The sequence below is a fragment of the Symphalangus syndactylus genome, chromosome 11 (genome assembly GCF_028878055.3).
Source record: "Symphalangus syndactylus isolate Jambi chromosome 11, NHGRI_mSymSyn1-v2.1_pri, whole genome shotgun sequence".
Taxonomy (NCBI): Eukaryota; Metazoa; Chordata; class Mammalia; order Primates; family Hylobatidae; genus Symphalangus; species Symphalangus syndactylus.
Genome location: NC_072433.2, coordinates 42,131,984 through 42,276,162, shown reverse-complemented (window position 1 = coordinate 42,276,162; position 144,179 = coordinate 42,131,984). Strand labels below are relative to the sequence as shown.

The window sequence follows — 144,179 nt, the reverse complement described above, 5'->3', positions numbered from 1 at the left end:
TTTTAGCTGGTATCCAGCATGTTGACCAAGAACAAGAGGGATTTCTTTGAAAGAACAATCAGGATGCCCTAGCTCCCAGGGCCTTTTCCCAGCTCCCAAGCCTGGGATGCATTGCCACGATGGCCCGGCTCTTTGGTTGAAGGCCTAACTCCAGGAATGGTGCCATCATTTCAGTGGTTGATAACAAACAAAACAGAAAGATAGACTGCATGACTCATGTACACTGCCACCTGCCGAGGCCTGGGAGCAAAGATTTGGCAAGGACTAAGGAAGAGGACACAGAATCTACTTTCTTTCCTCTTCTTTTTCTTTTACAGAAAGACTCTTTGTTTTTGCCATTCTATGCACAAGCTAAACAGATTACAGTCAAGAAAAATGAGGGCAGGCCCAGGTGTCTAGGAGATGGGAGAGAATTTGCATTCCAATTGTGGAACATATCAAAAGGCGATTCTTTCTGCCTCAATTGGAAGGTGCAGCTCAGTTTCGGGGAGATTTCAACAAGACCATACCTTTTCTCTCCAATTCAAACTGGGGGAACTCCAAGGATGCCCTGGGGAATCCTGGAAGGAAAGGGCAGCACCTTTATGAAGGCAGATGCTTTCATTTCCTCCCCTCTAGATCCTTGAAGATTGAAAGAGGCTCATGTTTTTTCTGTTTTTGACTTCTAGTGTATTCAAAAATGGAGACATACCATAAGTCAATTGCAAAATAAATAAATTTGAGTATGTTAAATGTTAACTTTTGTCAAAATAACACATTTCGTGTACCCACACTACAGTGATTGTGTGTGTGCCTTCATTTATGGATAACGTCAAAAGTTTGCATTTAAGGAGGAGGATGGAAATGAGGCTCCCAGCAGATGGTTCTTGTGCACCGCCCCCAGCCAGATGGTTCTGACAAGATGCTTCTCAGAGAGAATGCTTCCTCTCTCCACCACTACATAAATTGCCCCCCGGCTAGGCATGGTGGCTCACGCCTGTAATCCCAGCACTTTGGGAGGTGGAGATGAAAGGATCAGTTGAGGCCAGGACTTCGAGACCAGCCTGGCCAACACGGGAAAACCCCATCTCTACTAAACATACAAAAATTAGCTGGGCGTAGTGGCTTGCACCTGTAGTCCCAGCTACTTGGGAGGCTGAGGCACAAGAATCGCTTGCTGCAGGAGGTTGCAATGAGCAGCGATCATGCCACTGCACCCCAGCCTGGGTGACAGAGCAAGACCCTGTCTTAAAAATATAAAATGAATAAATAAAATAAATTGCCCCCCCCCAACGAAAGACCCCATCCCTAATTTGTCCGGCTCCTTAAGAAACATTATCTCAACTCCAACTCTTCCTTTTTTATCTCATTAAAACAAAACAAACAAACAAACAAAAAAAACAACTATAGACCTCCATGAGAGACTTCACTTAAAAGCAAAGTATTCTCTGATAGTTTGGAATAAACCAGAGAATCAAAGCCTCCCTATCCTCTCCGATCTCCACCTGCGTTCAGACACCCCTGCCACACACCCACTGAAACTCAGCTCCCGCTCTCTGTCTGCATCGCCCCCTTTCTGCCCCCTCCACACAGACTTATTTCATAAAAATGTCAGCTATTAAGTTAACATTATTTAAGGGGCTTTGGGTTTTAGTTCCTGAATGCAACTTAAGCTGGATCTGTAAAGGCCTGACACGAAGTCCCGGCTGTATAAAACATGATCCACGGAGGTACTAAATAAATAACCTGGCTGTGGGCTTCCAGGCCGCTCTATTTATCACTGCAGTGAGGATAAGGATCTGATTTAGAGTGAACCCTACTGAGGGTCGAACCCGGCACAAGCTGTAATATAATCTGCAGGGGAGGGCTGATAACCCGAAACAATGTGAAGAAACCCTGTCAGATAAATAAAACAAACTGTTTGTCCATTAAATAGCGCTGTCAGGAAGAGAACAGGGAAGCCAAACAGAGCTAAATCCAATTCTTTTATAGCCACACAAAGCCAGGAACACCTGAACTAAGCTGGGGGAAATAAGCTCCCTTAGAAATAGGTTGTGGGGGGGCGGTGGTGTTTGGAGGGAAAGGGATTGTGGTCTGATTTATTGAAGTCACTATGGTAGGAAAAAGCTGCTCTTTGATTTAGGGCAAATCCTGCTGCCTTCCTGGATCTTGGTCTCCCCATTTGTGAAATGTGACCTGTCTTGCAGGTCCTGCCCTCCTCGTTGGATTACGGAGGTGGACCCATGGAAGAATTACAGAAAAAGGATTCTGAAGAAGAAGGGAATGACTACATGAGGCTCAGAAATGCAAGCGCCTACAGAGGCCAAGTTTGAAGCAGAAGCCCAGGGCAGCGGGGACCAGAGAACGAGGGACTTATCTCAAGGGGCCGAAGTCACCCGGCACCACCAATGCTGCTGCACAGACATACAGGCCCCTGCTGCCAACTCTGAATTTTTTCAAAAGAAAATATATGGTTGTTAATGTGAAATCCCAAGAATTCTAGATGTTGGAGGTAGTTATTGTATGAATGTTTTTAGAATACTGTGTGTGTTTTGTTGGAAAACCACGTGGGTAAGATGTGACCTATAGTCTGCAATCTGTGGATGGAAGCAAAACCAGGTGGAATATTTTTGTGATGACCACACTGCTACTGCTGTTGATGCTGGACACAAACCTGGGACACAAAGACAGCAGAAACAACAGTGCCCTTTCTCAAACCCACTGGTAGATCTCCCGTATGTTTGCCTCAGCTCTTTCAAATTTTTAATGTACTTTTACTGGATCTATGCAGCATCTCACTGAATACCACACAGAATCTTCAGAGAACAAAGATTCTCATCAACTGTGCGTGTTCTAACTGTCCTCTGAGCTTTCCATTCCTAGATAGAGAACACTAGTCCCTCCCCTGGCCAATGCTTCTTGGTGGGAGCGCCACTGGCAATTTGGACAGGCACTGAATGTCTACAGCTCCCCGAGGCCCAGGACAACTGAACAATTGCCCTCACACTTTAAAAACAACAACAACAAAACCAAAACCAAAAACACTCTGATACTTTACCTTTGTGGAAACCAGAGTCTCCTACTCTATCCTTGAAGACTGATACAGTTTGGCTGTGTCCCCACCCAAATCTCATCTTGAATTGTAACTCCCATAAGTCTCACATGTTGTGGGAGGGACCCAGTGGGAAATAATTGAATCATGGGAGTGGTTTCCCTCATACTGTTCTTGTGGTAGTGAATAAGTCTCATGAGATCTAATGGTTTTATAAGGGGTTTTCCTTTTCACTTGGCTCTCATTCTCTCTTGTCTGCCTCCATGTAAGATGTGCCTTTTGCCTTCTGTCATGATTGTGTGGCCTCCCCAGCCAAATGGAACTGTGAGTCCATTAAGGTCCTTTTTCTTTATAAATTACCCAGTCTTGGGTATGTCTTTATCAGCAGCATGAAAATGGACTAATACAAAGACCAAGCAGGCTAATTTGGCCCTGTCATGGTCAACATGACCAGCCCAGGTCTCTGGATGGACTTCCTGAGGCAGCCTGCAGTGAGGCCTGGGCTTCTTAGGACAATGAAGACCAAGCCAGCAAACAGGAGCAGAAGGTATTCTGGAATACCAGAATGGCTTCAGTTTCCAATAGAGGTTCTGAGTCACCACTGTTACTTGTTGAACAGACACATTCCCTGGCCTTATCCTGGCAGGCCTGAGAGTATGGCCCAGGGTATTTCCTTTTATATAAAGCTTCGCTGGTGAATCTAGACCATGTTTTGAGCCATTGTTTTAATAAAAGCACTAGTGCTTCCTTCATCTAAAGCAGTGGTTCTCAAACTTGCCTGTTCTTCAGAATCACCTGGAAAGCTTTACAAAATATGCTTCCTTAGGAACCATTGTAGAAGACTGATTTGATTTGGATAGTGGATTAAATTTTTATGAAACTGTTGTAGGCAGGGAAGTAGATAAGGATCTCTCATATCTTTGCCGTGTATTTGAATAAGTAAGTCTGCTTATCTGGACATTACAGATAGCAAAAGAGAGACCCAGAAATAGAAAATGACCATTATGATCTTAGACCCAAGACTAGAATAAGATTCAAATGTCTAGTCTTATTCTTGAGGGTATTACCATCTCCTTTTTCTGCAGAATCTGAAGCTGACTTGCTGCATCCAAGCTGTCTATTGTTGGGCTAAAATTAATTTTCTGAAGTAGTTACATTAAGATTTTTCTTTTCATTGAATTATATTTTTTCCTTGCAGTTTGTATTATTGAATAATTCACCTCCCCCATCAGGCAGGAAGCAGTTTCTGTGTTTCCTTGGCTTTGGGATGGTTTGTGGCAGAGCCTCCTGGCTTTAGTTTCCAAATATCTCATGTTCGTTGAGGCGCCCACAGCATGAGGATAAAGGGATTGCTTCTCAACTAAAAAGCAGTTCCCAGAGACTTAGGAAGGAGTAGATAGAGGCTTGGAATAAAAATTAAGAAGATTAAAAATACAGAAATGTGAAATATTTTTCTTAGTAAGACTTTAGATCAAAATTCAGATGGATAGCCTTTAGTTCAGGTATAAATAAACTATTGGCCTTTTCAATTTGAGTAATCTCAGAGGAGGTCAGTGTTGTACAAGAAGATAAAATTATATGCAAGGAAATAAAATATTTCTTTTTAAGAGATTTCTTAAGAAAAAATAAAATTCACTTTAAATTCTTTTTTTTGAGATGGGATCTGGCTCTGCCACCCAGGCTGGAGTGCAGCGGTGTGATGTTGGCTCAATGCAACCTCTGCCTCTTGGATTCAAAGGATCCTCCCACTTCAGCCTCCTGAGTAGCTGGGATTACAGGAGTGCACCACCATGCTAGGCTAATTTTTTGTGATTTTAGTGGAGATGAGGTTTTGCCATGTTGGCCAGGCTGATCTCAATCTTCTGACCTCGAGCAATCTGCCAGCCACAGCCTCCCAAAGTGCTGAGGTTACTTATAGGCATAAGCCACCACGTCCAGCCTAAATTCTATTCAAGTGAATAAAAACACAACCTAAACAAACTTTAAAAAAGGAAAATAAATAAAAGTAATATCTTAGTTGGTATGAATCGAAAACTCAAGGGTACAAATGATGACAGGTACAACCTAATCCAGAGCTTCAAATAACATTGGCAGGAATGGCTTTACTTGTCTCTGTCTCCACCTCTGTACCAACTTCATTCCTCTGGCAAGTCCTTCCATGTGGTGGCCATCAGGCACCTGACCTATTTCCTACAGCTCAGCAATTCAGGTGCTACCAGCACGTCTTCTCATTGGCCTGCCTTGGGATTCGTGCCCGTTCCCATAGCCATCATTGTGAACAAGATAGGTATAAAACATTTCTAAGTGGCCATCCTGGATCCAGGAAGGTGGGGTCAATCTATCTAACCTGCATAGACAGACAGTGGAGATGTGGTGACTCCCAAAAGGGGGAAAAAATCAGGACTGCGAGAGAAAAAAGGGAAATTGATCCTGGTCAAGAATGAACAACAGATTTTTTTTTTTTTTTTTTTTTTTTTTTTTTTTTGTTACAAAGGCAGACAGGATGGATGTAGGGAAAGAAACCAAGTCCATTTTCTCTTTTCTGTCTCACATTAGCATTCATTAAATAAAAGCAGGAAGTCAAAACAGTGAAACAAACACTGATTGAGAATAAAATCAAGGAAAGGGCCCTTTTATAATAGTGAGAATTCTGACTTGACATTGTTTTCAAGAAAGCTTTATTTTTTCTTTTAAGAACCTACAGTAACTCAGCTTGGCTAATAAAGTATTTGTCTAGTACATTATGGAAGTCTTTTGGGAGACTATTGAATCAATTAGAATGATTTGTAATTAGCACACCAACCTAATGACAGGGTGTCTCTAAATTGCTGGAAAAGAGTTTGCTCTCTTAAGAGACTTGTATGATCCTCTTTTAAACTTATTTACATTAGTGATATGATACTAGCTTTTTAAAATTTTTCCAGAATATAAATTTTGACCAGATCCTGTATCAAATATTACAAATTCTCAATAAATGGTTTTGAATCATTGGGAAGTTACCATATTAATTAGAAAGATTTCCCCCTCTATATAATTATTCACAAAGGCCTTGGAACAAACTATCACAAGCCAGCATTTTTGAAAATTCTGATTAATATGAAGTTATGTCAGACCCCGAAGTCATATCAAACAGAATAGAGCTAGATACAATAGAACTGTTATTACAAGGTGTCATTGCTTGTAATTCCAGGGATATTGACAATATAGAGGAGTGTAAAATAATGCCTTATGTTTTCCCCCCCACAAAAGTTTGAAAGGAAGCTGGGAATTAGCTAAACTTTAAAAAAATTTTCCAGATTCAAGAGGGCAGATGTCTATTCATGTGGCACAACGTTAGTCTTTCAAATTTCTAGCACCTAATTTTAGAGCAGTGTCAACTCACAGATGTGTCATTTTGGTCAACAACATGGGTTCTGAAGTCAGGCAAAACCTGGATTCAGACCAGTTGCGGTGGTTCACACCTGCAAACTCAACACTTTGGGAGGCTGAGGTAGGAGGACCGCTTGAGCCTGGAAGGTTGAGAACACCCTGGGCAATATTGCAAGAATTCATCTCTACAGAAAAATAAAAAAAAAAAATTAACTGGGTAGAGTGATGGATGCCTGTAGTCCTAGCTACTTGGGAGACCAAGGCAGGAGGATACTTTGAACCCAGGCATTCCAAGTTACAGTGAGCTGTGATTCCACCACTGCCTGAGTGACAGAGTGAGACTCTGTATCAACAAAAAAAATTAAAAAAACACCAAACTCCCAAAACAACAGAAAAGCCCCTCCAAAAACCCAACCTGGATTCATATCCTAGCTCCTTCTTTATTATGGATGTGCAATTTCAGCAAGTTATTTAAATTTGATCCTTCTCAGTTTCTGACATATTTGTCAGAAAAGTGGACAGGATGGTAATAATCATACGTTTTGTGGAAAAATGGAAATGACAATAATATATTTAGTAGGATTAAATAAAATGCATGTATCTTGTACATGGTAAACCCATATTGGTTGCAGCAAGACCCCTGGGTTAATAGGGATTTGCTTCTGAGGAGTTACTCATTTTTATCTTATTCCAGTGAATAATCTGGAAACTACAAAGAGGTCTCCATAGCAGGCTAGAGCAAAGGTTGAGGAGTGTAGAATATGCAACAGTAGAAGTGTGACCCTGTCAAATTATGTTTGCAGCACCTCTGAAGAGTAATCAATTTCCATTCATTCTCTCATTCATTCACTTGTCCCATAGATATTGATGCCTACAGATATTAATTGATATTAATCAAGCCCCTATTAGACATTGCAAATACATTGGAGATTAAAACAATAAGTGTACTTAGAGCAACTTAAATTTATTTTCAACTTGTCATCACTTCTCTTGAGTCACTTGTGATACATTGTCATAACCATCCAAGAAAAACAGAAAACAAAATAGCTTCCCACCTCATGATTGTTATTAAAAGAGTTAATACGTGTGACACGCTTAAGATAGAGATTTGCTTATAATACAAGAAATAGCTTAGTACAAATAATTATTTCAACCACTACTACAATGATCATTTTGTGATGTTTTTAAGCATTGTGATGCTGTTGGAAACATTAGACCAAACTCAGTTCAGACCTGAGCCTGCCTTATAATAGCTACTGATTTTAGATGGATTATATAACCTCTCTGAGTTTCAGTTTCCTCATGTATGAAATGGGCATAATCTCAGTACCTGACTCATAAGGTAATGATGAGTCTTAAGTGAGATATTATCTGTAAAGTGGCTGGTATAGCACCTGGAATGTAGTAAATAATCACTAGTTACCATAATCAAAACAGTAACTAAAGCTTGTGTTACCATTTTGAGTTGACACAGTACTTTCACTTCGACATTCTCATTTAACGCTCAGGGAATGAGAGAAGGGTCATTAATATTATTGCCATCACTATCATCATTATACCTATTTATAAAGTAAGGAGGGGTTCAGTGACTTGGCTAAGATCACAGGGCAGGTAAATGGTCAAGTAGGGTCTCTGTCCTAGCAGGCATTACAAGTGATTTTCAAAGTGATCCTTTGGCCTGGAGACAATTCCTCTTTTTATCTGTACAATGAATCAGCAGTGATAAGGATAGTTCTGAGCTGGAGTTTCTAGATGCATATTTTTATGGGGTACATAAGCTCAAGAACTGGGGGCTATGGCAAACTGATCAGTCCATGCCTCTTTGTGGGCAAAGCCACTGCTGTCATGAAAAAGTCGTCATCCCTTTATATACAACAAACATACACTGCCACGCAACCAAATACTCAAGAATCTTCGGTCTTGCTTCCAGAATAATTGAAATCATAGCCGTGCTAACATTTTCTTTTTAAAAAAGTTGAAAAGGCAGGGCACGGTGGCTCACGCCTGTAATCCCAGCACTTTGGGAGGCTGAGGCGGGTGGATCACCTGAGGTCGCGAGTTTGAGACCAGCCTGACCAAGATGGAGAAATCCCATCTCTACTAAAAATGCAAAATTAGCCAGGCGTGGTGGTACATGTGGGGCACATGCCTGTAATCCCAGCTACTCAGGAGGCTGAGGTAGGAAAATCAGTTGAACCTGGGAGGTGGAGGTTGCGGTGAGCCGAGATCGTGCCATTGCACTCCAGCCTGGGTAACAAGAGTGAAACTCTGTCTCAAAAAAAAGTTGAAAAGATGCTACTTTGGGAGAATATCCTCTGGAATGGCTGGTGAGAATACCACCCTCCCTGATTCCTCTAGCCAAACTGCTGTGAGATGTGGGTTTAGCATTAATGTATCTTCTGATTTCCAAAAGGAGCTGGTAATCTGGATTTTTATATAAAATATACAATTTTAAAAAATTTGGACTCAAAACAAAAACAAAACAAGATGATTGCCTGGATGAAGCCTGGGGTCAGGGAAGAATTCCACGAACAAGTAGGTTTTAATCCAAATGCAGAAAATGGGTAGGTATCTGCTGGAAGAAGGACAGAGAGTTGCTTCTCAGAGCTGGAGTGTAGACTCTGTACTATAGGTGGGTGGGTGGTGGGGAGTGAGGAGCAATTATCCTGGAAAGGCAGGCAGCAGCTACATCCTGTAGGGCATTATCGGCTCTGCAAGAAGCAATGGGAATGGTTGTATGGTTGATTCAATTGGCTTATTAGAAACATGGCACCCTGATAAGAATTGACTGGCAAGAGGCAAGAAGGGAGCTGAGAGAGCTTGTAAGGTGTTGGAAGAATTTAAGGAGATACTTCACATTCTTAACTCTATCTCATCCCGTTAGACCCAGTTCCAATATTCTACCAAACTAGTTCTCTCTTGGGTTTTACTAGAGTAAAGGTGACTATCTTTCAACTTCACCCTCTCTAAGTACTGTTTCCAAATCCTCTGACATCTCTCACCTACTCTGGTCCTTTTTTAGTTCTCTCTAATTATTTTCTCCTTGTATTTTCTTTTTACACCTAGATGCCCAATTTTCAACTGTCATTGAATAAGAATTAGGAACATGCTACATTAAAAAATCACTTATCGGTATATCAAACCTTCTGGCAAACATTAGGGCTTGGCTATTGCCATTTCTTTTCTTTCTACCTAAGGAAACATTTCCCCCACCTCCTTACTGCTGACATATTTTTTGTTTTTGGAAACGCAGCCCTCAGGTTGTTCTTCTGCACTCTTTGAAGTCACTGTGAATTGCATGAAACTAGTTTGATGGCAAAGTGCCAGGATAATTTAAACAACTTGCGAGAGAGGATATTACCATTTTTTTCTGTCATTTTAAATTTCCCAAGGCCATCCCACAGAGTGGTGGGAAAAGGTATCGATTAGTGGTGACTGTCCTTCAATGTGGGTGCTCACACTCTCAAATCATGACTTAAAATTCATGAGAACTAAGACAATTCTCTCTACCCTAGAATTAAAACTTTAAGGTCATCATATTGACTCAATGACTTTGAAAGTAAAGGGATAGGGATAAGTGAAAAAATAAAATGTTGAAGAAACTGTCTTCCACTGATTTCAGCAAAACAATGCTCTTATTATAATACACAATATATATGTAATACCTAATGGGCAATTATTTAGAGGGTGTTGGGTTCTTTGTTGACTGTGTTGTGAAGCTATTTTTTGTTTCGTTTTCTTATTCAATGTCTTCAACTTTTTTCCTCTCTTTGCCTTTCTTTCCCATTTTGAAAAACAGAGCAGGCATCTACCTTAAAGAGGCTAAATGCCCAAACTTCTGTGCCCTTGGTACATAGTTGTGGGATTCATGTTACATCGCACTGGGCGATGTATATGTCTGCTTGGGGCAGCACACATTTTTCTGTTGAATCACAGCTTGCATCTGGTCCCTTTGCCATGCAACAACTTTTGCATTTTTTAAAGATGGCAAATAAATCATTTCTTTCAGATTGGATAAAAAATGGGCTATGGTCTTTGGAAGCAGAAGACTTCCAGATAATTCCATGTTTGCACTATAAACTATACCAGTCAATTGCACATTCAGGTTTAGATTTGGGCCAGATTTATGCCCCTGAGAAAGTTCTATTTTTGCATGATTTAGACAAAAAAATGTGTCTGAACAGCATTACCCCGCCTAATTTATATGAAACTGTGATTCTGCCACCTGGAGTTTCGGGTCTGCTCTGTGAGACGTGTCTGGTATGTGACTAAAGGACCAAGCAAGGAGGAGGCGGTGAGGGGGAAGAGAGAGTCCGCTTAAAAGGGAGACGGCCATCCCAGCCAACTGAATGGGGCGTGCACAACCAGCTGGGAGGGAGGCCTCTTCATTGTGTTTTATTATTGGCTCTTGTGTACAACCAGAAAGGCACCCCCCTCCTCGGGGCATGCTTGGTTGCTACGATCTGTTCCTGGAGGATGGTGTGCATCCCGAATGGCATCCCCCTCCTCGCCAGACAGGCTTGGGTAGCTCAATTACCCAAGCAGCATTTTGATACCAGACACTTCCAAGTTCCACCTGCATCTCAGCCTGTGTAAAAAAAGACAAGCTGAGCAGCTCTCCCTGACATCACCACGCTTGGGGAATATCTGCAGGAGAACTCGCTCCCCACTAGACAAATATTGCTTATCTCTTCCTAAGCAAGAGATTCCAAGGTGATTTGGTTTTGCCTTGTCTTTAACTGTCAACATCCTCTTCTAAGGCTCCAGGCGTTCTTAGTTTGCTTCTCTAAGGAATTAGGGTTATGCATCTCCTCATGGCAAGGAAACTGACCCTCCCTGGTCTGTGCATTTCACAGTCATTGGAGGCCTCTGCAAAGGTTTGGCAAATATTTTTTGAGCATTGGCTTCATGGCAGGCCCTTGTCTGGGGATAAATTTCCAGGGATGGAGTACAGTGATGAATAAGACAGACATGAGCGCCTGGGAGGCTTGCAGTGTAGTGGAAAAGAGGACCATGAATTTAATACTCACATAAATATGTAGACAGATAAGTGAAAAGGACAACCCACAATAAGGGTTTGCCTTACTGGGAAGTGGATGGGGCATGGCAGAATTGAAGAGTTTCCTAAGGAGGGCCCATTTGAGCTGAGAACTGAGTGGTGAACAAAGAAGTCTGAAATGTCAGTCTGGGAAGGAAGCAGGGATATTCACTAGCTCAAGAGAGGCACTTTTTTTTTTTTTTTTTTTTTTTGAGATGGAGTCTTGCTGTGTCACCCAGGCTGGAGTGCAACGGCATGATCTCAGCTCACTGCAACCTCTGCCTCCTGGGCTCAAGCAATTCTCCTGCCTCAGCCTCCAGTGCAGCTGGATTACAAGTGCCTGCCAACACGCTCAGCTAATTTTTGTATTTTTAGTAGAGATGGGGTTTCACCATGTAGGCCAGGCTGGTCTTGAACTCCTGACCTCGTGATCTGCCCACCTCGGCTTCCCAAAGTGCTGGACTATAGGCGTAAGCCACCACGCCCATCCAAGGAGGCACTTTTTAACTGGATAGGGACACTGACTTACCCAAGGGCACTCAGCAAGCCAGTGGTAGGGTCACAGCAAGACTCCCTGCAGTCAAGGAAGATGCTTAAACACAAGGACTCTTCGTCAAAAGGAGCTAGGGCTGACACACTGTGGAATGCCTCATTCCTTAGTCTTTCTGAGTCTTCATTTCCTCACCTGTGGCATGAGAATGATAGCAACCACTCCACATAGGAATGTTTTGAGATATAATTAGAATAAGTATGCACTGTGCTTGAGCACAAAAAATATTAGCTGTTACAGTCATTTATTCTTATTTTGTCTTTGGAAGCAACTCTATAAGACTGAAAGAAAGAGAAGTACCACCTCCTCAAATACTGGCCCATAAATCTTTTATTTTAAAAGACAAAGAAAGAGCCACAGATCACACATGCATGGATCCATTCAAAATATTTATTTATTAAGTTCTTACTAATGGTAAAGGCATTATTCAAGGTGGTAGGAGAGAGAAAGGGGACTGTGAAATAGATTTCCTGCCCTCGGGGTCAGATTACCTGTTTGAGGAGTTCCCAAGTTTCAGAAAATCAGATGTGAGGGCTGAGACATCATCTTGATTATCCCGTCATTTCATAGGTGGGGAAACTGAGGCCTGGATCAGGAGGTTGGTGGCTGATCTTAGCACTCTGGCCATTTGCCCTGCACCTTCTCTCTGTTTTTACCAGCTGCAGCCCTTTGATCTCAGAATCTGCGTTATGCCCCTCACTAAGGAACCGCCTTTGCGGAATTGTCAAAAGATGCTTGTGGAGAGTTGGAAAAAGCCCCCACCCTTATCTTTCTGAGGAGGAGCAGAGGAGGCTGAGCTCTTTCAGCATCCTCTGAAATTTTATCAGTGCGTATCAGAGAGCCACTGCATAGGGAGCTGGCTGGTGGGTGCTTTTTTATGTAGGCTTCTTCTTCCTTTCAATGGACAGTTCTCAGTGCTTCCCAGCCTCCTCCTTCTAATTCAGGTATCCTGTCCCCATTGCAAACCTGCCCAGAATGGGGTGGGTTTCTGGGCTCAATTATCACAAGTTGTCCTTGCCCATATGGATATAATGCATTATTTCATCTCTTAAAGGGGGCATGATGTGGCCAGGCATGGTGGCTCATGCATGTAATCCCAGCCCTTTGGGAGGCCAAGGCGGGTAGATCACAAGGTCAAGAGATGCAGACCAGCCTGGCCAACATGGTGAAACCCTGTTTCTACTAAAAATACAAAAAAATTAGCTGGGCGTGGTGGCATGCACCTGCAGTCCCAGCTACTCAGGAGACTGAGGCAGGAGAATCACTTGAACCCAGGAGACAGAGGTTGCAGTGAGCCTAGATTGCACCACTGCACTCCAGCCTGGCAACAGAGCGAGATTCCATCTAAAAAAAAAAAAAGTAGGGGCGGGGGAGCATGATGCAAGGCAAAGCTTCTTGAGGTACATCCTGATACAAAAATGGTTTCTCTGAGACAAAAATCTCCATTTTCCACAGGCACACTTGACTTAGCTGATGGTTTGGAGGTGCTGCTTGCTAATCCTTGGACTGAAGTTGTTAATTTCCAACAGCATGGCAAACAAAATTTTATTTCTGGTTTGTTTACAGATACATTTTCAGGGGCTGGACTGAGTGGCAGCGTTCTTGGACTAAGGTGGTAGGGATGCCGGGTCAGCCCACAAAGCAACACAGCCCGGGCATGAGGCTTCTCTGAAGAACCCATTTGGGGAGCCACCCAGCCCCCTGCCTCTGGGACAGTGTTTGGGGACCCTATTCAAATGGCAGAGAGCGGCCTTCCTAGCCTGTGATGCAAGATTCTGCTGCCAGTGCTATGTATCAACAGTTACCCTAGAAGTCTTTCCTGTAATTAACCCCAGCTTCAGGGACACTGCTATTTGCACATCATTCCCTCCTAAACACCGCCTCTTTGCCATTATTCCCTAGGAAGATGAGTCACTGAAGGAGATGGCTTATCTCAACTCAGTTTTTAACTAGCTTTTGTCTCCTGGAGATATTTGTCGATGATACTTAACATTTCAAACCAGGCACTTCTTTTCCCCTTCAACTTTTTTTTTAATAACATTTTCTTCCTTTCTGCTTTTATATTTCTTCCTCTCCCTCCCATAGCCTTTCATGCATTCAGGATGTAAGAGAACCGGCATCAAAGCCCAGAGCCCTGCTGAATCCTCCTCCCCTATAGTAAGCGTGCCCTTTTCCTGTCTGATCATTGACTCATAACCACAGAGCGTCCCAGACACAGGATGGGGGAGAGGGAGGGCTGAATAAGAGGTACCACGGTCTGCAGCCCCGGAGGAGACAAAAGTTGAGGATTTGTTGAACAGGACTCTTTTTCCCCTTTGGGGATAATTGTTCAGGACACACTGAGCTGACCCAGTCCAGAGTGGGAGTGAAGGGAAGCCAGCACCCCACCCCCAACCCATCGACTGGCAACTCCAACCAACTGAGACTCCTGTGGTCAGGCTCCAGGTCCCAAGGACAGGCCAGTCACCAGCCCATGCCCTGGGCACCACCAAGACTTTTGATTGCATTATTTAATTTTAAAGCGATTGAACTTATGCGTATTGATTGCATATTATGCGCTGGACTTTGAGCTGACAGGTGACAGATACAGGCAGGCTTAAACGCTGTGGAAGTTACTGTCCCCCTCCTACAAGACAGAATTTCCAGGCCAGAGACAGCCCCGAGCTCCCCACACTGCCCAGGTCCTCCCTCCCCTTCTGTCTCCATTAGGGATGAATGGGGATCACATCTGTTTCTTTTCTTGCTGAAAAGCAAGAGGCAAAGACCCTAAAATGGGGACAGACCAGCACACACCTGGGTGGTCTTTAAATTAGAAAAAGTTTTTTTGCCAGAGTTCCTCATTTAAGCCTGCATTCTCAATATTTTTCATTGCTCTCTGCCCCTGTAGGTTGGGAGAAACGAGGTGGGTCGGGGGCAGGACTCTGGTGGGAGCATAACAGGGTACACCCCCCGCCCCCCGCATTGTCCCATTCCTCTCTGGGGTTCGCGCATGCTTCTCCCCACCGTTTCCAGCACTGGATTCTTCACTGGACTGGCCAAGCATGGTCCAGGCACTAACAGCTCAGGGGCAGAGGCAGCGGCGCGTGCAGGCAATGAGGCTGCAGCCATTTCCATTTTAGCATACATGTGCAGTTTAGGTCCTTTGGAAAATTAAATTGTTTATGTTCTGGCTTGGTATTATTTTTATTTTAAGTGTAGAGTCTCAAGCCAGACTCTCTGGGGCAAAATCTCTGTGTTATAGCTGCCTGGCTTTGGAAACTGTGCCTCAGTTTTCTTATCTGTAAAATGGAGATAATAAAATCCGACCTCATTGGGCTGTGAGCAGTGTTTGAGACTAGGTGTGAGCTCTGGTTTGTTGCTGGGGGCGGCCTCTAATGGTCTGCTTCTGCCTTCCTGCCCCACACTAAGACACCTTCCTCAGAGAGTTGTTGTGTCTCATTGAGAAACCTGGACATCTGTGGTTTCACTCAGCACTTTCTTTGTTAATTAAAAGCACAAAGTAAGAAATAAGATGCCCAGGGTGAGTCACTCTCCTGGAGTCACCAGGCTCGGGCTTTCTCAGGGTAGTGGTGGTAGAGAAGTATACACCAAATATTATATGGGGATGTAAGTATACTAACAAGTTATTTGGTTACCTGAAATGCAAGTTTAACTGGGGCATCCCATATTTTTATTTACAAAATCTGGCAATCCTGTCTGAGGATTTTTTTTTTTAAACTGGTGATTTGGTCAGATGCCCAGCATCCCTAAATTAGACAGAAGCCAGATGGGCTTCTAGAGATGGCTCTTCTCGCCCGGCATGGAGGCTCACATCTGTAACTCTAACACTTTGGGAGGCAGCAATGGGAGAATTGCTTGAGCCCAGAAGTTCAAGACCGGGCTGGGGTACATGGTGAAACCCTGTAGCTACATAAATAAATAAATAAGCTGCGTGTGGGGGCATAGTGGTTCGTGCATGTAGTTCCGGCTACTTAGGAGGCTGAGGCTGGAGGTTGCTTGAGCACTGGAGGTCATGATCCTGCCACTGTACTCAAGCCTGGATGACAGAGTGAGACCCTGTCTCAAACCAAACAAACAAGCAAACAGAAAGGCTCTTCTCAGGAATATTTGAAAGCTTCAGAGCAGATGGAAAGAGAAAGGGGTGTCAATGGGAACTCAAGTCTTCCCTGTTTCTTATGAAAATAGTGACAGCCATTCTCAAAGTAGCTGCCTATGGCTAAGAGGACAGAAAAATATGCCTTCTGGAGGTGTTGTGGTTTTTTTAGGCTTCAATATAGTTGTGTGTGTGTGTGTGTGTGTGTGTGTGTGTGTGTGTGTGTGTTATTAGGAGAGCAGAGGCCATGGGAGCAATTCAATTAGTGGCTTCTGTACATCTCAGGGTCCCATGAACTATGTGATGCACAACATATATGCCGTTCATTTTTGTATAAACATATACAATGTTTAGCCAAACTGCTTGGTATAACGGTTTAACTTTCCAAGTTCTTCTTGCTTAATTAACATATTCTGAGTTACAGAAAATTCTAACTCATTCATGAATGGGAGCGATTAAGTGGAGGAGGAATCAGCTATAAGGCATAATCCTGTGGTTGCTTTTTAGAGTTTGCCAAGGGAACCATTAAGTGAGCCTAGTTAGGCTTTTGTGTTTGTTATGTGAGGGGGGGCTGATAAGAATTATTATTATTACTTATAATTGTGAACAAAAAGTAAAATTATTGTCTTATGGGAGATTTATTGAGTGTTCATTTCATAGATCATGCTTCTTAATGAGCCAAATCGTGATCCACTGGGCTTATAATGTCAATGAGTGTAGCTTAAGTAAGAATGTTGTTTAGAAAACGTGTGTGTGTGTGTGTGTGTGTGTGTGTGTGTGTGTTTCTTTTTCTTTCTTTTCCTCCAAAGAGAGTGATGAGAGAAATTTAGTCTCTGGCCACAACAGTGGTGTGATTCAGATCCCAGCATTTATAGAGGCAAATTAGTTGGTGCACCAGCATACTAATGTGGCAGACACCAGCCTGAAGGCAGAGGGGCTACAGGAGGGGCTTTCTCTAGGAGATACTTAAAGGTGACCAGAGACCCAAAGAGGGACTTTTAGGATGGAACAGCCCCCGAGTCAAAAGAGGAAGTTTGCTTAGATCTTTGTGTTTTTCAAATGTTCTTTTCTCCTTTCTTTGCAAAATGGCAGATAAATATAATTTTCTGTTTGTTACATCAGTAAGTTTTGCTCCAAGTCCCACAGTGAATAAATAACTATATAAATAAATACATACATAAATGAGGTCATCGTTTCTTATTTAGATTTCTAGAGGAGATGGCTAGGAAATACTTTACCAAAATTAAAATTCCAATCTACATTTAGAGTGGCTAGATGATATTTCAGCCACTCCGTGCCTGATCTTTTCAAAAGCATGAGCTCCTTTGCCTATTAATTCCACAGCTTCTCTTTGAGAGAGAGTGAGGGATGAATTTGTAGGCTGGAGTTTGTGGCATGGCAGGAAATCAGAGACAAACTCTCAGAGATTAAAGGAGCTGGGACTTAAGGGTAAAAATATAATGGAAGCCAGTTTTTGACAGAAACTTCGTCCAACACATGTGCAGCCATCACGGCCAAAAATAACGTAATTTACATTCACCTCTTTACCTGCAAGACAAGTTACTTCGGTTCCTTTCATTAATTGGATTGACAATGCATCCTTTATGAATTATAAAGTAGTTTGATTGAAAAATACCTCCTTTTCCCTTCCATCTAACTTTATCTAGGATTTTCAAATCTCACTTTTGTGAATAAGTCACTCCAGTTTAGCTCCTAGGCATTGCACAGGATCAGCTGCCACATGGGTTGCCACTTGCCTCACTCTATTTTAAGATTTTTAAAAACTTAATTACAGCAAGATGGAATATCCCTCTGTCAACAAGTCTTGGTACCTGCTGGCTCACTCTTTTTCTTCTTACCCAGGGCCCATCCTTTTTCTTCTCAAATCCTATTTAATTTTTGCATTTCCTGATTTTTATCTTGGGAAAACAAAAGCCAGCTGCAGTCAGTTAAGGAAACAGCTGAGGGATGCTGGCAGGTAGAGGCCTTGCAGGTTTTCAGCCTCAAATTGTGAGAACTGAAATGCAGCGTGTCAGGTTGCAGTGACTTCTGCACCTCCCCAGTTCTCTCCCTTCTGCCTGCAAACACACACGCGCGCTCTCACACACACACACACATGCATATGCATACGCTCATGCACACACAAGTCCCTTTTTCTCGCCTCTTGCCCGGCGTCCCCCTCACTTTCTACAGCTGTATTTCTAATCAGCAGAAGATACATCTTGCTTGGAGTCAACACTCCTTTTCTCTGCGCATTCTTAACCTTCTATCTTATGCATGGATCACTGGTTAGCTTAGAAATGCGCAGACACAAAGGGGGAGCTGACATGTGAGGTTTGACGGCCATAATGGCTGTTTATAAGCCTAATCCATCACGTTTAGTGGACACCTCCATTTTTGTCCCTCTGAAAAGGTATAAATAATAAAATGGGATAGCTCCAGCTCAGAGGTGCCTTGGTAAATATTTTAACTATTTACAAGATCTCACCAATAACAAAAGAAGCATCTGTACCCATGCACAGAGGGGCCCCCGGTCATTAAGAGAGACCCAGATGGTTCATACCATTCAAACAACAATAACATTTCTTGATGAGAGAGCTTTTGTAACATGGTTTACATTTTTTTTCCATATCACATTGTGCTATTCTGAATTTGCGCTCCTTTTTCTTCATTGCCCCCAGCAACCCTTCTAAAGAAAATCTCGCCAAATAGCCTTTGCCCCTAAGAAAAGAACAAGGCCTTGGAGGAACATGGCAAATGTGTGATTCAAAGCCCAATTCAGAGACAATTCTGAACAGTTATAAACCAGGCCTTCTTAAAGTCCAAATATTGACATGGGCCCACTCATTCTGTGGCCCAGTTCAAGGTTAGCTTTGGGTAAACACCCCCCTTAAGTCCCGAATGAGCTGTGCCATCTCAGACTGAGTGCATGAATCTGCCACACTGGGTTTGATTTTACTCTTTCATGCCAGTCATCAAGAGAGTAAAACGGAGGTCTGGGAACCCCAAAGGAGACTTTTGGAGTTAAACATCTTTTTTCTTTGAGGACCCTGTGCGTGACTATATGGTTGGGGGCAGAGTGGCAGTGAAGACGCTGCGTGGCTTTTGAAACCTTTCAGCAAGTCAGACTTTTTTTGTTCTGTGCGCAACGAAGCAGGGGGTATCTGCAGCCCGGGGCTGCTTAGTAACTGTTGGAAACTTTATTCTCTCTGAAGCACTGGGAAAGTCAAATTTTTCGTTACACAAAATACAGCAGAGAGAGAGGCAGGAGAGTGAGGCGGTTAAGGAACCCAGGTTCTCGTGTCAGGGTAGACCTAGTTTTCAGTCTTCTCTCTGTCCACACTAGCTGTGGGGCTCCTAGCAAAAGTTTCTCAGCATTGAGCTTCATTTTCCAACCTATAATATGAGGTCAATAATGATGTGAGCTTTGGATAATAACTGTGTGAATTACTAAAGATGACATACATTTAAAGCCGAGTGCTAAATGCGCTACAAAGATTGCTATAATTAATACGAACAAACCTCTCATAGAGAAATAAAATCTTTTAAAACTAGAAGATGAGGCGGACAGCAATTTCACTTCATGCTTTCTAAACAGCACTGGTGTCTGAAATTTCCTATAGGGAAAAGAAACCAAAAAGCGAGGCCATGTAACCACTCTCTAGGTCTTTCAGAAAGCTAAATGTTCATTTTTTTTTTCCAAAGGCTCTATTTAATTTTGGAGCGCCCACTTTCCAAATTTGGTCAATAAAATTAACAGCCTCCTTTTGAGTGGAACATCACACCTCCAAATGAGCTCAAGCTGGCCCTGGGATTGTCCTTCGGAATGTGAGGTTTACATTTCACAGCTCCTCGCCGAGTAATGAATGAATCGGAGCTCGTAAACAAACGAGATCCTCGCTTCCCTTGTTCTGTGGCCCCCAACGTGGGGTGTGTGCTGCAAAGAAAAATATTTATCCTGTTTGTGTGGCGCTGGGTCCCTGAATGGTCCACCAATAAAACAACACCATAAAGGGCATTTCACAGCTGAGCTCGCAATTTAATAAACAGATGCAAACAGAAGGCCTTGGAGGTCAACAATTAAAAATAAACCAGCAGAGGTTCTCCTTGGAATTCCCTTTCTCTATAAAGCAGAGAGGACCAGGCCCCCGCAGCTGTGGTGGGGGAGGGTGAGGGGTGGGAAAGAAGGCTTTCCAACCCGTATGAGCTTGGGGGTGGGGTGGGGTTGTACCTGCTCTAAATGATTATTCCAATAACTCTCTTTCTAGCAAGAAAGGGAGACTTTGAAAGCAGATGACATATAACTCACGGACCCAAAGTGGGCTGGAGAATGATACCGTAACCTTGGTTGACAGCAAATGCTATATCTCAATTTCTCTGTTTTATGCACCAAAGACAGTAAATATTGGAGCCAATGATCTGAAACAGTGGGAGAATCAAAGAATCACTTCTGTAGAGTTGGTTTTGGAATGGGTTTTCTACTTAAATTTGGAAATGTGTTTGGGTCTTGTGTCTGTCTGTGTGTATGTGTGTGATGCCTATACAATAGCAAAGCCACTAAATAAAGTCCTGGAAAGTTGGCGAGAGTCACCATTCTGTACCCATTTCCAACTTCTCCTTGTACACCCTCTTATTGCTGCTCAAACCAAGGCTGTCCACAGCATGGATACACCTGTCAGATCCATAATCTGCCATCTACCTGTGTGACCTCAGGCTTCTGTGTCAATTCCTCCTGGCTAATTTTTCTGTTAAAAAAGGGTAACGACAGTACCTGGTTACTACTGGCTAAAAAGTGTTGGGTGAAGATTCAGTGAGGTTGTTCACGTGAGTCTCTTAAGACAGTGTTTGCACAAAGCAAGGACTCGAAAATGTTAGTTCTTGTTCACAGTATCTGTGCAGTCCGAGAAGGTTACACTTTCTTTCAAGGACCTCTGCTGGGGCAGATTACACTCACTTGATTTGCAAATGTGTTGAAGGCCTATAAGCCTCCCATTCCCACACACTTACCCACACAAAATCCCAAATGCCTACACAGCTAATGCCTGCAATCTTCCCACATTCCTCCACTGATAAGAGGGTGAAGGACGGGTTTAAAGATAACCATTTGCCATGGGGATAGACCTCCCACTGGGACCCAGGTCCATCTGATAGGCAGAATGGAAAGGAGCCCAGTGTCATGTGGCTGGTTGCACCAAGCTCCTCTCCCGCATCAGCTTAAGGACCCCAGAGCCATGCTGTGAGTCCCCAGTGTAAATAACCACTATGATGTGTCTGACTTATGCAGTTAGGAGCTTCCCAGCCCCATCTTCCTCACACAGGGGTGGTAGAGGCTGTGACCTCAGGAAATCACTCAAGTACTGGGTATTCAAGTGAATCCCAGTTATACCAGGGAGCTCCCACATAGGCTTGAGGCAGAGAGAGTGATGTGGCTCACATTTGGAGACTTGGGTGTTTTATGCACATCCAGACCCTTGTTCCTCTTGAATTAGCTACTTGGGAATCACATAGGCTTGGGTTTGAGTTCTTCCACTGCCTTCTTTCTCTCCTTGAAACAAACAAGAGAAAATGCCAAGAGCATTGCTAGGAAACAGGATTCAGAACTAAAGTCTTCTTTTCATCTACATGTCAAATACCAATATTTTCCACCTCTGTATCTAGTTTACTAGTATTTAAAAAATTCTTTTCTAGGCATATTTTTATCTACCCCTCAGGAAAGCTCGAGTGAGACTATTATCATCCTACTGTCATCAAAGACAAAACAGATGTTCAGAGGTGATGTATCCCCTTCCCAGCACATCAGGGTTAAATAGCAAAATTGGATGTTTTTACCCATAACTTTTATTTTTGCATTTTGATTTAGATCTGAACTTTAAAAATCCAACTGTGGTAAAGTATAACACTCATACAGAAAAATGCCTAAAATATAAAAGCACGGTTTAACAAATAGTTGTGAAGTCACTGCCTGAATAACCATCATTCAGGTCAAGATATAGATATCTCTATTCCCCTGGGTTCTCCTTTCTAATCAGGACACCCAGAATAGATAGAGGCACTGTTTCGACTTTTCTAGTAACCATTTTTCTTCCTTTATTTTATGATTTTACTGCCTGTGTCAGTTTTCATAAACAATATAGTTTAGTTTTGCTTCTTTTTGAATGTTACAGGAATAGATGCATATTGTATTTATTTATTTGAATTTGCCTGTCTTTTTGGCAATCATAGGTTTGTAAGGTTCATCCATGTTGTTGAATTATACTGTGGTGCATTCATTTTCTTTATTGCTATAATATATTTCACTTTGAGACTGCAACTTGATTTATTTCCCCATTCTAAGTTGGTTGACTCTAAGCTATCTTCAGTTTTGTTTTGTGATGTAGATTGCAAAAATTGTTCACACCTCTATACGTCCAGGCCCTCTGCCAAGCAACTTACTTTGGGTAATTTTTAAAAAAGGCAATGGTTTCCCAGGTGTGAGCTATGGCTTCAAGAGGGCTTATATGTCTCTACCTCCTCTCTTGCAGCTCTCCCACCACCATGAGAAAAATAAGGGCAGGCTAGGCTGCCAGCGCAAGGAGGAGGGTGAGAGCTGTGGAAAGAAGTAAACCTGAAAATAAATGAGCAAGGCTAACCAAGATCTGCTGAACCCTGTAAATACATAAGCAGTAAATGCTTATTATTATATAATGCTAATGTCTTGTAATTGTTTGTTATGCATTATTTAGCAATAGATAAGTGATACAAGCTGCTCTAAGAAATATGCTTACACATCTTCTTGTCAAAATTAGAAATTTGCAGATTTTCCAACCGCAAAGCCTAAGTTATTTCCATTGCACTGGACCCTAGTCTTTATCAAGTAGTTTTGGTGAAAAATGTCAGCTAGAATTTAAAATCATACCCCTAGCATATGAGTCTAACTGTGAATAATCCACCCGTGGCTCTCATAGAACTACCTCTGTACCTTTTTTGTTTATTTGTTTTAGTTTTTATTTTTATTTATTTATTTTACATTAGAAAATTTCAGCTTTTAAAATCTCTTCTTTGATTAACTGGGAATACTTCTTGCCCATGGCATTCTCTTTCTTTGTTTTTATTTCTGAGTTCTTCAACAGAAATTGTGGAATGATCATAGAGTAAAGGTGTCTAGGTCAGATTAATACATGTTCTGAATCAACTGGAATCCGAGGTGTCAAATTGATGGCCCTGATGACAAATTAAGTCCACAGACACACCTTATTTAGTCTATGGAGTTTAAAAGTTGTTACTGAGACAACAAGAAAAAACAAAAACAGACATTTTACATAAAAACAGATTTTACACTTTTCTAGAGTCATCATAATATTTATTAACACTAGGCCTGTAGTCCTACTTGGTAAATATTGAATGAAGCTGAGGAGTGATTTTCCCTTTTGAGGGGTACGTGGCCTCTAATTTGCCACAATTCCCTTATCTGCTATTCTGCCCAATACTGGGACTGGGTACTGGTTGTCATTTATAATAGTCCATATGATTCTGTTTTCTAATGAAAGAGAACTATTTCTCTAACAAAAAATGGGGCAAAAAAGGGGGATTAAAAGGGAATTCTAATTTATTTTTCTGGCCACTATGGCTCTAGTAAGTCTTTACTCAATGATTAATGTGCATTAGATCTCGTCACTTATTTCTCAGCTCCAGAACCTTCAATGGCTCCCCACTGTCTATGGGATAAAGTCCAACCCCCTTATGTGGCATTCAGTCCCTTCACAGTCAACTTCCTTGACAGCCACATCTCCTACCCTATACATCTGTGAATTGTAGGCTCTAGAAACCCTGCACAAATCAGAACTTCTGGATCTTCTGCTCACTTCACATCCTCTTATTTTGGTCTGTTTGCCCAGGCTGGAGTGCAGTGGCACGATCTCAGCTCACTGCAACCTCCACCTCCTGGGTTCACACCATTCTCCTGCCTCAGTCTACCAAGTAGTTGGGACTACAGGTGCCTGCCACAATGCCTGGCTAATTTTTTTTTCTTTTTTTGTATTTTTAGTAGAGATGGGGTTTCACCATGTTAGCCAGGATGGTCTCGATCTTCTGACCTCATGATCCACCCACCTCGGCCTCCCAGAGTGCTGGGATTACAGGTGTGAGCCACTGCATCCGTCCTGTCCATTATTCTTTTTTGTTGTTGTTGTTTTGTTTTGTTTTGTTTTCTTTGAGATGGAGTCTCGCTCTGTCACCCAGGCTGGAGTGCAGTGGCCCAATCTCGGCTCACTGCAAGCTCCGCCTCCCGGGTTCACGCCATTCTCCTGCCTCAGCCTCTCCGAGTAGCTAGGACTACAGGTGCCCGCCACCACACCCAGCTAATTTTTTTGTATTTTTAGTAGAGACGAGGTTTCACCATGGTCTCGATCTCCTGACCTCGTGATCCGCCCGCCTCGGCCTCCCAAAATGCTGGGATTACAAGTGTGAGCCACCGCTCCCGGCCCCATTATTCTTAAATGCCATTTATCTGCTGTTGTATTAAAATGCTGCTCATCTGCTAAGGTTAAACTAAATTCTTCTTCCTCTCTGGGCCCCATTGTCAGTGTTAATTGTCAGAGTTCTTTTGAAACTTGAGCTCTATGTATCATCATTTTGAAACATAATTCCTTCTGTCCTGATGTACAAGCATGCACAAATGAATAGTGAACATCTTACTGAGTATTCACTCCATGCCAGGCACTACGTTACATGCTTCATGTGTGGTTCACTAAGCCTCACAACTGGTGTCTGAGATGATGTGAGCCTTATCCCCATTTTACAGGTGAGGACACTGCGATCAGAGAGGCACAAGGTCACAGCCATGTAAATCATATAGCTGGGATTTTCATCCTGGTGTTCTGGCTTTAGACCCCAAGTTTCAAACCACTATGCCACAATCCCTGTCTAGTGTCTCTTACCAGATGACCAGATAAGTAATTGCCTGTTATTTATTTCTTTTTCTCAGTCAATCTTAGCATGATGCATTAAATGTAATATGTATGCAAAGAATGTTAAATGAATGATGGAATCAGTGACAGAAAACTGTGATGATCTGTTTACCATCTTCCTTTGCTTTTGAGAAACTGATGGTGTTACATTGCCCCCAAAGCCTTTGTTTGTTGGTGGTTTGGGGTTGCACATCTGAGACAACCCATCCAATCATCATTCTCTAATCTCCTGGTAACACTGGGTAGCTCCAGGATTGGCAAATAGTTGGCGCTGAACCAATTGGAATTCTTCCCTTGAACTTTGCAGACTGTAAGCAGGAGAAATCAGTAGTCTGTCATCAGAGGTTGGAGCTGTAAGACCTAAAACCTGGATGTTCTTGAAGACCATGTTTCCTGCCATGCCAAGAAAACCAGGCTGCAGACAGTGAAAATTAACAGAATAGGCAAAGAGAAACAGAAAGGTAAAACACAGAGAGATTCTGAATAGCATCCGCTATTTGTTACTGTTATTGTTCCTAAAATTAGTCACCTTCCTTGACCTTCCCCCAGCTTGAATGGTCAATCTTTCCTGGAATCCATGAGCCAGTATTTTCCCTTTTGTAGCTAAAGTGGTGTGAACAGCATTTCTGTTACTTCCAACTGAAACAGCCCTGATGGATATAGGCAGAAGTAGAATGTGGACTAAAAAGGGATTCTGTGTCACAAAGCTATTTTCTTGAACCTCTGGGCCACCCTTTAAAGAGATACAAAGAGAAAACATTCTGTATTTATTATTTATTTAGGACTGCAAACGCATTATCCTTGGAAGTTAAAAATGGATAAGACACTTGCTGTCCATGAACTCATAGTTACAAATAATTAGAATTTTTATTCACTTCTGTACACTCAGCACCTGGCCCCAGGACTGGCACCTAGCAAGATTTCATAAGTATTTGTTGAATAAATAGATGGGATACCCAGAATTATGGAATGATAGCAAGGTAATGAGGGCATAGAAGAGAAAAATAAAATTCTACTAGGGTAGGGGAGTTGTAAGTGGTTCAGGCAAAGTTTCCCAAAGAGGAGGATGTATTTGAACTGAGCCTTGAAGGATGTGTAGGTGTTTAGTAGGTAGAAAAGGAAATATGCAAGACGGAAGTTCAGATAGAGGGAAATATACATGTTACAGCCAGAGGCATAAAGTGCATGGCAAATTACAGAAACCAAAGTTCCAGGAGGCTGGATGATGGTGTTAGAGAAGGCTGGGAGAAGGGGCTGGTGAGGTAGGCTGGGCTGAGTAATGCAAATAGAGAAGATTAAATATTTACATAAGCTCATTAGTGACACTGTGTGCATGTGACAAGTATGATTTAGTTTAAACCTCCAAGGTTTAAATACCCTAAGTGCAACTGTATCTTTTTTGAAATTCATTACATGACATTAATAGGCTCTTTCTCAGCTTCAGTAGTGATCATATTCATGATTTACTCCATCTCTCATCCCTGGGGTCAGGGATAGTCCATTCTGACCTCCATCCGTCCTCTCACACCTTCCTCAGGAACTAAACATTGGCTGCTAGAAAGCTCCCATTTTTTGTCCCACATAAAGGGAAGCAATTTTGCTTCTAAAGATTTAACAGGAGAATTCCCATTATTATGAGAACCAATAAAAAAGGGGATTCTGTGTCACAAAGCTATTTTCTTGATTTTCTGTGTCACCCATTAAATGCAATTCTATAAGAATCTTTTTTTTTAACAAAAAGAGGTTTAATTGGACTTACAGTTCCACATGGCTGGGAAGAATTCTTTAAGAACTTGTCAGGAGTCCTATAATATGGTAGGTATATCCTAGAAATATCTAAGCTCTCAAATTCCTCAAGGACAGAATCTCTTCCTCTAAAGACTTTACAGCCTTATTGAGGGGGCAAGATCAATATCATTAAGTCTGATAGAATCACTTGCTTTTCCAAAATGTTTGTAAAATGTTTATAGATTACAAAGCACTTCTGTGTGTGTTCTTATATTTGACCTTATCTGTGCAGTGGATGGTAATTAATGATTATTATGATATATTAGGCAGTGGCTAAGGCAATACTGAGTCTGAACCCTAAATTTCAATTAGGCCAAGGAGGGCAGATCATGAGTTCAATTAGGGTAAGTTTTGCTGCAGTAACAAAGAACTCGGAGATCTCAGTGATTTAACACAACAAAAGTTTATTTCTCATCTATGCCTATGTCCACTGAGAGGTGGTTAGGTGCTCTTCTTCTCACAGCCTTGTACCAGAACTCAGGATGATGGAGCAACCACCTTCTCAAGTGTTGCTTTCAGAGGGGAAGAGAGCTCTGGAGGGTCTCAAATCAGCAATTAAATGCTTTCTTTCAGAGGTAGCATACTACCCACTCACAACTCCTTGGTCAGAACCAGGTTCATGACCCCAGCAAAATACTACCAGGTGGGCCACTTGCTAAAGATAAGCAAGTCATACTTTTTGCTATGAGATTTCTAGTAGTTAATGCAAAGAGGTTTATCTTTATTATGTCTGTATTTTTTTGGTGTCTATCAAACTTAAAAACAAAACATTGTTCAAGATAAGTAGATAAGTAGTTACTCCTGGGGCTGAACAAAATTTGAAACTTGCTTAAAATACATTCCTGAACCTCACCCCCAGAAAGTTTGACTAATAAGGCTAATCAGAGATAGTTCAAGTGGAACATATCAGGACAGATGAATTGATTATTGAAATATTAAAATACTTCTTTATTTGTTGGTAAATACCAAATGTCACAGTCCCTCTGACATTTGTTTACCCCCCAATCCCACTACCTGTCCTGACCCCAACCCAGGACACCTTGCAATTCTCCAGTGAATAAAGAGTAATGTTTTGCTGAGTTGAGTGTTTTGAAGTCTCTTATTGCTGCAGGTGATGTTCTGCCTGATTGGTATGATTCCCCCTAGTTGTTGAATGTTTCATATACGACTTTGATGGTGAGGCCTGGGAACCGGAATTATATCAAGTACCCCAGAAAATTCAGATTCAGAAGAATACTGGCCATCCTTTTAGAAACACTGATCACATGACCTGATGAGCCAACCATGATAGTGACTGTATCAGAAATTCCCTAATGGAAGTGTGCAGAGGATGCAACAAGACCACAGGAACGGGACCCAGGCTTCTGGCAATGGGGGACTGCCATTGTTGGGGAATCTTCCAAGGAGAGATAAAGTTAGCAACACCTTGAAAGCCACTCTAGACCTCTCTAAGACCCAAAATTAGTAGAAGCCTTGGTTCACTTTCTCAGCTTAGCAAGAGATGCAAACTATCTATATATGCAACGGCCAGAGATTATGAAGCAGCTGCCTGCAGAGTGAATACAAAATGGCAGCATGGAGGAGGTATAGAGAGGGACTTCCTTCCGGTTGGTCCAGGAACAGAAAAGGACCATTTCCCCATTTCTGCACCTGCCCAACATGCATCACATATGAGAATGTCAGAAGTGCATATTAGAGTACTGTGGGAATTAATGGAATTTGGAGTGGTGTGGTGGATTAAAGAACTCCTTTTCAGAAATAGTTGCTCTCTCTCTCTTACACTTCCATGAGAGAAATATACTTCATTTTTGATCTTGGGTGTGATCACCTGACTTGTATCTGCCAATGGAATCCTAGCAGATGGGATGTGTCAGGGACTTGAAATGTGTCTGTGTGCTTGGTTGTGTAAGTGTACTCTGGTGTGTCCTCCATGACTATGAGAAAGACATGCCCAGACTAGCTCACTGACACCACAAGGAGGATGAGATCAGCTGCCTCACGGGCATGTGAACTAAGTAAGTGCCTATTGTTCTATGCCACTGAGATTTTGTGTTTGTGCATTGTGCAGCTACTGCTAACTACTGGAGAGGTTTATAACAAAATTGTGTCAAGGGCCAGAGAAGTCTACCCAAATGAGACTGAACTGTCTTCCTATATTGCTCCAAGGTAGCTGAGCTATTGGCCATGGTTCCAGGATATTCTCTTAAGAATAGAAGAAGGCCAAGCAAATAAAAAAGCCAAGGGATTTAAAGTCTACAGATAATTGTAATATTGTATTTTCACAATTTATGGAGCACTATGGTGTACCAGGTTCATGGTGTGTGCTTTAGATGGATTAATTCATTAAATTAAAGTTCCTCTGTCAATCAGCCCCATGTCCGTATACTCTTTTCGGAAAAATTGTGGGGCCCACAGGGGGACCTGTATGCAGACTGTGCATTTTTTGGTTCCTGTCTAGACCATTCAACCCAAAACTGAAATAGCTGAACTGAACAAGGGGCTGAGCTTTAGGGAGTTGAAGTAGGGGAAAGGCAAGGCTGGGGAGCTTAAAAATAGTGGGAAAAACATTGCATAAGGCCTTGGAGATAAACAATGCAGTAGTTTCAGTGTCTCTTCCCATGACTCAAATCACGGGTCTTGGGAGTGTGTGATGGTTGTTTCTGGGTCATGAAAAGGTATTCACTTTCCAGTAAAAGGAAGGGTCCCACACCAAATAGCCTCTGGCGGTCTTATTAAAAGGCCACGGTGGGGTCAGCGTGGGACTCTATCAGTATCAGAAGAAGAGTGTAATAGTGGCTGACATGCCCTGAGCTTTAATGTTGTGCAAGTCAGAGGAATAAATGCTTTGTATGAATTATCTGCCTTAACGCTCGGAAGCATGTGTCCAAACTCTCCCAATTGTACCCACAAGGAAACTAGGGTTTGGGGACGCGGAATCACTTCCCAAGTAAATAACTCGAAGGGCCGGAGTTAGGATTTAGAATCAGGATCCGTGATTTTCTAAATTTCATGCCATCATTAACAATTAATTATATATTGAGAAATGATACATTTGAAGTCTAAAAATCAAAATTCAATTTCAATCATGTGTTTCTGAGGAATAAGGCAGGGGAAAGGTTAGACTGTCAGCAGAAAGTAAAGCTGCTGTTAGCCTCTTAGACTGTACATTTTACCTCATTTCAACTCACATTGAGAATCTCCAAGTCACTGGTGACTGGACAAAGTCTCATGTAAGCCAATTGTTTTAGGACAAGGCAAAAAAGTAGAGAAGCCTTTATAAATTACATGAGCCCCCAGTCCCTACAGACTCCAGAGCTCCTGAGACATGAGGTATGGGGAGAGCTCTGAGGTGGCTCTGAGGCACAGGCTGGTGTGAAAACCCAACCTCCCCATTTTAGCGAGAGAGAAACTGAAGTCCGAGAGGGGAAGTGATTTTCCCAAGGGTCCGCAGTGAGAGAGCGGGAACCCCCACCCCGAACCCGGGTGGTCCCACACCCAGAGCAGTGCTCTTTCTCCTGTGTCATGCCCCCTTACCTTGTCAGTTCTGGGGTGTGACTCATGGGAGGAGCTGATTTGGGACTCTGCCATCCCAGGGCTTCTTTCTCACAAATATCACTTTCTGGTTTTGAGGAACGAAGGAAGACTTCCAAAAAATTAAGGGTTTGTAAACTAGTGCACTTTGTATTGTTTCTGAAGTTGACCCCTCTTGGATTTCCTCTCTCGATCTTTTTAAATTTTTTTTTGGTCAGAAGAAGGGGTCTGCTCGCCACCTCCATCATGACAATATGAGACCTAGAGCTAATGAGAACATTCAGAGGTGCATCAGCCTGAGAAAGTGAGAAAAAAGAATCCCTGATACCCATATGATTCTTGGTTGAGAAAATTCTCAATATGTTCTTGCACATGTAAACTTGGCTTTATTATCTTTGCGAGTGTGCACGTGCGTGATGGTGCTAGAATCTACCATTCATTGAACATGTGGTTTCTGAGTAGCTATAAGACATTGCAGGGATTTAAGAGATGGCAAAGTAGTCCCATCCAACACGTCCATCAAGACTGGCTTCATCAAGGCTCTTTGCTTACAAGGAACAGAAATCTGCTCAGAACAGCTCAAGCATATCAGAGATATTTTTGGAAGGATCCAAGGATATCTCCCAGAAGGAGATATGAATGGGAATCAGGACTGGGCAAGTCAGGAACAGAAGTACTTCAGTGTTTCTCCTAGGGTGTCATGGTGTCTCAATTTTGTTTCTCTCTATGAAATCTCTGTGAATCTCCTTTTGTGGATTCAATCAGTCAGTTTTCTCAGTTGCAAATAAGAAATGCTAGCTGTATCAGGAGGGGACAATGGTGTTCCCATTGTTTTTAATCCAGTCCAAACTGACTATATGTGGGTCACCTTCCATGTAAAGCAGTGAATGGTGTTTCTTGTAGCTTCTTTCACATTTTGACATTTCACAGGATTTTATTCTATGCTTCCTTCTACCAAGCCCTTTGCATGTGCTCAGGCAAGCTGCCTTTGCCATAGGAGAGAAAACTGGAGTGATTAGAATGATGGGTTGAGTGTGTTTCATTTCAGGAGAAAAGTTAATTTGATGATGAGCAGGTTATTTGGAAAGCAACAGCTTTGCAGATGGGAAGTCTTTTGACTATCCTCCTGTAATCTTAACACTTTTTTTTTATTGTGTGCTATATGCCAGAAAGGACTGTAAGCATTTTCCACATATCAGCTCATTTAATCTGCACAAAAATCCAATGTAGCAGCATAATTATGGCCTCCCATTTACAATCCAGGAATCTGAGGTACAGGGAGTTTAACCTAATTTGTCCAAAATAGAGCTGGGATTTGAACCCGGGCAGTCTAGCTTCAGAGCCTGCGTTCTTAACCACTATTCTAGTCAGTATCCTACAGTAGCATTAGTGCATTAACTATTTGCCTGGAATACAGTAGCACCTTGTGCATACAATACTATTTCATTACATGTACGCAAAAACCATGACTTGTAGTCAGAACCAACCTTCATGTGAAGAAACTGAGGCTCAGTGAGGTTAAACGGCTGGAATCAAGTCACGAAGTGAATAGTGACAGGCCAGGTGTGTGGGCTCAAGTCTAGCTGGACACAGTCTGGGCTTCAGCCCCCAGCTTAATACCAAAAAACAGAGGCTAGAGTGTTAGCCTAGAATATGCTAGGGAATAAATAGTCAAAAATGAAAAATGTTTTTAGGGCATTAAAAGAGCAAAGCAAAGATTAGTCTGAAGCAATTTTCTGTGTAGAGAAGGAGAACTTAACGAAGCAAAGCCCTTCCTCTCCTCTTCGACCTATCCGAAGTGGATGCATCAGGGAGAAAATCTGGCAGATATTGAGCAACTTACAAGTTCCCAACAGCTGAAAAGGGTTCAGCTTCAAACTGATCATTGTCAGAAAAGCAAATACAAATTTGCCCCAGAGCAAAATAACTTTCAGAAAATCAGGAAGAGTAAATGGACAGTAAGTTATGAACATAAAACTCTTTGTACTCGGCCCAATTAACCCTAACCCAAGGCAACCCTGTGCCCCTAAGCTATTCATTTAAGGGTTTTACAATTTATAGGCAGCCTTTCTCAGGGGAGGTCCTGCCTGGCTCTGATTTCAGGTTTCACAGCAGCACATGTGTAATCCTGCTGCGTCACAGCTCCACGACTCAGAAAATGCACGTTTCTCAGGATGGAAAGAGACCCAGGGAGTCCTCGGTGGGTGAGCTCTGCTTCCCTCCAAGTGGCAGGAGAGAGCCCTGTGGAAGAGTGTGCACTGAGACCTGCCAATTTCCACTCCTGGGATGAGTAAGGGAGCTGGGGCTGCTCCACCCTTGGCTCCCATTACACATTATACGCATATTTCAAAATATCATATGTACCTCATAAATATGTACAATGATTATGTATCTGTATTTGGCAGTATGTTGTGAGTGTCAGACACAGTGATAAATTAAACCCAAAGTAACAACTGCTACCTTCAAAGAGTGGCAGTCTATTATTTGATGTGATAAGAGCACCCAAGACTGCTACATAGACAAAGAGGCCAGGACAACGAGAGATGTGCATCTCCAGATCATTCTTCAGCCAAAGTGTCATTGTGGCTGCAGAAGATGCGGCTGAGTGGAGGAGCAGAAAGAAAGTGTTCCTGAAGGGTAAGTAGAGGCCTGGAGATAGGATGGAGGCTAGAGAAGAATAGCTTGAGGAGCTTAGACCACATCAGATGCCTCATGCCCTGCTCTGGTGGGGGCTCATGCTGAAAAGGCAGGTGGTAACCAGGACATAGGAAACTTTGAAATCAAAGCAGAAACATTCAGACCTGATGGGTTGGGCAAGAGGGAGTTGTGGTAGGCTCTTGAGAAAGAAAGAGAGTCAAGAGCTTTCAAGTTTCATTTTACTAACAATGTTGTACTATATAGGCTTATTTCTAGGTTTTGCCAATTGCATCAAAGGGAAGAGATCAGTTTGCTGAGAGTGTTCACCTCTGTTGGAGGAGTAGAGGAGTTGGGGAGCGGGGAGGATGATGGTAGGGTGCTGGAAGCCAGGGTGCTACTTATAAGCTGTCATTGGAATCAAGTAAGGAAGGGCGAGGACATCAGGCAGTGAGAAAGAGGCTTCAAAAGAAAATTGCCAGGGCATGGGAAAAGCAGAGTGCCAAAGAGGACCGTGTTTAGTTTTCTGGCTTAAGATTTAGAGAAATCTGACCCTCTGGTTTTAGTCTCCTGGAGCTTTGCCTGAATGCATTAAATAATCAAAATGGAAAAGAGAAAAGGAAAGAGGGGAGAAAAGAAAGAGCAGAGATGGAGAGAAGGGCAGAAAAGAGAGGGGTAAGAGTGGAGGAGAAGGGAGGGGAGGGGAGGGGAGAAGGCTGGCAGGAAAGAGACAGAAACATCACACCTGCAGACACCTCCCAGTCAGTAAATCAATCGTGCAGAAACAAGCCACGCATGGAAGTGTGTGGAGGAAGATGGTCAAAAAAGGACTCTATGTATCCCTCATTTCCCTGGGTCATCACCCAATACTCTAAAGTTCAACAGAGACTATCCAATGACTACAGGAAAGAAAAGAAACTAGCCTGTGTGTCTGAGTCAAGAGCTTTCAATTTTCATTTTACTCACAATGTTGTGCTGTATGGGTTTATTTCTGAATTTTTCCAATTGCATGCCCTCTGGCCTGAGGGCCAGCAACATTGACTTCATATGCACATCTTCTTTCTGCTATTGGCTCGTACAAACATGATTGAAAAGCTGAGCATGATGGTTAATTTTTATATTTCAACTTGACTGAGCCATGGGGTGCTCAGACATTTGGCAAAACATTATTGTGTGTGTCTGTGAGAGTCTTTCTGGATGAGACTGACATTTGAATTGGTAGACTGAGTAAAGCAGGTTGCCCTCCCCATTGCAGGCACATCTCATCCAAATAATTGAAAATCTGAATAGAACAAAAAGGCTGAGTAAGAGGGAACACCTTCTGCCTGACTGCTTGAGCTGGGACTTGCATCTTTTCCAGCTTTCAGACTCAGACTGAAGTTTTGGCCCTTCTTGGGTCTCAAGCTTGTAAGCTTTCAGACTTTAGCTACACCTCAGCTCTCTTGAGTCTCCAGTTTGCTAACTACAAATCTTGGAACTGATTTCTTCGCCTCCATAATAGAGTAAGCCGTGGATAGTCATGGGCTGCCTGATGATGTTTTGGTTAATGATGGATTGCACATACAATGGTGATCTCATAAGATTATACGATTCTGTCTTTACTGTACATTTCCCATGTTTAGATATGTTTAGACACACAAACGCTTACCATTGTGTTATAACTGCCTACAGTATTCAGTACAGTCCCATGCTGTGACAGGTTCATAGCCTGGGAGCAATAAGCCATACCATACAGTCCAGGTGTGTCATGAGCGACACCATCTAAGTGTGGGTAAGTGCACTCTAGGATGTTTGCACAGCCTCAAAATCACCTAACAATACATTTTTCAGAATGTATCACCATTACTAAGTGACACATGACTGTATATACACAGTCTTTCTTTTGGTTCTGTTTCTTCTGAGAATTCTAATACATTCAGGGAGATCTCTCTAGAAAAGGGTTGGGGTAATGGTAACAATGGTGCTGAGATCCAAGAAGTGTTTGAAATTAACAAATATAGGAAGCTTGGATGCAAGAGAGTCCCCAGCAGAGGCAATGGCCAAGGCAAAGGCTTCAAGAGTGGAGGAAGGCTGGTGGAGGGAGGGACTGACAGGTCAGCGTGGCCTGAGTGAGGAGTAGAAGGGGACACTGGCATGAGATTGGCTGGAGATTCTGCATGCACCAGGCTACTCCAGGCCTAGGGAGGCTGATGGTATAGTTTATCATCTTCCCGGGACAAGTCTGGGGGAAGAAGGTGCTATGAAAACCAAAATAACACTTTGAAACCAGAACTATTCTGCACAAATTGAGGCCCTCCCTTTCAGGCCATTAGGAGTTTGTAATTTATTCTACAATCAATAAGGGATTCACTGAAGTATTCTAAGAAGAAATGTCACATGATCCTATTTGCATTTTAAACTCACCGTGGCTGCCATGTGGGGAATGGATTGAAGAAGGCAAGAAAAGATAAGGGCAGACCAGTGGGGACTAAATCTATTTAAGACTGCAACTGTGAAAGCATGCCTGAGTTTCCAGCCTGCTGCTCTGAGAATTTTAGACTCAAAATTTTACCATCAACTCTTACCTGAGTTTCTAACCTGCTGGCCTGCCCTGTGGATTTCAGACTTGCCAGCCCCTACAGTCACATGAGCCAATTTCTTAAAGTCTCTCTCTCTGTCTCTCTCTCTCTAAGTTTGAGTAAATAGTGTATGTAGGTATGTATTTACTATGTATGTATGTATTGTGGAGGAGGGAAAATGGTTCCCTCTACCTTTCTAGGTTCCTTGGCTGAGCCACAACTTAAATGGACACAAGACAGATCAACAGGAGCAAAACTATATTTATTACATATATGAGCACAGGAGTCCCGCAAATATATGAGACTCCAACAGAGGCCAGATGATTGAAGCTTATTTAATATCCTGAGCTATAGAAAGGAATAGGGGCTTTGGCTTCTGAGGGTTGGTAGAGACAAGTTTATGGAAGGGTGAGGGGAGGAAAAGTATAGTGAATAAAATTTGTCTTGTTATGAAGGTATTTCAGGTAATAAAAGCTGTAATGCAGCTGCTCTTTCTGATACAGATACTAATGCATATTTTCTTTATAGATATACATTTATTTTACAAAAAAAAACCCAGGTTTTCAGAGCTACTCTTGTGTCTGAAGTTTTTCAGAATAACCAGCTCCAAATATGCAAAAGAAATATATTTCGGGGTGGCATATCTGGTCTCCTATAGTCATATTTGGGGTAGTATGTCCTGAGCCCAAACATTATACACACACACACACACACACACACCGCCATATATGTACATATCCATATTATATATAGTATGTGTGTTATGTATATATTGTGAAAGCTATCAGTATCAAAATGGAGTCACTGATGTCAAACCCTAATGGAGAGACAGGAAGATCTGAAGGAAGGGGCCCCTCACACAAGCCTATGATGGGGATGACACATGGAACTCCTTGAAACCTCAGTGTTTCAGGTAGGCCACTTGCATGAGGAGACTTAGGTAGCAATGGCTGCCTTCACTAATTTATATATAAATATCTATCTATATAAATATATATTTATATGTAAATATATATGAGGTGAATATATAATTATATGTATAATACACATATGTACATAATATGTATGTGTATAATACATATGTATATATAATTATATATATTCATTCCTCACATATTACATATATAGAGAAATAAATGCAGATATATAATTATAATTCGTATATAATTATAACTCATATATAAGTATATATGAGTTAATTATTTATATAATTATATATATAAATTATATATATGGTTACATATATATTTATAATTATATATCTATGGAGAGAGAGGAAGAGAGAGGGAGAGAAAAAAATACGTGTATGCTCCCATTGGTCCTTTTTTTCTTTTCTTTTCTTTTTTTTTTTTTTGAGATGGAGTCTCGCTCTGTCGCCCAGGCTGGAGTGCAGTGGCGCAATCTTGGCTCACTGTAACCTCCACCTCCCTGATTCAAGCAATTCCCCTGCCTCAGCCTCCTTAGTAGCTGGGGTTACAGGTGCACGCCACCATGCCTGGCTAATTTTTTTTGTATTTTTAGTACAGATGGATGTTGGCCAGACTGGTCACGGACTCCTTACCTCAGGCAATCTGCCCACTTCGGCCTCCCAAAGTGCTGGGATTATGTGCGTGAGCCACTGTGCCCGGCCTCATTGATTCTTTTTTCTGGAGAACTCTGACACAGAGTGGCACACAGAAACAATGCCATGTGATGACTGCAGTCATGCTTTTTTTTTTTTTTTTTTGCTTAGAAGTCAAAAAACTACCAGCAGGTAGGAGAGAAGCCTGAGACACATCCTCCCCTAGCTCTACTACCTTCAAAGAGAAGCTAGCCAGGCCTATACCTTGATCATGGACTTCTGGCCTGCAGAACTTTAGGCAGTACATTTCTATTATACTAAGACACCCAGTTTGTTGCACTTTGTTACAGCAGCTCTAAGAAACAAATACAGATTTTGGTGCATTAGTGAGATGGCAGAGGGTTTGCAGAGGTTATGGAAAGAAGGGAGTGGATTTAAGTCAAATCTGGAGGGCTCAGGGAGGGCTTGGATATGGGAAGAAGGAGGGGGATGGGTTTTGACTTCCCCTGATCTGCTGCCTCTGAAACCCTGCCCCTTCCTCTGACCCCCATGCTAAACTGCACACGTATCCTGGGAATTCTGTCTCAAGCAGTATTCTTGATCTCATTCTCTGCTCAAAGTGCTACAGTTACTATGTGGGGCTGCATGCAGATATTTGAGAACATAGGGTATTTGGTCCTAATGTAGACATGGCCACAGGGGACCTGGGTCTCTGTCCTGGGGTTTCCATGTGCTGGCAGTCAGGTCCCCTTGGAGCCTGTTGGAGAAAAATGGAATAAGTCTTCTCCAGTAATTGCAATAGTACTGCTGCTGAGACAGTCAGCAAATTATTTTCCACATTCACTGCTGAGAACTACAACAAAACCCACATGAACATTTTTTTTTGGATATAATCATATAATAGACAAGCTAACATTTGGTTAGCGGTTGTCATATTCAGAAGACTGTGTTTCACACTTTGCAAAAATTTAACCCTCATGGCTAACTATGTAGTGAGTCCACAAATTACTCTCATTTTGGAAGTAAATAAGTAGAGATTCCGTGAGTCCTGTTGAGGTGATCAGGTTTACCATGCTGAGACATGGTGGATCTAGGGCTGGTACCCAGGTCTGAGGCAGAGCAAGGAGTCTTAATCATCTTTCTGTCTTCTGTCTTTAGCCCTCTCTCTCTTCTACACACACACACGCACACGTGCACACACACACACTCACACACATGCATGAACCGTCACAGATAAACCCAAGGGAAGTGGCTCTGCTATTGTGGTTTCCAGCATTTCCAAGCTGGTGTGATTCTGAATGCCTCTTCTTAGATTAAGCTGATTCTAGAATAGTTTTATTATCTTAATGTTCTGCTATTCGGTACAAAAGATGCTGTTAAAGACAGAACTTATTCTTTTCCCATCTGCCACCCCTAGGTTTGAACCACTGCATGATTTTCTTGGGTCCTTTCTCCTCTGGGAAATCACCTAGTTGGACTTCCTGGGTTGGTTTTTTCACCTCTCATTCTCCACCACTGAGAGCTGACTTTTTTCCCACTGGGTTAGTGTTTCATCATACTCTTTAACATTTTCATGAGGTTTGTTGGTAGTCCCAATCACCACCACACTGGGATACAGATGACAAAAGTTCAATTTTTTGAAACTTATGTACCCATCCCCACACTCTTTTTACAACTCTGGCTCAAGGTGGGCAACTGTCCAAGGTAGATCAACTAGTTGTTTGCTATTCTTCTGTCTTCCTTGCTGTCACCTTCTGTGGTTTGAAAGTCAATGTCCCCAGCCCCAGGGAAGACTTGTGAGGGACATAATCAATCTGAGTGGGGGTTTCCCAACCCTAGCACTAATTTGGCCTAGGTAATTCTTTGTTGCAGCAGACTATCCTATGCACTGTAAGATGTTTAGAAGCATCCCTGGCTTCTACCCACTATACATGCATAGCAGCAGCCTAAGTATGGACAATCAAAAATGTCTCTGGGAGGCAAACTCACCCCTAGCTGAGAAGCACTGATTTAAGCTGGTACAACCTCGTGCTGTTTACCTTTTGCACTTACAGTTGGTCATGAAAGCTTTAATAAGATATTTTACCTAATGTAAAAAAAGGAGAACTTCTAAACACATGGCTGCTTTTTTCCTACCTTGAATGTAAACAGGAGATGCTTAGAACTGTGACAAAATATAATAATCAACTATATTTTGACCTCCAAACTTAGGGAAGCAGGGACAACATACAGGAGGAAGGTCAAGTAGAACCTAGACCATTGATGACATTATAGAACCACTATATCAAACCTGGAACCAGAAACCTCACCGACTGTAGACCTTGCTATACAAGAAAATTTAGTGGTGCAAATGATCTGGAATACTCAAAGTAATTATAAGAAAGGAGAACAAACTTGGGGGACTCACGTTACCCAATTTTAAGATTTTTCATAAAACTATAGTAACCAAGAAAGTGAGAAAGGATTGTTCAGTAGATTATTGATACAGAATAGAAAGTCTGGAAACAGATCCACACAAATAGACTTGACTGATTTTTGACAAAAAGGCAAAGGCAATTCAATAGAGAAAGAATGTTTTTCTTCAACAGATGGGTCTGCAACAATTGAATATTCAAATATGACATAATATTAGTTATAATAATGACAATAATAATCGACATTGACCTATACCTCAAGACATATACAAAAATTAACTCAAAATTGATCATCATAGACCTAAATATAAAACATAAAACGATACAACTGCTAGAAGACAACATATGAGAAAAGTTGGGTAATCTTGGCTTATACAAAAAGTGTTGAGATATGACATCTAATGCATGACACATAAGGGAAACAACCCAACATCCTTCAACGAGAAAATGATTAGACAACATGTGATTAATCCATTCAGTAGAATATTACTCAGCAATGAAAAGGAACAAACTTGATTAACATAATGTAGATACATCTTAAATGCATTTTGCTAAGAGAAAGAAGCTAGATCATCCCAAGGGCTACTTATTGTATGATTCAATTTAATGACATTCTGGAAAAGGCAAAACTATGGAAGCTGAAAAGAGATGAGTGATAGCCAGGGGTGGTGGGATGGGGAGATGGGTTTAAATACATAGGCAACAGCACGAGGGTGATGGAAATGATCTGTAAGTGATGAATGCACAATTCTATGCATTTGTCAACACTCATAGAACTGTAGACTACAAAAAAATGAATCTTACTTTATATAAATTTTTGAAAAAGTCAACCAGGATGGAGGAGAACCCAAGATGGATTGCAACCTGTGACAATGAATCAAACTGTTACAAATGAATAATAACCACACTGAAGGCAGTGGAGATGAAGGAACTGATCTAAGTCACTTTGGAATACAGTGTTCTCACTGGATACTATCAGGCTAAAGGCAAAAGGAACCGCACACAAACACTGTACTCAGTTGGCAAATGTGTTTTTCACAGGGGAAGGGTTAGCAATTCCGAAACTATATGTATAGTAGCACTGGACAAATAGTAAATATATTGTAGATAATGAGAAACAGGTTTCCCATGGTTGGAGGAAGAAATTATAATACAAATGAGGAAGTGAAGAAAGCTAGACTAAACCCTGTGGTGGAGATTTAGAGTCAGAGCTGTTAGTATAAACTCATGATTTTAAATATATATGTGTGTATACATATGTATATATATGCAGATAGTTCAATAACAAAGTAAACATGAATATGTGTGTACACATGGGCTAGTGTTTATATATAGATTTACATTTCCTAGCTCTGTCTCCTTAAAAGACATAAGAACCATAATGTTCCAGTATCAAGCAGCACTCCTAGCACTTAAATATCATTCTCCAATGAAAGAAACCAAGGCTCCTTGCAAAAGTGGTTGATTCCTGGGCTAGGGCAAAAAAAAAAAAAAAAAAAAAATCAAGATGAGCCTGGGGCATATTGTGGTGCCATAAAGCAATGAGTTAGACAGGAAGACTAAGTTCTAGTGATCTATTGCATGGCATGGTGACCCATAGTTATTAATACTGCATTGTATATTTCAAAATTGCTAGAAGAGTAGATTTAAATGTTCTCATCACAACAAAAGACAAGCTAGTGGATATGTTAATTAGCTTGATTCAGTCATTCCACAATGTATACTTACATCAAAATGTCACATTGTACCCCATAAATATATATAATTATTATTTGTCAGTTAAAATTTTTACAAAAGGAAGTACTTTAAAAGAAAAAAAAGTAATATGCATGTTAAAAGGGCAGAGGAGACCAGGCATGGTAGCTTGTGCCTGTAAGCTCAGCACTTTGAGAGGCCTAGACTGGAGGATGACTTGAACTCAGGAGTTTGAAACCAGCCTGGGTAACACAGTGAGACCCCTAACTATACAAAATTTTTTTAAAAAATTAGCCAGGTGTAGTGGTATGCACCTGTGGTCTCAGCTACTTGGGAGTCTGAGGTGGGAGGATTGCTTGAGCCTGGGAGGTTGAGGCTGCAGTGAGCGACTGACTGTGCCACTGCATTCCAGCCTGGGTGACAGAGTGAGACTGTCTCAAAACAAAAACAAAAACAGCAGGAGGGCACAGGAGCCAACCTGAAAAAGTTCCCAACGATCTACACAATTGGGAAAATTTCAGCAACAAAATAAACAATGATATGATTGCTATAACCTAAAGAATAAAATATCCTTGTGTCTCTACTGATAAATAATCAAATAAAAACAGCAGAAAAGACACCTTTTCATCACAGAAAAATTCCAATTAATAGACAGAAAGAAGCAAGAAAAAGAAAATCACCACTGGAATACCTCAGTGATAATTACTGCAAGTAAGATCCACTGATGGATGTTAAAATTAGTGAGCAAAAGTTTAATGAGAAGTAGGATATTTCTCATTAAATATCTCTCCCCACATATATTTATTAATTGCAAAGAGAAAACAGCAACTTTACAGTGGAGCAAGCTGGCAGTCACTACCTAATCCAAGTGATCCAGGTTAACATCACCAATGATGAGACATCGTCACGTGCCTGCAGGTACAGAGCACTTTGTCTTGATGGCGTTCTTCCCATAAGGACAACCCTAGTCTAGTCATGGAAGAAGACTATATAGAAATTGGGGACCATTATACAAAGTAATTGGCCAGTACTCTTCAAAAGTTTCCAGGTCATAAAAGACAAGGAAATACTAAGTTGCCATAACAGATTGGAGAAGAAAATGAGGAAAATTAAGTGCAATGTAGGCTCTTGAACAGAATCCTGGAACAGAAAATGACATAAGAGGAAAATCTTCAAAAAAAAAATCCAAATCAACCCTGTAAATTAGTTAATAGTATTGTGCTGATGTTAACTTCCCATATTTGACAAATGTATCTTGGTTATGTAGGATGTTAATGTTAGAAGATGCCAGATAAATGGTGTATGGGACTCTCCGTACAATGTTTGTAGTGCTCTGTTAACTTAAGTAATTTCAAAGTAAAAAGTTTTGTTTTCAATTTATTTTTAAAAATTATTTACTTATCTGTTTTAGGCACAAGGTCTTGCTCTGTTACCCAGGCTGAAGTGCACTGGCTTAATCATGTCACTTCATCTTTGAACTCCTGGGTTCAAGCAATCCTCTCGCCTCAGCCTTCTGAGTAGCTAGGACTAGAGGCACGTGCCACCATGACTGGCTACTTAATTTTTTTTTTTTTCTGTAGAGACGAGGTCTTGCTATGTTGCCCAAGCTTGTCTCAAACTCCTGGCCTTAAGTGATCCTCCCACCTCTACCTCCCAAAGTACAGGGATTACAGGTGTGAGCCACTGCCCCTGGCCAAAAGTTTTGCTTTCTTAAGCTACTACTAGTCAATGTTTGCTGCTGGCAAAAACATCCTGAAGTAATACAAAAGTCTATTTTGGAATCTGGTTGTGGTGACAAATATAACCTGACTGCATTGTTGTAAATTATGGGTACAACTAGGAAAACAGAATTTCGGGGGGCTCCTATAGGGACAGTCAACAAAAACTTCCTAAAGTGGATATATAAACATTTTATTCAGTGGTAGAGAGTGAATTAGGTCTTCTTTATAATTTTCCCCATCTCTAAGTTTATATGAGTCATTTGTTGTATTTGCAAGAGGGGCCCACTTGTTTTGTAGCCAACACTTACCACTAATTTTTTTTTTTTTTTAAATGGATCGGAATCTATTGTAGGAGGGGGAATGGTAAGCAGTGGAATGTAAAACGCAAACCAATCTATAGTTTCCAAAGGGCCTAGGGAGGCTGCCAAAATTAAAGTTGGCAGCAAACAGTTTACTAAATCTCTAAAGAAGAAAAAAAAAGTTATATTACAAGTCCCATAAATATTTCAAGAGTGGTAGGTAAAGTGTGTTTAATACTGATGAACAAAGTTTTAGCATGTATTGGAAAAACAGTTTCTAATATAAAATTACCGACAACTGGAAGTTATCTGCAAAATTTTATACCTAAGTACTTGCAGATGTAATTTATTTTTCTGACAGCACCGCCTGTGTAATGAAAGTTGCTTTTAATAAAACATGAATGCAGTTAGGTTTTGCCAATTAGGTTCAGAGGAGTTGTAATCAGTCTGATTCAAGTTGATATGTAGCTCCTTAAATTCAGCACTGACCCATAGAATGGCTTCAGTATTTCTAAAGTGTTTGCGAAAGACGAACTCCCAAAGCTCCAACTGCCCAGGCAGAAGGGAGGTGATCCTGGCCAACTCAGGACAGATGCCCCCCAAAGGGACCACAGTGGTGGTGGCTATAGAAAGCCATGTGTTCTGGGTTGGGTGTTAACACAAGATTACAACTGACATGAAAATAAGCCCATTCTCCATTTCATTTTATTCATGAAAACATGAGCAAACGTCTAATGCATGCAAACATCTAATAGCCATAGATCAATTATCATTTTTACACAATCAGCCAGAAGACAAACCCTGGTTTCTACTATGTTAGCACACTTCTTGATGCTGGGTGAGATTTCAAGATCTGTAAAGACATGTCCTGTCACCTTGAGCACCTTAATAACCTGTCATCAGAAGAAAAAATGCAACAAAATGCAGTTTTGGGGTCTAGAATGAGGTCATCAGTATTTTGAACTTTTCATTTGGGTCCCTGAAGTCTTATATTCAACAAATATTTGTTGTTTAAATATTTGCAAAACACAGGGGGCAAAAGATTTGAAACATTAGTTGGACTCAGCCAGAGACCTCTTTCTAATAGTTGCTATGTTTTCATATTTAAAAACACTAATAATAATTATTGCCCTGCCTAACTTATTGGAATGTTGGAATGACACAGTACAATGATTTTAAAGGAAAGTTCTTTGAAACTTTAAATGCACTATGCAAAAGTAAGTTACTGGTAAGTACCGGGAATAAAATAGAGGGCTCCTGTCAGTTGGAAATCTTATAGGTTGGTTGAGAAGGATGGTTTTTGCCTCTTGGGTTTCAAGTTTCCTGCTAGGTCACAGATTAAAGCATTTCATAGGCATGATCTCATACCAGTCCCGCAAGGATGAAGAAATTGATGCCTGGGATAGTGCAGACACTCAGGTGAATGGTTGAGATAGACTCTGATAGCGCATCTATTTTGCTCCAAAGCTCGTCTATTTCATCCGACGACTTCATTTGCTCCCTTACGAAGCCAATTAACAACGGAAGAGCCTAGAAATATTCTGCATAAATGATGCAGACATAAGTACCGTGGGGATATCAAGGCATTGCCTCCCCAGAGCTGCGGTTCAGGGCGCACTTTGTCAGCTCTTCCTTCTCCGTTCCAGCCTGCACAGAGTTGGCAAGAAAAGTTAGTATTTTCTTGGTATCTGCAGCTGGTACTCCCCAGACAGGAACTGAAACACGCCTAACGGTGATTCATTCATTCTCAACTGTGTTTCTTCTTTCCTGTACCCCAGGGCACTTCCAGGTTCTGGCCCTGAAACGGAAGTCTATGTGTGAAAGAGACACACAGAGGCAGCTTCCCAGCTATTTTCATCTCAGCTGGCTTGCCAAAGCCCCGTTTCAAACCTCTCTCCTCCCCCAAAGTCACTGGAATATCAATCACAGTAAAGGCGTGTTTCATTCCTTAATGGTAACTCCGACTCTTGGTTTGGCATTTAGATAATGTCCCTACTATCTGTCCCTTAAGCAGATAATAGGGACAAAAGATGGAGATGGGCTGGTTCCCTGCAAAATCAGAGACTATAGCAGTAAATACATTTTATTGTCTTGTAGCCTGTTTGGCTGAAGCATCTTGAACCCTCCTAGAGTTGGCATGAAGCATTTTTTCCAACTTGAACAGCCTTTTTTGTTAAATTTATTTTTATAGGTTTGAAATCATACTTCTTGTTCAGCAGCTTTTGAGGGACAAGTATAAATAGCAGGAGACAATGGATTACAGAAATATTTAAATTGGCATAAACAGAAGGTGAGCTGGAACTAGAATGAGGCGAGTTGGAAAATTATGATATTTTGTATATTGGGTTTCTTTGCATTAATTTTAATTTAAAAAATTATTGCATGAAAGTATTATTGATCTTGATTACTAGGTATTTTGGTACCTCTGTAAAATTTGCACCTTGGGCAAGTATCTTACTGGCCTCAACCTAGTTCCGTCCCTACATAAGACACGTTTATTATGCTACCCATGGACCTGTGGACTTCAGAAGACATTTTGTGGCTCCTTTGAGTCAACTCAAACGGGGCCCTGTTGGAGCAGGATGCTATCTCCCTCTTCTCCAAAAAACAACCCATGCTCTGCTTTCGTAACAGAAAATTATTCCGCATGTCTGCTCTGGGGTAGAGAGGAAGAAAGTATGCTATCTAGGCTCTGTGCATGAGCATGTTCAAGCCGGCACTGCTCAAACTTTAGCACGGATATCAGTCACCAGGGACCTTGTTAAAAATGTAGGTTCTGATTAAGCAAGTCTAGGATGAGGCTTCAGATTCTGCATTTCTAGCCAGTTCCCAGGTGATGCTGATGCTGCTGGTCCCTACATTATATAGTCCCTGGTAAGCCAGCAACTATAGCAGTAAATACATTTTATTGTCATTTAGCTTGTTTGCCTGAAGCATTTTTAACCCTCCTGGAGTTGGAATGAAGCATTTTTTCTTACTTGAAAAGCATTTTCTGCTGAATTTATTTTTATAGACCCTTTGAATAGCAAGGGTCTACAAACTGGTGGTTCATGGGCTATGTCCACAAGCATCGTTTGTTTGGACCAGATTTTTTTTTGTTTTTTAATTAGCCAGATAGTCACCTATTCTTTAAAAAACCTCTGGAATATCTAGTAGCCTTGGACCAGCCTTTCTGCATAGTAATGAAAGGCTAGAGAATGGTAGGAACTTTTTTTTTAGACAGGGCATAGGTCCTGTATTTTCCTGTAATCCTCACCGCATGTATGCACAATGTGAACTTATTTAAACTTTTCCACTTTATTTGTTATTGGTCTGGACTACATAGGCCTTTGAATTTTGCAACCTCAGTCTACTATTTAGTTTGTCAAAAACATTGACTGGTATTCACTCAAATCAGAAACAAGCATATTGTTATTTGTTGACTCTTATTCTTAAGCAATTGGTCTATGTATTTTTGTGGCAATATTACTAACTTACAGCATATCCAAAGGCTATGTTTAAAATTAGCCTCATGAACAAGAGGAAACAGCAGTAAAATTAACTCTCTAAAAGGCTTAGACCTTACTGACTCTTGGATTTTGAAACCATTGGAAAATTTTATGTGCGATTAAGTTGAAGACTGAAGAATTAATGGAAGCACCATCTACTAATTTGTGTTTAAATTTGGCCAAGGTGTATTGTAGCATTTGAAGCAGAAAGCATGGAACTATTACTTGGATTTGGAGTCTAAATGTTGAAATGGTACTCAAGCTAGTATAATTTGAATGATAATTACCAACTAAGTGACTTTTTAGGACACAGATATTTTAAGTACCCTAGTTGTTGTTAATCGCTGGCCATGCCCAGTTGCTCCTCAAATCCTGCCAATTCTATTCCCTAAACAGGTCCCCATCTATTCCCTCATCTTCCTTCTCCAGCCACTACTCTGACATCCTCTCTCACATGGATCATCGTAAGGGTCTCATAAATGTCTTCTTGAATTCTAGTATTTCCCTCTGCAAGTGGTCTTCCAACTTCCTGTGGAAGTAAAAAGCAAAAATTTACCAAGTTCCCCCCTCCCTAGACTTCCTCAGTGACTGTCCATCACCGACAGGACAAAAATTTAAAATTCCTTCCTGCCATGAAAGGCAGCACCAGCTCCCATCTGTCCACCTCCCACACCACACAAACCCCCTGCCCCATGATGCATCCATGCTAAAGACCCTAGAGCTCTAGGAATTTTCTGCAATGTATTAAACCTCTTTGCTTCGTACTTACTGGTCCCCAGGCACACTGGTTACCCCTTCAAGGTGTGCCCCATAGCACATATTATATATAGTGGAGTTCCACATTATGTGGGCATTAAGCTCTAATATCAGAAAGCTTAGGGCAAAAATGAAGTATGGTTAAAACTATCTTGAGAAATTCTTTCTATCACCCATACCACAGAGTATATATGGTTTGTGATATAAGCAAAGCCAATAGTTCTCCATGTGGAACAAGGAGCTTTTAAAAAAGTTGATTGCTGATTGACGTAGTTGAACTTTAAGAACTAGAGAGAGAGGAATTGAATTTTTGTTGGCCCTCAGTTTCCCTGGCTATGAAATAAGCAAGTTCAACTAAGTAATCATTAATAATTTCATTCAGCTTTACTATTCGAGACTAAGAATCAAATACAAGTGTCAGGCAGAAAAGATATGTAGGTGCTATGTTTGGGGTGCCAGGTACTTTGGAAGACCTACAACAATATTTAAGTGCAGCAGGATGGACACATTTTTGTGCAGTAGAACTCAAGGCACTTGGGAATTCCAGGCAGATCAACTTGGATCGTCCATTCTCCAAAGAGAAGCAATTAAAGCAATGCGTCCAAGCTACTCTTCTCGGATGCGTGCCAGAGAAGGACATGGGTGAGAACATGGGCTTTTGGAATGTGCCGACACCCAAAAGATATACGAGGGCAGCAAGATGGCAAAAGACTGTGTGGTGCAATATGGCACCTCTCCACACTTCTTCAAGGCTTCAGGGAAATTACTGACTGAGGCTGTCAGGTGATTGGAGTTTCTGAGGAACATATCACAAAGGGTGCAGTGTGGCATAAATCTAAACCGAGAAGGCAATTGAAGAAATAATTCAGGAACAATCTTTTAAAACAATGATGCCAGGAAATTTACAAAGAATTGAAGAGGGACTGGAAGCTTATCCAACTCTGGGTGATTCATATCAATCTCAGACATCCTCCAACCCTTTCTGGAAAAAGTTTCTGAAACAGAGTAGGGAGCAGAAGGTGTGAGGGAGAGCTTAAGTCGAAAGCTGTGACTATCTCTCCCCCTGATGAATCGATTTTCCAGAGTAGTGAGTTTCAATTCCCTCCAGACGATGTCCGAGGGGCTCTTCTGTTCATGAGAAACTAGAGCTGGAGGAAACTCATTTTGACGTTTTTTCCCCAGAATTGTTACGACAGTTTCCATTTGTGACCTGTGGTTACTTTTCTTTCAGGCTGTATGCAGCTCCCACTATTTCTAGCATAGCTCTGTTTTTTTTTTTGTTTTTTTTTTTTTTCTTGCCTCCTTGTTATATAGACATCTGTGGTGTGTATTAGTTTTCCTTTTTGTGAACAACATTGTAACTTTGAGCTGTGGAAAACAATCATTTAATCAATAAATCTGATATTGACTATGCCCACATATGCTTATGACTCTGGTAATCTTAATCATATGAAGCAACAAGCAAATGAATAATAGATCATAGCATTTTGTACCTGGACTGAACCTTTGAGATTATCCAATGTAGCACTCGTTTAACAGAAGCATCTGAACTTTAGCAGGTTTCAAGGCTTGTCCTTAGGATCATTTCATGGCAGAAATGGACAAAACCCCTCTCTCCCTCCCTTGTGTTCTTTGCCCTTCACTCTGGGAATCTGGGGTTGTTTCTGCTAGACTGCAAACAACATCTGATGAAGAATATCGTTCCTTAATTTTGCCCATAGATCAAGAATCCAAAACTTTAATTTCCATAGGTGTGAAAAAGACAACATAAAATAGGGAAGTGGCTAATGTATGATGTATTTTTGTAATTCATCCACTCTGTTATACATTAATAGGTAAAATCAAGCTTTATTCTCCCCCATCCCCAAGAACTTTTCCCCATTTTTTTCTTGAAATATTTATTATTTTAGGCATCTTAAATTTTTCCATTTTTTGGTAGATACATGAATATAGAGAACTGTTCATTAAAAGAAATAAATAAAGAAAAACAGACTAGCAACATGATCAATGGCAATTGTCCCTAGGCCACATGGCAGGGATTGCCCAGGGATGGCGCATGCAGCAGCAAATTGCCAAGTTTCTACAGTGCCCAGCGCTATCCCACTGCAGCCACTGTGCTCATGTGACAGAGGAGAACCAGTGAGACTGGCTATTCTGATTTTCAAAAAAAAGTAAGATATCTGTATTTTTTTGTGAAATCTGAACATTTATATTTATTTTTTTAGGAGTTTTATTATTTATTTTCTTTAGAGACAAAGTCTCACTCTGTTGCCCAGGTTGCTGGAATGTAATGGCTTCATCACAGCTCACTGCAGCCTTTGACCTCCTGGGCTGAAACGATCCTTCCACCTCAGCCTCCCGAGTAGCTGGGACTACAGTTGCATGCCACCATGCCCGGCTAATTTTTGTATTTTTTATAGAGACAGGCTCTTGCAATGTCGCCCAGGCTGGTCTCAAACTCCTGGCCTCAAGAAATCCACCCACCTCAGCCTCCCAAAGTCCTAGGATTACAGGCACGAGCCACCACACCCAGCTGAAATCTGCTGATTTCTAAAATGCTGACCATCTGTTTTTAGAGCAACATGAAACAAAAAAACACACTTGTCTGAGATGGAAAAGATGCGTGAGCTTTGGATGGAAGAAGAGCAGCAAAGAGAAAAGACCACAGTCTTTGAACTGGCTACAGATGTGCTCAAGTCCCAGCTCCACTACAGACTTGTTCCTTATTTTGGGCAAATACAGCGATCTTCCTTCTCAAGTTGGTTTCTCCAGGAAATAGACTCTGAGGTTCTGAGATCTGTGTGTGGGAGCTGTATCAGGGGAATTTACTAGAGGTGCTCTCAGGAGCAATGTTGATGAGGGGAGAGTGAAGCATCACTGGGCAGAAAGAGAAGCTGAACCTCAGTGAGGTAATGCTAGAGTCCTTAGCTGATCCACGGGGAGCTCTAGAGCTGTCATGGTCCTTCACCAATGTCTTGAACTAGGCAAGGGGGCTGAACCTTGATAGCCCTGCACCAGTAAGTCATAAAGTTTGGGCTATCTCTGAGGAGGGAAAAGCCGTTCCCTTCTAATTCCTGGGGAGGGATGAAAGTGTGAGCTGTTTGCAGCCAACACCCGCAGCAGCAAGGAGAATGAGAGAATGAGTGCCTTGGTCCTGAAAATGGGGTAGTGCTTGGGGTGGAACCTCAGCATCCACAGCACTTTCTGAGCCTCAGATTCTTGTTTGGTGTAAGAGGGATAAAAATACTTATCTTTCTTGGGCATTATAAAGGTAAGGCAATATACCATATGCAAAGGGTCTAATCGTACTCGGCACATATCCAGCATGCAATAAAATGTAATTATCAGTAGATATAAGCATGAAGTCACTTGACAGCAAATACTAGAAGCAGTGTAAGAGGAAAGTAATGGAGGTAGAAACAGTTATGACAAGTTTAGGATATTAAGAAAAGCAGAGGCCCAGCATAGTGGCTCACATCTGCGAGTTCAAGACGATCCTGGGCAACATAGGGAGATTCCCATTTGTACTAAAAAAAAAAAATTAGCTAGTGGTGCACAATTATAGTCTCAGGTTGTTGGGAGGCTGAGGTTGGAGGATTTCTTGAGCCCAGGAGTTCAAGGTTGCAGTGAGCTATGGTTACACCACTGCACTCTACTGCACTCTAGCTTGGGTGAAGAGTGAAACCTTGTCTCTCTAAAAAAAAAAAAAAAAAAAAAAGAAAAAAAGAAGAAGAAAAAGAAGAGTAGAAGAAGAAAAGAAAAGCAGGAAGGGCAGCCTTGGGTTTAATGTAAGCGATCACTTGGTATATAGCATGGATTAAATATCTTGAGACCAGATGACAGAGACTCTTCAAATTTAAGCAAGGAAATCAGGACTGATGCAGCAGATACTAAGGCTTGAAGATGGCTGTAACTTACTGAAGGCAATCTGTGCTCCGATTCTGCATGTGTTCCTATTGTGGCAGAAGATAGTCAGTGGGCAATCAGCTTCCCTGGCTCTATACTTAATGAGACATTAATTACAAGCAATGTAGGGTGAGCATAAAGAAAGGCTTACTTAAAATGGATAACAGAAAGATTGTCATGCTGCCTCTCGGAATGAGACATTGATTACCCTAGACCTATGGGTTGAACTGGAAACTATTCTTTTATCCAGCCAGGTGGAGAAGTAACTTGAAGCTTTGGAAATGTGGACAAGGGTCTCTTGGGATATACCTGGTTACTTGGAGTAGATCACTACACTAAACTCCACCATGTACCCAGAGGGGTATATAAGGCTAGAGTGCAGCATTGTTGTCTTCAGCAAAATACATGGAGGTCTGGCAGAAGCAGAGATGCTCAGTGCATCCAGTTCTATGAAAAGTTCTAAGAATATCACACATCAGAAGGTTGTCAGCCTAGTGTGACCAGGCGTCCAAAGTCAACTCAAAGCCAGCAAATAAAGGTGAATTTTCTGTTTTCACTCTGGGACAAAAACGCACTGTGTGCTGCTCAGAACCAGCAAAGCCATGGGCAAGATGGCCCATATCCTGTTTAATGGTGGCCACAGATATTTCCTGGCTGAGAGCTCAGGTCAGAGTTACATATGAGCATGTGATTATATACAGAACTCATTTATACACAAGCAGACGAGACTTTCTTCTCCTTTTTTCTCTTTTTGTGCCTCTTGTGAAATGTCACTTTTGATCTGGTGTTGAAAAATTGCCGGCTTCCAAAAGTTGGACTACTTAGTCCCCAGGGGACATTTTTAAATGTTGAGGATATGCCTGTTGAAAATATTCCCTTTGCAAAATTGGAGGAGAACTTCCTGCAGATTTCCACCGCCTTGCAGCAGCCCCGTCTTCTCCTAATGAAGAAATCACTTTTTACAATGTTCGTTATAAAATAGGGAATGGCTTGAATTATCTCTCTCTGCAGGGACTTTCATTTATCTGGAATATTCAACCTAATTAGCTAGCTCAACTGGTCAAGACTCAAGTTGATAGCCAGGGGCAGTCTTAATACGTTGAAAAAAAAAAAAAGTATACAGTAGCTCTTTAAGCAGATCCATAGTGAATATTTGAATACTTAATATATTTACTTGAACAAATAAAGAAGATTTTGATGACAGAGTTTCTAAACTCATCACCTGGAGACTGCGAGGGATGATATTTCAAATTAGCACAGATGCATCTAGAAAGTTAGCCAAGGCACGTCAGTGTTTCCTCTTAAATGCATTATTTCATGTGTGTGTGTTTTAAGTGGACACAATGATGTTTGTGCTGTCTTGTGGCCCAGCAAACACAAACCAGGGTATTATCTGGTTATCATGGGTGTGAAAATTCAAGTACGGGTCAGAGACTGAGCATCGGAAACAGTGAGCTGTTTCTTTGACAAGCGTTAACCAGCTTGTCAGGCAGGGACCCAGGAGCAAATGTTTCCACTCCCTTCACCGGATAGCCTGGAAAGATAACTATGCATCAGGTAGTTACTTAAGTGGAACCACTGGTGTAGGGTTACCAGAGTCTTTTCCTTTTAGTGCCCAAGGGCAAAGAGCATTGTTAATGACGTCTACACCGGAAAGTAGGTTAAGAGGCTTGACACCGAACTGTTGGCGGTATTACAGTTTAACACTTGGCGTCCTCTGACTCAATGCGTAGATGCCAGTTCATGCTTTGTAGCTTCACAGAAAACTGAAATTTAGACATCTGTAGGCGGAAGGAGTGGAATTGATGAATCATCTGTAGAAAAAAAAATGAAATACATCTTTGTTTCTTTGAACTCAATAATACCCGGAGCCTGAAATGTGAATGTGTTAATTACAGAGATTTCAAAGCAAAACCATAGCTTGCAAAGGGTAAGTGTGTTTTTACTCAGCATATTAACAATACCTTTAGAGTAGGTGCTGTCATCTCCTGAACAAAGGAATGTTTATGGAGTTGAATGACAACAATGCATGGGAAGCCAAATCATAACAGGCACAATCATGAAATGTCTTTCTATGATTACATTTAACAGATTATTCTCTTATCTGTCCCTTTATTAAGAAGATGCCATTTTCCCATGAGAGCCTAACACTGCATCCAAAAACATACAACAAACAACACTTTCCTGAAATGCATGCATAATTTTAGACAGAAATAAAGAGAACCTTGAATCTTGTTCTTTCTTACAATTAAACTCATACATTGTTTTAAATACTGCTTGAATGCTACTAAATTCACATGGATGCAAGATGGTGTGATGGTTAAGAGGCTGGGTTTAGTGATCAAAGTTTCTTCTTTTCACTCCTTTATTTGCAAAATGGGAATAAACATGCTGACTTTAAGGACTAAAGGATATAATACACAAAGGCTGTTTAGTGCCTAGCATATAGTATGTGTTCAGTAAACATCGCCATCCAAATATTATTATTTTTCAGGTAGATGGGTGAAAAGCTGAGCAAGTTGTAACAAAAGTAGGGCAAGTTTTTTTTTTCTGTTTGCAAACATTTTTAAGCAGGAGAATCTGAAAGAAGTCTTAGGGTTTTTTTTAACAGTAAGAAGTGGTTCTAAGATGATCTGATCCAATTCATCATTTTACACCACAAGAAGCTAAGGCCCAGAGAGGGGGAAAGGACTTGCTCAAAATCCAATTGAATTCTCAGAAGAAAGAGGACTAGGCCCTAAATCCTGATATTCAGGGCAATATTCTTTCATTACATTCCCTGTCAACCTTTGAGCATGAAACTATGTTGATCTGGGAATGTATCATTATGTGTTATCAGTTAATGTGAGCATTGAGTCTAACTTATTCTAGCTGGTAACTGGGGTGAGTAATAACATTGCATAGTTCACTAAAATTTTTAGATGGTTATTGTTTTAAAAGTTCCGTTGTACATGTACCTGAGTTCACATTATGTATGAGTTTTGGAATATGTAGTATCTATCTGTCTATAACTCTATAGGTGTATTTCAAGTGGAACTTACACATTGAGAGTAGGGGCAGTTTTTTACATGAATGTTAGAGACTTTTTAAATTTTAAGGCATTTGTCCTAAAACGTTGCTATTAGATTGACCCTGAGGGGTTAAGGTAGACTCTCACTAAGAAGTTCATGATAAGATACTGCTAGAATACATTTTAGGTAAGAATAAATTTTCCACGGATTTGTTTGTCAACTTCCGTGATCAGTATAAGCCAAGGAACTAAGGAAATAAAACAGGAATATTTGAAGCAACATGAGGGGATGTTTCTAAATAGGGTGCTTTTCCAGAAGAGTAGATCCAGGGAACAGTATTAGGACATTGGACATCAGAAAAGTTAACTGGAAATGGTAAATACCAAGACAAGAGGAATAATGGAGGTCCCAAGCATCACTGAATTTGGAAGACTTAGCTACAATAAACATTTTCTTGCTAGTAACCATTGATTGTCATGGTTCCCATAACTAACTTGCTCATTTGCAAAAACACAGAAAATGTTGGTTTGTGTGTTACAGGTTAATTTCTGGGGTGGTTATCACCATGACTGACCACCAGTGTGTTTTACAGCAGGGGGATCTTGAAACTCAACACACCTTCTGAAACACTATAGGTAAGGAAAAAACAGAAAAACTGGCTGGGTTTTGTTTGTTTTGCAGGAGAAAGTTTGTCATTTTGATCAGGTAGAAATTACTCCATCATGGGCAGTTAACCTGCAGGAATATCTTTTTCAACCTCTGTCTGTAACCATTTTACTTTAATGACCTCCAATGCCCTTCAGGCTTCCACTGGACTGAGGCTGCAAGAGAAGACTGAGAAGGCAAATACGACACACTCTAAATATTACTTACAAATAGCCCCATCTTCACATTCTTCTTGGAAACACACTTTGATTTTATTTGAGGTCCAGCTCAAGAGAATGAAACATGATTGTTCCAGGTCCTGTGGCCATGTGATTTTTTTCTTGGCAAAAGTTCTTTTTACACTGGAAATAAACCAATAGAAGGAGAAATCCAGCTTTTCAGGGAAAGTTTGTCTTCCAAAACGAAAAGACAGAAACTTACGTGGACAGTGCCTTGTACCTATGCTCCAGTCCCCTACTTGAAGGGACCATGATGTCTGGAGCCATTATAGCCATCTTGGGAGCATAAGAGAAAGTTTAAGAGATTTCCAGAGAATTCTACCCAGTGCTGTTACATTGTTCAGCTGCTGAATTAGCTCTGGAGGGCCTGTCTGTAAATTCTTGAGATATTTAAGCCTTTGATGTTTAGGTTTTTTGTTACATGCAGCTAAATGTCTTTAATTAGATATGATGAGACTTTAGAGATGGCCTTAATTTTCTTGTGGTCTTGTTCCTAACTTCCCAAATATTGGATGTGTGGTTATTTGAGTTTGGGAGATAAAACTCAGTCTCCTAATGATTTTGTGAGTTTGGCCAAAGTTGAAATTCTTCCAAAGGTCTGAGGACCATGGTTTCAGAGTAGGAGCTCGTCCTGCGACTACACTTAAAATATAAACTTAATTACTTTTGTATTCATATTAGTAATTTTTTTTTTTGAGACGGAGTTTCACTCTTGTTGCCCAGGCTGGAGTGCAATGGCACAATCTCCGCTTATTGCAACCTCCGCCTCTAGGATTCAAGCGATTCTCCTGGCTCAGTCTCTCAAGTAGCTGAGATTACAGGTGCACACCACTACGCCGGCTGATTTTTTTATTTTTAGTAGAGATAGGGTTTCACCACGTTGGCCAGGCTGGCCTTGAACTCCTGACCTCAGGTGATCCGTTTGCCTTGGCCTCTCAAAGTGCTGGGATTACAGCTGTGAGCCACTGTGCCCGGCCTTGTATTAGTAACATTCTAATTATTAAAAATTGGACAAGGCTGAGAAAAAAGGCAGATAAAAATTACTCAGAAAACTATTAACATTTTAACATGTTTATCTATAAGGATATATCTAAAATGGGGCCAAACTAAATCCTCTAAAGTTTTTCTATTCTTGATTATTATGAAATGTATTATAATTATTTTATTTTAGATTACTAAAAGTTCTTAGAAAACTTGATATTTAATGAATGCTATAATACCTTTTAAAAATTACCACATTTCAAAATTCACTTTTCCAGTTTATAGTATATTGGTGCTGTTTCTGAGTTTCACTCTTGTAAGTTACACTGTAGTGAACATCTTTATGCACCAATTTCAACTATGTATTTTATTAGTTCTTTAGAATAAGTCATAGCAGTGGAGGGATTAGGTTAAAAGGGATGAACTTTTTAATGATTTTAGTAGGAATGTAAATGTTACAAACTTTTTTTCCCTCTTTTAAATTGAGGCATAATTTACATACAGCAAAACGTACAGCATTTGGATCTTCCAGTTACAGAACATTGGTGCGGACATTTTAAAGTCTCAGTGTTGATTACATATTACGAATTGCTTTCCAGGAAGGTTGTACCAATTCACACTTCTTCCAGCAGGCTATATTATTATTGCTCTCATTAAAAACTCACCAGCATTGACCCCTAACACTTTAACATAGCTGATAATTTGGTGGACAAAAGTATCATTTTAATTGCATGCCATCTTCTTTCTTAGCTATTTGTATTTTTAGTGTCAATCATCTTTTGCCTTTGAAAATTGGCAAGTAAGTGGCATCCCAAGTTTGGAAGAGTTATTTAAATTAAGGTTATTAATTCCTTGGCAGTTATTTAATCATACTTTTGAGTTGGTTGTTTGCCTTTTAATTTCATTTTTATTGCTTACCAACTAACATTTTTAAGAAGTCTCACATATATTACTTCTCAGATATATTATTTGTCTTTCTTTTATGATTTATTCCATTGCTTTTATGCTAAGGAATTCCTTGCCCATTTTAAAATAATCACCTACATTTTCTTTTAAGAAAAGAAAGACTTATAGGTGATTATTTAAGTCAGGATCATTTTTCAACCAATAATTTTGTTTTCCATTTAATCCACCTGTAATTTATTTTAGTAATGATGTAAACAGTGGCACAGGTGCCCTGTAAGGCTGCTTCTCATCATACACTAAGAATTCATCCATACTAAAGGTCTATTTAATGGTTTTCTCATTTGTTTCTTTCAACCTGCCCATTTAAACTATTTTAGATTTTTAATACATTTTGATATTTGGTAGGGCAAGTCTTTTCTCATTGGCCTTATTTTTTGTATTTTTCTCCACTGCTCTGGACCATTTGTTCCCTAGATGAAAATCATCACTTTTTCAAAACTCTGGTTTGAATAAACCTATACGATATTGTCTTCCCAACCAAAAACATGATTCATCTGGTTTTATTTTATTTTATTTTATGATGGAGTTTCACTCTTTTTGCCCAGGCTGGAGTGTAATGGTGTGATCTCGGCTCACTGCAATCTCCACCTCCCAGGTTCAAGCCATTCTCCTGCCTCAGCCTCCCAAGTAGCTGGGATTACAAGCATGTGCCACCACACCCGGCTAATTTTGTATTTTTAGTGGAGAAAAGGTTTCACCATGTTGGCCAGGGTGGTCTTGAACTCCTGACCTCAGGTCATCTGCCCCCTTTAGCCTCCCAAATTGTTGGGATTACAGGCGTGAGCCACTGCACCCGGCCTCATCTGGTTTTATATACCAAAACCTAGTGTGGCTGACAGATAGTGTTCTCAGATGCTCACATGGTCCCCCACATCCCAGACTCTTATGTAGCTGGCTTTGGATTAGATGACTAGTTCTGACCAATACATTGTAAGCAAAAGTGACCTGGTCACCTCTGGACAAGAAAGTCTCAGCTGGAAGCACCTCTCTCTTCCCCTTTTGCAGTGACCTCCTAGAGTCAGCCCAAGCCCACAGGAGGCTTTGCCCAAATAAGCAATAAGCATTTATTTCATAAGCTACTGAGATTATAATTTTATTTTATTTTTTATTTTTTGAAATGGAGTCTCACACTCTCACTCAAGCTGGAGTGCAATGGCACGGTCTCATCTCACTGCAACTTCTGACTCCTGGGTTCAAGCAATTCTCCTGCTCAGCCTCCTGGTAGCTGGGATTACAGGCACCTGCCACCATGCCCGAATAATTTTTTTTTTTTTTTTTTTTTTTTTGTATTTTTAGTAGAGAGGGGTTTCCTAATGTTGGACAGGCTGGTCATGAACTCCTGACCTCTGGTGATCTGCCCGCCTTGGCCTCCCAAAGTGCTAAGATTACAGTGTGAGCCACCATGTCCAGCCTGAGATTAAAGTTTTATTTGTTATTGCATCACGAATTTCCTTATACAAATCTCTTATTGTAAGACACTTAGGTAACATCTTGGAATCCTTTTATCTCATTTATACCCCATATCCAGTACTCCACCCTCAAGTCCTGTGCTCCAAGTCCTCTCGCCACTGCCATTGATAAAACCCTACATCAGTGGACTTGAAACCAGAATTTTTTCATCTGTTGGGTTACATAAATGTTTTCCCAGGGGTATGAGGAACAATTGAACAATCAATTTAAGGCAATCCATTTCCAGATCTGCAGCTCCCCTCTTCCCTTTACCCAGACACTCTGCCTCAGAAGGCTGCTGAGCTCATGGCTAGCCTTGGTGCCCTCCCCCTCCTCTGACCTTTGCTTTCTGTGACCCTTCTTTTTTTTTTTTTTGACAGAGCCTTGCTCTGCTGCCCAGGCTGGAGTGCAGTGGTGCAATCTTGGCTCACTGCAACCTCCACCTCCTGGGTTCAAGCGATTCTCATGCCTCAGCCTCCTGGGTAGCTGGGACTACAGGTGCCCATCATCACGCCCAGCTAATTTTTGTATTTTTGGTAGAGACGGGGTTTCACCATGTTGGCCAGACTGGTCTCAAACTCCTGACCTTGTGATCTGCCCGCCTTGGCCTCCCAAAGTGCTGGGATTACAGGCGTGAGCCACCGCACCCAGCCTCTGTGAGCTTTCTTATCCATCACAACAGAAAAACCACCGCTATCCCTAGTGGACCAGGGCACGTTGCCCTGCAGTGGAAAACCCCTACGGTTCCTTGGTGAAGGGATGAAAAGGAAGGCATCTAAGGACAGAGAGACGTCCTTTAGCAAGTCAGGTCATTTCCAACTCCTTGTGCTCAACCAAATTGAAGGAAGAACTAAATGAATGGATACATCATTAGAGCATATTTTGAAGATAGATTCGCTTGTCACATTTTGGCATATAACACAGGAGTTCAAAATATTGGCAGATTTTGCCAAAAAATAGTCCTTTCATTCTATTTACATATTTTTGTAAATAAGTTTTCTCATATTTTTGTGAATACATGTCCTCAGCAACGCTTATTATCAATAAAAACAAAAATAGAAATAGAACTGGGCCAGGGCAGTGGCTCATGCCTGTAACTGCAACACTTTGGGAGGCTGAGGCATCAGGATCACTTGAGGCCAGGAGTTTGAGACCAGCCTGGGCAACAAAGCAAGACCCTATCTGTACAAAAAATTCAGAAACTAGCTGGGAGTGGTGGCATGCGCCTGTAGTCCCAGCTACTCAGGAGGCTGAGGTGGGAGGATCACTTGAGCCCAGGAGTGCCATGCTGCAGTGAAGCTTTGATTCCACCACTGCACTCCAGCCTGAGTGACAGAAGGAAGTTGTTTCAAAACAAAAAACAAAACAAAACAAAAACAAACGAACAAAAAAATTGATACTGAGCACTGTAGCAGTAACTAAAAATCATCCAAGGGGAATAAAGCCTCATAAACCTCTTGAAGAGATATATTTCTAATAAAACCCATTTTAATGTCTAATCGTTATTAAATAGCATTTGTAATGTGATTATGTTATTTTGATAAATTGTGTGTTAGTAAGTATAATTGTAATTCAATCAGAAACTATTAGTAGTTAGAACTTTATAGCCACAAAAATTAATAAAAAACAAATTTCCATTTTCACACATATTTTTGATGCCAAGAATTATGCCAAGATAATCAATAAAAGACATTCGAATATTAAAATATATTACATTTGGATAAAAATCAGTGAGGAAAATATAATGGAAAACAGAATGAAAATACAAATGAAAAGATAAAAGAGAATAAAAAAATTGACTGTCATGGAAGAGCATGTTAATGTACTTTTAAAATGAATGCAGGCATTAGATAGTATTTAATATGTTACAGTATGTAGATTCAATTGAGTATATTGAAAGGGATTTTATTTTAAAATGTCAACATTTGTAATAAGAAGAAATCACATTTTGTAACTACGTAGATTGGCAAAGATTAGATGCCAACTTAAAAATGTGAAAGGAGCTCATAATTTTTTCAAATCCTTTTAGGGTGAGTAAGAGAAAAATGCTTGGAAACTCCTGACTTGGGAGAACACCCTTGTCTGTTGCATGTAAAATTCTTCACGATCACTCCCTAGCTGCTTTCTAAATTTCCACATTTCCACTTTCCACCATTAATCTTCACATTCCTATTGTCAATTCTCCAGTCAGTAGCCAGAGTGGTCTCTTGGTTTTGGTTTTTGTTTTATTCATTTATTATTTATTTATTTAGAGACAGGGTCTTGCTGTGTCACCCAGGCTGGAGTGCGGTGGCAGGATCATAGCTCACTGCAGCCTCGACCTCCTGTGCTCAAGTGATCCTCCCACCTCGGCCCCCCAAGTAGCAAGGACTACAGGTGCATGCCACTGCACCCAGCTAAGTTTTTAATTTTTTGAAGAGACAAGGTCTTGCTTTGTTGCCTAGGCTGGTCTCAAACTCCTGGCTTTGAGCAATCCTCCCTTCTCAGCCTCCCAAAGTGCTGGGATTATAGGTGTAGGCCACCGTATCTGACCTTGTTTTTGTTTTTGAAGCTCAATCAGATGATGTTACTCGCAGATCTGCTTGCAAATTCTCCAATGTCTTTTCATCCAATGCAAACTCCTCATGGGCTATAACGTCCTATGTAGACTGGCATCAGCCATCTTTCACCTCCTTTCTCCTTATTATCTTGGTTCCAGTCATATTGGACATTCTGATCCCAGCACAGATAAGCTTGTCCCTGCCTCAACACCTAGGCACTTGCTGTTCCATTAGACTGTAAAGCTCTTCCCTCCCATCGTTCAGTGTCACTTACTCAGAGATACTGTCCCTAATAACTCTATCTGAAATTGCTACCTATCTACTGCCTCTCCCCTCACCTGCTTTACCTTCTTCCTAGCACATAGTACCATCTGAAATTATAATATGTGATACTTGCTTCTAAGTTATTTGTGTGTCTCCCTCGGGCGAATGTAAGTTCCGTGAAGGCAGAGGCTTCTGTCTGTCTTGTCTCTTTGTCCCCAGCCCCTCGAATAGAATGTGGTACATACTAGGCATTCAGTTAATATTTGTTCATAAATGAATGATATAATTAGAAACAATTAGATAATTGTTTCTATAATTAAACAATTTAGGTATTTAGACATTTGTATATTTAGATATATAAACAACTTACATGTGGACAATTTATATAAATAATTATATAAAGGTATAATTTGAAACAATTTATATGCCCACAAAAAAGATAAATATTTCTTCAGTATGATAATATTCAATTTTAAAAATCATGTTTAAACTAATTTATCATAAGAGAAAAAGTTAAGAACGTAATTTCAGTGGAAAAAGAACATGGTGCAAATATCTTTAGTTATATCTACATCTATATCTGTATCTATATCTATATCTGTATCTATATCTTTCTCTGTATCTCTTTATCTATATTTCTACCTATATCTTTATCTATAGCTATGTCTCTATCATCACACTGGAAAAGATTAGATACCATCCCATAAAGAGGATAATACTAGTTTTGTGGGTATGGATTATTTTGTGCTGTTGTTATGAAAGTCGTACTTGTATTGTGTAGGGGTTTAGGAAGTTGGGGAAGAATAAAGAAGGAAAAAGGGCACAATTTGGCAATAACTGGAAAGCATCCGATTCATTCACAGGTCCTGTTTTGGAAGTTCTTGCATCCATCAAACCCAATTCCTAGGAAAGGGTATGAAGTCCATGTGTGTAAGGAAGGATAGAATATAGTAACAAACAATCCCAAAATATCAGTGACTCAATATGAGCCAGCCAACTGTGGCTCATGGGCAAATCTGGGCTGCAACCTATTTTGATATGGCTTGCAAATTAAGAGTTATTTTTATTTTTAAGAGTTTTTTATTTAAAAGAATATGTAATAGAGATATGCTCACAAAACCTAAAACATTTACTATCTGCACCTTTACAGTAAAAATTTGCTGACTCCTGGGTTAAAATAACAACTTCCTCAGCCTCCCAAGTAGTTGGGACTACAGGTATGCACCACTGTGTCTGGCTCATTTTTTTGTTTTTCATAGAGATGAGGTCTTGCTTTGTTGCCGAGGCTGGTCTCAGACTCCTGTCCTCAAGCAATCTTTCTGCCTCAGCTTCCCTAAATGCTGAGATTACAGGCTTGGGCCACCTGTAATCCTGAGGTTCATGTCCCTGTGGGTTTGGAGGCTATTCTCATCCGTGTCCATCCTGAACCTGGGCTGATGGAGCAGCTGCCATCTTGAATGTTGCTGCCTGCTGTGATGGAGAGGGAGAGGGAGCTTTAGGCATCACATACCTACCATTAAACCTTTAGCCCAGAAGCAACATATGGCATTTCTATTCAAAATTTGTTGACCATAAGTTATCGTGTGGTCCTTCACAATCATAAAGGGACCAGGAAGTACGGTTATACCCTGCCATGGGGAATGAGTGCCATAGCTTAAGAGGAACCATGAGATTCCTTGAGTTCTGGAGAAGTTAAGTGGCTCTTCAAGGCCTAATATCCTGATACAGGCAGAGGGATTAAGACTAAATCTGCTTCTAGTGATTTCTGGAGAATATGACTGCCTCTTAGAGTGTGGAACCAGGCAATTAATTATTGGAAATCACTTTAATCTCTACTGCTTATTTAAACATTTGGGAAATATCATATTTACATAATTAAAGCAAATGATAAATTGGAATTATAACAGAAATTGTAAACTCTGCTACCTCCAGGATCAGTTAGGTGATTAGGACAACGGGAATAAATGACCACTAGAGAGAGGTGAAGACTGCAGTGAGCTAGAGTGTACAGGCCCTTTCTAAAGGAGGGTGGTACCAGGCATGATGGCGCGCATCTGTAATCTCAACTATTTAGGAGGCTGAGGCAGGAGGATCGCTTGAGCACAGCCTGAGCAACATAGGAAGAACCTGTCTTTAACAAAATTAAATAAAAGATAAAATAAAGAGTGTGGCTACTACTCACCTCCAGCTGATTCTAGCCAATGCTGTGCTGTTTTTTAATTTTATCTTATGTTGAAGGGGAAAACAGTAATCTGGGTTTTTACGTGAGATCATCCAAAATTTAAAATTGGAAACAGATGTTGAAAGTTTACAACAAAATGATTGGGTCCAATAAGCCATATCTGTGGACTTTTATCTGAAGAATTCTACTTTGCAAACTCCAGAGTAGGAAGACTCAGTTTTTCATTTAGAATAAGGCTCTGTCTGCTTGGGGCTGATGACTTTGGATGGCAGGAACCTAGTTTTCCTGCCTTTTGAGTTAGCTTCTGGCTCAAAGTAGTGAGTGTGTGTCTCTTAACATGTCATGGTCCTCTCTATCTCTCCCACGTCTATGGATGAGGTTTGTAACACTATTGCAGTTTCTGGATGAAACTTGCAAGGGATTTGTCAAAGCTGGGCTCAGAGTGACTCAGCCCTAAAATCTCGGGCTCTCTGAAGAGGAATTAGCCTGGCACTAGGCTGGAGCACCCGGTCAAGCCTAGCAATGTGCCGTCATTGCTGACGGGCCAGATGGTGACAGTGACAGCACCTTCTGTCTGTAATGAGTCGACTGTCAGTTGGTGGCTCTGCCTTTACAAGATCTTCTTGCTAATGCATTGTGGTGCTTGTGCCTAGCCTTGGGTTGGTATAGAGATGGTATATTGGACACCGCTTGTGGCAACCCGTCACATTCTCTTGGGCTGCATTTTGGTCCAAAATGCAGCAACTTGCTTCTTAGGAGTGTAATCTGACTTTGCTCTGCCCCAGCATGCTGGGTATAGGCTTCACTGTGTATCTCTAAACTTTCTGCTTCAGGTCTGCCTGCACGAACCCATTTAGCTTGGCACTCACACATATGCAAGAGATTTCACACTCCTTGGGGCAATTTTTGATCCCCAAAATATGAAGAATCGGGGAGCATAGGTAAATACTCCCCTGCTCAGTCCTCAGTCCTTTAAGCAGACAAGGCTGGGGAACATTCTAAAAGCTCCTCAGAGGCTCCTAAGGAAATCAAGCTCACAGTAGTAATACCCTGATGAGACACTCTCATTTCAACTTTCCTTCTTTCCAGGTGTCGCTCTTTGCAGTCCCTCACAGAGGTTCCCTGAGCTCATGTCCTATAACAAATAAGCCCTGTCTCGAGCTCCTCTATCCTGGGGAAGCTACATTAGGACAAAAGTCACGCAATACATGTTGATTGAATACTTGGGACCCATACTTTAAAATGAGGGCTTGCAATTTACCATAACGTGGTCATTTCTAGGACCCCCCTAACACTAGGGGAGAAGTTATGATTAAATATATCAGGAAAATCTATGGATTACAATTCTAAATTGCATAGAAAAAAACCCCCACAGATCTCCTTGGGATTGTGCCACCAGGATAGATTTCCAGCCTTCTTAGCAGACCACTCTTCTCCCTCTTATCTTGATCCATCTTGGCATCAGTTTTTCACTTTCCTTCTCCTCCCTTCAACACATCCCTTGTTTGTAGATAACGAAGCCACTAGGCCAGGGACAAAAACTGAGTACCACCTCATGAGCCATTGCCAATAGGTTGTTCCTGGCTGGCTGGAGCCCTGGATGGAGGAGAATTCTGAGGCTATATGTGGCCTTTGGAAGGGCTCTGATCCCGTAACCATGTCTGTCCTGCATAGACCTGGGGGAGGGGGATATTGGCCCTCCATCCATGAGGCTGTCTTCTGAGATTCTTAACTGTTGTCCACGCCTATTGTAAACACCCTTGTCGAAAGCAGAGTTTAAGATTATTTTTATCAAATCATATATTTTTGGTTCACTAAGGACAACTTTGGACCCGATCCGTCCTAGCATTTTTCCTTCCACCACTATCATTTTGACATCATCCCCAGTTCTATATTACCATTTGAACCAGTTTATTTTTTTTTTAATCATCCCCAAAACAGTCTGCTGATCTTAAGGAATTACAGTACTTGGTCCAAATAACCCAGGAAGATGCCACATGCATTTATGTGTTACAAAAACAGAGGCTCCTAGAATAGCAGGCGTAGAAATGAGAGATGGCAGATATCTAACGGGTCATTGGCAGTCCTGTACAATTTAGTTAAATGCCTGGTATTTTTTACAGAATTTCTTTTAACACTCTCTACTTCACTACCTAGTTCAGTCACACCTGTTACATAACACCATTCATGTCTTCTACTCAGACATAGTTAGAATTTACTCTTTCATGCCAGTTCCCTATCTTCATCTTAGTTCTCAGAAAAATTTCTAAAGCATCCCTAAGTTAGTCTGTTTAAACAATAGCAACAATAATAACACTTCAATGCAAATATTCACCCAGAAGGTGGTTTGCTGAAGCAATTTTCAGCACACACACAAGCTGGAAGTAGTCTGAATGTCTAAGAATGAAGGATTGATTAATTAAGCCTTCATACAACCATGAGATAGAATACTAGGCTGTCATTAAAAATGATGTCAGGCCAGGCGTGGTGGCTCACGCCTGTAATCCCTGCACTTTGGGAGGCCCAGGGCGGACAGATCACCTGAGGTCAGGAGTTCAAGACCAGCCTGGCCAACATGGTGAAACCTCATCTCTACTAAAAATTCAAAAATTAGCCAGGCATGGTGGTGGGCGCCTGTAATCCCAGCTACTTGAGAAGCTGACACAGGAGAATCGCTTGAACCTGGGAGGCAGAGGTTGCAGTGAGCCGAGATTGCACCAATGCACTCCAGCCCGGGTAACAGAGTGAGACTCTGTCTCAAAAAAAATAAAAAACAAAAAGCAAAAAGATGTCAATGCAAAGTTATCAATTTCAAATACCGGCCACAATAAAGACTCCAAAGCGACAAGGGTATATTACAAAATAGTATGCATACCATGGCCCTGACTTTTGTTAAAAATTGAATAGTTATTTTTCAAGTTTGAAATGTTATATGCCACAGTTAACAATAGCTAATGTGGAATGCTGACATAATGGATACTTTTAATTTTTATTTTGTTATTAGTTATATTTCCTAATTTGTCTGTAATGAACATGTACTGCTTTTATAAACAGAAAAATAAATGTCCATTTTAATAAGCAAAAAGCCTTACACCTTTTTTCTTTAATTTTAATTTCTGGTTAAGAGGGGTCATTCTCCATGAGTTCATTCAAAGACAACCACTGAGCTAGAGACTTTACAAATCAATATTTACCTTCCTGGCTCACCCCAGCTTGTGCTAATTGATAACCCCTCTGAAGAATTTTCTGAAGTTGAATTACAAAGGTCTCGGTAGGGGTCTTGCCTCCTTCAGTAAAGGCGTCTTCTAGTTTTGTTATTTCTGCCAGGTACATCTTCTGACTCTTTCAAGTTCTGGCAGGTTCATGCTCATTTGAGCTACAGATATCCAGGTGCAAACCAGGTAAATAACTGTCCCCAAATGCAAGGTTGCAGTCCTCTAGCCTCCTGCAAACCGGATCCTTCACTCCAGGGACAAAGAAGACAGCTTCCCCTATAAAGTTACCCCCACGGGATTGCAGAGTCTTTCTGTGGGTTCACCTAAGCTCTGTTTATATCCCTGCAAACAAAGGCGCCGAAAGTCACCAGAGCAGCAAGGTGTGTCCGCTGCTGAACGTTTCTCCAGGAGTGCTGCCTGGGCTACGTGTAATGTAACTCTTTCCCATCCCCTTCTCCCCCACTTTTAAAACCCAACTGATTACAAGTGTTGTTAAAGGTTACTGAGCTAGAAAAACAAACCGTGCCATGGTTGGTGCATTCCTAATTACAGACGGGAGTGCATTGGGAACAATTGTTTTTGTACCTCGACATTTCTCAGAGCCCCAGTCAGGAAGTTTCTCTCTGGCCACTCATAAGAAAGGATTACTGACAATCTAGAAACTGCTATCAGCTTTCTTTTTTATCCCAAACTAATGCAAAACAATTTCTCAAGTATCAGCTTTTTCAACAAAAGTCTTCAGCGACTGACATCGCATTATAAATACAAACTCAACAGATTTGACCCTGAGGTGTGCATTACTCTCTTCCGATCATTTTTTAGCTGAGAATACTGCCTGTTGCCGATAGCAAGGGGAGGAAGAAGAGGTAAGCCAGGGCTGTTGAGGATGTTCTCACCCTGAGCAGTGGCCCGTAAGTGAACACCGGAGTTTCCTCTCCTTGTCGTTTGCTGTTGTGTTTGCACGGTTAAAGGAATCAGGGAGCCTGCCTGTTAGGTCTGCTTCCATCCTCTGAAGCTTAAAATTGAATCAGCTGAAGAAAACATGATGGATTGACATCACTCATGATAAAGTCCTCAGTGAGATGAATCAGAAGTTATTTTTATTTTGCAACTTTCATTACCTCCCAAAGCATGGAAACTACTACCCACACTCTCTTTACTTGTACAAGAATCTCAATGCCCTTCAAATATCAGGGAACCCTTTGTGCGGTGGCCCTCAACCTCACCTAACTGTTAAAAGAATACAAAGAGAGAGAGAAAGAGAGAGTGAGAGAGAGAAAAGAAAAAAAATCCCACTATACTCCACTAACGCTAAAAGAGACATGGAGAATAGGAAAACACCTGGCCTTGTGCTTGCTAGATGTTTGCCGTGGAAACAATCTGTTCATATTTAACGAGAAATGACATCATAAAGCATTTGCTGCCATCATTTCAGCCAGCGGATCTCAAGAGTTGTGCTTTCTCAGATTTGGATAAAATTTAGGATGCAAGAAGAAAGATTTCTATACAAAAGAAAATCAAACTTACGGAAAGAAAAATGGCCCTCAGGACAGGGCTTGTGACAATTGCATCTGGACCATCTTGTCACTGAGCCAAGCCTCCATCTTCACAGAGTCCTGCATCCTTGCCAAAGGGCCTAGGTACTATAAAATGCTTTCAAAACATTATATTTTAACAACGCCGAGCAGCAAAAACGGTTTGCTTTTAATGGCCATCTGTATAAAGTCTCTTTTTATTTAGGAAAATCTATTTTAAATTAAATATCATAAGCCCACAAGCCATAGCAAACAATATTTTTCACCATATGCTCTGAATTAATATGCCAAAGATTGCAACCTCTATTTTTCTTCATAAAAAGCTGCCCCACCCTGATGTGGGTAGGGTGAGCTGGAGGGCGGGAGGGTAGGAATTTTCAATAAGGCCACCAAGGATAGGATGACGGCAAGGAACCAAAGGAAAAAAAAAATGTAAAAAAAGAGAGAGATATCTCCAGGATGATGTCTCTTTTGCATCTTCTCAGTGCAGATCTACTTCCCTTTTAGGAAATTCCCTTTGATCCACTTTTCTCCCTTGTCTAGAAACTTTACACCCAAGAGTGCAAGCAAAGCTGGCCACACCTTGAAAGACTTTGGAAAGTCGCTGTAATTCCTTTCACCTGTTGTGTGCCACACTCGAGGGTGATATGGTTTGAAATCAAGTTTCTTTTCTCAGGTGCTGGGCAGACATGGAAACTTGGTGTTGACGGTCCCTAGTGTAGGCCATTCTGCTCTCTGCCCTTGGCTGGCATCCTTCCATTCCCTCCCTCAGTTTCCTTCTGCAGGTCCCTTTCTAATGAATGTCAAAGAGTGGGTGCCATAGGACGTGGCACCCCAGGACGTGGCGCCCCAAAATGACCAAGAATCCAGTGAGCTTCATGAGATTATGGAATTAAGGAGATTCACTTAGGGGTGGTCTGGCTGCCTTTTGTCTTCGCAAAGGGATCATGGGATGATTGGGAGCCAGTTTCAGATGCTCCTAACCTCTGAACACAAACATTTGATGCTTGGCAAGATCACAGGGCTTGACTGCATGGGGCTGCTGCCTCTTGTGCAGGGGTGGTGGCACCACGAGTTGCTTCAGGCTGTAGCATAGCTTTCTGCAGGGAGACTTTAAAATCATTCAGCCTGAGACCTGATTTTCTTTGTCCTCGCCTCTCCTGCTCTCCCCTAACAATAATTTTTTCTTTCTTTTGTCTTTTTCTCCCATCTTACCATGTGTCCTTACTTTTTTTCCCCTTTTTTTCTTGTCCTCTATGTTTTTTGGCCTCTGTCTATGCAACCTTACCTGTTACTATAATTATTTTTAATACTTAGGATTACTTGTGACATTTTGATAACTACTAAGTGCTATCCAATTTACAAGTATCATCTTCAAATCTTGTCACAGGGATTTGGGTACTATCACCTGCATTTTAGAGATGAGAAAATGGATTCTCAGGGAGGTACATCCATATGATTTCAAAGCCAGTGTTGTTTCTCCTTTGCCTTAATGACTGTCATGTTCTATGTTTGGCTCTAATTTTTTGGTGGGGAGGTAAGCTGAGGTTTATGGCTTCCTAGTATTATTGGGCTTTTCCAACTGGTCTACTTGCCCATTCATGAATTTCTCAATATTGTTTTCCTCATACTCTTCTCTCTATATTATAAATTGTCTACTGGGTCATGCAGAAGATGTGGTAGAAATACAGACATTAGAGGAACAGCTGAGTCTGATGTAATCCCTGAGCCTCAATTTTATTTTCCCTTAAATGGAAGCAGAGGTTGCATTTAAAAATAGGACTTATCTCTTCTTACTGAGGTGCAGATGAATGAGACAGTATGTACTAAGTACTTTTGCTGGCTTGGGACATACTAATTAGTTAATACTAATGCCTCTCCTTCTCCAACCTCACTTTGAGCCACTTTTCCCTTCATTCCATGCTCTTCAGCCTCACTAACTGTCCCAATTCTTCTTAAGGTTCCAGGCTGTTTCCTGAACAAGTATTCAGGTCCCTGGTTTCTTCTCAGTCTGAAGTTTCTCTTCCTGTCCTTTGCAAGGGCTACATATCAAGGTTCTTTGATCATAAGAAAAGGAAACAAACTTCAGTTAATTTTATTAAGAATAAATTGACCAACAGGATGACAGTTTACAAAAATGCAAAGAGCTGAAGAGCTGGGTCATAGAAAAAAGGAGAATCAGGACTGCTGTTCTAGTGTCTATTGCTGGGTAACCAACTGCCCCCAAACTTGATGGTGTAAAAAAACAATCATTTATTTCATTTATGACTCTTCAATGTGGGCAGGGATCAGAGGGAATAAAGTCTCAATTCCATGTAGTGTCAGCTGGCATGGCCTGGCTGGGGCTGGAGGATCCACTTTCAATATGGCTCCCTCACATGGCTGGTAACTTGGTGCTGGCTTGCTGGGAGCTTGAATGCAGCTGGCACTGAGATCTTGGCTCTTAGGCTTCTTCACACTGTAGCCTCATTGCTATGAGTCTGGAATCCGGAAGGTCATAGAACAAGAGCCACTGGATTCCATGGTGGCTGGGCTCCAAGAATAAGTATTCCTGGACAATTGGACGGATATTGTACAGCCTTTTTTTTTTTGAGGCAGAGTCTTACTCTGTCACCTGGGCTGGAGTGCAATGGTGCAATCTCAGCTCACTGCAACCTCCACCTCCCAGGTTTAAGTGATTCTCCTGCCTCAGCCTCCTGAGTAGTTGGGGCTACAAGCACATGCCACCATGCCTGGCTAATTTTTGTATTTTTAGTAGAGGTGGGGTTTCACTATGTTGGCCAGGCTGGTCTTTAACTCCTAACCTCAGGTGATTTGCCTTCCACAGCCTCCCAAAGTGCTGGGATTACACATATGAGCCATCACACCTGGCCAGATATTGTACGACCTTTCATGATCTAGCCTCAGAAGTCAGAGAGCATCATTTGTACCATAATCATGAGGCCACTCAGATTCAGGTGGAGGAGGCACATCTCATTGGCAGCAAGTCAAAAGTCATATTGTAAGGAGAGCAGGTAAGACGGAAGATATCGTTGGAGCAGTTTTTGGGAAGTATAAACTGCCACACTTCCTCTGAATTGGTTGCTAGGACAGGCTTACTGCATTGCTATCCAAGAACTCAGAAACTCCTGCTTTCTTTTCCTATGTGTTTGATTTGAACTTCACTTCCAGGGAAAAAGAGTCTGATTGGCCTAGGTTGTGTCATGTGACTTCCCAGAGTCATGTGACGGGCATCCCTTCTAGGATCAAACAGTGAGGCAGGTGAGACCCCAGCAACATATGTCCACTGCCCCTGCTTAACCCTCAGTTTAAATTTCACCCATTCATGGAAGGCTTTCTTGACTCCCTGTATTTAACTCTAGAGCCATGGCTATTTTCCTTTACTCATTCAATATTTTTTTTTTTTTTTTTTTTTTTGAGACAGAGTCTCACTCTGTTGCCCAGGCTGGAGTGCAGTGGTGCCATCTCGGCTCATCGCAAGCTCCGCCTCCCAGCTTCACGCCATTCTCCTGCCTCAGCCTCCCAAGTAGCTGGGACTACAGGTGCCCACCACCAAGCACGGCTAATTTTTTTGTATTTTTAGTAGAGACAGGGTTTCACCGTGTTAGCCAGGATGGTGTTGATCTCCTGACCTCGTGATCCGCCTGCCTCCCAAAGTGCTGGGATTACTCATTCTACTTTTTAAATTCACAGCACATTTAACTTCAAAATTAAAATTATTTTTATTTAATCTCTCACTCTTTGATATTGTTTGGATCTTGGTCCCCATCAAATTTCATGTTGAATTGTAATTCCCCACTGGGGACAATATTGGAGGTGGGGCCTGGTGGGAGGTGATTGGATGATGGAGTTGGTTTCTCATGAATGGTGTAACACCGTCCTCCTTGGTACCGTCCTCAAGATAGTAAGTTCTTGTGAGATCTGGTCATTTAAAAGTATGTGGCTCTCTCTTGCTCCTGCTGCATAAGATGGCCTGCCCCCACTTTGCCTTCTGCCATAAGTATAAGCTCTCTGAGGCCTCCCAGAAGCAGATGTCACCATGCTTCTTGTACAGGCTGCAGAACCATGATCCAATTAAACCTCTTTTCTTTATAAATTACCCAGCCACAAGTATTTCTTTACAGCAGTGTGAGAACAGGAGAACAGACTAATACACTCCTCCACTAGTCTAACAACTCCATGGGCAGAGAACATGTCTCTTTTGTTATCTTTTACTGGATATTTCTTGGTTACCACTTCAAAATCCCCCCAGCCCCGCCTTTTATTCCAGTTAGGGTAACTAGTTCCACGTGGCCTTGACAGGCTTAGAGCAACTGCAACTGAATATTCTCTATTCTTGTGGTTTGTGCTTTGAACATGGGGGGAAAGGGGCAGCTAACTTTTGAGGAGGAGTTTCCCAGGCTCTCATGTCAGTTGCTTTCTGGCTGTTCTGGCCCGTCAGAGACACTGGTGAGAGACTGAAGAACAAGAGGAAGGGAGAAAGGGTATTTCCCTGTCTGCCTCTAGTGGCAACTATGGCAGTCGCTGGAAGCTTTCCCCTAGGGTCCCTCTTTCCCTGGTCCTGACTTCTGCTAGAACACAGGATCAGCCAGCGTTCTAGCCCATCCTGGATGACCTTGGCTTCTCATTGAGACTATATTCGTTGCGGGTTGAATTTTGTCCCCCCGAAAGATATGTTCAAGTCCTAACCCTCAGTACCTGTGAATGTCACCTTATTTGGATATGGAGTCTTTGTAGATGTAATTAGCTAAGATGAGGTCATATTGAAGTACGGTGGGCCCTAGTCCATTGTGACTGGTGGCCTTCTAAGAGGAGAAGACAGAGATGCAGGAGAAGGCCATGTGAACATGGTGGCAGAGTCTGGAGTGATACCTCTACATCAGCAGTCCCCAACATTTTTGGCACCGGGACTGGTTTCGTGGAAGACAATTTTTCCACAGTCAGGTTTGGGGTGGGGGAATGGTTTCAGGGTGAAACTGTTCCACCTCAGATCATCAAGCATTAGATTCTCATAAGGAGAGCACAGCCTAGATCCCTCGCATGCACAGTTCACAGTAGAGTTTGAGCTCCTATGGGAATGCAGTGATGCTGCTGATCTGATGAGAGGCAGAGCTCAGGTAGTAATGCCCACTTGCCCGCTGCTCACCTCCTGTTGTGTGGCCTGGTTCCTAACAGGCCACAGACTGGTACTGGTCCCAGGGATTTGGGTCCCCTGCTCCACATGCCAAGGAACACCAAAAACTGCCAGCCATATCCAGAAGCCAGCAGAGGAACATGGGATAAATTGTCCCTCAAAGCCCTCAAAGGAAACCAACCCTGCTGATTCCCTGATTTTGAACTTCCAGCCTCCAGAAACATGGAATAACACATTTCTGTTGTTTCAAATCACCCAATGGGTGGTCCTTTGTTTAGGCGTCCCAAGGAAACGAACACAGCCTCCTTTCCACGTTGCCCCTGGAGCTTCTTGCCAGTTGCTGATCTCTAAGCTGCTTCACTCATCTTCTGTGCTTTCCCCTAGACCTTTAAACTGAGATTTAAACTGACATTCAAACTGAGTGTTAAGCAGAGGCAGTGGACATATGTTGTTGGGGTCTGACCTGTCTCACTGTGTGATCCTAGAAGGAATGCCCATCACATGGCCCTGGGAAGTCACATGACACATCCTAGGCCAATTAGTCTCTTTTCCCTTGGAAAAGAGTTACCCACAAAACCAGTTTCTTGTATTAAGTTGCTACAGTTTGAAATCACTGGAGTGCTTTCAGTTTTCTTATTTTGTTTTAAATCCTTTTCTTTTCTTTTCTTCCCTTCTCTTTTCTTTTCTTTTCTTCCTTTTTTGTTTTTTTAGAGACAGGGTCTGACTGTGTTGCCAGGGTGGCCTCCACCTCCTGGACTCAAGCAATCTTCTTACCTCGGCCTCCCAAAGTGCTGGGATTAAAAGTGTGAGCCACCATGCCTGGCCTTGGTTTCAGTTTCCTTGACAGGCCCTGAGTGATACTATCATATAATATCTACCATTTATAATATGCTTATTACATGCCAGGCATTGTGATAAGTATTTTACCTGGATTATTTCATTTAATCCTCATATCCATCCTATGACGGAAGCATCGTGCTTGCTTGCACTGAACAGATGGAGAAAATGAGAAAAAGTATAACCCAAGAAGGCTGTCTAGAGATGAATGGGGAAATCAAACCCAGGGCTGGCTGACTGTACGACCCAGTCTCTTGAGCATAGCTCTGTTCTGCCTTCCCCAAGCAGGCTCTGAAGTCAACAGTTCAGGTGTGCGGCATCCGTGGCCTGTCCTATGGCCCTGTTCTTCCTTCTGTTCCCTCCAGCATCACCTCTGCCAGACTCAGCACGTGCCCTGTCTTGGCTTCTCAGCGAAGTTGGATCTAATCTCACAGTGGTGAGTCTCTCCTCACCGCACATGCAAGAAGCGTTTCTTCCAGTCTTCCAGACATTTCTCTTCTCTGTTCAAGAACTAAAAATGATTCCTTACTCAAGAGTACATCTTGGCTGGGTGCAGTGGCTCACACCTGTAATCCCAGAACTTTGGAAGGCTGAGGTGGGTGGATCATGTAAGCCTAGGAGTTTGAGATCAGCCTGTGCAACATAGTGAGAACCTGTCTCTACAAAAAAATAAAAATAGAAAAGGGTGCATCTTTGTTCAGAGTTGTCTTATAATAGAAAATTAGATGTACAGGCTGGGTGCAGTGGCTCATGCATGTAATCCTAGCACTTTGGGAGACTGATATGGGTGGATCACTTGAGCTCAGGAGTTTGAGACCAGCCTGGGCAACATGGTGAAACCCTGTCTCTACTGAAAAAAAAAAAAAAAAATTAGCCAGGCATGGTGGTGTGCCAGTAGTAACAGCTAATCAGGGGTCTGAGGCAGGAGATCGCTTGAGCCTGTGAGAAGTCAAGTAGCAGTGAGCTGAGATTGTGCCACTGGCCACTGCACTCCAGCCTGGGTGACAATGTGAGACCCTGTCACAAAAAAAAAAAAAGAAAATATAAGGTACAGAAAAAAGAGAGAATAATGTTGTAAACATCTATTTATGCATACATATCTAGGTCAAATTTAAACATTTCTTCAGACCCCTGATTAGCTGTTACTACTGGCACACCACCATGCCTGGCTAATTTTTTTTTTTTTTTTTTTCAGTAGAGACAGGGTTTCACCATGTTGCCCAGGCTGGTCTCAAACTCCTGAGCTCAAGTGATCCACCCATATCAGTCTCCCAAACTGCTAGGATTACATGCATGAGCCACTGCACCCAGCCTGTACATCTAATACACTTGCTTCAGATATTTCTTCTATTTGCAAACAATTAAAGCTTCTGTGTATCCCTATTCATTCCCATTCCCTTCTCTTCCTCTCTAGAAGTTACCGTCATGTTGAATTTGTATGTATAATTTCCATGCATGTTTTCATACTGTTAGCAACTGTAAAGGCTCCCATAAGCAATATTCAATATAATTTTGCATTTTAGAAAATTTTATTGTAAATGGTATCATACTTTATGTGTTTTATAGATTTATCAATGTTGATTCATATAGCCCCAAATTTAAGTACTATATAATATTTCATTATATGCGTAAACAACAATATATTCATCTGTTCTATTAATTGCCATTTAGGTTGTTTCCAAAAACAATGCTGGAACACTCTTTAACTTATTTCATTGTGCATATAAGCAGGAGTTTCTCTAGGGTGTACACACAGTTCCAAATTTTCTAAACTTTTTCAAATTGCCCTCCAAAATGTTTATGCAGATTGAGCATTTCAAATCCAAAAATCTGAAATCAGAAGTGCTCCAAAATTCAAAACGTCTTTAAAGTTTTGATGCTCAAAAGAAATGCTCATTGATACATTTAGCATTTTGGACATTTTGGATGCTCAGCTGGAAAATATAATGCAAACATTTCAAAATCCAAAAAAAAAACAAATCCAAAATCGCAAACAGTTCTGGTCCCAGCGATTTCAAATAAGGGATATTCAACCTGTATCAGTTTATCCTGTGATATAATAAAAAAAAATTGGTCTTAGTACCTTGTTCCTGACACACAGTTCTAAAAAGGTTTGGAAATCTCTGGAGTGATGAGTGTCTTTGTGTGCCAGTTAAATGACTGGGGTGGCTGGTGGACCTTAGATAGCTTTAGGTTGAGGGTTGATCTCCAGAAGACCTAAGCATGATTAGAAGTGTGGCACTTTCAGCCTCAACTCCTGACCTCCAGGGAGGGGACAGGGGCTAGAGATACGGATAATCACCAATGGCCAATGATTTAATAAATCTTGATTCTGTAATGGAATCTCCATAAGAGACCCCTAGACAAAGAGGCTCGGAGAGCTTCAGGGATGGTGAACACATTGAGATGTTGGAGGGTGGTAACTCCAGAGACGACGTGGAGGCTCCACATACCCTTTCCCACCCGTACATTCCCTGTGCATCTCTGTCATTTGGCTGTTCCTGTGTTGTAACAGGAACACACTGGTAATAATTATGTTACCAGTAACAGTTGTAACAAACTGGTAATGATAAGTCAAGTGCTGGCTTGAGTTCTGTGAGCCACTCTGGCAAGTTACTAAACCTGAAGGGAGGAGGTTATGGCAACCCCTAGCTTTGTAGCAAGGTTGAATAGAAGTGTAGGCACCCTGGGTACTCAATACTTGAGACTGGTGTCTGAAGTGAGGGTGGTCTTGTGGAACTGAGCCCTTAAATTGGGGGAAACTGATGCTAGCTCCAGGTAGTGTCAGAATTGACCTGAATTGTAGGATATCCAGTTGATGTCCAGAGAGTTGGCACACTGGTTGGTGTGAGGAAGATCCACTCACATTTTTGGTGTCAGAAATGTGAGTAAAAAGTTCGTGAAGCCCTCTCAGAACATATGAGAGTTACGTGCTCAATTTCTTTATGGGCACTTGGTAGTGGTAGAGATTAGAAATTCTGTTAAATTTATTTTGCTTTTAATTTGATTTGTACTTCCTGATAATTCTGGAAGTTGAGCATTGGTTTGCATATCTATTGATTATTTAAGTTTCTTTCTTTGTTTATTACCAGCTAATACCCTTTGCTTTGTACATTCTGCATAGTCTCCTTGCTGGTAGTGTGTATTGCAAATATCTTCTCATAGGCTATGGGTTGTCTTTTCACTCGGTTTAATAGAATTTTTTTGTTCTGTGGAAATTTAAATCCTGACAACATCAAATTAATCAGTCTTTTATTTTATGGTGTGCACTTCGTGTAACTTGTTTGTTTGTTTGTTTTTGTTTTTTCGAGACAGGGTGTCGGTCTGCTGCTCAGGCTGGAGTGCAGTGGCATGATAATGGCTCACTGCAGCCTTGAATTTCTGGGCTCAAATAATCCCCCCAAACTCCCCACCCCTGCCTCAGCCTCCCTAGTAGCTGGGACTACAGGCACATGCCACCACAGTTGGCTAATTTTTAATTTTTTAAAAAATTTTCTTATAGAGATAAGGTCTCACTATGTTGTCCAGGCTGGTTTCAAACTCCTGGCCTAGGACAATCCTCCTGCTTCGGCCTCCCAAAGTGCTGAAGTTATAGATGTGAGCCACGATGCCTAGCTGAGTATAACTTGTTTTAAGAAATTATTCTTCTGAATCATTCCGTTTAACCTGCAAAGACTGCAACATTTGACCACTTTTCTTCTTAACCAGCTTCTCTCCTAACCGCATTCCAGAAAACTATCCAGGCTTCCAGGGGACTCTCACACATGCCTTTCATTATGTTTACTCCTTCCAGTGTCTAGAACTCTTCATCTTTTCATAGATCTAACCTCAAAGTTGCACCTAGCATGTTCCAAAGTGTATTGTCTATGTCTCAGGACATAGATCCATAGAATATCTCATAATAAAAGGGATCTGTGGTCAACTAAGTTTGGAAAAAATTGCAGACTATACAATGAATATTTAGTGTACTAAAGGGTCCAAAAGATCCTACAGAAGAGAAACCTGTAACTTTGTTTAATCCAATGTTCCTAATTTCACCATGGTATCATCTTTGGGGTAATATCTATTAGCATTTTGTAGAACTAGTATTTTTTTTTTTGGATAAATGCTCCTTGGATTGTTGCAAGCCTTTGATTAAGTTCCAGAGATCTTAAAACTACTGATTTTAACAATTTTGACAGTATTCTCATTGCTTTTATAAAGAAGGAGATTTTTGGATTCCCACCATTCTGGAAGTCTTGCCTCATAGCAATAATATATATTTTTATTATTATTTTTTGAAAACTTTTCCTTTAGGTTCAGGGGTACATGTACAGGTTTGTTATATAGGTAAACTCAAGTCATGGGTGTTTGTTGTACAGAGTATCTTGTCACCAGGTACTGAGCCTAGCACTCAACAGTTATTTTTTCTGATCCTCTCCCTCCTCCCACCCTCCACTCTCAAGTAGGCCCCAGTGTCTGTTGTTCCCTCCTTTTGCTCATTTGTTCTCATCATTTAGCTCCCACTTATAAGTCAGAACACAAGGTATTTGGTTTTCTGTTCCTGTGTTAGTTTACTGAAGATAATAGGTTCCACTCCATCCATGTTCCTGCAAAGGATGGGATCTCATTCTTTTTTATGGCTGCATAGTATTCCATGATGTATATGTACCACATTTTCTTTATCCAATCTGTCACTGATGGACATTTAGGTTGATTCTATGTCTTTGCTATTGTAAACAGTGCCACAATGAACATATGCAGGCATGTGTCTTTAGGGTAGAATGATTTATATTTCTTTGGGTATATACCCAGTAACAGGATTGCTGGGTCCATTGGTAATTAGGTTTTTGGCTCTTTAAGGAATCATCACACTGCTTTCCACAAAGGTTGAACTAATTTACGCTCCCACCAATGGTGTATAGGCATTCCCTTTGCTTGGCAACCTCATCAGTATCTGTTTTTTCATTTTTTTTTAACTTTTTAGTAAGCCATTCTGACTTCTGTGAGATGGTATCTCACTGTGGTTTTGATTTGCATTTCTCTAATGATCAGTGATATTGAACTTTTTTCATAGGCACATTGGTCACATATATGTCTTCTTTTGAAAAGTGACTGTTTTTGTCCTTTCTAGGCATAATATTTTAAGACACACTTTGACTAATGCTGATTTCTCCTTTTCTGTGAAACCATGCATCAAAGCTATATTCCTTACTCTTTTCTTCTTCAAATCTATTTATTTATTTATTTATTTTTGAGACAGAGTCTCTCTCTGTTGCCCAGGCTGAAGTGCAGTGGTGTGATTTCACCTCACTGCAACCTCCTCTTCCCTGGTTCAAGCAATTCTCCTGCCTCAGCCTCCCAAGTAGCTGAGATTACAGGTGTGCAACACCATGCCTGGCTAATTTTGTTATTATTATTAGTAGTAGTAGTAGTAATAGAGACAAGGTTTTGCTATGTTGGTCAGGCTGGTCTTGAACCCCTGGCCTCATGTGATTCAACTGCCTTGGACTCCCAAAGTACTGGGATTATAGGCATAAGCCACTGCATCTGGCCCTTCAAATCTCTTTATATTGAGGGTCTCTCCTGAATTATCTTGGACTCCCAAGCACCTTCCTAATGTCCACGCATTTGACAGTGCTGTGAAAAGGATTTACATGTTTTGTTCTTTTTAAATTATATTATAATGTTCAACTTTTTAAAATTTTTGGTAGAGGACAGTTTACACCCTTGTTGTATGTCTCAAGTGTTTGTTTTGTTAATCAGTGAGTTACTGTACCTCAGGACACATTTTCCTGTAGAAACAATGTTCTGCATCAGAGCTTAGCAAACTTTAATGGGCATACAAATCACCTGGGGGGACCTTGTTAAAATGAAGATTCCGGTTGGATAGGTCTGGGGCAGAGTCTCTTGTTCTGCTTTCCTAACTTCCCATGTCATGGTCATATGGTCAAGGTCTGCAGACCACAGTTTGGGTAGTGAGGCTCTGTAAGACTATCTATTATGCAGAATGTAGCCTTTATGAAAGACTGCATTAGGTTCTAATTTGGTGAAAATGTGTTCCTGAAATACCAAATATAGGAATAATGCATAATGAAAAGACTTCAGATTTCCATCAAAACTGCATGTCATCCGGTCATTCATAATATAGATTAAGAAAGCTTTAGAGACCATCCTGGCTAACATGGTGAAACCCTGTCTCTACTAAAAATACAAAAAATTAGCCGGGTGTGGTGGCGGACGCCTGTAGTCCCAGCTACTTGGGAGGCTGAGGCAGGAGAATGGCATGAACCCGGGAGGCGGAGTTTGCAGTGAGCCAAGATCACGCCACTGCACTCCAGCCTGGGCGACAGAGCTAGACTCTGTCTCAAAAAAGAAAAGAAAGAAAGCTTTAGTGGGCTGCTGTGTGAACCAATAATCTGGTATTGTCTTAAGCCACAGACAGTCAGATATGTAGCTGATATTCATATTCATGGAAGTACTGCATCTAGCAAGATCTATCTCCTCACTGAAACAGGTAGCATCTTGTGCCTGCGACACATACTCACTTCTTTTGCATCTCAGGGCACCTAGCAGAGTGGGAAGAGCTGAATGTGGGCAGGTGGTTTAATTTCTAGATTCCAGTATGTGATGCTGGCTGGCTTAAGAGTATAGTGAGCTCTCTATTGACCTTACAGTAAAATACAATGCCCTTCTCATGGCCTTCTATATGCTATATAATCTGATCCTAGCTTGTTTCTTTGACTTTCTCCTCTATCACCCCATCCATTGCTCATGGCACTTTAGCCACCTGAGCCTACTTTCTGTTCCTCAAATATCCTGAACTTGCCACCCTTTGAAAGAGCCCACTCATAGGTTATGTGACTTTTTGTTTTATCTGCTCTAACAGTTGCCCCAGATCTTCATATGGCTGGCTTCAGTTCCGATGCTATCTCTTTAGAAAAGCATTTCATGACATGTCTACCTACTGTTGATCACTGTCTTTTATTTTATTCATAGCATTATTTCTGACTTAAAATACTGCATGTATGTATGAATGTAGTAGGAACTATGTGCCCTGACTCCCTTGTCCAGCTGGCATGCCCACTCCCCAGCTGATGTAAGTTTTGATGGTCAATGGCCAACATCTGCACCTTTCTTCCAAGCATTACTCTTGGTCAATAGGAGCTGCCTCACCGAGGGATGCCTAGGAGGCTGTGATGGCACACACCTCCTCCACAAGGCAGCGTGCAACCAATGACTCACTAGTTCAATGTCCCTAGGTGGGTCAGCTTGGTGGGGCCATTTGCACTCCAGAGCTCCTGCTGAGATCAGACAGAGGCTAGACTCAGCTTTGCTTGGCTTCTTCCTCTGCCTGGTTCTGCTCTCTACACTAACTTATAAGCCCCTCGTACAACTTGTTTATTGGGTCTTCAATAAATCACCTTCACAAGAAAACCCATCTCAGATCCTGTTACTGGAGAACCCAGCCTCAACAACGTATTAGTTTACTTATTTAAAATCTGTCCTCCTTAACTAGGTGGTGGCACACACCTGCAGTTCAAGCTACTCAGGGGACTTAGGCGGGAGACTTGCCCTGAGCTCAGGAGTTTGAGGCTGCAGTGAGCTATGCTTGCTCTCTGGCATTCCAACCTGGCTGACAGAATAAGACATCATCTCTAAAAATGATAATAATAATAAATGAATAAATAACTAAATAGATAAATAATAAAAATCTGTCATCCTTACTAGAGTTAAAGCTCCATGGGAGCAGAGGTTTTTTATATTTTTTTCACCACTATTTTCTCAGGCAATATTCATTTCATAGTAGATGCTCATTAAAGAAGTGTTGAATACATGTTGAATGAATAAATTCAGGTTCACATAATCAGCTTCATAGTAATAGCAGTTCACTATTATTAGGGCTACAATCCATCGTTCTATCCTATTCTCTAAATGGACATACCATGCCATGTTAGAAACAAGCATAGACCTTTTTCCATGGAGTGAACTGCAAGTTTGCCTCTCTTATTTTTATCCTTACGAAACGCAAAACCATAAAAAGCTGGGGGTGGGGTGCGGATGTCAAATTCAACCCCACAATACGCCTCCTTCAAGTATCTGATTACACAAAGTCCTCAAAGAATATGATTAATGTAACTAAACCATATTCACACTCTGACATTCTTCCCAGCCAAACACATATTTTAGCTTCACCCAATCCCTTTCAACAAATAAGCTGTTTTGAAAATGATTTCCAGGGCGATGTCTGTTGCCATAGGAATGACATTAAATGAAAAGGACAGAAAATATAGAAGGTGATAAACTGCATGCTTGGATGACACACTTGACTTGGAAGCCTGTGTTCAAATGAGGCATACATGCCAAGATTTTTATGAAAGACAAAATTAAAATGTATCGCTATCAAGCTGTAACTGACAAGGTATTGTGTGGAGGCTGTTAACATACTGCTCCATATATTTATTGTTTGTCATTTTACTGGCCCTGACAAAGGTCTCTCAGTGCTGTAAATCACACCATTAAATCTGCCACGAGCAACAGAGGCTGTTGGAAGGAAGAGAAAGAAAGCGTGGTGTTGAATCTCGGTTTCTGATACATGCTGAGCTTCTGGGTGAGCTATCATGTCATCCAAGGAGTCTTCCCCCTTTGGGCTGACACTTTTACAAGTGTCAGATTGTTGGCTTTTGACCCTTTGAAAAGAAAAAAAACAAAACAAAACAAAAGCACGCACCCTTCCTCCACCCTGCTTTCAATTGCTCCTGATTTTCCTGTTGGGTAAGATGCCCAGAAGTTGCCACCAACCTCAGCCCTAGTTTACCTTCATTTTGGGCATAAGATCTCAGATGCACCAGGGTGCCCTATGGATGGTGCCCCGCCAGAGGTGGCTTTTGTTGTTTTCTGGAAGATGTGCTTGGGTTACCATCAGCCTCTTTTCTACACCAGCGAAGGCTTGTTTGTTCTTGTACTGGTAAATTAATAGAATCTTTATACCTGCAGCTGCAGACCAATGTGGGGATGTATAAGACAACATGAAGTAGCTAGGTGCTGCCTCTCTGTCTAGCTAAATCTCGGAAGACTTGACCTTTCACCCACCTTCATCCTTTCTTTTCTAGATTTTAGCATTATGGAGACTCTGCCTGGGCACTGGGTAGCTTTAGTTTTATTGCGGAAGAACAAAAAGGCAAGTTAAGAGCTAAGTTTGTGTATCAGTTTGTTTTCACACTGCTATAAAGAACTTCCCTGAGACTGGGTAATTTATAAAGGAAAGAGGTTTAATTGACTCACAGTTCTGCTTGTCTGGGGAAGGCTCAGGAAACTTACAATCATGGTGGAAGAGGAAGCAGGCACGTCGAACATGGCAAGAGGAGAGAGAGAGTATGTGAAGGAGAAGGTGTCAAACACTTATAAAACCATCAGATCTCATGGAGCTCATTCACTATCACAAGAACATCGTGAAGAAAGCTGCCCCCATGATCCGATCACCTCCCACCATGTCTCTCCCTGGACACATGAGGATTACGAGGATTACAATTCGAGATGAGATTTGAGTGGGGACACAGAGCCAAACCATATCAGTTGGAATCTCAGATTCACTGCAATGAAATGTGTGTTTTGGGCAAGTTTTCAAACCTCTGTGGACCACAGTTTCTTTATCTGTTTGAATAGAAAGGGGATAAGGGGTGTTAGATTTCAATTCCTTCTAAGTTGCCTTTGAGCTCAAAATTCAAATAAAATTAAGGGACTATAAGTGGCTATCTAGAGCATTCTATTGCCTCTGGGAAAGACTAGCCTATATTATCCAGAATATATCTCAGTCAGAGGAGAGTCTCAATGAAGAGCAATCAGGCAATATGTTTTTCTTCCAGTCAGAATAAAGGAAAAGAAAAAGAAAAAAACAACACCACCTCCAGCATCTAAACTTGGGGGTGGGAAAACAAGAATTCAATCACTAGTTTGGAGTGGGGACAGTGTTTTCAGGATTCACTAAATATAGGAGAGTTCTCTGCCAATGCTTCTCTGTCATGTCTACATTTATTTTTGCAACACAAATGGATGTTTTAGGCAACAGAGTTTAAAGGGAAAGACAGCTTTCATTTACACACGTATGTGCAGAGTCTCTTTTTCCTGAAACCTTCTATGCTCAGAATCATGTTTGAAGATATCTTCGCACAAAAATTAAGAAGTGTGTTTTTAAACATTTTTAAGGCATACCTTTTACATTTTTGTCAGTTATTGTCAGAATTGTATACATGCGTGCTTCAAAATCAGCAACCTATATATTGAGTTTGCAATAATCCTATAATTACAGATTTGAGGGAAAGTTAAAATTGCTTGTAATTGAGAGAAGGCTGACCAGTGAACCATGCCATTCTTTCCTCCACTCCCTAGCCTTAGAAGCCCCACCCTAGCCTTAGAACTGCTTGGAGAGGCTCTTTTAAGATGCCCCTGTGATAAGATCAGGCAAAGAACAAAGTTCCAAGTTTATGTTTGGTGTTGTTCCTAGGCCTTCGTTCTCGTTCTATAGGTAATATTGATTTGCCCCTCTTCCAGTGGGGTTAATCAGTGCTGCTTAAATGAGCAGATTCTAGAATCTGCCAGGGTTGAAGTCATGACTCCACCCTTGCAGTGTGACCTTGGAAAAGTCATTCTAGCACTGAGCTTCACTTTTCTCATCTGTATAATGTGGTTGTTATGACTCAATGAGATAAAGCATGATGGACCAGATTTATTGCATCATAAGGGCATAATTAATCTTAATTATCATTAATTATTGTTATTCACCATAATTCCAGAAAAGTTATGTAACATCTCAAATTTCATCTTTCCCATCTATTAAAAAAGTAACTATATATATGTACTACTATTATTACAATATTCATATATTAAACCAACTTTAATAATAGGACAAAGTCATTTGAGATTTATGAAGTATAGATAAAGGTAAAGAAGTGATTATTACTTCGATTTTTATCCTTTCTTGTGTTTCAGACCACAACGCCTTCAAATGAGACAGACTGAAAAATTTTATCTCCAGATTGATTACAAAATTTTTTAACATTATTTAAAAGTGTTAAGAATAAAAAAATGCATCTCATATGCACAGCATGGGTCAATTAGCAAAAGCTTGAACCTATGATCCTTCCCTTGACAACTGTGAATGATTTTTAAAAATTTAAAAACATTTAATTGACAAATTGAGATTGTATATATTCAAGGTATACTATGTGATTCCATACACATAATTGTTTAACGACTATGACAATCAAATTAGTTAACATATCCATCATGTCAAAATTTTAGTGAGATTTTCTCTGTTAAGTATTGGGCTGGGTGCGGTGGCTCATGCCTGTAATCCCAGCACTTTGGGAGGCTGAGGCAGGTGGATCACTTGAGGTCAGGAGTTCAAGACCAGCCTAGACAACATGGCAAAATGCCATCTCTACTAAAAGTACAAAAATTAGTTGGGTGTGGTGGCAGGCGCCTGTAATCCTAGCTTGTTGGGAGGCTGAGACAGGAGGATTGCTTGAACCCGGAAGGCAGCAGTTGCGGTGAGCCAATATCACATTCCACTGTACTCCAGCCTGGGCAACACAGCTAGACTCTGTCTCAAAAAAAAAAAAAATGCCCAGGTACCTGCTGTGAGAAAATACCTACACGTGTGGTATTTCTAATACTTATGAACATTTTATTAATATTTTCCCAAGGTAAAAAATGCTCTATCAAGGAAGATTGTCTGAATTTATTTCAGCTGGGTGTGGTGGCTCATGCCTGTCATCTCAGCACTTTGGGAGGCTGAAGCAGGTGTATTGCTTGAGAAGAAGTTAGAGACCAGCCTGTGCAACATAGGGAGGCCCTATCTCTACAAAAAAAAATTAAAAAATTAGCTGGGTGTGGTGGCTCATGCCTATAGTCTCAGCTACTTAGGAGGCTGAAGTGGGATGATTGCTTGAGGCTGGGCTGTCAAGGCTACAGTGAGCTATGAAATTGCCACTGCACTCCAGCCTGGGAGACAGAGAGACCTAAAGAAAAATAAATAATTTTTATTATTTATTGTCTCTAAAAAAAAAGATAAAAAGATTAACTTATTTCAAAGGATTAACATGCATATTCTATTTAGAACTTTTAAAAACCAATATGAGATAAACATTGAAAAAAAGTGTACAAAAGAAATGTATGTACAATAAGCCAAAGGAAACACACATAACTCATACTCCTAGATAATCAAAGAAACAAACAAAAAAACCAAGCAAGGTTGTGGTATTTTCCTCTTATCGCCTTGGCAGAATAAACTGATTGAGATTGCCTGGGGTCAATGAGGTTTGAGGAAAATAAGTATCTTCTATTAACAATGGAGTTGCCTCTGGGAGGTGAGATTATAGACTATTTTGACTTTAAAAAACTTTGTGTATTATCTGAGTATTTTTAAAAGATGCATTTCTTTTATGATGAGGGAAAAAATAAGTTTTTTTGTTTTGAAATAGTACACTAAAAATATATTTGAAAATATTATGTAAAATAGAACACTGATTCATACTTTTGTTTGTTGCTTTTCTTTAGTACCCCCTGTGCTGAGGTTTTCACTGGGACAGGGATGTTTGAATGAACATAGATTCATCATATTATCTCATTTCTCACTGACAGTGGCCCTTTAATATCCTAAAATCATAGACACCCCATACAATTGCTTTGTTATTGATTTCCTTATAATTTCCTTGAGGATGAAGCTACTTCCATAAATAGAATTAATTAAATGCCAAGAACAATTTGCCTCATTTATATTTTACAAAAAAATAAAGTCAAAATTTAAAATATTTCTATGGGGAAGAAACTGGATTACATATTAAATTCTACCAAAAATTAGAAAGAAAAGGCTTAGAGGAAAAGTTTTGGTGCCCCTTAGAGACCTATCCAATTACTATAATCTCACTATTTTAGTGGCTTAACATAATGTAAGTTTATTTTTCACTTAGGTGTGGGAGTAAGAGTTTGGGAGGCTGCTTCTTGTAGTCATTCAGGGACCCAGGCTGATGGAGCCTCCACCATCTTTACCAAGGCTTCCGAAGGCATTGAGTGTGCTGAACAGCCAGTCACTCTCTGATACAATCTCTACTAGCTATTATGTTCCATTAATCTATTATTTTTAAGATATTCGTGACATTCAGTGTAGTAAATTACTTTTCCTTTCCACCAGAGAATTCCAGGTGTTTTCTCAGAAAGCTGGCTTTTTCTGTGCCTCACTCTGTCCCACAGGCCAAAGTACAGTGGCGTGATCATAGCTGACTGCAGCCTCAAACTCTTTGGCTCAAGTAATCCTCCTGCCTCAGCCTCCTGAAGTGCTGGGGTTACAGACATGAGTTACCACACCTGGACATTCTCACAAAGTTTTAAATAGTTTCCAACTCTCTTACTTCCTAATTTGGCAATGGTGTTGTGTCATGTGTTCACATTTATTTATTTTGTCAATACATTGCCTGAACCATTTTTGCCATCCTGTTCCATCATTGTGGACACTCTTGTACCTGAGTATCACACCTTACAGTAAGAGCTACTCTCTGTAGAGTCCTTTCAGGTGCTACATTTAGACATATTATGTGCCTTTTCATTAGGACATCAGGGCAAGCTTTCGAAGTAGCCTTTAATAACAAGGTGTATGAATGAGGAGCTAAGCATGGGAAAAAACAGATCACATGACCAGAGCCATGCAACTAATAATGGACAGAAATGATAAATGGGTCTCAAACTTTCTAATTCCAAAGAATTTCTACCCTTCTATCCTGCTTCTTAGCCTCTACTCTTATTTCTATTTTCTGCAGACCACCTCTTAACACCCTGACTTTTTTGTTCAGCTCACTTTCCCCCTGCCTGGTGTGATATAGCTACCTATAACTTTTCAACTGAAAACTCTCTGAAGGCAAAGTGTTCCTGTGCTTCACAAGATACATTGCCAATCATTTTTGCTAGCTCTGGCTTCTCTCCTCAGCCTGTAACATGATTCAATTTGTTTGCAGTGTTCCCTCTGTAATAGTTAATAGCATTTATTGAGTTCTTCCCGTGCGCCACACATTCTGCTAAATGTTCTCCATGAATTATCTGAATGTAGCCTTAAAAGCACTCTGTGGGGGTAACCACCATGATCATCATCTCCACTTTATAGGTGGAAAAACTGAAGCTTCATTATCCTGCCCAAGGAGACCAGCTTGTCAGTCATCAGCTGATCTTGGAATCCAGGCCTTCCATCTTCAAAGCTTCTCCTTCTCATGGTTTTGATACTCTGCTGGGGGCGCACTGTGAGGGTAGAAGAATCACCCATGTGGAGTGAGAAGTGCCTGCTAGTGCTGGCAGTTCTAAACCAAATGTAGTTTCTTTCCCTTGTTTTTCCCCCAAGTACTTCAAACAAATCCCGATGAAGAGGGATTCCAATCTAGCACCACATAGCTTCTTGTTTTCATATGTGATTGAATGCTCAAATTTGTTCAAAATTCTTTTTATGGAAAACTGTTTTCGAACAGTATAATTTTCAAAAGTTCTCAATGGAGTGGGGAAATTGGATCGGCACATCACCTGCATTTATTTTCTTTTCCCAGGCAATTTTGAAAGGACTGTAAAAGATCTTTTTTTTTTTTTAAAAAAAGTTAATCTTCAAAATTCTTCTGGGTCATATAATCCTGAAGTGAGCTTAACTGCAACCAATACTGAGTTTTCACTTTTTCACAAGCAAACAAAAACAACCACCAAAAAGATAATTTACCAGTGTAAATTCCTTTCTGTTGATCTCTTTTTTATATAAACATATTTTTAGATGGTTTGCTTTAGTCATATGAAGTTTGGAGATCTAAGTTTTGAAGGGATGTGGATTTTTTTACACACCGTAAGAAGATTATAGAGAATGGGGTTTGATAATACCGCCTAATTTGTACTAACCTGTAGTGTCATTTTAAGTTTGTTGCATTTTTTGGGAGTGTGCTTATATAAGGCACCCTCCAGAGCCCTGCTTGAAAGTATTAATACATCTGAATATAAGAGCAAATCTAATTACTTAAATTTCTTTAAAAAAAACTGAAGCTGTCAAATGAGCACATTAATCAACCAACTTCCAAATTATCACATTTTAAAGGTGTCTTGAAAGCTTAAGCAACCTCTAGTATAAATATCACATAGATATTTCTCATTAATTTAAACGAGCAAATTTGATAAGATGCAAAATTTTGTGAGCTTTAATTTTTTTCTTCTAGTGACTGACAATGAGAAAACTAACTAGCAGGTTTGTAATCACACATTGCTATTGTGTTCTTACAAAACTTGATTTAAAAGCAAACAAAGCCTTGAAAATATGTTTACTTAAAAATCATCTATGGCCATTTTTCTTACAAGATCCAACCAGAATCTTGGTCTAAATGTCAAGAATTTTGTTCCTTTCTTTTTATTTTTTAAAAATTATTTATGTCCCGTATTTGACTGGAATCGGTGAAAGGTAGTAGATAGTTGTTATGAAACATAGCCATGAAAATGAATGCTGAGCAGGCATTTTGGCCCCAAAATTCTGTTATATCAGAAAAGTACCTTAAGCCAATGAAGCGGCACATGAATCTCTTTCCTTTGCTCACTGATTCTTACAGCAGAAAGGAATGGCCTATCCATGAATAGTTCCTCCGTCAGCTTCAAATGAGATCCTGTGTTGGCCAAGAGCATTATCTATCACCTAGGAACCTCAGTGTTCAGATCTGAAAAAAAAAAAAAAGTAATTAAGGGTCTTGATATAATAAGCTAATGCTTCATGTTTCTTGCCTGCTAGAAATTCTTTGAGACTTAAGCATTTTATAGGTAATGTTTTAATAAACAGGCCAAAACATAGCAAGAAGACCAGGAGGATCAAGATATTATTAAAAATGAAAATGTAAGTAAGGAAACATCATTATTGAGTAGTTGTTAATCCTGTGTGTTTACTAATGATCATTTGCTATTCTCTCCAAATATATCTCAACTTAAATAGATGCAATTTTCATCCATCACACTAACTACTATGCTACTTTTGAACTCTAGACATTGTCAAAGGATCTGTTTTAACAATGGGGGTTTTGCCAGTGGAAATCCCAATGGGATGAAACCTGTCCTTTAGAAGTAACCAGAGAGAAATGAGAACTGGGGGAAAGAGGCAAGATTGCATGATGATCTGGCCACATATTTCTGGATGACAATGTATCCTGGAGCTAGTAATTTCAAAATGTGAAAGGAATTCCACTAGGCTCAACCTAGAAGACAGCCGCCAATGTTCTCACCGAGAAGCTCAGCGGTCGGGCTCGTTGTGTTGTAGGCCCAAGAATGACTGATCCCTCTGAAAGGGCTTCCGAAATCTTGCCTCCTTTGTCTAATTGGCTGCATCAGTAAATTGCTGATGGAGAGTTTTAGAGGTTACAGAACAGGAATAGGCCGCAGTTTTACAGAAAGGAGGTGTGAGGCGATTAAACACTCACTGTCTCCCAGCACTTTTAATCCCTCTGACCAATTACCTGGAATATAACTTGGAGCAAGTGACAGAAAGTGAGGTTCCTACTGAGCCCACGTGTGTGTTTTAAATACATATGTGTAACATATACTACAACTGCTTATGAAGAGTAGTTTATTTCTGTTTTCTTTTTCCTCCTTTTTTTTTAATTTATTTGAAATTTTTGTGATGACTATACATAACATCCTCAAAAAAGCTTTTTTCAATAACTTCTTAAGAAAGGTTAGTAAGAATTCAAACTTGGATGGAAATTTGTACCAGATAAGGTGTTTTCAATCCTAATAATTCAATGAGTTTTTAAATAAAAAGTTAATGTGTTTTTATTTCGTGAATTAATTGCTGAAAAAGATCTAGTCTTCTTTCTTTCTTTCTTTCTTTCTTTCTTTCTTTCTTTCTTTCTTTCTTTCTTTCTTTCTTTTTTTTGTCTCATTCTGTCACCCAGGCTAGAGTGCAGTGGCACGATCTCAGTTCACTGCACCCTCCACCTCCCAGTTCAAGCAATTTTCCCACCTCAGCTTCCCAAGTAGCTGGGATTACAGGTGCCTGCCACCACACCTGGCTAATTTTTGTATTTTTAGTTGAGATGAGGTTTCACCACATTGGCCAGGCTGGTCTTGAACTCCTGGCCTCAAGTGATCTGCCCACCTCGGCCTCCCAAATTGCTGGGATTACAGGTGTGAGCCACCACGCCCAACCTAGTTTTACTTTCTACTTCTCTTTACCTTTAATGCATCTATGAAAGTACACAGACTTTGTCAAAGCGTTCATTAGAGAAATCCAATTTAACAGGTATTCATTGGCCATCTAATATATATTTAGATTGTTTAGGAAGTGAGAGTTATCATATGAAGAACAGGAGGAGTTTAAGACATGGTCTCTGTTCTTGAGGCATCTATACAAGATTAAGATGACTCTCATGGAAGAGGTAATTAGAAATAAGTACAAAACAGTATGTTATCAATTCCCAAAATGAATAAAATAGATGTCAAATGCTCTGAGAAGTTAGAGAGGTGTGCAGACTAGATGATTCTGGCAAATTTTTTTAGGGGAAGAGGGACTCGAAGGATGGTTTTTAGATGGAAAGCATGAGATAAACAAAAATAAGGATTCCTGTAAGTTCAATAAGTTGAAAATTGGAAGCCCCTGCAATTTCCTTTTTGTCAGCAAAGGGAGCAGGTGTTCTTTCAAAGACAAGCTGGAGAACAAATTAGGCACTATAGCTTTTTCTTCATGGAAAAAAAGCAGTTGGTTCATTTCTCTTATTGGCAGATCTGCCTTGTGTTATAAATCTTGGTAAAATTTTAGGGTAGGGAAATGTATGATTTGGAGACCTAAGCATTTCCTACAGAATAACTCCTGAAAGGATAGAGAAGAGAAGCTCATTGAAACCCAATGGTGGGGTAGGATTCCCTAGAAGATGTCTTATTTGCCCCTTATGCCCAAACTGGAAGCCAAAATAAGAACGAGTGGGCCCACTGAAATAAATGGGACCCAGCTAAAGACATACTGGTGGACACAGATGGGAGCTGCACAAGAAGACCTGGGATCTCTGTAACTAATGCACCTTTCCCACTTTCCCTGTCCATGAGATCATGTTATTCATCTAAAAGAAAGGCCAAGTGGAGACAAAAGACTGTCAGTAAGTAGAATATTGTGAACCTTTCTGGCTTTTAAAAAGAAACCACAGAGCTAGCTGGATTGAAGGAGCAAGCCTCAAAGCCGTGGGAAAGAGTACAACACATTTTATGAGGACCTTTCCTTTACAAATTAAATGCCCATCTGTAAATACAGGGTTTGAGGATGAGAGCTTCCGTTCTGCGATGGAGGGACATCCCAGCTTTGGGCTTCCCAACAGTTCCTCCTTTCTTGAGTTCCTGTTTGGCTTGCTTTTGAAAAGGGCAGCAGGAGGACTGTGTCATCAATCATTGGGTCAGAAGGCATAGATTGTGGATTTTCTAAACATGGATCTGAATGGGAGCGATTTATTGGATTTTGGAGTTATGTTTGTTTACTTGGTCTTGGTGTGTATATCGAATCTGGTATCCGGAGGACAAGAATAAGAGGAATCAAATATTTCTGAAGGAAATGGCAAACTGGAATCGGAATTGTCAAACCAATGCTCTCACTAAACTTTGGATCAAAATAACCTATAACAAATTCAATTATGATTTGGAATCCCCTACCCAACGAGAGAAGAATGCTCATTCTGCTTATGATTCAGAGGCTGAATAACTGTGTAATAACTTCAACAAATTATTTCCAGTCAAAAATAAAGTTTGCAATTTAAATATCGCTTATCCAACTTCATGTATACCTATAAAATCTTGCTGAGTTTTAGCTAATCAGCACCCCAGAGATGACCTAGAGTTTAAGATGAGTTTAGAAACTAGCAAATTATCAGGAGATTTGTAGTCTGTGTTTTATTTCTAACTTTAAAAAAAAGCCCAAGAATCAATATTTTTAAAAAATACAATCCCAATAAAACTTTGAAAGTCATATTTTGTGTTAAAGTCTACAATTATAGTTTCCATTTCCTGAGTGCCAGGTACTGTTGAATGAACTGGACTTGAGCATTATGTCATTTCTTACTCACAGAAATACTTTGAGGGAGCAGCTGTTATTATCCTCATCTTAAAGATGAAAATGCTGAAATGCTGAGGTAAAGTGAAGTGACCAGGTCTTAGTAAATAACCACAGGGAAGAAGGACAACCTGGATTTCTCCAACTCTGGATTTGATGATCATTGCAATATCTGCCAGGTTCTTGATTCTGGCTTAGGGTTGAAAAAATAATCATTCTAAGGTCAAGCAGCAAGGAAGATTGATTAAAATTCAAGAGGATATGCACAGAGATAAACATAATTTGTGGTAAAATAAAACAAAACACACATACACACAAACAACCAAAAAAACCCCAAAACGTAACTCTCCAGAAAAGTTTAACTGTTTTCCAAATGCTAGTGAAATGCTGATACCACCTGTGACATGGTTATATAAACAGACCATTGAAAGGGTCTATTTTTATCAGCCCCATTGCAGAATTTGTCTGAATGAAAATGTGTCCATAATCAATAGTAATGATTCCTCTGTGGTTTGGGAATGACCTGTTCTAGGAAAATGAATTTTCTAGATGGTTCTTATCAGTCCATCTAAATGCCAAACCTAATCACTTCTGATAGAAATATTTCTAAAACGTACTTCATATTATTCATGCCTTCTAAAAGAGATTATACTGAGTATTTTCTTTGTCTGATGATTTATCGTCTGCTCTTGTCCTGGCTGTAATATTACTGATAGTCACTCAGAGGCAACTGGGGGTGGCAGCCCAAGACTTATACACTCAATGGCCCCTGTATTGCTACGGTTTTACTTCTTATGTTTGCTTTTTGTTAATTTTCTTCTGTTTTCCTTTATTCCTTGCCCCAGTGTCTCACCTTTCTATTGTTCTCCTGCCTTTTCCACTTGCCTTCCTTTTCTCCCTGCTTCCATTCTTCACTTATCCAAAATGTATGTATTGAGAGCCACAATGACCAGCAAAGAGCTAAGCAGTGGGAATGCGTCAGGGAACAAGATGCAGTCCGTGTTTTTGAACAGTTTTCTGTCTTTTATTATTATTATTATTTTCTGAGACAGGGTCTTGCTCTCTTGCCCAGGCTGGCATGCAGTGGCGTGATCTTGGCTCACTGCCACCTCCGCCTCCCAGGTTCAAGCAATTCTCCTGCCTCAGCCTCCCAAGTAGCTGGGATTACAGGTGCCCACCACCACGCCCAGCTAATTTTTGTATTTTTATTAGAGATGGGGTTTCACCATGTTGGACAGGCTGATCTCAAACTCCTGGCCTTGTGATCCACCCGACTCAGCCTCCCAAAGTGCTGGGATTACAGACATGAGCCACTGCACCTGGCCAAGACAAAAACAGTCACAGCGTTCCTTGGTGGGCTCAAAGCAGCTTGCTGTCTTGAACTCTCAGGCGTCACTCATTCTAGTTCCCTGTGTGTCTCTAGAGTGGGCCTCTGCACGTTCTGATTGGCTGATTTCACCATGCTCCACAGACTTCCACCTAAAATGAGAATAAATAGCCTCTGTGTCCAGGCTTGAGAGACCTATGGGGATTTTATGAGAATCAGTGATTTTAAATGATTTTTAGCATCTGTCACAACTTACTATTTAAACAGTGCTATGTGGTGAAAAGAACTCAGATGTATACGCTGCCATTTACAGGCTCCATGACCTCAGCCAAGTCACTCCACTTTTTCAAGCCTTGATATTATCATCTGCCCACCGAGAATGCAGTGAGGGTTCAATGCTAAAATATACTTCAATTTCAAACCCACTGCCGGGCATGATATTAATAGTATTTACAATTTTTACTGTTTTAGAGGAGAAAGACTTTTTATTTTCTTTTTGGAAAATGAGATTTTTAAAGAATTTTTTTGTTCTATTTTTATTTTTTGACTGATGACAGAAGCAACATATGTCTCATTGTGGAAAATTTGGAAGTCACAGACTGAAAAAAAGTACGGTGAAATATTTTCTTTTGACATTTTTCTATACATACCTATATTTTCCCACATAAACAAGATATACTATCTAGTCAACTGCATTTCCTAAATTTTCTATAAACTAACTTTCAATACATGTTTGGCCAAATATATAAATCTTTTCCATTGTCAATTGTGTGTTGGTAAACATTCTCAAAAAAGCCCTGATTTCCAACATTTACCAATTAATGTGGTATAAATACTCCTTTTATGACTGATTTCTGGTTATATTCTTAGTAGAGACGGGATTTCACCATGTTGGCCAGGCTGGTCTCTAACTCCTGACCTCAAGTAGTCCACCCAACTCCATCTCCCAAAGAGCTGGGATTACAGGCATGAGCCACCACACCCAGCTTGGGGCCACTTGCTCTTCAGTTTCAGTTCCATAAGCAGGTATTAAAATTTCTGAATAATTATGAAAATCAATATAAGTATAATATTACTGACTGTGAGTACTCTCTACATTCTCTATACATGAATATATATATGAGATGAGGTCTTAACTTCATTTTTTTTTCTATTAGCTAATATTATTCTAGTACTATGTATGGAACATTTTCCTTTCTTTTTCTTTTTTTTTTGTTTGATTTTGATATGGTTGCTGCTTTTACTATATATTGCATGCTAGTATTTATTAGAATCTGTTTGTAGAATATTCTACTTTTTCATATCTCTCTCTGTTCTCCTGCCAATCCCAGATTATCTAAATTATTTTGGCCTTATCATCTACTAAGCTTGTTGAAGACATTGGTTATGTGTTTTTATCAAAGCACTCACTTGGGCCAACAGACATGCCTTCTATATGGTAGATTCTCAGAAAATGTGTGTTCTTGGTATATTTTACTTCCTGGAAACATTAGTCCTTCAGAGGACCTTGATGTTTTAAGGGATGTACCAAGTACTCATTGAACCCAAATATTTAGTAACAATTCTATAGAATTTGGGCCCTCAAAGTAATATTTGGATGTCTGTATTCATTATCTAGTGCTGTGCAACAAGCCACCCTAAAACTGAGGTTTGGAATAACTAAGATTTCTCGATTCCCATTACTCTTTTCACTTGCTTGGAGGGTTCCTCTGCTTGTTTCAGCTGGGCTCACTCCTGAGTCTGCATGGAGCTGGAGGATCAGCTACAATGGTTGGGCCTCTCTCTCCATACTATCTTTCATCCTCAAGAAGGATAGACCTGGCTGTCTTAGGTGGTGACAGAAACATTTCAAGAAGGCAATTCCATAGAGATTGCTTGTCAAGCCTCTGCTTGCAGCATATTTGTTGATGTCTCATTGGCTAAGACACGTCACATGGCCAAGCCCAGTGTTCTTATGAGAGGAGATAACACAAGGTGGTAGAACATGGGGGATGTGATTCATTTTGAGAGGGAGGGATGTGATTCACTGGGGGAGGAAAACATTAGCATATTGGTCTATAGCAATGTTTCTTTCTCTTTTTTTCATCCAATCTGGTCACACAGTTGGCCTCCATGTAAATGGAATAATAAACAATGGCTTATCTAGAGCATCTAATGATAGAAACAAAAGTATATTTTTAGGCAGATCATCACTTCTTATATTCTTGGCACACATGATTTTATGTACATGTGTTATTTATACACCAGTCAAGGAGAACTAGAGGCTCCTTGCAATGAAAAGCAGATTCACGGTTAAGCATTAGAAATGCTCAAAAGCCTTGAAGGCTAAAGCTAACTTTTTTGTTTTAATTGAATATTCAATTTAACCTTGAGCTTCCTAGGAATCAAGGCAAAAAGGGAGAAACATGATAGGTTGTGTGCTCTTTATTACTTACTGAGGGAAAGCACACTGCTTTTAGGAGTGATCTTCTTTTTCTTGGCTCTCTTCATAGAGTGGCATAGAGGGCTGTGTATTCTTCAAAGCCTCACTGAGAGTAGAGAAGCATTTTTCATACATCCTGTAATAAAAACCAAAGGCATAACATCAAAATGAGACTCAGTGGAGATGTTTTTGACACCAGATAAACTATGTGATGAAGGAATGCAGATTTCTTGTCATTAATACTACAGATAGAGAACTTTGAACTTTGAATACCAAAGATTATCAATGCAACCTTAGACCACAGGGACTAACCTTTGAATACCTAAAGTTATGAGTGCAACACTAGACCACATGAACACTGTCAGAGATACTTGGGGCCACTGGTTTTTGTTTTGTTTTGTTTTTTTGAGACGGAGCCTCATTCTGTCACCCAAGCTGGAGTGCAGTGGCATGATCTCAGCATCGCAACCTCTGCCCCCTGGGTTTAAGCAATTCTCCTGCCACAGCCTCCCGAGTAGCTGGGATTACAGGTGCCTGCCACCATGCCCAGCTAATTTTTGTATTTTCAGTAGAGATGGGGTTTCACCATGTTGGCCAGGCTGGTCTCTAACTCCTGACCTCAAGTGATCCATCCTCCTTGGTCTCCCAAAGAGCTGGGATTACAGGCATGAGCCACCACACCCAGCTTGGGGCCACTTGTTCTTCAAACACATCATACACTCTCCACCACCACAGAATGACCCCTCATCAGAATCCCTCCCTGACCACGCAATCAAATTAGTGACTTTCCCAATGTCCCCCATCAATATTCATATAAATATTCATTTACCCTGCTATATTTTCTTAATGGCTGATGTCACCACTCAGCAATTGCAAGATCAACTGAATATTGCACTGTTGAAAACAGTGCAACATCAATGTTTTACAGTGACCCTTCTCTGATTGGAGACTTAACGTCAATTTTGTTGGAGTTATGATCAATCATTTTTATGAAGGTATTAGATACGTAAAATTTAAGACAATGTGAAAGTGGGTCCAAAGTTCTTTTTCATAGAGTAGCTACTGCCTGTGCAGATGGGATCTGCTGTGAGGATAAGTACAAGCAGTGAAGGCGGTCAGAGAGAGCTGTGTTTCAGTGTCACTTGGATGCCAATCTTAGCTCTGTCACTCACTGGCTCTGTGGCTTTTGGTGACTTCTGGCCTCAATTTTCTCAGAGGTGAAATGGGGATAATGATTGTGCCCATTTAGAAGATGGTTTTGAAGATTCAGTAACTTAACTTGTGGAAGGTGCACACATTGCAAATTGTTTCTTTCTTGCTGTAATTCTGAAAGAGGCAGGAGTTGACAAAAAAGCGATCGAGCTGTTTTTTTCTGAAGGCAATTTATTGGACTACCACAGGGATGTTTATTTTCTTAACTAGAGGTCATGAGACACGAAGGCCACTAATGAGTGAAATTGGTGGCTGGGAAAGTCCAGGGCTTTCCTCACTTCTTCCAAGTTCTTTTTAGACTGAAAAAAAAAAAAAAAAAAAAAAGGAAAACAAACAAAAAACAAAAAAATGGTTCCCTGTAAATTTTATGACTGCAGTGTCAAAAGTCTTCTATCCAAATCGCAGTAAATATTCTAATGAAGTCTGGAAAGAAAGCCATTTGTAATGGCTCGGGGCAGAGTATTAAGATGGCCTGTTTCTAGTTAGCTGGTCATTAGAGAGATCTAACATGCATGGGAAATGGTTTCCTGTTCTAAGTGCTTTAAAACCAAGTTTTAGGAAACCCCGTTTCCTGCCGGCTCATTTGGAGACAACAGTGTGCCAACCGGTCAGACTTTTCAGATGGCCAAGTGCTCACCTTCTCAGCTACAATTCAGTTTCGCTGCAGCAGCCTCTACCAGGGAGAGTGGGCTTTGCATCTCAGGGGTCCTGGCAGGGAGTAGATAGCTCCACAGAGCGAGGACATCTGGATAGGGCACGACTGAAGGCTGTCTTTTGCCTCTGTTGTAAATGCACTGGGATTGAGTGATTCACGGGATGAATCAAAACCTACAGAAGAATCTTCCAGCCATCAGCCTAGATACATCTATCTAGAAGCAGACTGAGGGGGATGGTGAGAAAATGGTGGATAAACTCCCTGGTTTGGGAGGGACAGGGCAGCTGATGGGAGAGGAAATTCTTTTGGCTACCTGATGTGCTGTGCATTAAAATGGGATTTTCCAAAACAAGGAAGTCCCAGAGACTTCAATTAGGATGTAGATGAAAGTATTTGCTAATCAAATCCATTCGTTTTCTTTGGTGTGTGAGGTAAGGACCAATACTGTACTTGGAAGCAGGAAATTGATGGATCCAGGAAGACTGCACATTTCCTCACCTTCAGAAGATACCCCCTCTAACAGCTGCCCAAATCAAAGAGGAAAATCCTTAGTCCCAAATTTTTCATTGCAGCCTCACCCAGTAAAGGGCCCACCTCCAGGCATACTACTATTCTCTGAGAGGGCACAGCCCTCAGAAGCACTTTACAGACACTTTCAAAACTAATTGTGAGGGCAATGCAATGAGAAAGTACTTTTATTATTCTTTATGGTAAATTACATTTGAGGGCCCAATTCTTCACTGCTCACTTCATCCACATTTTTGCCATAGCCTCATTTTGGGCAGAACTTCCTTTCATATCTCTTGACTTTACTTTAGCTTTTGGCCAGCAACACATAATTAAAAGTACACAGTGCCAGTTCTGAGCCGTGGCCTTCAAAGACCACATTTCTTCCTGCCTTTTTGCAGCTCTGCTCTCACCTTGAGAAGAACCAGCTAGTCTGCTGGTTCCAGGAGGATGATGAGAGACATATATAGCAGAGTCACCACTACTAACCCACAGACTGCAGTGAGAAGCAAAGCCTCCGCAGCCAATCCTCAGATGCATGAGAATAAATAACTGCTGTTTTAAGGCTCTGAGTTTTGGGGTGGTGTGTTACAGTACAATAGCTAACTGATACATCCTCATTTTACAAATAAAGACTTGGAGATCTTTGTAATGGTTTTCCCAAAGCACAGAACTGTTAGCTGGCTGAATCAAGATTCAAACCTAAGCTGAGTGCCTGTAATCCCAGCACTTTGGGAGTCCAAGGCAGAAGGATTGATTGAGGCCAAGAGTTCAAGACCAGCCTGGGCAACATAGTGAGACCCCCATCTCTACAAAAAAAATTAAAAAAATTACCTAGGTATGGTGACTTATGCCTGTGGTTCTAGCTACTCAGGAGGCTGAGGTGGCAGAATTGCTTGAACCCAGGAGTTCAAGGTTGCAGTGATGTATAATCATGCCACTCCATCCTGGGCAACAGAATAAAATCTCATCTTCTGTTTTTTTGAGACGGAGTCTTGCTCTGTCGCCCAGGCTGGAGTGCAGTGGCGCCACCTCGGCTCACTGCAAGCTCCACCTCCCAGGTTCACGCAGTTCTCCTGCCTCAGCCTCCCAAGTAGCTGGGACTACAGGTACCTGCCACCATGCCCGGCTAATTTCTTTTTCTTTTTCTTTTTAGTAGAGACAGGGTTTCACCGTGTTAGCCAGGATAGTCTCAATCTCCTGACCTCATGATTCACTTGCCTCGGCTTCCCAAAGTGCTGGGGTTACAGGCGTGAGCCACCGTGCCTGGCCTCTTTTTTTTTTTTTTTTGAAATTAAAACCTAGAGACATTCTTAACCATTACATTAAACTGCCCTTGCAAGTCTTACTGATGAGCTAGAAATTCCCTGGAAGTTTTTAAGAATTTGACTTTTCTTCCTTTCTTTCTTTTTCAGATAGAGTCCATTGTCATCCTTTTGACTGGGACAAATAAAGGGCAGAATTGATTTTTCAGCCAGGTATTTACTCCTTATCAGTTGGAACAGGCAGGATGAGGAACAGAGCCCTAGAGACCTCATCTCATCCACTGTCTTTTGACCTAACTGCAGAGCTTGTCACCACTCCACATGTCATCTTATTTCTGCCAGGCCTTGGCCTTATTTCCTACCCTTCTTTTCCACCTAAGTTGATTTCTAGTGATAGATATTTGCATTTTAACAAGGGAAACATGATAGAATTTCAGATAAGTTGCTAGGCAGTTGGGATTAAATGTTTGGTGTGCCTAACACAGCTCAAATCTCAATCCACAGGTACTGTTTGTTAGGCAGGTCCTGGTGGAATGATAAAAATAGCATCACAGATTAACAAAGCTTGGGCTGAGAGGTCAGGACACCTACACACCAGGCCCATTTTTGCCACTAACTCCCTGTGTGAACTCAAAAGTCTCCCTGTCTGATACAGTCTGGCTCTGTGTCCCTATCCAAATCTCTTGTTGAATTGCAATCTTCAATGTTGGATGAAGGGCTTTGTGGGAGGTGATTGGATCATGGGGGTGGACTTCCTCCTTGCTGTTCTTGTGATAGTGAGTGAGTTCTCACGAGATTTGGTTGTTTAACAGTGTGTAGCACCTCCCCCTTCACTTGCTGTCTCCTGCTCCACCATGTAGGATGTGCCTGCTTCCTCCTCCCCTCCATGATGATTGTAAGTTTCCTGAGGCTGCCCCAGCCATGCTTCCTGTGCAGCTTGCAGAACTGTGAGTCAATTAAACCTCCTTTCTTCATAAATTATCCAGTCTCAGGTAGTTCCTTATAGTAGTGCGACCACAGACTAAGACACTATCTCTCTGTGGACCTTAATTTCCCCAGTAGTCACAGGAATGGTTGTCAAGAGGGCATAATCTTTTCTATTTCTTCCAACTTTATCATGCTCTCACTCTCTGCCACCAACCACAAGGGCCCAGAAGATCCAGGCAGTCCCACAAATACTGAGCTGGAGTCAAGTTTCCCCCTATTTAGATGATCAGACCTGAACCTGTTATTTTCATGATGTACTCTGAACAACCCAAGATTTCATGTCACTGGGTATAGCATAGATAAAATTTGGAAAAGAAGAGGTTTCTAGGAAGTACAATAACATTCCCCATTATTTATTTTTTAAATCTTATTTAAATAAAGATTGTGCATTTAAAGTTGTATTTGATTGAACAACGGTCCTTTTTTTTAAAATTTTCCCTGACAAAAGCTATGAATTATTAATTTCTGTCATTGTATTCACTGAACAAACGTAATTGCAAGTAAATGTCTAAAGTTAATGAAAAAAATTAAGAAAAAAGGATTTCTTTATAAGAATTAATAAAACATTTCCACAAACCTCTTTGAAATCATGATTATGAAGGCTTACAATGCTTATTTGAAGCTGCATACCCAGAGCAAAGAGGCTTGAGCTCTGCTCTTTCTGCGGCATGAAGGATGAAAACATTCTATTACGATTGTACCAGCTGTGGAAATCAACACACACAGGGATCCTAACCTTAACCCTCCCATTATGTCCATTCTGTTGTAACTGTTTTTCATTCTTTCAGAGCCACCTTTCATTTATGGGAGGTCACAAGAGCTCTCCCTCTTGTACTTTGGCTGCTGTTGTAACCCTTTAATATTGTTATATTCACATACCACAACAAAAAGTGATGCTTTCATTTCCAAAAGAGAGAAATGAAAGAAAAGAAGTGAAAGAAAGATGAGAAATTAAAAACAAAGGTGTATGGAAACATACAGGGATTGGATCTCTGAATTAAGCTGGCATTTAGCCTCAAAGTAGAGAACTGAAATAATTTCATGTCTCACCCCTCAAGCATCCTATAAGTCCTTACCAACACCTGGATAAAACCAGAACTAATCTTCCAACTCCATCTAGTTCCCAACTCAGTTGAGGAGCTCACCTTTCCTTCCTAACCCCATTCCCCACTTCATTTACTCCTATTCTGTTAGTACAGTAGTAAAAACTGCAAATCCAATACAGGGATACCTGGGTTCTGATTCAAGTTCTGTCCCATTTCTTTGTGTCCTGGGGCACAGGCAAGTCCCTGCTCCCACTCAGCGCCCCATGTAAAAGCAGAGACAATACTTGCCTTGCCTCCCTCATAGGATAGGTGTGAGTGCTGAGGAAAATTAAACCCACTGTCAATGAGACATAAATGTAAAAAAAATTTTTGTTTTTCTTATTTCAATTCCTTTAGTCTCTGAGGAAATCCCAGAAGCCTCTCAGCAGTGCAGCACCGTAGTTTTTATATCAAAATGGAAGCTGGAAGCCAGTTGTCCTTCCTGGGATCAGAGCTACTCCACATTTTCCAGCACCTTCTGCAGGTAAAATGGAGCCATGTGACCGAGTCTGGCTAATTATCCATTAAACCTCCCATGAAGTTCTCCTGGCTTGTCTCTCTCTTTTTCATTTCCTAGGAGGATGCAGAGTATGTGGTAGAGTACTCCAAGTCTTTGCAGATTACAACGCCACCAGTTGTACTAACACCGGGTATTTGAATCACCATGTAGAAATGCACCTTCTGAACATCCAGTAGGTCTATGATATAAGCAACAGATAGACCCTTACTGTGTTAAGCCACTGAAATTTGGGGCTGTTTGTTACATCAGCTAGTGTAATTTATTCTTGCTAATTCACCAGAGTAGACCTATGAGAAACTTGAGTGCAAATCTACAGTCAATGCATGTTAAAACTAAGTGAGTCATTTTTTTTCTGGGGCTATTTCAAAACCATTTTTCTAGGATAATTGGCTCCCAACTTGTACAATATAAAGAGAGGTTTATGTTGGGAAAACTCTGTCCTTGTGGGGTAACTGCTGTCATAGGCAGATTTAGCAAGGATTTCTTGATAGAAAACTACCAGGGTGCCATGTCCTTGGTCACCTCCTGTAGCCAGCACAACCATATTGCCACCAAGAGATGCTTGTGTGGGGTGAGAGCCTGTGTGCGGTTTATGATTCTGAGGTTTGCAATGCAGGATCTTTGCTTTTCTCTCTAGTATTGCCAAAGAAATATCAATGACCAAATAGGGGCAAAAGAGAATCATATTTTGAGTGCTCTCTCATTCTCTCTCTCTCTCCCCACCCCTGCCTCCCCTACCCCATGCATCCGCCTCCCAGATCTAAAGACTTTTGGAACATAAAAAAGAGATTAAGTGGAAAGGCATATTCCTATAATTTACCCAAATGTGCGCATTTCAATCTATGGATAACAGCGGCTCCAAATTACCCCCAGACCAACACACTATCCTTATTTAAGGGATCCTCTTAACTCTTACCCTGAAGTCTCCATAAATCTGCCTGATATATAGATGTCAGGCATTTTCTGGCAGTTGAAACATGAAACATGACATCAGCTGGGGATTAAGTTACAACTCATAAAGACCATGTTTATTTGCTGGTTCTGTTTAAAAATTTTTCCACTATCATTTTACTCAAATGGCCTCCTATTTTATGAGAAATAAAGTTAGAACTAATGAAGGAAGGTCTTTCTGAGCTCAGCTGGACATACAGGCTGTGGCTGTCTTTGTTGTAACCAAATATTTAAATTATTTAGAGCCAATTGTAACCTAATGTGTTGATGAAATGGCACCACATGCTAATACAGAGACTTCAGACACAAAAATGAGAAGAGGAATCTGAGAACTAAAGAGGGAGAGATGTTAAAAATTAGAAGAAGGCCAAGTTCAGGGAAGCAGCCAGGCCGAGGACCTGTGATGCTCCCCCATCAGCAGCCCTTGAATCTCAAAGGGATCTCTGAGCCATGAAGGAGCACTCCAGGCACGTGGACAGAGAGAGGGCCCCCTACTCCATACCTCTGTCCGTTGCCCAGCAGGGGATATTAGAGTCACTGACTAGGGGCTCTATTTTCAAACAGCAGCAGTTGATATGAGAAGAAATGCCTCTTGTTTAAAGGCTCTGGGAGACAGGAACAGCTATGATATAAACTAAGTTTTTATAATTAGAAAATCTGGAATAATTTATATCTTGCGACCCACCCTCTCTCAACAGCCACCCCTCCAAACCAACAAACAAACTCAGAATATGAATTGAATATTCAGAGTATGAACATGAGGGAACCTTGTGTCTCAAGTGTTTAACTCAAAGTAGATGCTCAGTAAAATTTGTTGAATTAAATTCTACTCATCCAATGAATCTGGTCATGCATACAATGAGGTAGATGCCTGAATCATTTTATTTTAGTAGTGTTGGGAAGCCCCTATCCTCTTTCCCTGCAAATTTCCTTCCAGAAAGTATGCCATTACTATTTTAAAAAAATTATGCCTGGCATTGTATTTTAGTAGCAATGGAAATTTCCCTTCCTGAGAATATGCTTTCCATAAATTTTACCACAATCGTTCTCTTCTTTCATTCTTTTTTTTCTTTCGTATGCTTTTTGCTTTATTTGAAGTGTCTGCTGCAGTAAAAAAAAAAAAAAAAAAAAAAATCCTGTAAGAGATGTTAAAAGGCATTCTTAGCATCCTGTAGTGAATCAAATGGATTTTCTCTCTGGTTGGATCGATGGAGCATCCTGCTAGCCCTAGGGGCCTGATCCGATAGTGGGGCCAAGTTTCAAGAGGGAAAATGAGCACTAACTTCAGGTTTGTCTCAGTAGTAGAATGCCTCATGCTGCCTGAGCCACTGGAGAACAGGTTTTCCAAGGAGGATATTTCCCACTTGTCATGGAAAACCATCTCTAATATTGGAAGAAATTCCACATGTTACCAGTACGGTATTGTCTCAGCCTTGATTTGGGAGTCTAGCTCAGGGATCAGCAAACTATGGCCTAGAGGCCAAATCTGTCTGACTTTATAAGATCCATGAGCTAAGAATAATTTCGACATTTTTAAGTGATTAGAAAAAAAGTCAAAAACGGAACAGTATTTTGCGATATGTGAGAATTATAAGAAATTCAAATTCAGTGTCCATGAATAAAAATTGGCTGAGAAATCAGCCATGCTCATTCATTTATATGTTTCCTACAGTCACTTTGCAGACCCAGCGACAGACTTGAAGGGATGTCAGACAGACCCTGCAGTCTGTAAAGCCTGGAATATTCACTACCTGATCCTTTGACAGAAAGTTTGCCAATCCCTGTTGTTATTGGGCATTTCATGGCTTAGACAATATGGTAGCTGTGGCGGTCTTATTTTCTAAACTTTATTTATTGGTGACATCTTTTTAAGCAAATCTCATTCGCCAGGCTGGGCAATTTTGTGTCTGTGCTTGGTAAAATGGTACAATACACGTAACATAACGTTTACTATTTTAAGCATTTTTAAGTGTAAAATTCAGCCGGGCGCGGTGGCTCACGCTTGTAATCCCAGCACTTTGGGAGGCCGAGGCGGGCGGATCACGAGGTCAGGAGATGGAGACCATGGTGAAACCCCGTCTCTACTAAAAACACAAAAAATTAGCCGGGCGTGATGGCGGGCGCCTGTAGTCCCAGCTACTCGCAGAGGCTGAGGCAGGAGAATGGCGTGAACCCGGGAGGCGGAGCTTGCAGTGAGCCGAGATTGCGCCACTGCACTCCAGCCTGGGAGACAGAGTGAGACTGCGTCTCAAAAAAAAAAAAAAAAAAAAAAGTGTAAAATTCAGTGGCAGTAAGTACATTTACAAAGTTGTGCAATCATCACCGTTATCCATTTCCAGAACATTATTATCATCCCTAACAGAAATTCTGCACCCATTAAACAATAACTCCCTATGCACTTGCCCTCGGCCCCTGATAACTTCCATTCTGCTTTCCATCTCTATGAATTTGCCTGTTCTGGATGCATCAGACCAATAGGATCATACATGTGGCCTTTTGTGTTGGCTTCTTTCACTTAGCACCATGTTTTCAAGATTCATTCATGTTGTAGCTGGATGAGGACTGTATCCTTTTTCAAGACTGAACACTATTCCATTATGTTTCTGTATCATTGGGTATATGTACACCACTGGGTATTCATTTTTAGCCAAACTTGCATTATGTGGGATATGATTCTTCAGGTTCACTCAACTACACGGTATCCATGTGACAGCCACAGGCCAAGGCCTTTGTGCTTAGAGAGAAGTTAAGGGCAGGGAAGAAGGCCTCTGGTTCTGGACATATGCACTTTCATCCACCTTTGGATAAAATCAAGTGGTCCAAGCAATTTTTGGCTCATACACTTACATCTGTGTATGTTTGTAATGTCTTAGGGAGTGTATTAGCCCATTATCACACTGCTATAAAGAACTACCTGAGACTGGGAAATTTATGAAGAAAAGAGGTTTAATTGACCCACAGCTCTGCATGGCTGGGGAGGCCTCAGGATATTTACAATCATGGCAGAAGGCAAAGGGGAAGCAAGGCACATCTTACCATGGCAGAGTAAGAGAAAGAGAGAGAGAGAGCAAAGCGGGAAGTGACACACTTTCAAACCATCGGATCTCGTGAGAATCACTTACTATCACGAGAACAGCAAGGGGGAAATCCGCCCCCATGATCCAATCACCTCCCACCAAGCCCCTCCTCTGACACACAAGGATTACAACTTGACATGAGATTTGAGTGGGGGCACAGAGCTAAACCATATCAGGGAGAAAGCAGGTAATGGAACTTTTTAAGCATTTTCCTAAGTTTACAGAAAATCTAGAAATCTTCGAGATAAAAGCTTTCTTCACAGAGAAATATCTATAAGACATTTCAAATAGAGATGACTCCATCAATTTCCTCCACCTAAGCTCTTTGAGGGTATGTAAGAAAATATATTCCTCTGCATCGGTAGTGACTATATATACATTGGATATATGTTATCAAATTGTAGTACTGTGATTAAAGTAATCTAAACTAGAAAAGTGTTAACCAAAAACAACGTTCTTTAAACAGTGTTTATTTAGTACATTAGTCCCCATGCTAGGCACAGAAAATATGGATATGGACATGATATATTTCTTTTTTTTTTTTTTTTTTGAGACAGAGTCTTGCTCTGTCACCCAGGCTGGAGTGCAGTGGCATGATCTCCGCTCACTGCAAGCTCTGCCCCCCGGGTTCACGCCATTCTCCTGCCTCAGCCTCTGGAGTAGCTGGGACTACAGGTGCCTGCCAACATGCCCAGCTAATTTTTTATATTTTTAGTAGAGACGGGGTTTCACTGTGTTAGCCAGGATGGTCTCGATCTCCTGACCTCGTGATCCGCCCGCCTCGGCCTCCCAAAGTGCTGGGATTAAAGGCGTGAGCCACTGTGCCTGGCCTGGACATGGTATATTTCATGACATCAAGAAACATTAATTCTTGTGCCTCAGTTTCCAAACTGTGCACCAGGGCACCCAGTATGCTGCAGTGAATTCACATGGGAACTGTCCGACTTTTTAAATTTTTGAGGAAAACACAGTAACATTTGTCAGACACTGTGCAAACTACTAGCTTGAGGTAGTTTTAACTTCTTTTTAACATTAGATCACAGTGTATTTTTCTGGATGATAGTCTATCTTTAGGCCAGGTGCAGTGGCTTAAGCCTGTAATCCCTGCACTTTGGGAGGCTGAGGTGGGTGGATCACGACGTCCGGAGTTCAAGACTAGCCTGGCCAACATGGTGAAACTCCGTCTCTACTAAAAATACAAAAATTAGCCAGGTGTGGTGGTGGGAGCCTGTAATCTCAGCTACTCAGAAGGCTGAGGCAGAGAATTGCTTGAACCCGGGAGGTAGAGGTTGCTGTGAGCTGAGATCACTCTACCACACTCCAGCCTGGGAGACAGAGCGAGACTCCATCTCAAATAAATAAATAAATAAATAAAATAAGATAGTCTATCTTTGTGAGGCTTGGTTTTCAGAGGCTGTGTTAAAAAGCAAGAACCATATGAAGATCAGTGTGGAACAGGAAATGGTGGTGGCGTCCAATCTGATGTTAAGACTTGACACATCGCAGACATCTCATTAGTAATTCTGAGTATTGGAGAATAAAATAAACGCATTTTTTTTTCTTACAAATGTGTAAGTTTAAAAAATGCCCATTAAGTTTTTTGGACGTTCATGCTTGTTGAGTTGTTTGGCCCTGACTAGTTACTAAAGGGAACTGATGGGTAATTCTTTTGAACTAGGAGCACTATGAAGAAATTACTGAGCCACTAAGGGCACTACGAATTGAGAAAGTTGTTGAACTTCTGATCTTGTGAATCAAGCATGCTACTCATGTTGAATATGAATGCTTTTTAAATAAACAAAAGCAAAAGACAAAGGCTATATGGTATGTAAACAATGCAGCAACCAGCAATGTCACTGCTGTTATAATTCAAGGGTAATCAATGTGATGCCATCGACATTAATGACACAGAGTCAATATGCACAAACTTTTAATATAAACCTAATTATGAGCATCTCTTTGCATAAAACTGAAAATATTGAAAATGTTGACTTTGGGGAGGTACCCTTGGATCAAAACTCCTGAAGAAGTCAATAATCTATTATGATTTTCATTTTGCAGAAGTAGTGCTATTATTTCAAAAGGTCTCAAAAATCAATATGGCATTCAGTATATCTGTGTAATAATGACATCCTAATTAAAAATCCCAATCTGAGTAGTACAAAGGATGATGTTTAATCTCTAATCAATGAACACCAAGTCCAGAAGTTATAGATGCAATCACCCTTTTTAATGAACTTCACTAGTTTTCTCAGATTTGACCTGCTTTTCTCTTTGCAGTTTTGGAAGCCTTTTCTGTTTGAGAACATATCTGAGGAAGTGGAGACAATTTGGTGCAACAAGCACATAAATTAAAGCCAGTAACATCAAAGGAAAATACCCTCAGAGTTATGCGGGTTTCTTTTTAATTGGAATTTATAATTGCTCCTAATTATAGGACATACTTTAAATGTTACTTTGAGAGGCTGAGGGAGGGGGTGGAGCCCTGTCCACTCTAGCCTCATGAGCTATAACCTTGACGTTTTAATTAGATATTATTTTGAAATATGTAAAAGGGATTTACATACTCGGTGAAACATATCATTGATTGTGCAATTTGCCCAAGAAGACAAAATGATACACAGTTTTAAAAATAATCAACTTCACAAAGGAACGGTAGAAATTCTTAAGAGGGGTGAAAGCAACAAAATATGTCAGCATTGTATACACATTCAGGTTTTCTAGTTGCCTCTGGGCAAAATTTCTTCTTCATAGCAAGCCTGTGTAGTTGGCAGCATACAAACAAAGGGAAGTGGGTCCAGTTGATTTATGGGCCACACACACCCATCCTGTAGATAAAAAGAGAGGTCAGGAGAGAGTCGGGAATCTTCTCTTTGAAGACAATTTCTGATGCCATATTACTTGACTATAGGAGGATTATTAAAACAAATCCTTAAGTCTCTCTCTCTCATGAGATGCCTTGCTTTTTTATGCTTCAATAAATTAACGATTTGGGACAAAAGTAGTAGGAGAGATGCGACAAGACCATCTTTCAAACTTTGCCATCATAGGTTAACTAGGGGTCTGATGACATGGAATTTATTGCCGATATCCAGCAGTTGGGGAAACATACTTATAGAATTTATGGAATTCTTCCAGGAGGGAAGAGATAGAATGGAGAGCCTCATTGTTCTTCACCCAAATTAAACATTATTGTAATCTTTCAGAATAATGGGCTCTATTCCAAACCCAAAAATAGGGAGGAAGAAGGAGTGTCCTAAATTAACTTTCGAAGAGGTTTGAAACAGAAGGCTGGTGGTGAAAGGGGAGCTTTGCCATACGTGAGGCTCTGGGTGCCAGACCCTACCCCACCATCCTGGGCGTTGTACCTTGGAGACTTTGTAGGAACAAAGATACCTACTTTGAGTGTGGGTTCTCTGGCAGAATTTGGAAGGAATGCCCTGATTGTTGGGCTCCACTGTCCATTGAAGGACTTACCACCAAGGTCAGGATCTGAACTAGAGGATGTGGTGGCCATTGGAATGCACAGCTTGCCCAGAGCCCCTCATCTCAGCAGGCACCCTGGGCTTCAGCCATGGCTGCACCAGAGAGGGGAAATGTTATCCATCCCGTGTCATGTCTAGGGCCCCAGTGAGGGGCACTCACATCATTGCCTCCTCCATCCCCAAGAGGATTCCCCTTAGCTATGTCACAGCATAGAGAGAGGTCAGGACTAGGAAATTCTTATGGTGTTCATGGGCGGGGTGATGCCAGAGAAGAGAAGAGTAAGCAGGAAATGGGATGGAATTGCTTCAAGGAGATGTGACCACATTCCTTTGACTCCACCTAAGCAAAGCAGATCAACCCCATTAATATAAAATCCCGAACCTGAAACTCTGAGTAGTTGGAGAGCTGGTGGAGTGGGAGAAGACTGAAGACTGCCTGTCGGGACACCACCTTATTCTCTACACTGGTTTGCCACTCACAACCCTTTGACAGGGAGGCATTACCTTGTTAGAGGAAGAGAGATGCAAGAAGACTCTCCCGGACTGTTGGCCGCTGACCCTTGGCATGACAGTAACCAGAATGCTTTCCCACTTCCTGCCTTCAACTGCTCCTGCTATGCTACCCCACACTCTGCCGCAGGACACTCACTCATCACCACCAAGAGCTGCCGATGGATTGCTCCATGCCCTCCAGCACTGGGTACTCACTCTTTGTCACACACTGCTTTCTGGACTTGCCCTACAAAGCAAGATAATGCTCCCGCGGAGAGGAGAAAGAGCTCAAAGTGATTGTTGTAAGGCACTGCAGAGGAAGCCTCCTACTGACTCCTCCATTCTCATGTTTATAGACCACCTTCTGGTCTCACATATGGCCATTTCTTTCCATTGAGGACAGAGACACTGGGAAAACACTCCTGGAGAAACTGCAGAGTAGGGGCACATCCCATAAAAATCTACCTTGTGTCCAGGATGGGACTGTATTTCCTCCACATGCCTCAACCTAATTTCCTGTGGATTTCAGATCATCTTTTATTTCCAATTATGCTGCTGTTCACATTATTGATTTGGAGGATACAAATGTTGAATGACAAGAGAGGGAGAAGAAGGAGGGGGGAGGAGAATTCCATTTTGCCTGGAGGATAAGATACTCGAAATGCCACCCTGCACAGCATCTCTGAAGCGTTCATCAACGTGGCAGAGGCTGGCTCAATTATCTTTGTGTCAGATGATTATCCGAGAGCTTAATTTAATCTCCATTATCCTCCCCCGTCATATTTCAATTAAATCTGCTATCAGAGTGTTAACACATCTTTGAACCTGCTATTTCTTCAGTTAATTTTCCACTAAGAGGTGCTGGAGAGTAACAGATGTCATAATTATGCAATTATTAAGTGTATTTGACACTCGTTCTCTCAGGATTTTGTGGTTAGGGTAGGAGGGTTGGAAAATTAATCTGATGACAATATGCTTCCGTTGTGATCCGTAACACCACTGCAGGCTGGAGGACTGTCCTCCCGCTGTTTCCGAGGCTGTCGCCAAGGAAGATAAAGGATTACCTGATTGTGCATCAGATTCGTTTCACTTTTGTATGTCTGGTAAATTGGATGAGTTCATTAGGCTGAGCAGAAGACCAGAGGCATTTTTTTAAAAATAAAAAAAAACCTTCTTTAAGACTTCAAGAGGTACAACAAGTACATCTCAGGGAATATGGTAAAGTTATCAACTATAGAGTTAATGGCTGTTAATCTTGACTTTGAAATCTTGGATTTTAGTTGGGGAATGAATGCCAAAGAATTGTATGACCTTGGTTAAGTCACATCCTCTCTCTGAGCTTTGGATCTATGAGGAATGAGCAGGCTTGATTCCATAGTCTACTACCTCTCCCAGCTCTACCACCCTCTGGAAATTGTTACAAGCTATCTATTCCCTCTCCTCCCTCAATATAATCTATACCTATAGCTATTTAAATCCTCAAATTTGTTAAATTCGAAGGCTGAAAAGATGTCTCTGTCTATCTTTTGGTCTATAGTACCTACTCATTAAGACCAAAAGCTCATCAGGTCTTCAAAGCCTGGTTTTGACATTTACTAGCTGTGTGATCTTAGACAAATTGCTTACCCCCTCTGAACTTCAGTTTCCTCCTCTATAAAATGACAGTTATGATGAAATCTGTTTCCTAGGATTGTTGAGATGATGAGTTCAGTCCATTTCTATGTGCCTGTCTGGCTCATGGTCAGAAAACGAGTTGGAAATACATAAGGGAAGTTGAAGTGAGGAATGGATAGGCAGACTGCATGATTGTAGATATCCCTGGAAATTTCTTTCTGACATCACATAAGAGTTTCCATAGTACTAAAGAACATGGTTGTGTCTTTGCAGGCTTGAGAGGTCATGCGGGTGGCAGCTTTGTCCTTAAGCACAGAGGGAGGGGACCTTCTCATGCATACTACCTGCTGCTGGGACAGTGGGGCTAGGAACCCAGTTCTCCCTTCTCCTGGTCCAGGGAATTTTCCTCACTGTACTTGGCCTCTTAAACCATGTGAATCAGTTTTATGTGAACTCTGAGTCACCAGTCTGCCAAATCATTCTCAGACCTTTTTCTGCTCTTCATCAAACCTAGAAATTTTCTACCTTATTACTCTTCCAGTGCTACCCATGTGGGGTGAAAGGTAGATAATAGCCACCTACAAGCCAATGGACATGCTTATGGGCTGCCTGGAACTCTTCTTTTAAGGGAAATATTATTTGGAAGCAAAATAGATAAAAATAGGTCAAAATAAAAATGCTCTGATGAAATCAGGATTATGATATTGGTAGCTCAGTGTATGTACTTACACCACTCTGTCTCTGCAGGTTTCTGAGGAAACCTTGGGTCTTGTAGATGACATTTGGAAAACAATCTTTCCATGTCGTAATTTTTGCCTATAGAGAATTGCATTGTATGGATGTAGAAAATCCATTTGACTAATCTCCTTTTGTTGGGCACCTAGGTTGTTTCTGATTTTTCATAAAAAGAGCTGCAAGAAACTGGATATTCCATTTACGAAAAACTCTCTTTCATCGGGACAGGATCCTAGACAGATTTCCTGTCTGAAAGGCATCACTTTCTTTCTCTCAGGGAGGATATTGAGATTGGCCAGAAAGACCTTAGTGTGGATCCCTGTGTTTCTCAGAGCCATGAAATTAAGTAAAATATATTACCGTTCTCTGGCATTTAGGTGTTTGGAGACAGTAGCTCAAGTCAAAGAGGGACTTTATTGTATCAACAATAGTGGATTCCAAGGATGAAAGCTTCAGGTATTGCTGGATCAAGGGGTTAAATGACAGCAACAGGTTTGCTCATGTGCCTCCTGCTCACATACTGGAGGGAGCAGCCAGGATTCTTTCATACATCCAGGGAGGGGAGTTACCAGCAACCAGGTTTGGTAGCTCTTACAGAAAGAGAGTTTTGTTTAGTTTTTAACCTAATACCTTTCCATCAGTCTAGTCTCATAGTCCCCGCCTGCTGGATACTTTTTATTTTCCCCTAAAGATTCAGTCTCCACCTTTCCCATCCTTTTATGAACGGCTTCGGCAGGATCCTTTCTCCTCTGGCTTTTGATTGGACTTGGCCAATGGAAAGCTATCTTCTTTTGCTCGTGCTACCTTGACAAAGTACCACAAACCAAGTGGCTTAAAACAATAGAAACTTACTGTCTCACAGTTCTGGAGGCCAGATGTCCAAGATCAAGGTATCAGCAAGATCATGCTCCCTTTGAAACCTGCAGAGAAGTCCCTCCTCTCCTCTTCCAGCTTTTGGTGTTTCTAGCAATCCTTGGCTTGTAGATGCCTCACATCAGTCTCTGCCTCTGTGGTCACATGGCTGTCCTCTCCCTATGCTTTTGTCTCTGCATCTCTCTTCTTTTCATAAGCACACTCATACTGGATGAAGGGCCTGCTTTACTCCAGCATGACTTTTCTTAACTATTTACATTTGCAGCAACCCTATTTCCACATGAGGGCACATTCTGAGGTCCTGGGGTTTAGAACTTTAGTATAAGGGCCACATTTCAACACATAACAAAAACATTCACAGCAAAAAGAGGGGGAAATGAGGGAGAGATAGGGTATCTATTTCCCCTTGGCTGGGAAAGTGTACATTCCCCTCTTCCTCCACTGAAGGCCACACTTGCCATCAGAGGGCTCCCTCGCACAGCTTCTAGGATTCTGGTGACTTCTTGTCTTTGCCCTCTCAGAGTTAGGGGTGGTGGCACCTCCCTAGTTTGCTAGCCTTATTGCTTCAATTTATTGATTTCCCATCATTCAACTTTCTTCAGTTGTCCTGCTTGAATATACCCTCTCCCACGTGGCAGAAGGGAGCACCAAATGCAGGTGATAGGGGACTGTGAGAGCTTCCTAGTGCAGCACGTCTGGAACTCTAATGTGTATAAAAATCCCTTGAGGATATTGTTAACTCGTGGAATCTGAGGAAACAGTTCCAGAAAAAGAGCAAGGCCTGAGGTTCTGCATTTCTAACAAGCTATATCAGTCCATTTTCATGGTGTTGATAAAGACATACCCGAGACTGGGAAGAAAAAGAGGTTTAATTGAACTTACAGTTCCACATGGCTGGGGAGGCCTCAGAATCATGGCGGGAGGCAAAAAGCTCTTCTTACATGGAGGCTGCAAGAGAAAATGAGGAGAATGTGAAAGCGGAAACCCCTGATACAACCATCAGATCTTGTGAGACTTATTTGCTACCACAAGAACAGTACGGGGGATCCGCCCCCATGATTCAAATTATCTTCCACCGGGTCCCTCTCACAACACATGGAAATTATGGGAGTAGGATTCAAGATGAGATTTGGGTGCAGACAGAGCCAAACCATATCACAAGCTTGTAGACAGCGATGCTGATGCTTCAGGATAGATCAGAATATGTCATCTAGCCACAGCAGGAATGAGCAACAGGAAGAGGGAGAAGTCACAGTGTCCATCATGGGCTGGAGATGAGATAAGCAGGAGAGTGGTGAAGTCAGAAAATGAAGCCTTTATCATGTCTATAGCCAGAAGCTTCTCTGGATTGTGACTTCAGACTAGCACAGGGTTTTGCCGAATGGGGCCTGTACCATTTCTGGGAAGGGAAGTAAGAACTTAAAAAATCACACTTCTTTGCTTCTCTGATATATTTTCACTAAAGTCTTATCTGTCTATTATTACGTTTTAACAAGGCAAGACACATTACCTTAGAAAAGAATGCTCAGCCCTTTCCAGCTACCGTGGCCCACAGACCTCAGAGACAATGGCAGAAGGCCAGTCACCAATGCTGTTTACAGGCTCAGTGGATGCTCTGGAAACTCTGTGAGCTGGGAAGGTTCATCTCCGGGGCTCCAGCTGCTTCTTCTCTGTGATGTGACAGTTGTCATCTACCCCCACTGTCAGTGCAAGTCCCTGGGCACCCTCTCTTGGAAGGGGCCAGTTTAGCTGAATCTCATCTCCCTGTGTCTAGAACTGAGTGACTCAAGGTGTAGGCTACAAAATGATGCTCATTCACTGCTTGCTACCTATCCATGATGAGGCAAGCCTAGAAATACAGAGGAAGTACTTAGAAATGGAATCCAGCAACCTGACCTTACTGAGACATCCACGTGCTGTGGTACAAAATACTACTACTACCAACAATAATAATATTGGTCTTCAGTAGACTAAAAACAAAAGACACAGGATTTGAGAAGCACCTTCTAGAAGTCCTTATCCCAAGGAAGGGAATTCCAGGCAGTCTCTGGTCAGGGGAACTTGTAAGAGGCCAGGGCCTCCCTTTCCTTGGCCTCTGAAGTTGGGCTGTGTGGGTGGCAGTCACTCTCTGTGGCTTTCCTTTGAAGACATGCTGAGTCAGGAAAGTGGGGTCGCCGTGAATATTATCTGCACTTCAGCCCTCGAATTCCGTGACAGGAGGTCTGTGATTTAGGCACAACAAGCATTGGCAGTGAAAACACTGACCAGAGATAGTTAACAACAAGTGTTGACCCTGAAGATGCAGACTTTTCTTTGGTGGAGCTTTCCATTACAAGTCCACCAACCACAAGTCTAGTTCACCATCCTCATGCACATGGAATTCCAGTGTGTGCTCACTCCCACTCCATTACATAACCCCTTTCTGCTCTCCCAGTTTTATTTCTTTCCTTCCTTTGCCCTTTTCCCTCTTTCCACCCCTTCAACCTTTTATTTTTTGCAAAGCAATCTAGTGAAAGACCGCCCCATGGAAGGTTTCATATACAAGAAATTACTATTTTTATGCACGCTCCCTTAGGGTACACTCAAGCACAATCCATACTTTTGTGGGTATTTTTTTTTCCTATAATATGTTTGTAGCTGGAATGTGGAACCAGCTCTGAGAAAATTAAACAGAACAAGAGAAGGCATGTGCCCCACAATTAAAGGAAACACTCCAAGTAGCAATGGGAACCCAACAGGACAATGTGCTGTGCCAAGCAAAAAATGTGCAGCTGGAAAATCTGCCAAGTGTCCCTGATTTGTAAAGATTTTTTCCATATTTAGGTAAATTAATGTAATTATTTAATGCCTCCTGCAATGGTAATAGGATTGTGCTTGGGCCCTTTCAACATATGGTGCTGGCACCAGAATCCTCTTTGAGGGAGGAAAAAGGTGGGGGCAGAGCAAGGCCCAGATCACATTTGCTGGGTTTCATGTTGGAGGTCTGCCTGGCCCTCAGCCAGCCTGAGGCGTGAGAGGACTGGGGCAATTGATTAAGGTCCTTTATAAGTTGGTGGGTACAGCAGGCACAAATGCCACCTACTGCCATAATTTATGCTCCTTCCTCAATAACTCTGCAGGCTCCTTTGGGAAGCCTGGCCTTTGAATTTGGAACCCACCTGTGTGTAGCCTCTTCCTTAGGACTTCCAAAAGTTACTGAACAAGGAGGAGGCTGAGTTTCCTTGCTTTCTCTTAGGCCACCCCGTTTCCAAGGATGCCACCATTTTTAGTGACCTGTGTGCAGGGATGCCTAGGAGAATTATACAGATTGTCCCATACTCAAAAAGTTTTGTATTGAAAACCATACATAGCAGATGGCAAACCCACTTAAATCCAAAATTTGGAATAACTCCTTAGAATATAGCCTCTAATAATAGAGGCCCGTGAAGACACAGGCCACATGCATTGTCCAAAAGACAACAGCAAAAACAGCAACATTTAATTTTTTTTTAAATTGAGTATTTAGTTTACGCACTCAAAGGATATAAGATATATTGCCTGTTTTGCATAATGCTTATAATCTCTGAAAGGAGATGAGATAACACACAATACAATTCCCCTAGGCATCCCTGCACATAGGTCAGGGAACTAAAAATGGTGACATCCTTGCAAATGGGGTGGCCTAAGAGAAAGCAGAGAAACTCAGCCTCTCCTCTCCCTCCCAGTAACTTTTCAAAGTCCTAAGAAAGAGGCTCACACAGGTGGGCTGCAAATTCAAAGACCACGCTTCCCAAAGGAGCTTGTAGCACTATTGGGGAAGGAGTATTTTTTTCTCATAAAACAATGATAAACACAGGGAGATAACGAATGGGGTAGTGTGGACCCTTGTCTCCAGCTTGTAGACAGTTTAGGGGAAAGAAGTGATTCCATGCCAAAGTTGAAACTGCCTTAGAAGACTGGGTAGGACTTGCTTTGACAGATAGAAGGGAAAAATGCCTTTCAGATAGTTTATGCAAAATTGGGGAAGCAGGAATAAAAAATGGTGTGGTTAGGTGTTTATGAGGAGGCGAATAAAGAGTACCTTCAGGGTAGGGGGGAAAACGAGATTGGATAAGCAATCCTGGAGAGCAGTAAAAGCAAATTCTCTAAGGATCTTTTTTTTTTTTTTTTAACAAAGGTATTATATGCTCCAAGATCTCTAAACCCTTATTTTTCTGTCACAATTAACTTTCAAGTCACAATGCCATCATGCTTCTTCCAGGAGAATTTCTATTCCTCTAGGGATCAGTCAAGGAATTGGCGCTTCTGTGCATCTCACAGTGGTTGAAGGAATGGCCCCTAGTGGACATCCTCAGCTCGCTACCTTCTTGTGTTGATGAGAATAGCCTAGGCTGGGAGTCAGCATCTGAATCAGAGTGTCCTAAAGTGAGGGGAAGTGACCAAGTGGCCAGTTCCACATGGGATTGTCCCATGTTTATCTCAGATGCCACAACAGCTTGTAGCCAGAAAAGCTGGATTGTGGTGTGAATGGATATAGGCTCTGAACTGACAGCTGCATTTTTCAAATTGTAAATCTGAAACCTAGGCTAAGGCACTGAGGGAACATTTCCAGACTCTTGGGGGCCCACCAAAGACCGTCCAATTCTTGAATTTAGATCACTTCTTCATTATTTCCAGCCACATTCAAAACTGTGCATATTTCTAGAAGTGGGCTTCAATGCTTTCTTCCCACGTGACATCCTTCCTACAACTTTGTTCATAATAGTCTGATAAATTAATTTAATTATTTAATGCTTCCTGTAATAGTAACAGGATTGTGCTTAGATAGACCCTTTCAGCATATGATGTTCTTTGGGGTAAGAAAAAGTAGGGGCATATCAAGGCTCAGATCAAATTTGCTTGTTTTCCTTCCACCAGGAAAAGGAAGAAAGGGAAGGGAAAGGACTGTACTTCATAAAATGCCAAACCTGAGAGTGTGTGATGAAATATCCATCTGCATTGTGGAAGCATGACATTTTGATGCATTAAGTGACACCCAGGGGCTAGTAGGTGCCTGACCAATAAGTACACATTGAATATTAGCTGAATGAATAAATGAAAAAGTCTAGGGTTCTGAACCTGAGCTTATCTTTAATATTCTGTGATGTTATTAAGTCACATCCCCTCTGGGATTCTCTCTTCCTCTGTTAAATGGGTGTATTTCCTTTTGTTTTCTTTACTTAAATAGATAAAATAATCAAATGAGATTATGGATGTCCAGCTACTGCAGTTGGTACTTTACAAAGGAAAGGGATGACCATCAGCACTGCTGTATACATATATTCTTGGAAGACTCCAGTTAAACAATTTAACTAGCTATGACATTCAAGACACCACTCAAACAACAGAGGGGTTTTCCCCTTCATGTCTTCTGACACTGGATCTCAAAGCAGATCTGAACAATTTGGATTGTTTTTTCTGTATAGGCAAGGTAAAGCAAAGTGTGAGAGGTCATCAATGACGACAGACCTATCATTCTAGGGAGGCTCCCTCAAATCCATTAGGAGTCTCAATATCTGAGTTTAATTATTCTGATAATTATCAGTTCCCATGTTTTTAGCAGTTCTGACCCAAGGAAGGCTGCAAATATATCAGAATAAGATCTTTGCAGAACACCTATTAATTAATTAATTAATTCACTCATTCAGCAACATTTTTGAGCTGCTGCCCTGTTTTGATGATGTGCTACATGATAGATTTGTAAACACCTGTCTCCATAAACTTACAGTTGTGTCGGAATAGGTATTATTCTCAGTTACATCTTCATGAAACTCATAATAAATTGGTAATAATTACAATGTAAGAAGGATTCTGAGGCCACAGAAGGAATGATAAAAAATGTTATAATCTCCTAACAACATTTCCAGTGGGCATAGTAGGTGAAAGCAGCAATATATTTGCTACACATTAATGCATGTAAAAAGAAGGTAATGATCCTCAGTCTTAGGACTTAATGTTACTGTATTGGTTTAATACTAGCTGCTCTTAAAAAATCCCCAAAATATAATGGCATAAACATAATAGAAGTTTACTTTGCACTCACTTTAAGTGTGAAACAGATCTTCCTAACTGGCCATTAGCTCGTCTCCAGGTGGTGATTCGGGGATTCAGGCTCCTTTTATTTTGTGGCACTGTGACCTTTAACATGCAATTTCCAGGTGACTGTGCTCTTCCACACGAAGCTAACAGAAGGAAAAAAGGAAGGGGATTGCAGGCACTTCTGCTTCTCAAGTTCTTTGGTCTGAAAGAGTCACCTGGGACTTCTGCTCATATCCCATTGGTGACATTCCACAGCCCCCCCTAGGTGCCAGGGAGACAGGGAAACATAGCCCTGGTTGGGAAGCAGCTTCCTAGCAACAACCAGACACTACCTTTGGTGAACAGGGAGCCATCTCTTCACAGTGTCCTGATTTCTCCCAATCAAGCTTGCTGGAGCTCATTTTTGTCTTTTCTTCAATGAACTTGAGCCTGACATCCTTTATCCAGTCTGAATCCCTATATATAGAAACTGTCCTCATCCAGCTTTTAAGTAAAGACAGCCATTTCTAATTCCCTTCTGACTTGCTATGGAGCAAAAACTCAGAGACAGATCACAACTATTCATATTCAGGGCTCTGCCAGGTGTTGTCAGGAGGTGCTGTTAAAGGAAAAACACCCAACAGAATATACAACCATAAAAGCTCTTACTTGGCCCCAGGGAGAATGCAAGGACCTGAGCTTCTCTTCCTCAAGCCCCTCACAGCGACTGGGCCTTTAAAACTCAATGTTTGAAGCTCTGGGACTGTTTAAATAAACACACCATTCTAACAGTGCCTGGCAGCCCAATATACAATTAATTTTACTGTATCTTGCAAGCCATATAGAGCCTTTATTGTAGAGGGCAGCATTAGATCTTTGTATAAATACTAGCAGATAATTTTATCTAATTTCATTGACTGGTTAAGTGGTGTTTTTTCTTTCTTTTTAATTTAACCCCTGTGATTGCTAATTATGAGTCTCCTCCCAATTTCTCCATCACTCTGTCCCATGAAGCATAAAAGAGGGCACTCTGAGTGACCGAGTCATTCCTACTGATTTCTCCAGAGTTTCTCTCTCTGGCAGTTGACTCTAGTGTTTTTCTGGAGCAGGAACGAGGATGAAACCAGTGTCTGGACTCCTCTGCGGGGTTGGGCTAGCCCACTCAAAGCCAGGAATGTGCATCTTCCTCCACTCTCTTCCCACATCCCTCCTCACTCCAGGGGAGCAGGCAGAATGACTCAGTGGAAAGAGGAAGCCAGGATTGGGTTTGCACCCAAGCTCCTCCTTTACTTGCTGTGTGACCTTGGCCAAGTGACAACCTCTCTGAATCTCATTTACTCACTTATAAAATGGGGATACTAATTCCCTCTTTTGCAGTTGTCATGAGGTTGACTTGGGCTAACCTAGCACAGTACCTGTGGAGCATCATGGGCTGAGGTATCCATTAAGGCACAGTGATGTTACTTCATGTAGCAAGCAACCCCTTAGCTCAGCGCCTTAAGACCATCTAAGTTTATTCCTCAATTACTCAAAGTCTAGTGAGGTTGTTTCTAGTGGGACAGCTCTTCAGAATGACTATCTTCTAGGGGGTGACTTGAGGAGCCAGGCTTCTACCCTGTGACTCTCCCAGGCTGTCTTCCTTCTTTTGAGATGGAATTTTTCTCGTCGCCCAGGCTGGAGTGCAGTGGTGCGATCTTGGCTCACTGCAACCTCCCGGGTTCAAGCGATTCTCCTACCTCAGCCTCCTGAGTAGCTGAGATTACAGGCTTGCACCACCATGCCTGGCTAATTTTGGATTTTTAGTAGAGACAGGGCTTCACCACGACTGTTCTTTGAACTCCTGACCTCAGGCGATCCTCCTACCTCAGCCTGCCAAAGTGTTGAGATTACAGGCGTCAGCCACCGTGCCTGGCCCCAGGTTGTCTTCTATAGCCTTGGAGGATAAGAGAGAAAAAGACAGTGGAAGAGACTGCAGGAGGCATTCCGGCCAGCCCTGAACATGTTGCATACATCATTTTTGCTTATGGTTCATTGGCCAGAATCAGTCACAGGCTCCCACTTAAATGCAATGGGTAGAGGTGGGGATATAGGAAATATAGTTTAGCTGAATAGAAAAAAGGAGAATGGCACATGAGTGAACACCAGCAGCCTGTGCTATAGCAATCAATAAAGACGGTGCTCCTCCCTTTCCTCTCTGGAATTCATGCTCCCCCTGAGCCAGCACACAGGCTTTGAATATCCCTGCAGACGCCCTCGCCTGCCTCCTGCTTGCTGTCTCTTGGTCTTCACGCTAGTATGCTGGATTCTGCCTCCTCTTTCGGACTGGCACACGATACTGCATCCTGGGGAGAGAGATGACTCCTCTGAGTGGCCACCGTGGGGACAGATGAAGCGACCTGAAAGCAGTGAATCTTTACCAATGGGAAATGGGAAAAAGGGCTGGGCAGATCAATCTCCCTTCTTCTTGTCTCCCGGGAATGGTCCCAGTGTGCAATCCCTCCTTGCAGCCCGGGGACAGTCTGCCATGTCACTTTGTGGTGCATTACAAAGTGGAATGCACTAAGGTGCGTACTGCATTGCCTCAAACCTTCCTTGTGTCTCATCCTCGCCATTCTGCGCTTGTACATCCTATGTGAAGTGAGGCATCTCAGTCATTGCCATAGACTCTATTTGCCAGAAGACCTGGGCTAAGGGTGCTGTCCTTCCATTATTAATTACCTATTCTATTATTGATCCTCCCCAGCCCTTAGTTTCTGAGTTCTGACAGCACTGGGCTACTTTCAGATCCTCAAATGAAGCATTCTTTGCTCCTGTCATCTCTGGGTTTTTGCCCAAGCTCTTCCTTCTACTGGGGGCCCTTTTCACTGTAAAACAGCTGTTTCTCCAGCTCCCCTTCAGGACATCCATCTTGCATGACTTCCAAGTAGACCCAGGTCTCTCTTGTGATTTAGCTGCCTACACAGTACATGCAACCTAGTAGTTAACTTAAAATATTTTTTCAATATATGAGTGATGTCCTTACTTCTTTACTTAGGAGACCATCCTGTATGTGGGCTGTCTTCACACGTGTGTTTCAGCGCAGAGCTATAATAATCATAATAGTAATAACGATAACAAAAAATCATCCGTATTAAGCACCTGCTCTATGCCAGCCTGTAGCGATTTCATGGTCATTTATGGGCTTCTGGATTCCTCCCAGTTGCCCTGCAAGGTGGATAAGTGACAGTGATTTGCTCAAGGTCGTGGTTAATGAGTGGCAGCGCTCGGATTTGAACCCAGCCTAGTCTAATTCCCAAGCATGTTCTACTACTTTTTTTACTCCAAAATGCTGCCCGCATTCAAGCTCCTGAATGATCCAACAGCAGCAGCGCAAACCACCCCACAGGCCGTGGAATCATATGGATGGTCAAGAAAGGTCATTGCCCCTTGGCCTGTGTGTTCCTGGGTGGAGTCCGTCTGCTGGGTGCGCTGCTTCCTTTCAGGGCTGTGCGGACTTTCCTTCGCTGCGTGGATCAGGATGCAAGATGGACTTCCCCCCACCCTCCGAATCAGTCTGTTCCTCCTGGGGCCATTCAGCTGACAGCTGCGGAAAGGACAGCGCCTGCTGAAAAAGGGTCCATAATTTCCCTCTGGCAAGAGACGGCAGCCCAACTTTGGAGGGGACAATTAGCGTGCTCTCAGCTGGAACAATGGGGAGCAGCAACAGATGCTTCTCGTCCCAGGGACGCTCCGAACCGCAGCCTCCTGCTAATGGGAGGCTTTCTTCTTCCCTGCCCGGGAAACCTGGCAGCCTTGCCAGCAGCTCGGGTAGGGTGGGGGTGGGATTGGCTGCTGAGCTGGGAGGAGAGCAGCATTATCAGCGCAAACCAGAAGAGCGGGGCCTGCAGGAGTCAGTCACCGCCCTCCTGGGGCTGGTGTGCCACTCCACCTTCCTCCCAGATGAGCAAGGGGCCAGAGCCATTTCTACTCTGAAGCAGGGTTTTGGCAGACTCAGAAAATGTTGCCAAATGGTTAAGAGCAAGAAATCCACAGTGGACTCGTGCGAATTTGAGGCCCAGCATTGCCATTTACTAGCTGTTGCCCTGGGAAAAATTCTTAACTTCTCTAAGCCTCTGTTTCCCCATTTATAAAATGAGGAAATGATAGTATGTACATTACATATTTATTTTGGGAGATGAAAGAAAATAATATGTGAAAACACTTACCTTACAGTGAAAGTGCTGAAAAATACCTTTAGAGTTAAGCTCTACATAAAAAGGGCTGTTTGTGTCATAGTCGCCTTTGTCTCTGGGCACTAGCAAACAGTCTCTCCTCAATAAATACATAATCAGGCCAGGCGTGATGGCTGAGGCCTGTAACCCCAGCACTTTGGGAGGCTGAGGTGGAAGGATTGCCTGAGGCCAGGAGTTCGAGACCAGCTTGGGCAACACAGCAAGACCCTGGTCTCAAAAAAAAAATTAGCCAGGCATAATGGCACACACCTGTAGTCTTAGGAGAGGCTGAAGAGGGAGGATCACTTGAGCCCAGGAGTTTGAGGTTGCAGTGAGCTATGATCGAGCCACTGCATTTATACATACATAATGATTTAGAGCCATTCAGAACTAGAGGAACTTTTATAAATCTTCTAGCTTAAGGATGTTCAGATTGTTTACTTGGAGGTGGTTCAGGGGACCCAAAAATATTCTTTTGAATATTTATTAACCATATTGTGGAAATTAAAAAAAATCGGCTGCTCATAAGTTAATAAAATATACTTTAGCTTATTGGTGGCCCCAAACATGTTAAATTGTATTGCCAGGTTAACTTACCTCTCTGAAGACTCGGAATAAGGCTTAAGTTGCCATTTTGGTTAAACTGAAGATTATGAGATTGAAAAATAAGCATGTACTGTCTGAAATTGCTTGTCTGTGAAAATCTCCCTGTTTTACATGAAAACAAAATTCAAAAATAAATTTTGTGATGATAGCAAATATAAAGTTGGCTCTTTCTTCCATTATCATAGATTTCAATGTTTGGTTTACTCTCAGGGGTATTACTGTTCTTATTAATATAAGTAACTGCTATATGTTTGAAAATACTATAATATACAAGGAAACTAAGTTCTGCTTTTTAAAAAATATATTGGGGTTCTTTGTATGACTCCATAGCTTAAAAATAAAGCCCAAGTACTACTGATTGTCTTCATCCCCTTAATTTTGAAGATAGGATTCCAGGCACAGAGAGGAAACAGTTCGCCCAAAAATCACTGGTGCAGAACTGTGGCTGGTAAAACTACTCCTTTACTTCCCTTTTTCTGGGCACCCTCCTTCATTTCCCATTTAGAATCAGTGTCACCAATTTATCTCTGACCTCCAGGATGAAAAGCAAAATGACCACAGCAACATCCACAATGCACTGTGAAATCCATTGACTAGCTGGGTGCAGTGGCCTATGCCTGTGGTCCCAGCTACTCGAGAGGCTGAGGTGAGAGGATCACTGGAGCCCAGGAGTTTGAAGCTGCAAGGAGATATGAATAATCACACCACCCTCACTACAGCCCGGGTGACAGAGCAAGACCCTGTTTCCAAAACAAACAAACAAACAAACAAACAAACAAACAAACATTTAGTGCTGAGCTAGTGCTCAGTTAGCATTAAGTGATTCTGGCCACGTTGTGGCCCCATGAAAATATTTTGACACAGTAATAGAGGGTAGAAAACCCTAGATGTGGGATCCAAAGATAACCTGCTACTTAACCCCTCCAACCTCCAGAACCCAGATTTCAGGAGCCTCTAACTAAGCCCCTAAGGCTGGTTCAGGGAATGATAATGAATTACTTTCTGCTCTCCTTATTTTTTCTCCAGCCTTGCTTTTTTTCCTCCCTCCCTTCCTTCCTTCCTTCCTTCTTTCCTTCCCTCCCTTCCTCCCTTCTTCTTTCCTTCCTTCCTTCCTTCCTCCCTTCCTTCCTTCCTTCCTTCCTTCCTTCCTTCCTTCCTTCCTTCCTTCCTTCCTTTTCTTTCTTTCCCTTCCTTCCTTCCTTCCATCCTTTTCTTTCTTTCCCTTCCTTCCTCCTTTCCTCTCTTCCTTCCTTCCTTCTTTCTTTCCCTTCCTTCCTCCCTTCCTCCCTCCCTTCCTTCCTCCCTTCCTCCCTCCCTTCCTCCCTTCCTCCCTTCCTTCCTTCCTTCATTTCCTTCCATTCCTTCCTTCTTTCTTTGCCTTCCTTCCTCCCTTCCTCTTTTCCTTCCTTCCCTCCTTCCCTCTCTCCCTCCCTTCTTTCCTTCCTTCCTTCTTTCCTTCATTTCCTTCCTTTCCTTCCTTCTTTCTTTGCCTTCCTTCCTTCCTTCCTCTCTTCCTTCCCTCCTTCCCTCCCTCCCTTCCTTCCTTCCTTGCTTCTTTCCCTCTCTCCCTCCTTCCTTCCTTCTTTGCCTGCCTCCCTTCCTTCCTTCCTTCCTTCCTTCTTCCTTCCTTCCTTCCCCAAATATCGGTTGAGCATTTTCTAAGACCACGCACTGTTCTAACTGATAGGATGTTCAACGACATTCCTGTTCTAAAGGTGCTCACATTCTAATGGGGCAGATGTATAAGAAATGAACATACATAAACAAGTATCATAATAATAGTATAAAATGTATTTAAAATTATGAAGATGCCCATGCCTGCCTCAGCTGGGCATGTCTCTCTCTTGACTCCCCTCATACTGCAGAGAGGGTCCCCTGAAGGGGCTCAGTGGTGCCACTTGCCACTATGAAGGGCAGAAGAGCACTGGGTGAACACTATTCCTTAATGCCTCGTTTGAAAGGGCAGCCAGCCTCGCTCCATCTAAGGTGCAGCTTCAGATGCATTAACTCCCTGCATCAGCCTGAGTCCATGGCTTGTTGTCTTCAAAGCCTGCCACCATGGCAGGCTTTCTGGGAAACACTGACTTTGTCTTGGGATAACTTTTTGAGTGAGGTTGTGGGGTGCAAAGTTGGGAGGGCAGAGGGGCATGGTTACTCACTCTCACTGAAGGTAGAAGAGACCCACATGGCAATGGTCAGGGCTACTGACCACTGCTTGGAGCCCTCTGGCACCAAGTCTTGGCTTCCGGTGAGTTAGGGATAAGTAGGCAGCTGCTCTGGCACCCTCCAGCAGATGCCATCTTGTGGCCCCCCTGAGCTGTGACCTTGGCTTATCTGAACTATTGAAGGAAGATGGCTGCCTGGTCACTCACTCCGTAATACAAGGGCCTAGGGATACACCAGTGAACAGGACAGAGACATCTCTCCACATGCAATCTGCTTTCTTATGGGGAAAGAAAGATGAGGAAGAAACCAGTTGCGATGGTCAGCTTTATGCATCAACTTGGCTACAGGATCCAGTTATTCAATTAAACACTAATCTAGGTGTTGCTATGACGATATTTGGTAGATGTGGTAAACATCTGCAATCAATTGACTTTATATAAAGGAGATTATTCTTAACAGTCTGGGGGGGTGCTCGTCTAATTGGCTGAAAGACTTCAAAAGCAAAACTGAGGTTTCCCTGAGGAAGAAGAAAAGCTGCCTGTGGACTGCAGTGTCAGCTCCTGCTCAAGGATTTCCAGCTGGCTGACCTGCCCTACAGACTTTGGACTTGCCAGCTCCCACAATCACAGAAGTCAATTCCTTGAAATAAACCTCTCTCTCCACGTATATGTATGTCTTTATATGTGATCACAGAAGTCAATTCCTTGAAATAAATCTATATATGTATATATCTCTATATGTATATTCATAACAGTATACATACACACACACACACTATATATATATATATACACACACACACACACACACACACTGTTACATATATATTCTATATTCTATGGTTCTATTTCTCTAGTAGAACCCTAACCAATAAACCAGTCAACAATTGCAGCAACAGCAAGAATAAGATGTAATCACAGCAGGTGAGAGCTATAAAGGAAATTAAAAGGGTGATGTGATATAAGGTAGTGGTGAAGACTACTTTGGGGAGGATTGCACTGAAGCATCTCCGAGAAAATAATATTTGATTTGAGACCTGGAAGATGAGGAAGAGCCAGTCATGTGAAGATCACGAGAAAAAAGTACAAGACAATGAATCGGCCGGTGCTAGTGCAGGGGTGAGTGGAAGGGCTGCTTCTCTAGTGAGGCTGGAGCAAGAGGGGTAGTGAGAGGGAGGAAGGGCAGACAGAGGCCAGATCAGGAAAAGCCCAGGAGGCTGGAAACAAGCATGTAGATGCCTTTCTAATGCAGTCATGGGAGAGTTTTAAGCAGGGACTTTAGGAAATCCACTGGGCATCAGCTTCTTTATTTATAAAGGGGAGATTTTCATTCCCTATCAGGCTCCTTTACAGACTGGCTTTGAGGATCACATGCAAATACAGTGTGTGAAAATGTCTTCAGAAGTAGAATGTGCCTGCCCAAGGTAACAGAAGACTTTTATTAAGTAAGGGAGATGAACTGAAGTTGTGGAGGAGGAGCACAGGTCCTCTTGGATTAAATGCAAATCTACTACAAAGCATGATCTACTTTGGCTTCCTGGGGATCTCTCTGGGTGTGGATGTTCACACACTTTTAGCTTTTCCAGCTACTCTGAGAAGGGTATTCCACAGCTCTGTTGAGAGCTCTTCTCTAAGCAGCCCTCTGACTCTATGACTGCCCCTCCCCTAAATGAGTTTCTTCTGCTTCCAATCCTTGGAGATCAACAATTTGGTTTACACTCACCACCAAATCAAGATGAAGCAAGTGAGAGTGGCCTGCACTTTCCACTCTCCATATCATCAGCCTTCAAAGAGCTATAATCTGGCCTTGGTGGGAGGAAAGTATTAGACAGAACATATCTGGGGACAAAGGAATAACAGTGATTTTTATTGGTACACATTATTTTATTTATTTATTTGTTTGTTTGTTTTGAGATGGAGTCTCGCTCTGTCACCCAGGCTGGAGTGCAGTGGCACGATCTCCGCTCACTGTACCCTCCAACTCCCTGATTCAAACGATTCCCCTGCCTTAGCCTCCTGAGTAGCTTGGATTACAGGCGCATGCCACCACACCTGGCTGATTTTTCTATTTTTAGTAGAGACAAGACTTCACTTTGTTGGTCAGGCCAGTCTCGAACTCCTGACCTCATGATCCACCTGCCCCGGCCCCCCAAAGTGCTGGGATTACAGGTGTGAGCCACCGCGCAGGGCCTGGTGCACATAATTTAAAAGGCCATACTAAGGTATGGTTGAACCCAGAAGAGCAAATTAGTTCTATCAAGAATGATTCCCCTTCACCTTGTCTCCTTTTTCTGCTGTATTTCGCTCCATTTTCAGACATCCTTTCCCTTGCAGAAGCAACATGGCACCAGTAATTTCACCAACTCTAAGAGAAAAAGCTCCTGTTTGGCCAATGACTCCTAATGATTCCGTATTTCACTTGGGTCTCTTGCCAGTACATTTGTAACCAGTTGGCAAGATTTCCCATGAGGAAACTAGAGAGTTTTGAGCGCAGCCCATGGACCTTTGGTCCATCCAACTTTCCTTGACATTTTTTGTTAGTGTGGCCTATGTATCATCTCTGTTCCATCTCAATACATCGAAGGATGTTTCAAGAATCCATTGCTGACTTAGGAGACATGAGGAGAGTGTTGAAGGGTTGTGGGATGTGACACAGAGTTGGTTCCAAGCCAGGTGGTACTGATGAAGCAGAGCTCAGGAGGCCACTGTAGTTTGATATTTGCTTATACAGGAATGAACTGGGGAGAGGGAAGAGGCTTTCCCCATATCGCTGTTTCCTCTTTCTAAGAATCCTCAATGCCCAGAATCATGACATCAGCTCAAGGAATCGGAACTCCAGAGGACTTTAAGCAAATCTTTCCTGTGTATAGCATAGGTTTAAATTTAAACCACACAGAGTTACATTGCTTTTCATTTGTTTATCTATTTTAATTTTATTATTAATATGTGAAATATGTATAAAATTAAGCTTTTATCTGTATAAAGGAAAACCTTACAAATAAATGCATAGTGCCTCTTTAAAATCCCTTCTTTTCAACCCTGGTCTCCTCTCACCTCCACAGAGGTAGTCACTGTTACCAATTTGAGATGTAAACATCCAAGTCTTCTTCTATGATTTGCATATAGAGAACTTCTGGAAAATAAAGTACTTTTGGAAAATAAGGAGTATTGTTTTATGATCAATTGATTTAATATAGAGTAGTCAGCTGTATACATTACTCAAAAATGTGTTTTTTCCCACCCAGCCTTGTGTCTTAAAGAAGATCCCATGGTGACAAATTCAGATTGACTTCATTATATTTAACAACTACGTATGTATCATGGCTTATTTAACCTGTTAATGGACGCTTAACTTGCTATTTATTTTTTATCTAATACAAGCTATATTACAATGAACATCTTACATGTGCTTTTTGTGCACATACATTTTTCTAGGGTAGATATTGAGAAGTGAATTCCTGGACTATAGGGTAAGCCCAATTTTCATTTTAAAAGATATGTCCAAATTAATCACCCTTTGACATAGTTGTATCAATTGCCACTCCTGCCAGTTTACCAATTCTTTAGAAAATCTCTTTCTTTGTATCTTGGCCTGTGTGGGTGTTCAGACTTTGTTTTCCTTATTTGTTCTCTTGCCCAGTTGCTTCCAGTCTTGGCATCCCTGTTGATAGAGCCGAAAGTACACATTGGCTTTGCTGAGCAAACAGGTAATTGATCAGACAAGTAGCCGACAGCTTGGCTTCCATTGCACAGATCTTCAGGAGAATGCTTTGCTTGTTTTCTGTTTTCTGAGGCAGTAAAGACGGCTCAAAATCAAGCAGCTATTGACTGGGGCTTGGAAATATCTTTGTTATAAAGATATATAAAGATATAACAAATATCTTTGTTATAAAGATATTTGACTTAAAATACAATTCTGTTTCTATATTAGGTGGACATTTATCTTATGTGTAGCTTCCCATATATTTATTTTTTCTATTCTATTCTAGCTTGAAAAGAATAAAACAGAAATTTCCTAAAATATTAAAAAAGAATCAAACTACACTGCAATTAGCATGGATGAAATGGAAATGTAGGCATTGATTTTGACAACTAACCATCTCATGGGTCAGCTCTTCACACAAATACTCAGTTGCTGCTGCATTTTCAGCTGTAAAGAAACCACTAACAATCTGGCTCAGTAAGCAGGCACACTGAAGAACTGATCTAAGAGAATCTTCCATCAATTTCTGGTACACATTTTCCTGTTAACTTTTAACATACGTAGCCCGCAGGCATGCTACACACAAATCTCCAGCCTTCAAAGGAGCCAGTGATCAGTCGGAGAAATGTGTAAAGACTTGAGAACACGCGCAATTTTCACTTTATATGTTGTCAGTGAGCAACTATTCTAAAGGTACTTTTCTCACCACTTGGCTGTAAAAAAAATCTTTAATGCGGTGGCACTCTGACAAAGTTACACATTTAATGAACATACTACCCTAAGGAATATTTCTTCAAATTTGATAACTCCTTCACTGACATTCAAAGACATGCGAACTAGAGATTTTGAAACTAGTTGGAAATAATTCTCCAGTTCATCTAATTATAGATAGAAAATCTCCAACAGGCTGTTCTACCTTGTTCAACATTTACTGAAGAGTGGGCATGGGCTGGGTTTATGCTTGATCAGTAGAGAAATAAGTTGGTAACTGAGCTATCAATGTAAATAAGCATCCACTGAGAATATTTACATAAATCTGTTGTTCTTTTCTGACCCCCTACATAATTTGCTGTAGCATACTATTGTTGTAAGGCTTGTTTCCTAGTTAGATTCCTTAAGGGGAAAGATCCTATCTTTCTGTAATGATCTTCATGACTTCCATTACAATGTATGAGATTTAACAGACACTGAATAAATGTTGACTAAAATGTTGGACACCTCAGGAATTCCCATTTACCAAACAAACTAAATATACTAACCAGAAAATATTCTTATCAACTCATAAAGCAATTTTCCAAAAGTATCCACAAATATTTTAAAGCTAATTCTGAGTTACTTCCTGTGCTTGAAAATATTACCATGAATTATCCTAAAAATTATGATAGTAATGAGAGTGATTTGAAGTTAAGAAGGTAATACAGATTCACACTACATACTTATAGTCTAAACATGTAGCAATAATAGATGTATTGGTTAGAATAATAAGCAAATTCTTTATACCTGATAAGAGAGGTAATGAAGGAGGGTGACTTCTGGGTCGGCTAATTCAGTGACTGATCAGCATCAAGGGCCTGAATTCTCTTTATTTTTCAGCACTGCCCTCCTTGGTATGTTGGCTTTGTCTTTGGGTTGACTCCCTCATGGTCACAAAATAGCTGCTGCTACACTTCACATCTCTTTACATCAACATTCTTATGTGGAGAATAAGACTAAGTCTTCTTCTTATGCTTCTTTTTAAGCGACAGGAAGCCGTGACCAGATTTCTCCTCCCATCTCATTGGCTAGTATGTGTCATGTGATTTTGATTTCCCTGAGGTTTCTCATGTGAAGTTGAGAACCAAACCAGTTTCATTTTTTTGAAATTAGGGACTCGGGTAGGATGCTCCTTCTCATAAAAGAAGGGTGAGAAGGAAAAGTAATGTCTGCTCCTAGGGCTGTAGTTTCCAAAAGCTGATAACCTGGAAAGGTAGACAGAAACACCTGCAGTCTCCCAGGCCAAGACCAGCTGAACCCATGACTGAATCCATAAAATCCTCAATATCCTTTGGCCAGGAGCCCCAACTCAAAGTGTGGTGTGGTGTCCCAACTGACATACCTGTGGACTATTTGCCATTTATAGCTTTCATAGTAATATATATGGCCAAGGTACACAAACAGATAGTCATTTTTCTTGGTAATTTATTTTTATCAAATTTTACAGAAACATCAGTCCTTCAAGGACAGGGTAACAAATTGCTGTATTAACACAGATTATTGGAGAAGCACTGCTCTAAGCTACCAGTGTTAGACCTGGGCTGAAGGCCTAAGGGTGCTGGGGCCCTGGATAGAGATAAACACAAAATATCTGGATGGCGAGAGAGGCTCATAGACTTAAGTAAAGACAAAAATTAAAATAAGAAATTGCCACTCAAAATGAGTCTGCAGGCTAAACTCTCAAACACATAGGGGAAAACTAGTAACTAGCAAAATCAATATTTGGAAGAGGAATGCATTCAAGGTGAAATTTTCAAAAGCAGACATGCCTGAAAATGATTTAAAATAAGTATACTTAGAGTCACTAATGAGATTTTTAAAAAGTATGCTATCTACATAAGGAATAAAATATAATTGTGAAATAAAATAGGCAGAAATAAATAGAAAAGGAAGATATGTGAAGGAAACAGTTAGAAATTCTGAAAATAAATCACATTTCACGGGGTGCTTTTTGACTGGGAATAGTCGTTTAAAAACATGACATAGAATTGAGAAATCCACCAAGTACATGACAAGCAATAAAGAAATGAAAGATATAAAATATCAGTTCAATAACATGATATATTGAGAAGCTTCAGAAGATGTAGAAAAAGAGTTTCAAAAGAGAAAAATAGGGTGCCTATAGTGAAGGTGTAATATTTGAAATAATGATGACTAAGAATTTCTTAATTTGATGAAAGTTCTTAGTTTTCAGAGGGTAGTATCCCTAAAGTGCTGAGTGAACTAGTAAAAACCAGACTTGTCCCGAGCAAACCAAAGCATGATACCTTTAAATGTTGAGACAAATAATGGAGTACACAGATCTTATGTCTAGCTATATTATGTTTAAAGAGTGAGAACAGGCCGAATGCAGTGGCCTGTAATCGGAGCTACACAGGAAGCTGAGGCAGGAGGTTCCCTTGAGGCCAGGAGGTCGAGGCTACAGTGAGCCGTGATCGCACCACTGCACTCCAGCCTGGGCAACAGAGTGAGACCCTGTCTCAAAACTATACAAATTAAAAAAAAAAAGAGTGAGAACAAAATTAAATATTTCAAGGCATATATTTTTAACAGGCCCTTATGGAAAGAACTACTAAAGGACATACTTCATTCACCAAGGGGAGCATAACTCTAGCGGGAAGGAATGAAAATACCATAAAAAAAGAAAAACAAGTAATCTCAAAAATTGGTTAAGAAATGTTGATCAGTGTCGTTAAATATTATCTGTACTCTAATATTCTATTCTTTTAAACCTGTAATTAAACTTTTTAAATTGCAATTAAAATTCTAGAAAACACTGAAGAGGAAGCTTGTGAGGGAAATACACTGATAGTTACTGAAGTTCCTTGGTTTCAATGAAAGGAAAATAAAGCCACAGAATAACCTCTGGTTTTGTTAGAAGATGTTAGAGCAACATATGGATGTTAAACATAGAAGAGGAGCCACTGAGAAAGTCAGAAGCAATTACTAAATCCCAAAGGAGCTGAGGAAAATTTAAAAAGCCCAGGCTGGAGTGCAGTGGCACTATCTCGGTTCACTGCAGCCTCTGCCTCCTGGGTTCAAGCGATTCTCCTGCCTCAGCCCCCGAGTAGCTGGTACTACAGGTACGCACCACCACATGGCTAATTTTTGTACTTTTAGTAGAGATAGGGTATTGCCATGTCGGCTGGCTGGTCTTGAACTCCTGAACTCAGGTAATCCTCCCTCCTCGGCCTCCCAAGTGCAGGGGTTACAGGTGTGAGCTACCATGTCTGGCCAAATGTATTGTTAATCATAATAGATTAAAGTCATCTACTTAAAGGCAGCAGCCATCAAATTGGATTAAAAAACACAACTTAAAACAGCATAGAAATGTTAAAGACTGAATGTAACTGAATGAACATCAGGCAAATACTAACTAAAACACAGCTAATGAAACAGTAGTCTTATCAGACAATACAGAATTGGAGACAAAAAAGCTTTAATAAGGATAAAGAAGAAAACATGTGTATATCATATATGTGTATACATGATAGCACCAATAATGTGATATTATGGTCATGCACTTGTATAAAATTGACAGAAAAATTTAGAAAATAATGCCCTGAAAAAATGTCATTACCTGGATATGATAACTGTTAACATTTGAAAATATCTAACTGGAATTTTTGTATGCACATTTATGTAATACATATATGCTTTGTTGTCATTCAACATCTTTCCATATCAAATCATCTACATATATTAATAATTAATGTTTACAAAGTATACTACTGAATAGATATATCATAATGCATTTAACCAGTCTTCTATTATTAGATATTTAGGATTCTTTGACGTTTTTTCTATCATAAGCAACTTAACGAATACCCATCTGCAAACACTTTCACTTTTCCTACTATGGACACCTAAAAGGCACACACACTGCAGTACCTTTGAGGTGTATCACTACATTATAAAGGCAAACTTTTCCCAGTGGTCTATAAGGGTGCGTATCTTGTTATCTACTCATTATCACAGGGAATTATCCTTCTTTCTTCCTTTTTAAAAAACATGAAAATACTTTTTTTCAGCATCTGTAAACAAAACAATATATGATTACTCTAAAGAATTTTATACAGTTTAGGGAAGTGGGTAGAGAAAGTCAATAGCATCCATAACGCATCACTAGATATAAGAACTATTAAAAATCTGGCATATGACTTGCTACAATGTTTTCTTTTTTATGAAATTGAGATTGTACTAATTTTTCCATTTTAATAATGAAGTATAATTTACCTACAGAAAAAAAAATGATTGTTTTTGTTTGTTGTTTTTGGTGTCAAGTTCTCCAAGTTTTCACAAACATATATAGTTGGGGAATCACCACCATAATCAAGATATAGAATAGTCCCATATTCCCCCTGTCTCCTCTGTAGCCACCTTCTCTCCCCACCCCTAGCTCTGTAGTTCTGCTGCTTCCAGAATGTCACATAAATAAAAATCACACAGTTTTGAGCCTGGCTTCTTTCACTTAGCATAATGCATTTGAGATTCATCTATGTTGCTGTGTGTGTTAGTAATTTGTTCCTTTTTATTACTGTGTAAGATGTATTTCTTTTAAATCTTTGCTATTTCTATTGGTAGAAAAAGAGGATATTCTTTTAAAAATGTACATTGATTGATTACTAGTGCAATGAAATTATTTATATGTTTATTGTCCATTAGAATTATTTCTAGAGTGAATCACACTGTCTTCCTTTAAAATATATTGCAAGTTAGGTTTTTTCATTCTCCTCTTTACTGCCTATCAGTGATATGGTTTTACTGTCTAATATTTGGAGGCTTAATTGACAAAGAAATGTAGCCTCCATCCTAGCTGATACTGGCAGCATCTGTGTGTGATAGAGGGTTGACACATGACTCTCCGGGAGATGACCATTAAGCCAGGACCTTTAATACCATGTAGGTGGAGGCAGGAAGAAGATGATTTCAGTCCTTTCCACCCAAGATGTAAGGCGAGGGGGATCTGGAAAACTGAAGGCTCACTTCTAAGGCATTCTCTGGCTTTCACCTTGTTCTCACGGTGAGAACAGTTTCTCTCTAGTCAGCCCAGGACCAATACGATGAAAAGTAATGAGCTTGTATCAGTAAACATTTATGAGGCTAGTTTCAGGCTAACAAACTAAGTCCCCCAGGCAAAGTCCATCCACCTGCCAAGCTACAGAAAAGGGTTAGTCTTCTGGAATTTTCAGCCATCTTTCTTGTGAGACAGTGCATCTTTGTGCTTAAGGGCAAGATCTTCAAAATCAGCTGGTCCTGGATTCAAATGCTGCTTCTGACAGTAGCTGGAGAGACCTGGTACAGTTTTCTTAACTTCTGGAACTTCAGTTTCTCAGCTATCGAAGAGAATTATTGTAATTCTTACTTCCTTAAGAAGTCAGTGAGATTAGGTACGTGAAACATCTAGTACAGTCCTTGGCACATGTTTAAGACTATTATATCCTATGAATGGTAGTGGTTGCTATCATGACTTAAAGTAAGAATGACCATCCTGTAGGTGGATCTAGGGCTCAAGAATTTCATTTGCTCTCTTTCTTTCCAACCAGAGCCAAGAAGGGAGATGAGTAAGAGTAACTGGATAAGCTCTCATCAGAACTGGAAAGTTCAGTGCTGTCTTTGGCATGATTTCATGTCTATGCACTTTCTTCCACTAGACACCAAGCAATGCTCCATGAGCACCAAACCTTGATCTTAGATGGCCATCAGCATATCTCTGTGAAGGTGTTATCCCAACATGGTTTTGCAACCATTGCCCTTCCCAATAAGAAGTCCTCTCTTTAGACCCACAAACTGGAGCACGCACAGTGTGTTATGTCAGTTCAGTGTCCCCTGAACTGTGTCCCACACAGCGTATTAAATCTGAAGCACAATAGATGATATGATTTTGCTCTGTCCCCACCCAAATCTCATATTAAATTGTAGCTCCCATAATTCTCACATGTCGTGGGAGGGACCTGGTGCAAGGTAATTGAATCATGGGGGAAGGTCTTTCCCATGCTGTTCTTGTGATAGTGAATAAATCTCACAGATCTGATGGTTTTATAAAGGAGAGTTACCCTATACATGCTCTCTTGCCTGCCACAGTGTAAGATGTGACTTTGCTCCTCCTTGCCTTCTGCCATGATTGTGCGGCCTCCTGAGCCATGTGGAACTGTGAGTCCATTAAACCTCTTTCCTTTATAATTTACCCGGTCTCGGTTATGTCTTTATTAGCAGCATGAGAACAGACTAATACAATAGATCTCTTGATGTGCATTCATGCTTTTACCTTCTAAGAGGCAGAGTCTGCTATTGTTGAAAGAGTGTGAGATTTGGAGTCTGAAAGACCAAGGTTACTTGCTGTCCCTGAGCCTCAATTTCCTTATCTCACCCTCCAAGGACTGTGATAAGGTTTAAATTGGGGAAAAGGCAGCTGCAAACATGTGATTCCATTCATCCACTCTTCTCAATTATAATTTATCATTTTGGCTCTAGTTCACATTATTTATTTTGGAATCTAGTATTTCTCTTTATTTTTCCTCCTGTTGTTCATGACGGGCTCTATGATCAGAGTTGCTAGCTTGATAAAGACACTTGAAGAAACAAGCCATGGAGGATCTAGGGCACACACATGGTCTACTCACCATCCGTAGTTGTACACCAAATTACTGTCTTGCTGCTGGTGTGTGCTGATTACTTCTAGAGACGGTGGCTTTCACTGGAGGTGGCCACCTGTAGGGGACCTTCCCAAACACTGCTGCCCACCTCTAAGTGGCCTTCTATCATAGGTTCCTCTGGCCTCACTGGAGTGGGGTTGCTACACAAAGCCTGTCAAGTAAATGTTCATCAACCCATTTAACACAGGGCTGAAATGCCAGAGGCATCTTTTATTCTTACTAAGATATTGCCCTCTCTTTGGGGAAGGCAGGCCTTGGTGGCACCAGTCTATTTTTCCTGGCTCTCCTGTTGACACTAGAGGCGCCGTCTTCAAAAGCAGTGTGTGCTTTTGTGTGGTAGAGAACCAAGAGGGGTCCAATTTTGCCATCAATCATATTTAATAGCATATGCTATTAATGTAATTTTGTTATTGAAGATTCCTAAATCTATTCAGCGGCTTGCACAAGACAATTATGGTTTTTCAAAAGTACATGCATGCAATCAGATATCACCTTTAATTAGAGCTGTAGCAATTAAATATGGTCATTATAAATGTAATATCATAAAATATTCATTAAATAACAGTTGATGTGGCATTTCTTTGATTTAAAGGAAAATGACATTGGGATCAAACAATGAGAGTTCTTATGAGTTATTTGATGTCTTATCGAAAGATTGTCTGCCAGGAGGATGATGTGAAAAGGTATGGGGAAGTAAGCTTTTGACATTTTGAACAGCTTTCCTCTGCCTCAGAGCCACTCTCAGCTTTGCTCTCCCATGGCTCGTGGTTTTAAGATCTACTCGTTGCCTAAAGCAAGGCTGTTTGAGTTCAGGTTTTGGATCTGATTAACAGCAAGGCCTCTGGGCTCCCCACACGCTCCCTTGTAAGTGAAGGCAGGAGTCAGATACGTTCGCAGCAAGTTTTGATTGTGAAGTCCATATCTCTTTCATGAAGTGCTTTGCCTTTAGATTGCAAAAAAAAAAAAAAAAGAAGAAATTAATGTGAGCTTAATGCAAAAAATACTTCCTTAGAGGAAGTTTTGTGGGCAGTGACGACGTGTAGGGGGAGAAAGATCCCAAGTTCAACAGTAGAATAATCACATTTAGATGTCAGGAGACAAACTTGCTAAGGTCTCGTCAAAAACTAGGATGGCTTAATTAATTTTTTCCTTAGTAATAAATAGAAAGTTATAGATACTTAAAATAGACTAAATAAGTAAAAGAGTACTTTCCCGAATCTGTCTTTGTGCTTGCTCTTTTGCATTTTGATGTAACTAAAAATCGAGAAGTTTTTTTCCCCCGTTCTTTGGAAAAACTAATGGTCTCAGCTTACGTTCCTTTATTGTATGTTCTCTGGTCATTTTGTGACATGTCATTTAAGAGCAGGGGAAAGAGGCTGCTTTGTATCAGGAGAAGGTTTCAACTAGTTCCCTGGCCTTGTTGCTACAAACATATTGGCTCGGGAAGGATATGGAAAGGAACTACAGAAGGTGAATAACGACTCCTCCAACAATTTAGAATGTTTGAAGTTAATTATCCTACTCTGATGACTGGTTGTCTAGACATTTTAAGTATTTATTTTGTGGTGTCCCCTACAGTTCATAATTAAAGACCTAAAGGAAGGCTCCCGGAGGTTTTTACTGGCCAGACCAGAAATTACCCACACAACATACTGTGCATTGGCAAAACACAGGAAGAAGTTGCATTCCTTTTTTTCATGTAGTCTGATCGGAGGCAGTGGCTGGAGTATTGACCATCTTTGAACCACAATAGCATTAATGAACTCGGCTGAGACCAGTAAGGCTCAGCTAAGGATCTTAGACTAGGACTCAGTTTGTCAATGGTTCCTAAGAGACAGGATGGGAGTGGGACAGATTTGCTAGAGTCATGAGTTTCCTAATCGTTAGTCTCTGAATGTTACCTATGCCTCAGAGTCAGGGGCACGATAGGGTCCACTGAAGTGACACAGGCATGGTAAAATTGTTCATTTATTCGTTAATTCATTTTGTTTATCCTGAGAGTATTTGCTCAGTGTCCCTATGTCAAAAGCACTGGGCTAATATTTTTGAAAAGAGCTCAGTCATCTGGGTCTGAATCTGGACTTTGTTGCTAATAAGTATATGACCTGAGGCAAGTTGTTTAATCTTTCTGATATTTAGTTTGTTCATTTGTCAAGTGAGGATAATATTTATTCTTGCATGATTATTAGACAGATTAAATAAGATATAAAATTCACTGAATACAATCCCCAACATATAGTCACTGCTTGATCATCATGGATTATTAATGTTTGCAAATATTTGATAATTGATGCAAAGATGCTGTGAAAGTTGTGAAGTTCTATCTACTTGCGATGGTGTCTCCAGTTCTATGATTCTTTAGTTAGCCTGAGGTCTCCAAGGTAAGCTGTGAAAAGTTTCAGTGACGCCCTTTGTGTTACACCTTCCCTTTCATATGAAAACAACACAAATCTCCCAAATAGAGTAAAATAACATCGAAGAGAGGCCAAACAAGATGCTATGGTATCCAGGCAGGTCAAGATTTCAAGGGGTTGGGAGGAGCCAGCGAGGCTTTGTAGCAAACACAGAATTTGTAAAATAAGCATCCTGCTATCAGGATAGCCTCTGGCTGGGGCTCTTGGCTCCTTCTCCTGGAGTCTCCCAACTTTCAGATGAATACACACAAACACATTTATACACACACACACACTCAAATACAGACAGAGCTTAAGTGAAGCCTGGGGTGTGTGCAGTGCATCAAAATTCCAAAGTGTGTTGTGTGTGTAAATTCTGGTTTTAAAAATTTGGTCACCAGAAACTATCATTTCATGTCACACATGGTGGTGCCAGGACACAGCTCCAGTGCCAAATGCAGCCTTTCAGGACCACCTCTTCTCAGTGGCTTCTCTGCATTCCAGCAGGTCCCAAATGTCATGAGGGGTACCCCTGATTGTAAACTTAACTCTTCACCTTTTCTCAGAGCCAATGTCTGCCTTCCAGGCCTCCTTGAATTTGCTTGGAAAACTCAGCCATTTTGAGACATTTCTAGAGAAGCAAAAGATGACCCCATCACCCTTAACCACATCTGTTATGCCACAAGGATTGGTGCTTGCAACAGCTACACTTGCGGTCTGTTCTCAGAGTCGGTGAAAGGCAAGGTTGCCTCTGGTCCCCAAAACTTAGTACACGAATAAAGAATAGGTTACAGACAGACAGACGGATGGACAAGAAGGCAATGGAATGGATGAGTGAATAAATGAGAGATTGAAGTTCCCTTTCAAGCAAAAGATTCAATTCAAAAGTCTAATTCACGGACAGTTGTTGGTATCCTTGGAAAAGAGAAGCTTTTTTCCATAGAAATTACTATTAGAGAAGGCCTGGTAAAATTTTTTGCCACTACTTTTAATGGCAAAAACTGCAATTACTTTTGAACCAAACTAATAGTTGTAAAGAAGACGTAATCTCAGAGTGAATGGGGGCTACCCGTGGGAAAGTCTGCTTGAGCCAAGAAATGGAGGGAAGGAAGGAAGGAGAAAAAGAGAGAGAGATAAAGAGAGAGAGAATAAGAAGGAGAAGGAGGAGGAGGACGAAGTAGGTCCTGATGACATTGTCTAACCACCTGCTTCAGCTCAACCTAAGCCATGACACCCCTGGCCTTTTCTGGTGTATGAACCAATAAATTTCCTTTCTTCCTTAAGGCTTTTCTTTCATTTGCAAACAACAGTCTTGATTAATACAATAATGGAGGTGGGTTTTATGCTTGATTTTCTTTTGGAAATATAGCAGAAGATGACTCAGAGAAAAGATAAACTGTTTTTATGGCACGTTCCACAGCAGTTTATATTCCGCGTAATTTTTGAAGGGTTGGGGAGGTAATCAGGCAAACAACAGTCCTGCCTTAAATTAGATCAAGCTACCTTAAATGAGGTGATTGCCCTGGCTCTACTGAAAGTCATCACAGTGGAGAAGGGGAAAGTTCTTTGGGAAGCGGCAGCACTGGGGTGCAGACAAGTGGGATTCTGATTTTCTCTTGTTGGGGGAGGAGGGAGGCTGTGTTTTAATCTCTATTTAAGCAAATTGGTCAATTGATACCTTTCTTTCTTCTGAAGTCATTCACTCTGAAATTCATACCCATCTCTCTGATTTAGACACTGGGAAAATCCTCTTCGGGCTAAAAGTGGACTAAGATTGACTATTAGAATATCTTCCCCGAATTATGTCCAAAATATTTCTCCAAGTGGGAAAAAGTGCATTTTAAACAGCTCTGATATTTTCCCCTTTGTTTTATCAATACTGCCTCATTTCAGCATGGGGAGACCAAACGGCTCTCGCTTCATCCCATGAATTAATGATTTTTCAAATCAATTTAATCTGGAGCCTAATAAATTTTCTTAATGACAAATCAATGTCAAAAATAATGAAAGAAGGAGTGACTCAATGTGTTTGCCCCCCAATTTCTGCTTTCCTAAGCAGAGATGTATTATCTGAAGGGCAGATTTAGCATTTTCTCTCTCTACAATGCATGACACTCTTTCCCGTGCAGGGTGAATTGTCAACAGCAAGAATACAGATTTCTTGCACCCCCTATAATCAGATGCTAGTATCTACAACATTTTCCTTTCTCATGCTTTTTAAAGCCTAGGAGGAGAGTGAACGACAGAGAACCAACTTCTTAGGCATTGTCTGCCGGGGCAAACAAACAAACAAAAGGATGATGAGTGTGTGAGTGTGTGTGTGTAGTACATATGTTACTGGAAAATGTTTTGAACAGTGTTGATATGTTGATAGGTGAAGGGGTGTAATCTATTAATATAGTGGAGTATGTAATGAAGAAGATGGCAAGGGGTGAGAAAGCCCCCTGGTTTCTTCCTTCTAACCTAAGTTCTATTGCTAGAGACAAATAAATAGTGACACTATTAAACTAGCAATCCTTCCATTTTTAAATGCTTGGCTGGTAATTCCCCCCCCCTCCAAAAATTGACTAATACTTGGTAGGAGACTGCTTACTATATGTCCATGACTGAGTTAGGTACTGTTGGTGGTTAAAGAAATTAAGTCGCAACTTCAGGAAGCTTACACCCAAGCTTAGGGATGAAAATCTAATACATGCATGACAATGAGAAGAAAAGGTTTGTGTGGATAATGATGACAGGGCTGCTCGAGCTTAGGGTGAGGTGAGAGCCAGCTGTGAAGGAAAGTAGAATGGGGAAAGTTGTATTTAGGAGGCTGGAATGCAAGGCTTAGAAGACAGGCCATTTCTAGTGGAATTGAGTGTGAGCTAAGTGAAGATAAGACCCTGAAAGACAAGACGGTTAGCTTGTCAGTTCTTCCCTGTTTTAATTGTGAAGAGGGTCCACTCACACAATGATTTTTTTTTTTTTCTTTTCCATGCTGACTCCTGAAGGTGTGCTGGGCTAGTGACTTT

The 144,179-nt window shown here is 41.1% G+C and overlaps 1 long non-coding RNA gene across 1 annotated transcript; it reads right to left on the bottom strand.

Moving 5' to 3' along the window:
• Positions 1-49,405: 49,405 nt before the first annotated feature.
• Positions 49,406-113,129, bottom strand: LOC129457676 (uncharacterized). Its single transcript, XR_008649348.2, has 4 exons — positions 113,050-113,129; positions 97,201-97,323; positions 89,916-90,076; positions 49,406-53,191 (listed from the first exon to the last, which is right to left on the bottom strand). It is a non-coding gene; the product is annotated as an uncharacterized lncRNA (long non-coding RNA).
• Positions 113,130-144,179: the final 31,050 nt, after the last annotated feature.